At 37.3% G+C, this 128325-nt stretch overlaps 4 protein-coding genes across 4 annotated transcripts; 2 read left to right on the top strand and 2 right to left on the bottom strand.

Moving 5' to 3' along the window:
• Positions 1 to 18445: 18445 nt before the first annotated feature.
• On the bottom strand, positions 18446 to 54655 carry LOC140155531 (DNA damage-regulated autophagy modulator protein 1-like). Its single transcript, XM_072178410.1, has 7 exons — positions 54531 to 54655; positions 51356 to 51495; positions 50459 to 50526; positions 48489 to 48631; positions 33558 to 33738; positions 24973 to 25058; positions 18446 to 20667 (listed from the first exon to the last, which is right to left on the bottom strand). Exons 2-7 carry the CDS (start codon positions 51478 to 51480, stop codon positions 20464 to 20466), a joined length of 807 nt encoding a protein of 268 aa, XP_072034511.1. The 5' UTR covers positions 51481 to 51495; positions 54531 to 54655; the 3' UTR covers positions 18446 to 20463.
• Positions 54656 to 54992: 337 nt separating this feature from the next.
• Positions 54993 to 74508, top strand: LOC140155532 (DNA damage-regulated autophagy modulator protein 2-like). The gene is given in 10 exon segments (XM_072178411.1): positions 54993 to 55097; positions 59722 to 59861; positions 60870 to 60923; positions 63204 to 63271; positions 65578 to 65641; positions 65643 to 65715; positions 66580 to 66757; positions 69033 to 69118; positions 72961 to 73264; positions 73384 to 74508. Coding segments are annotated over 8 exon segments (783 nt in total). The 5' UTR covers positions 54993 to 55097; positions 59722 to 59778; the 3' UTR covers positions 73138 to 73264; positions 73384 to 74508.
• Positions 74509 to 78867: 4359 nt separating this feature from the next.
• On the bottom strand, positions 78868 to 80760 carry LOC140155533 (reticulon-4-interacting protein 1 homolog, mitochondrial-like). Its single transcript, XM_072178412.1, has one exon. It carries the CDS (start codon positions 80684 to 80686, stop codon positions 79541 to 79543), a length of 1146 nt encoding a protein of 381 aa, XP_072034513.1. The 5' UTR covers positions 80687 to 80760; the 3' UTR covers positions 78868 to 79540.
• A 6078-nt stretch (positions 80761 to 86838) lies between these two features.
• Positions 86839 to 112921, top strand: LOC140155535 (protein ILRUN-like). Its single transcript, XM_072178413.1, has 6 exons — positions 86839 to 87172; positions 99725 to 99885; positions 102212 to 102409; positions 104469 to 104642; positions 105319 to 105461; positions 108732 to 112921. Exons 1-6 carry the CDS (start codon positions 87018 to 87020, stop codon positions 108960 to 108962), a joined length of 1062 nt encoding a protein of 353 aa, XP_072034514.1. The 5' UTR covers positions 86839 to 87017; the 3' UTR covers positions 108963 to 112921.
• Positions 112922 to 128325: the final 15404 nt, after the last annotated feature.

Genomic DNA, 128325 nt, shown 5'->3' on the forward strand with positions numbered 1-128325 from the left:
ATGACAGTTTGTACAATGTTTACCAACTTTTCATGAAAAAACAAAACCTCTGATCCAATTACTTCCACATTTTATGACAGTTTGTGGAATGTTTACCAACTTTTCATGAAAAAACAAACTGCTGATCCAATTTTTACAACATTTTTATGACAAAGTTTTTACAATGTTTACCAACTTTTCATGAAAAAACAAACTGCTGATCCAATTTCTTCTACATTTTATGACAAGTTTGTACAATGTTTACCAACTTTTCATAACCGCTGATCCAATTTCTTCCACATGACAGTTTGTACAATGTTTACCAACTTTTCATGAAAAAACAAACCGCTGACCCAATTTCTTCCACATTTTATGACAGTTTTACAATGTTTACCAACTTTCATGAAAAAACAAACCGCTGACCCAATTTCTTCCACATTTTATGACAGTTTTTACAATGTTTACCAACTTTCATGAAAAAACAAACCGCTGATCCAATTTCTTCCACATTTTACGACAGTTTGTATAATGTTTACCAACTTTTCATGAAAAAACAAACCACTGATCCAATTTCTTCCACATTTTATGACAGTTTGTACAATGTTTACCAACTTTCATGAAAAAACAAACCGCTGATCCAATTTCTTCCACATTTTATGAGAGTTTTACAATGTTTACCAACTTTTCATGAAAAACAAACCACTGATCCAATTGCTTCCACATTTTATGACAGTTTGTACAACGTTTACCAACTTTGCATGAAAAAACAAACCGCTGATCCAATTTCTTCCACATTTTATGACCAAGTTTTACTATGTTTACCAACTTTTATGAAAAAACAAACCGCTGATCCAATTTCTCCCACATTTTGTGACAGTTTGTACAATGTTTACCAACTTTTCATGAAAAAACAAACCGCTGATCCATTTTCTTCTACATTTTATGACAGTTTGTACAATGTTTACCAACTTCATGAAAAAACAAACCGCTGATCCAATTTCTTCCACATTTTATGACAAGTTTGTACAATGTTTACCAACTTTTCATAACCGCTGATCCAATTTCTTCCACATGACAGTTTGTACAATGTTTACCAACTTTTCATGAAAAAACAAAACCTCTGATCCAATTTCTTCCACATTTTATGACAGTTTGTGGAATGTTTACCAACTTTTCATGAAAAACAAACTGCTGATCCAATTTTTACAACATTTTTATGACAAAGTTTTTACAATGTTTACCAACTTTTCATGAAAAAACAAACTGCTGATCCAATTTCTTCTACATTTTATGACAAGTTTGTACAATGTTTACCAACTTTTCATAACCGTTGATCCAATTTCTTCCACATGACAGTTTGTACAATGTTTACCAACTTTTCATGAAAAAACAAAACCTCTGATCCAATTTCTTCCACGTTTTATGACAGTTTGTACAATGTTTACCAACTTTACATGAAAAAACAAACCGCTGATCCAATTTCTTCCACGTTTTATGACAGTTTGTACAATGTTTACCAACTTTTCATGAAAAAACAAACCGCTGATCCAATTTCTTCCACATTTTATGACAGTTTGTACAATGTTTACCAACTTTTCATGAAAAACAAACCGCTGATCCAATTTCTTCCACATTTTATGAGTTTGTACAATGTTTACCAACTTTTCATGAAAAAAACAAACCGTTGATCCAATTTCTTCCACATTTTATGACAGTTTGTACAATGTTTACCAACTTTTCATGAAAAAAACAAAACTGTTGATCCAATTTCTTCCACATTTTATGACAGTTTGTACAATGTTTACCAACTTTTCATGAAAAAACAAACCGCTGATCCAATTTCTTGTACAATGTTTACCAACTTTTCATAAAAAAACCTGCTGATCCAATTTCTTCCACATGTTATGACAAAGTTTTTACAATGTTTACCTAACTTTTCATGAAAAACAAACAAACAAACAAACAAATAAAACAATTTGATATATTAGGTACTTCTAGTTTGATTTAAAACAATATGAATCGATCCACTGAGCATGTTGATAAACCCCGGCCGGGACCCCGGCCCCATTTAGAGAATAATTGTCTATTGACTAATATAAGTAATAACTATAGAATCCGGTTTATGAATAATCAAGTATTATTAATAATTTTGATATTATTTTAGTAAGCATCTGCTGTCTCTCATGTTTGTACAAATAATACATGTATAAACAACATTAACACGATTGTGGGTCTGTCGGTTTGTTTACCATCTGTTTTAATGTATAATATGATATCTGTGTTGTTGACATCTATTTCGAGGCATAACTTGAAACGATCATGAATGCATGCAAGATATGTCTCATCGTGAAAGATATTTGTCATATCACTAGGCGTGTTTGCTTTGCCCTATTCGCGCTCGGCAAAATTGCGTAAATTTTTGCAATTCATGTGTTTTACGGGACTGTTTATAGTAGGATGTTATTTGGCATTCTGTAAAAATCGTCATTCGGCATTTTGCAAAAATCGTTATTCGGCATTTTGTAAAAATCGTTCAAAGCATTCGGCATTGAATATTCAATCATTTGCCGTCCCGAATTAAGGACATATCGTTTTCGACTGTAGGGCCTATGTATTCAGTCGTTTGATTTGGATTTTTCTTTTTTTTTTCAACTAAAAGGAATGATTCTCTTTTTAGTGTTTAAGTTAAATATTTTGCAATTGTATTTTCAGTAGAAAGGATTGATTTTCATTGTTTTTCTATCTTCTGAGTTAAACCAAAAAAAAGATTTCAATCTATTTTTCAATCTATTTCCTATCATCAATCGTTAAGATAATATATAATTCCTCGTCTGATCAGAAGAATTAAAAAAATGAATAGTTTGTGCTACCTACGGCCTATGTTATAAGTTATTAAGTTATCCTACAAAAATGTTTTTTGCTGCATTTACTCCGATTTGGTCAAAATAGTGGAAAAGAAAAAGTGCATAATGCTTCGAATTAGCTTTAAATGAAGACCGTAATTTATATAGGCTGCTTCATGCCATGTGAGACTCTCATGCTTCTCACAGAAAGTGTGCAGTGGCTCCCAGTTTGGGAGCTTAGCAGCTGTACAAAGCAATCTTTTTATGTGATCACCTCAGTGACAGATAAGAAACCACAGGGTGTCTCAAGTTGTAATGTGAAAATGAAAACTTTGTTCAAGGCATAACTAACGTAATGATTTTCATAATTAATCTTTATTCTTGTTTTACAGGCTCTCAACAGAAAAGACGTCTATCAGATTTGCTGTATGAGTCAGCATGAGGACAACAACGATGAGTAACAGCAACATGGGAAAATAAGAAAAATGTGTCAAGAAACTAATATTATCAGAGGAATTAAGTCTCGACAATAAGTTGGTCATTATCTAACAATTGTGTGTAGGACATTTGCATTTTGTTTCTACGAATTTAGCTGTGAAAAATTGGATCTTCGATCAATCAGGTTTTGAATACTACCAGACGATAAAAGTATGTGTGTGCGACAAATCATATAGCCCCTTATTTCACACAATTTTGCCGCGAAAGATCCCCTTGTTCAAAGTTGCTGCACGTGCATGTCATTGTACTATCAGTACCTCCCATGGATCCACGGGGGACTTGGGACCCCGCCCCCCTCTCCTCCTCTAAAAGGATTGTCTCTTATGATTCTTACCAAATTTGTGGAAAAAAACCTCCTCATCGGGCTACCACCATAAATATATGGGCCATGGAGTCGAATTCAGCGCCTAATTTTCGTAGCGAACTGGCAAGTTTTTCAAGAATGGGCTCCCTTTCACAAATCTGGATTCCTTTCCCCTTTACCCAGGGGCGTAGCAAGAGCACCAGGGGCCCATGGACAAGGAACAGTACGGGCCCTTTTAACCAGGGCGGGATTTGGCCTACCTTATGGGCCCTGGGCCAGGCCAAAATTTGGAGGCCCCGAACTCACGTGCCGAGGAAGGCATGTGCTTTCAAGTCAGTGGCCAAGTTTTGGTTTAACTAAAGGGGGGATTAGGCATATTTTGTTCAATTCAATTTCAGACTACTTTGGCCCCAGATCAACATAAATTTTGGTATTTGAATGCGCACGAAGCGCGGAAAATTTTACAATTTTGCCCTATTTTGACCAAAAAACATGCTGGGGTTAAAAGAAAGATGCATAGGGTAATTTGGGGCACAGCGTCATCATCCCTATATCTTCGTGTTAAAATGGCCGTGATAGTACGGCGAATCCTCTCGTTTTTCAATAGCTACGCATGGCGATTTTGTTCGAGATAGGCCGAGCGACTCAGGCTAATCATAGTACGACTATCATATGAGACACCACCAAGTTCTATTCTATACATTATTACGATTTGCGCATGCTCTAGTATCCCATATGGTGTTGCTATTACAAGGAAATTCGATTTGTTTTCAGGTAAAACACAGGTTTTGTTTTTGATACACTCACTTGAAATTAAATACACTAATTAGAGGCCATTGCTGTTTGCTCTAGCTGGATACATTTTTACTGTATTTTTAGCGAAATGATTTTTAAATCGTAAGTTAAAATTGTGATATATTTAATTTTGAGAATTACAATTATATAAAAGAACACATTTACCCCATCATGCCCATCCAGCTGCTTGTATAGAATATTCGATCGTGCACGTGTATATCACAATGCATATGTAAACTTTCTTTATCTGTGTCAACAATAGAATATTGATCACCATCGGGGTATGGAGTGGGATATGAAAAAAAATATTTATAATACAGGGCGTTGACACTGTGTGGGGCCCAAAATTGGCCTGGACCCGGGCCCATCTGGCCCAATGGTATAAAAATCCGGCCCTGCTCTCTATTATCAGCCCTTATTTAATTTTCGCTTTTGTGCTCGGGGCCCCTGAATCCCCGGGGCCCATGGACTTCGTCCACCCTGTCCCCCCGCTTGCTACGCGCCTGCCCTTACCCCAGGGTCTGATGTCCGGGTCATCTGATGTACGTTTTTGCAAAACCACACTTTATTCGCCACTTGCACGGTTCCGCCATTATGCACTATATGCGGGGAGAGCCTCGAACTGGCAGCATACATGAAAGGAAGAATTACGTAACCTTACACAGAATGTTATATGACTGGTTCAATTCCCATTCATGTATGCTGCCAGTTCGAGGCTCTCCCGCACATAGTGCATAATGGCGGAACCGTGCAAGTGGCGACATTGAAAATAAATAACCACAAATCCTGGGGATTATTATAAAATGGCAGAATGTCTGACTGGTTCCCACAAAACCAGCATCATGTCGCCATAGCTTTTCGAGATATGGCGGACACAATAGGATGGCGCTGCACGAAGTGGGTAAACATGGTAAAGTTTTTTTGAATTTGCCGGGTTTTACCCAACTTGAAGACTGCCCTCCTTTTGTGTACGCCATACTTCGAAAAGGCTAGTAATAGAGGTTGTTACAAATAAAATTAGAAAATAGTATCAGGTAAACATGTAACTTTTGCTTATTGATTGTATTAAATTTTACTTAGTTGTCAAGGTAATATTCAGTATTACTCTGTTTCAATAAAATCGGTGGTCTACAAGCGAAAATATGGCCAATTATGTAAAGTAAACAGCATGGGCCACTTTCGTGTCTTTGTGTAGAAAAAGTGACCGAAGTAAGTTCAATGAACCATCTGGTCGGTACTCTTAGGATGGGTAATTTTAAACAAATATTTGAAACTTACACTCCCTCTGTGGAAGACTCAAGATAAATATTAGACAATTATAATGGTAACTTCCATATGAAATACTCACTTCAGTTGTGGAAGATATAGGTAAAACCATAATGCAGGGTGAGTACCCGGGGGGGGGGGAACTCCCGAGGGGGTACTCAAGTTTGGTTTGGGTAGGGACGTGCCGCTGAGATTTTGGAAGTGGACCCATAAATATACCAATTTTTCAAGAAATTTGGACCCATTGATATACCAAAAGTCAAAATTTTCGGCCGAATTTAACCAAAATTGTCATAGTTTTTACAAATTTTCCCAAAATTTTGGGAAATTTTGAAAATTTTGGCTAGATTAAGGAAAAATTGGGCTGTTTTCCGAAAAAATTGAGAAAATTTTGAAAAATGGACCCATTCATACACCAAAATAGGCTTTGAAAAAGGGGTCATTGATATACCAGAAGGCCGAAAATGCTACCCGTGTTTGCGGCACGTCCCCGTATGGTCATTTGTACTGAGTACCCCGGGGTGAGTATGAGTTTCAAAATGAATAACCCTGACCAATACATTTGAAAAATGTGGAAGATATTTCCAAAATCTTCCACAGGGGTAGTGTGGATTTTAAATGGAATAGCCCATTTGGCTTATTTTCAGCAGTGTTTGAGTAGGCCTATTGTTAATCTTGACAAACTTTAATCTTTCCCCAGAGTAGCCAGTGCACATAAACGTTGAAAAAAAAACCCGTGTATACGGCCGGATCGAACCGGCGACCTTTGTTATTCTAGAACGATGCTCTAACCAACTAAGCTAAAGAGGCACGTTGGAGAAGAGCATAAGATATTGTTAATCTTATTCTTAATTAGGTATTATTTGTAGTTTTAACCAGTGTATAATAATTTTGTTTTCTCTGTACAAATTTGTGTTTTTAATAATTATTGTAAAGCGCTTTGAGACAACCATTTGTAACTCGCTATATAAGATTTAGATTATTATATTATTATTATTATTATTAAGTTATCATTGTGTTTTATTTTACTTCAGCATGATTTTGTTGTTATTCTAAAGTATTGTACCAATGAGGATCAACAGAGGAATATAAAAGGCAAACATTGAAATAAAGCACTTTCGTGTTTGGTCATTCATTAAAAGTCTTTTTTAGATACAGGGTGAGTCAAAAAAACTGCAATAGAGCAAAGAATCAATATTTATGTAAGAACCAGGTCGAACTTTCCCAATATTGAAAGATTCTATAAATGCTACACTCAATGGCCACTTTCTGTGAAAATATGAAGTGAATCACGACTACCGTTTAATTTTTATGAGTCCTTTTGCTGCGATACCCAATTTCGTTATTTGTCCACGAGGTACCATGTGTTTTGAATGAGAGCACACAGTGCACGGTAAAGACACCATATCTGAAACTGACTTTAACTTAAATGAGGTTGTTTTTGCGTTATATTAATTTCTTTTTTTCTGTTCAAACAAACTTTCTAACATTGCTTTAAGTCCTTCATACCTCACTCGACTCCAACACCAGTTTTTTAATCCCAATATGTCCAACTTTTTGGATATTTTGAAATTCGCCCCACTTCAATTTGCGCGCATTTCATTTTTTACATTTCATTCTCGCCTACAAATTTGTATATTTTTGATAGAGAATAAACATCTTTATAGTAAAGGTAAAATGAAAATAACAACAAATACTGTTTCTTCTCCTCAAACAAGACCAAGGGCAATAACACTTTGAGTGCTCCATTTTATTTTAATGCCAATGAGGTTAAGAAAATAGTAGTTGTTCCAAATCTACCTAACACAGAGTGGACTGACATTCAAATTTTAGATGTCTCTTGGACAAACATTAAAATTGGGTAGCGCTATAAAATGTGTCATAAAAACAAAACGGTAAATGCTAATTCCTTAATTTTTTCACACAAGGTCACTGATGAATATACCATATATAAAATGCTTTAAAACCTAAAAAGTTCAAATCGGTTCTTAAATAAAAATGGATTCTTTTCTCTATTGCACTTTTTTTTGACTCACCCTGTACATCAAAATCACTGAATGTCACGTCACTTAACTCTCATTTTAAGTGTTTGAATGAACAATTTTTGTATTATCTACAACACAAAATGCATGTCTTCCGTTAAGGCAAGCTGAAGGGGAGCATGACCTAGCGGTGCTAGCTTTTAAATATTGAGACAAATAAAGCTGACACACAAAAGTAATGGTATGATTGAGATGCCAAGGCTTGATACAAGGGGTGTCATTTTGGTTACAGGTCGATTAGTCTGAAAACCCAGTACCATGTCATCCTTACCCTGACCAAAACTTTTCCACAGCATCCACAAAATGTGGACAAGATTTTGGAATTCAGAGTAGCCAGTGCACATAAACGTTGAAAAAAAAACCCAGTGTATACGGCCGGATTCGAACCGGCGACCTTTGTTATTCTAGAACGATGCTCTAACCAACTAAGCTAAAGAGGCACGTTGGAGAAGAGCATAAGATTATGTTTATCTTATTCTTAATTAGGTATTATTTGTAGTTTTAACCAGTGTATAATAGGCCTAATTCTGTTTTCTTTGTACAAATTTGTGTTTTTAATTATTGTAAAGCGCTTTGAGACAACCATTTGTAACTCGCTATATAAGATTTAGATTATTATATTATTATTATTATTAAGTTATCATTGTGTTTCATTTTAATTCAGCATGATTTTGTTGTTATTCTAAAGTATTGTATCAATGAGGATCAATAGAGGAATATAAAAGGCAAACATTGAAATAAAGCACTTTCGTGTTTGGTCATTCATTCAAAGTCTCTTTTTAGATATAATAAAATCACTGAAAGTCACGTCACTTTTACATGTACTTTCATTTTAAGCGTTTGAATGGGTGATTTTTTTGATTATCTACAACACAAAGCAATGTATTTCTTAAAACTAAACATCTCAAAAAAAAGTAACTAACCCCCCTTAAATATTGACCATTATTCAAAAAAGGGGTGATTGTATTACAAATCTGTAAAATGCGTTGGAATCAGAATTTATTTCTGCCCATTTTGACACCTCATTTGCAGCAATTGGCTAAATATTGACGTCACCACAGCGTACATTTAAATCAATGTAACGCAAGATTTGAAAGTTGCAGTAAATTGTATTGATTTTGTATTCAGTGTAATGGAAGGAAATCTGTGTAATGATATCCGAGTGTTTTTGTATTGTTAAAATTTGTATGTAAGTGCAACTTTCAAATCTGGACCTCACTACGTTAAATTGACCGGTGTTTTATTGTTTTCTGGGCTATGGTATCAAATGAGGTGTCAAAATGCGCAGAAATAAATTCTGCTTCCAACGCATTTTACAGATTTGTATACAATAGCCCCTTTTGAATAATAGCCATTATTTAAGGGGGGTTAGTTACTTTTTTTGAGATGTTTACATGTCTTCCGTTAACATGGTTAAGGCGAGTTGGAGGAGAACATGACCTAGCAATGTTAACTTTTAAATACTGAGACAAATAAAGCTGACACACAAAAGGCTTGATACAAGGGGTGTCATTTTAAACATTATGGATTTTCATTTGTGGCGTTGCAATTGACCAGTCACATTTTATAATGAGCTGAGAGGCTAACTGAGGTCCAGTTGTGGGATAATAAGCCCCCTATTTGCCCATAAATTTTCAACCCCAGTCATTTTTGTAACACACTTACTACTGTTTGAGGTATATACCGTAAACGTTCGCCTAATGGCGCACCTGGGTCCTTTGCTTTGAGATAAATTTCATGTACAAAACAGAGAGCTCCCTCCTCTAAAATTCCCAACAAAAATTTAGGGTACATACCCTTATTTGCTGGTGGGATTATTTTGGGAGGGCACTTTTAGTTTGTGTCTAAAATTCCAGTTATGTCAAGGGAGCCCATAGCGCCATTAGGCGACGTTTACGGTATATGCCACAGTTTGAGGGGTGCATTTTCAGATATTTTAGTATTATAGCGATGCAGGTTTCTATCTATCAAAACAAACGTTTATTATGCGCACTACTGAGAACACAGCGTTTAATCAGTTAGATATTGCTTTTTGCAACGTTATTGAGTGTTTTCGCATTTTGCGATGGTACAAGAAAACACTGAAATTTTTTCACGTATTATTTATTCGTCCTTCTTGTAATTGTCTGCCAAGTTTCAACTACGTATCTTTAAAGCAACTTAACTTATGAGCGCAAGATGACAGGGGTGTCAAGAGTAACTAATCATCAAAATATTGCACAACGAAAGTTAAACACAAGCACATCTTTGTGCTCTATTTTTCTATATAATTATTTTTATTTCTCTCTTTTTTCATGGTTGAAAACTTTTTGCACTAAAGAACCACACTGACAATTAAATATTGCAAATATCTTATAGAGCTTCTTGACTCTTGTTAGTAAAAATAAAGATGGTCATTTAGAGAGGAACACTTTTTGGTGAAGGCATTTCTGCACGCTGCATCTCCTGCCATCAACATAATAAAATTAATAACAATTTGCATTTAGGCTTTGTTTGGGGTTTGTTTAGTTGAAATCGCTGCTGTGTTATATACTGTAAAAGTATTGTCCATTTTCTGACCGAACTCTCGAAGTAAAACTGAACAAGTTTAATGATCTGTTCAACAAAATAATATACTGCGCCTGCCATGCTATGGCTGGACCTACTCAAATGACCCGCCATATGCACTGTGTGCTGGCAGCGAACCTCGTGTTGCATTATGTCACGTAAACATGATAAACAGCTTGCTCAGGAATGTGTGGAATGCGAGCTAAATACGTACGTTGTGAACTTGACATTCACAGGGGTACTAGTAGAGGGTACATACATTATGTCATGAAAAGGACATTTATATTTGTTAACATTAACTTAGATTGTTTTCAAAAATCTACATGTAACCTTTTTTTGGGACACCCGGTAGATGAGAGACTTAAACTACATAAATTAAACTACATAAATTGGGACAATTTGGCTATTTCACCCTCATAAGAGCCCAATTTGACAAAATTGGGTGCTTTTGTGAAAAATGTGATGCGATCAAGCTAATGAATTTGATATCAATCAAATTTCAGTTTTCAATTCAATACATCAGCCATTCTCTTTGCTGAAAACCTGTATTAGACATAAGGTTCCAGATATATGTATAGCCATATTAGTGTTTATACAAATGAAGTTGGATAATATTATTGGCTATATCTCAAAATCAATATTACCGACATCTGCCTCATTTTGCTTTATCACATCACAAATAAGTATTATTCTTGGGACATAAAATTTACTTTAAAATAGGTATAAAGAAAGTCGAAAGGCATAATCGATAATATCCATTGGATATGCAAAAGATACGCCCCTCACTTTTGTACAACAGATGGTTCTTTGACTGGTCCTAGTTCTAATCTGTACATTACAAGGTGGAACATAATATCCATCTTTCTCTATGTTATCTCCAATTACCTTTACCCAGAGGCAAAATGGGGAGCTGTTATGAATATTGTCAATTGAGCGTCACCCAAAGGTATGAGCATGCCTTGGGCATTGCTTGGCAGCTGACATTATTCTAACAACAGCAGAATAAATGTAAAGCACTTTGATACACAGAAAGGTGCCGTACACATGCCAATATTTAGTTATTTATTTTATGTTCTACCATAAGTTGGCAACATGACCTTTGCCCCACCTGTGTAAGTTCCATGCAATGTGGTCATGTACCACCTTCTACCAAACATACTATAGCTTTCCCTTAGAGTGATAAAGGTTAAGTCAAAACACATTTGATTGTATAAAATACAAAGTATAATTTTATTTGAACAAAATGAGATCACAAGAAGAAATTGCAGTTTTAACCTGGCCGTACAATGGCAAGATTCCCTTAAATATATTGTCATACTTTGGCAAGTTGACCAACTTTCATCATAAACTAGTCAATTTATGGTTTGACCTAGACAAAATTGGAATACCAATGTTTTTGTTTTGTTATATGTGTAAATAAATATCTCTAAAAGACCTCCCCAACAACATATGTGATGCAATCAAGCAAAATCAGTCGGAACTCGGGAAATATTAATTTTTCAGTTTCTTATAGGATAGTAAAAAGAATTTACAAGGCTGGATTTTGCAGAAAACCACATTAAATTTGAACAACCAGTTCCAAAGATATGAGCAATTAAAGAGTTTCCAAAACAAGAGGAAACAAAAGAAAATATTTCCTTTGTTTGGCTATATCTCAAAATCAATATTTCCGAGTTCCGACTGCTTTTGCTTGATCACATATACAAAAGGAAGTTAAAAACAAAATTGGCATAAAACAAAAATGGCTGCTTATGCACAGTTCAAATTTCAAATTTGTCAAATCCCAGTAAAAATACCAATGTAAGCCCACAGCTAGCAGCTGAATGGAGTATTCCATCATGTATTGCAGTCTATCAACTTGCTCCATAGCGAGTACATACAAGAAATAAGTAAGAGCCGCTTAAATATTGAAAGCTACAGAATATGGACAGTTTCACAATACTTTAGAGGTCATGCTTTTTTCAACAAAAGTCTAAGCACCCCTAAATTGAACAAGTAATTCAAAGTGGAAGGGAGGGATTTTGTGAACACCTTCTATGGCATTGGCACATGCATTGAATTGTATGGTACTACGAAGCATGATGAGATGGATAGACCAATCAGCTGCTGTGATGCAAGCCTATTCCCCTCACAGGATTCACAAAATGTATATTCCGACCATAGAGCTGTATATAGACCACTTGACATCACTGTTTATCAACAAAGGCGAGGGACTCGTCTATCGATATGCTCGAACGAGCCACTACACTGATCAATGGCTTTCTTGTACTGTATGAAACGTGGCGGGTGATTTAAAATGCACATGCCCCAGGAGGGTGAAAGTGCATAGGAACAATGCCGGAAACTACGTCACGCTATTGTTCGACTTAAACTACATCATTTTTAACCCCTTCCGTTTCCGTTAATACAGCTTTAGTCTCCTCCACCTTCGCAACACGGCACGCGGAGTGACTGGAATCACAATGACAGCGGAGGAGAATACTAGCTGGTCAGACACTTTAATTCTATCAAGCATATAATACCTGAACAATCACCGCCATTTGATCGATTTACTACAGAATATATTGTATACACAAAATATAATTTTAAAATTGTAAACCTGTTAACTTATATACTTGTGTACTAAAGTATAAGGACACGTGAATAAAATCATGTAGAAGACAAAATGGCCGCTAATCCGCCTATTGTCTAGACTTAAACTACATCTTCCGGTTTGTTACGTAATACTAGGATGCCATGCCCTGACATGCCCTTAGCAGACTATGATGCGTACACACACTGCAGGGCAAAGAACAATGTAAATTGTCATAATGCGCACGCATACTGCTGGGCAATGACGTCACATGCCAAGTGGTCTATATAGTAGCACATCTCTAAGTTAACAATTCCAATTTTGTCCAGGTATACCCATTACAATATTCTACTTGAATTCATACACCCCTATGGAAGACCTCATAATATATCTCCCACACAGGGAGTGTGAATTTCAAATGGGGTTACCTGAGTGAGTAACTCCACTTGTAAACTTAAAACTACACTCCCTGTGTGGGAGATTAATGTTGTATTTTCCACAGTGGGTGTATGGATTTCAACTAGAATAGCCCATTGTTTTCCCTAGATTGGGCTATTCCATTTAAAATCCACCCCACCCATGTGGAAGATATTGGAAATATCTTCAACAGGGGGAGTATGAATTTCAAATGGAATTAGCACATTATACAGCTCCATTTGAAACTCATCCTCCCTTTTTGGCATATTCAGATTGAATATTTCTCAGAGGGAGCATGAAATTCAAATAGAGCTGCCTAATGTGCTCATTCCATTTGAAATTCATGCTCCCCCTGTGGAAGATATTTCCAAAATCTTCCACAGGGGTAGTGTGGATTTTAAATGGAATAGCCATTGACTGAACTATCAGTACTGTAAATACAATAACTGTATCATGTAAACAAGTTAACACAAAACACATTCACCAACAATTCTATTCCTTTTATCAACTACACAAGAATGGCATAATATATATACTGTTTTAATAGCTCTCGGAGTATGCTTCAAAAACTCTTAGTTTCCCCATCATAATTTCAAATGATTCACTGAAAGTACTATTTAAATTAAAACACTTCATATATATGTAAACATGCCACTTACACTTCCGGGCACATATCACACTAGGAGTCAATACGTCACATTAAAAAATCGCTACACTGTAAATCTCTCATTTAGAGATGGAAGAAGAAGAAGAACGGTGCTGGGGGGTACTCAGTACAAATGACCATACGGGGACGGGCCGCAAACATGGGTAGCATTTTCAGCCTTCTGGTATATCAATGACCCCTTTTTCAAAGCCTATTTTGGTATATGAATGGGTCCTTTTTTCAAAATTTTCTCAATTTTTTCGGAAAACAGCCCAATTTTTCCTTAATCTAGCCAAAATTTTTTTCCCAAAATTTTGGGAAAATTTGTAAAAACTAAGACAATTTTAGTTAAATTTGGCCAAAAATTCTGACTTTTGGTATATAAATGGGTCCAAATTTTTTTGAAAAATTGTTATATTTATGGGTCCACTTCCAAAATCTCAGCGGCACGTCCCTACCAAAACCAAACTTGAGTACCCCCCCGGGCCCCCCCTGGCACCCACCTGAGAAAAAAATGGTGCCACCACTGTACTTATACATACTATTTTCTTACTTGCACTCGCTACGTGAGATTAAAAATCACTACACTGTAAATCTCTCATTTAGAGTATTTAGGATGGATATAACTGCTTAAGATGGTTTAGATACAAGTTCAAAGTGCGATAACTTGTAAAAGAACGGGACGGTGTTGGCCCCCACCTGAGACAAATAAATGGTGCCACCACTGTACATATACATACTATTTTCTTAAAACAAAATAAGGCAGAAAATACAATTATTTTCTCAAAGGCAAATTGTTTGCCATCCTCATAATTCTGAAATGTGACACGATCTGGTCCATGGGGGCCAAAGGAGGCAATTTTGAAAATTCAGTAACTGTAATTATTACATTATACATACAATAGGCTATTATTTACTGAAAACACCAATGGTATAACATACTTGGTTCTAAGTTTTTTGATACCTATTTTCTTATGTTTTTTGGTTGTTTTTTTTACTCCATATTTTTACCTTTATCTCATTTTCAAATTTGCCGCCTTTGGCCCCCATGGACCAGACCGTGTCACATATATCAACATTACTTTGTTAAAACAAAGTTAAACAAAGTTTGCGTCTTATCAGATACAATTGGCATTTAAAATATTAACCTTTTTAAGGGCTGTGCAATAATTATGAGCCCTGGGGACTGGGGAGGGTAAAATTAGGTGGAGGCAAGAAATATTTGGCGAGCCGAAGGGGGGGGCAAAGCAATTTTGGCAAGCTGAGAGGGGGGGCAAGCAATTTTTGGCAGGCTGGGGGAAAGTGATATTTGGTGAGCCGTTTGGAAATTTTCCCTCCCGGGCTCATAATCATTGCACCGCCCCTTATTGCTACAATAAAATCTACCTTTTACCATTGCACTGAAATTATAAGAGTTGTTTCAGATGAGTTTGAAAACATATTACATGAATAGGACAATCAAAAGATTCTATGAACTGTGACGAGGGTGCTTTACTTCCGGGGGTACTCAGTACAAATGACCATAAGGGGTCGTGCCGCAAACATGGGTAGCATTTTCAGCCTTCTGGTATATCAATGACCCCTTTTTCAAAGCCTATTTTGGTATATGATGAATGGGTCCTTTTTTCAAAATTTTCTCAATTTTTTCGGAAAAAAGCCCAATTTTTCCTTAATCTAGCCAAAATTTTCCCAAAATTTTGGGAAAATTTGTAAAAACTAAGACAATTTTGGGTAAATTCGGCCGAAAAATTTGACTTTTGGTATATCAATGGGTCCAAATTTCTTGAAAAATTGGTATATTTATGGGTCTACTTCCAAAATCTCAGCGGCACGTCCCTACCAAAACCAAACTTGAGTACCCCCCGGGCTTTACTTGTACTTACATGAACTTGTACTAGTATATGACCCACTACTAAAATCAACATCACTTCCGATAATGAGTACCGTATGTGTCACCAGCACCCAAGTTTCGCAGGGGAAGCAGTGGAGCACATCATCTGTGCTCAAGCCATCAGCCAAGATGACGAAAGCTCAGATTCGTAAGTATCATATTCATTCCAATAAGTACCCAGGATGTTTAACAAAGTCATTTTGGGTGGGCGCTTTTCGTAAGGGGTGTTTATTAGAGACAAATTTATGTATGTTATGGTCCTAGCTGATACAGAAAATGTATTGCAAGTTTACACAGGACTTCTAATCTCCCAGCTATTTCATTGTATCGCCATCTATCCATCATTTCAACATTAATGATACACTTTAGCAAATTGACAATATCCTGGGTGGGTGCTTTGGGGGCATGGGCACTTATTAGAACAAATACGGTGAAAATTTATTGCATTTGTCTAACAAAAAATTAAATTTTGATTAGCTACAACAATCCTACTCAATGAATCTTTTCACTTAAGGGTTAACTAAGTATTTGGTCGAAGTAGCCAAAAAGATCAATTTTCATTGTCTAAATCAATACATTATCGAAAAATAATACCTTGATGTTTTGCAGGTGTTCATTCTACAAATCATATACTTTAAAACTTGCTTGCTTTATTGTTGTTAATGAGTTATGTATGTTTTACGATGGTGATGTGATTTCAGCCCTCTTTACAACATAGCTCAAGAACCACAGGACCTAAGAAAGTATATCTGTGATATTTGAATCCTTCCACACGTTCGCTCGGAAATGATCAATGCAATTTTTACCAAAGCTCACTACCATTCGCAGGATGCTGCCAACGACCAAATCGCAACAGTTGAAAATAGTTACTAACCTTAAGGGAAGGGGTATGAATGTTTGGACAGTATTTATTGTGGGACATTAGAGCACATCAGACATATCGAATTGCATTCTGAATACGAAGAATGTCATTCTGATATAAAATAATTTTGATTTTTGAAATTAGCAATGTAATACACATTTTATGGCAAATCATTAAAATTGATATTTTTGATATTTAACAGTACTGCAAAGTAAACTTTATAAATCTGATGATTTATACTTATGTGTATGTAGGTGGGATGAAAATGACGATCAATTGAAAATTGTGACCTTTCAGATTAAAGATATGGATTTTTTTCCCAAAACACCAAAAAAAAAATGGTCTTTTGGGGGAAAAAATCCATTATCTTCAATATGAAAGGTCAAAATTTTCAATTGATCGTCGGCTTTCCTCCCAGCTACATCCACTTAAAGAATATATCATTAGATTTATAAAATTTACTTCAAGGACTGTTATATATCAACAATTTGAAAAATATCAAATTTTTATAATTTGTCTTAAAATTTGTATTATATTGTGATTTTCAAAAAATGAAAATTATTTGATATCAGAAAAACATGCTTCGTATTCAGAATGCAATTCGATACGTCTGAGGTGCTCTCATGTTCCATAAAAAATACTGTCGAAATGCTCAAAACGCTCATTCCAGATCCCGTAAGTATGTTTTTTTGCTTGCTATTTGCATCAGTGGCTTATTAGCACATTAAATTTGTACCATAAAATACCCAAATCCAACTTTTGATGAGTTTTCCGTTCTGGTTGCGCATAACACCGACTGTCCCTTCTGAAAGATTTTTCATTCATTCATTTCAGGTTTATAAAAGTGATAAATTAAAAATATACTTATAAAACCTGTGGACCTATAGCCCTAATTTACGAGTTGTATTAAAATTATTAAACCTACATGTATGAAGAATGTATTATTATTACAAAATGGAATGCGGTACATAACTGAACTTATTTGATTAACCCCAGATTGCCAAATGCATGAGAGGGACACGACTTGTCACTACGTACACCACTGTATCCTTGAAATTATTTTAACATTTTAAAATACATTTAAAATTGCACTTATGTGTGTACAGTGCCCAAAAGTTATGTTCATCCCCTGTTTATCCTAAACAAAGGCAAGATTTGTCATAATTGGATTTAAGACCTCATTTGTTGAAATCATTCAAGAAATAAAGACATGATGATCCAAAAACCCAAGGAAGATGATAATTGATTAAGATATACAGGGTGAACATAACTGGTACCTAATATTCTTTTGCGCACTGTATATCATGTATGTAATGTATAATGTGTTTGTAAACACCTGCAAAGGAGGACCACAGACCATCTATAGACAAACAAATATACACACTATTCACCAACAGGCGAAGTCCCCATGCTTTGTATGCTGAGAATCCTTGCATATTCATGAGAGCTTTCAAAAAATCAAAATTATTTGATATCAGAAGGACATTCTACGTATTCAGAATGCAATTCGATATGTCTCATGTGCTCTCATGTCCCACAAAAAATACTGTCCAAACTTTCATACCCACCCCTTAAGAACACACACCAAAACAATCATTACTATATCTATAAGTTCCATACATAAATTGAAGGCACATTTTTTACAAACTTTGATCAACCCTATCAAATATACAGTATAGATATGTATAAAAAAGTTTTACATATTATTTACTACAAATATCAAGGTTTTGAGCCAGAGCAAAGTACCATAATTTACCATAATTACCATAATTACAACTCTTACCATAATTCTAGTAGTAGCAATTTTTGGCAATATTAAGTAAGTTTTGCCATCTAGAGCTATATACCTTGATCAGCTGCATATAAGCAGACATCATTATACCGTATTTCCTCCCCTCTCAAATAAACGGCCCACCACTTTTTTCAAAATGCCGATATTTCCATGCTATCTTGTGTAGTAAGCTTACCAAGTTGCTCGCATGGTCGATAATAGCAGCAATAATTGGCGAAAATCTGCATCGGAAACCCGGAAGTGAACCAAAAGTCAGTGTTTCTAGTTCATAGTTCGTCATTTTAGCGTGACTTTTAAGCTTACCTAATGATTTTAATGGGAATTGTAGTGCTAAAAATGACCTCTAATACCCCCCCCCCTGTTTGGAAAATGCAACACCCCGGGCCGTTTATTCGAGGAAATATGGTATTGCTACATCGTACATCCATTGTTCCAAATAAGGTGAGCCCTCAGGCCAAACGTCTCTGAAAATCACTGCAAGTCCGCCAATATGCTGCCCTGTCGCCCATGAGATACATCATGCTTACTTCAACGTCATTCCAGCATGCCAATACATGTTTGTAACTTTTGTTGATTTGCAAATTGTCATAAATGTGGATCATTAAAGCCATAATATACGGTTTCAGAAATATAAGTTTGTTATTTGTTGCCAAAAATTATGAGAAAATAGTAGTATCCAGTGTTCGAAATAAGCACTTATCCTCTTGTCCAAAAATCACTGGGGACAACCATATTGAGATATGTACTTATCCTCTGGACAACCACTATATTTTACCTCTTAAAATATATGACACATTTTGGGGACAACCAAAATGTTTTGAGGACAAGCAGAATTTATGCTTTAGTTGTCCTCGGGACATATTTTCCTTATTTCGGACACTGGTAGTCAGGAGGAAAGAATGAGCTAAATTAAAGAAAACCCAAATAACTATATTGGCTTCTTAAATATGGTGTTCTATGGGGGATGTCTTAACCCCCTGGACACTTACCGGTCATCTAACAGCACTTCTGATTGGTTGATAACTTGAAATGCTCATTTCAATTGCCAATTATGACTAGGCTTAAACTATTTATGGTCAAACTTGCATTTGCAGATGATCTTATTAATACCCTCCTTGATTGGTTCAAAATTGGACACAACGTTCATTTTGGCCAATCGGCAGGTAGTTCTCATAGGGGTAAGATATTATTTCAAAAATTGCTCTGTTGTCCGACTTTAATGAATTTGACTGATTCCAATTATGTGTAAGTTGGGACATGTGTAAACATTCCAAGTACACTCCAACCTCTCTTATCCGGACTTCTTTTTAACAGATCTCTCTGTTAACAGGATGTGTGAATTTCAAAGGAAAACTTGTTTTTAATGTTTTAACGCCCAAATTTTGAGTTCTGAAGAATTCAAAATGACATCTATGCATATGTCACTCAAATGCCATCTTTCAGAGTTATTACCCCATGTTGAGTAATCTTTTGTTTTTCCAATTTTGGCACTTGGTCATTCAATGGAGAATTACACATAATTCACTTATCAGGATTTTTTCACTCATCCGGCAAATGCTTAGGTCCCATCATGTCGGTTAAAAGAGGTTGGACTGTATAACCACAAATTTGGTTTTAAAAAAATTAACCAAATTCATTGTACATTATGGCTTTAACATTTTACAATGGGCCATTCCGTTTAAAAGCCACACTACCCCTGTGGAAGATTTAGCTCAAGTCTTCTACAGAGGGAGTATGAGTTTTGAATAGAATAGACAATTCGGTAACTTCCATTTTGTAATACTCACTCTAGTTGTGGAAGATATAGGTACAGGCATAATACAGGGGGAGTATGGGTTCCAAAATGATTAACCCTGACCAATTACATTCGAAAAACATACTCCCCTTGTGAAAGATATTTCCAAAAACGTCAACAGGGGGGAATGTGAATTTCAATTGGTATAGCCCAATATGAGGGCCAGTAGATTTCAAACTCATATGGCCCTTGGAAGATTTTTGTACTTTCGTCATCAAGCGTAACGAGGCTCCGTGCTCCATGCTGATGATATACTGTGCGTTTCTTCGTTTATCACTGGGAATGGATCTACATGAAGACGCATGTTCATTTTTAAGTCCACCTTGCGGAAATCATGGAAAAATGTCCCATAATAGCAAACGAAACCAAGGCCAAGGATCCACTCACAAAAGGTACTGATTAAGTGTGCTATATAGCCCTGTGGCAAGAATAAAAACAAGATCGATATATTATTGTAGGATAGGCTTTTACGACAGGGAATTCATAACAATTAGTGGGTTTTTAGCGGGTTCGCCGTCGGACAGGTTTAGAACTGTCAAGCTTTCATCAGGAGTAGCTCTGACTTCTTCAGGACAAAGTACCTAAGAATGAGACATGTAGACCGCCCCTTGTCTACTGATGGCTCTGAAAAGAGCCGTTCACTGAAGACTGCCCCTTGTCAACAGAGAACAAGCAGATCTTGCCTATCTGCTAAATTTAAAGGTTTGGTGGCTCTGAAAAGAGCCGTTCACTGAAGACTGCCCCTTGTCAACAGAGAACAGGCAGATCTCGCCTATCTGCTAAATTTAAAGGTTTGGTGGCTCTGAAAAGAGCCGTTCACTGAAGACTGGCCTTGTCAACAGAAAAACAAGCAGACCTGACGAAAGCTTGACAGTTCTAAACTTGTCAGATGGCGAACCCGCTAAAAACCCACTAATCGATATATTAGTTGAGCGATATTAATCGGATAAAAATTGATACAGAATAAATTGGTATGTTATTTATATTATAGAAACATTGAATCTGTAAAACGTTTGTGATTAGTTTGCACAAATCATAGATTAATAAACACACAAATTGGAATTTTCCATGTCTGTGCCCTCTAAGCATTATTTTTATTATTATTATTTCAAAGAACTTATAAAGCGCATTTCCCATGGACCAATGCGCTGTACAAAGAAAATAAAAATATATTCATACTTGAATTAAGCTGGCGACGGTACAGCGTTCAGACCTGGTGACATCGTTTTTGTGTACTCTCTCGCTATTTGCGCTATTTTTTAATTCGCTCACACAAACCTGACTTAGCGTCGACCCCCATAGGCAACATGACTAATTTCCGTGGTATGGCACAAATAGACACTCATCCGTTTATACTAATTAGTTTGGATAATGGTTATCACGGAGGGGGAGGGGGGAATCTTCACATATCTGATCATGACTATTGCTTTTTTTTCTTCCTTCCTAGTTTTTCCCCCATCACATCTATTAATTGAATACCTGAGTGGAAGAAGGGCCCAACTCCAATTTTTTACCAAAATGAGTTAGACCCAGCATTTTATTGCCAGCAGACTGATCTTCCTTGTGTGTGAAAGATGAGCCAAAATCCACTCTCTAAATAGTCTTCCATATACACTTAATCATGGTTTTATGGAAGAAAGGCCCAACTCCATGGAGTTGGGCCCTTCTTCCACAAAATATAGGGTTAAAGAGGAATTTTGTTCATCCATGAAATCTGCTTTTCACTACAATAAATGTTCTTGCTAACATATTACATGAGTTCTACTTGTGCAATTAATGGTGATTACCTAATTTCTGTAGCTATTTATAACACAGAACTGGCACTTGCAGTATATTAGTGGAAGAAGGGCCCAACTCCAGCTCGTATTAAGACCTGTACCATTGCCATAGAAACATCATATATAATTTCGAATGTATGTACTTTTGTATGTTCATGTATTAAAGGTCCCCTGAAGATGAAAACATTCTGTCTATAAAACTTTTCCAAATATTAAGTTTTTTCTTAATATCTCAAAAACAGTTTTGATGGAGTTGGGCCCTTCTTCCACTCAGGTATTCAATTTAATTCCTCAACATCTGATACAACATTATGAGGAGAAAAAACAAAAGATTTGAAAAACCCATGTGCATTTTCACTCTGTTATCTCCACAATGAAGTTATTAAGGCTAATGAAAGTTGATTCCTGTTTCCCGTCGCCCGCCCGCGTCACCGTTTTTATGCGGCGTCAGAATGTAAGTTTGCAAAAATAATTCATTATTTACATTTTTTTTTTACATTTTTTTTTTCCGCTGTCAGTTTCCCATCTATTATTTTTGTTGTTTTTCACCCTATTCTTTTGCAATTTTATGGCAAACTTCACTCTTTTTCGCTACTTTTTTTAGTAAAATAATAAAAACATTCGGCAAAAATTCGTCTGAAATAATGCCTACCACGTTGTACTGTCATTTTCTGTATTTTCTTGTTTCAATGTTTTGTTGGTTTCAATAAAATAGTTGTAGCTTCAGAGAATACACAAAGATGAAAAACTAACCTGGAATTTGGCTGCCGGGCGAACATCATACGGCATGGGTTAATAGCGTGTTAGAAAGCCCGATGTGTGTTAAATAATGAATGTTAAAAAATAATGAATAATGAAATAGTCGCCTCATCCTTTGGGGAAAAAAATGTGATGGGAAACAGGAAATCAACTTTCATTAGCCTAACAATTTGATAGAAATATATAAAAATATCTTATTTAATTTTTTTTTACAACTACAGTACTGCACTACAAATAAACAGTTTCTACTGACAGTATTTATTCATAATCACTTTTTCTTACATTTGTGTAATGCATGCTGATATGATATTCTAATTTGGTTGAAGAACTATATTAAAACACTAAATATTTATTTATTCTTTTACTTAATTCAAGTATCCATTGAGCTGATTGAAATCAGAATAAGTACATATCTAAAAATATGATTTTATATGATATGGTTTATTCTACCACATATCAAACTGTTGACTGGACTTCCTGGAGACAAATAATTGGTATGCAATTTTAAGCTGAGTAAAGTTTTTAATATTTTAATATATGTGCACGTGCTGTAATCAAGGAAATCACTAAGAGCCATTTAGATTTGTTGTTCAAGCCTATGTGACACAATCTGGTTCGCGGAGATCAAAGGAAGCATTTTGAAAATTGCAATTTAAAATATATTTTACTACTTTCTTCCTCCGTACTTCCGTCAGAAAATGTATTTATTTTCTATATCTACCTCTTGGGAGTTAATAACGAACACAAAATAATAAAAGTTTAGGAAACAGAAATGAACATGTCAAGCATGCATACAAACATACCGGGGGTGCTCAGTACAAATGACCAAAACATGGGTAGCATTTTCAGCCTTCTGGTATATCAATGACCCCTTTTTCAAAGCCTATTTTGGTATATGAATGGGTCCTTTTTTCAAATTTTGCTCAATTTTTTCGGAAAACAGCCCAATTTTTCCGTAATCTAGCCAAAATTTTCCCAAAATTTTGAGAAAATTTGTAAAAACTAAGACAATTTGGTTAAATTTGGCCGAAAATTTTGACTTTTGGTATATAAATGGGTCCAAATTTTTAGAAAAATTGGTATATTTATGGGTCCACTTCCAAAATCTCAGCGGCACGTCCCTACCAAAACCAAACTTGAGTACCCCCCCCCCGCAAACATATAAGGCTATCATATACTGAAAACATTAAAGGTCTAACATGATTGGTTCTAAAGTTATGAAGTTTTGTGATGTCAATTTTATTATGTATTTTATTGTTTTTTTTACTCTATATTTTTGCCTTTTTCTCAATGTTACTTCCGCCTTTGGCCTCCATGGACCAGATTGTGAGACACGATCTGGTTTATGGGGGCCAGAGGCGGCAAATTTAAAACTGAGACAAAGGCAAAAATATGGAGTAAAAACAATAAAATACATAAGAAAATACACATCACAAAACTTAATGTATGATATTCTTCAAATTTTAATTTTGTTAGTCTTTACCCAAAATGCTATTAATAATAATTACAGGGAAGGGGCTCTGTCCATTTTAAGAATAAATCAGTGGCCTAAGAGCTGAGGGTTGTGGCACTCGGGACCAAGGATACATATTGGCGCTGCCCTCCAATCTTGTAGCAATTGCGCGTGGAGCGTGTAAAAATTCGCACAAATATGGTATACCACTAATTAATTTTGGTTGTAATGAAGTTGAATTTCGGTCTTATATTGATCTTTCAAATGACTATTTGTGCTGAAAATTTCAGAGTTTCATCGCTTGGAGGGGGGGGGGGGGGCACAGAATCTATGCTGAATTGGTCATTTTGGCACCCCTCAGGTGGCAGCCAGGGCACGTGCCCTGTGTGCCCATCTATATGGGGTGTTTGGATATTAACCAGAATAGCCCATCCAATTGATGACATAAGATATTACACTCAGTTTCAGAGAAGAACAGCAGTCCCTTGCCCAGATTGACATGAGCACACTGCTAATAAGCAACATAAGCGGAGCTTTATGTTCCCTTCAAGAGCGCTGCTCTCCGCCGATCAACGTTTTCACGCATAATCGGCAAATCAGATTATCGGTCTGTTGATATGATTGTCAGACGCTTGAATCAGCCCATCAGAACCCCACTTCCGTGTTTACGCTGTGCACACTCTCAAAATGTAAACAACTGCCGTTCTTCTCTGCCGGTAACTGTAGTACGTACCCCATCTTCTGGCTTCCATTTGAATTTGTCGTCATCACCATCAGGAGGGTCCCACTGATAGCTTGCTAAGATCCCAAGTATAGCAGCTACAATGTATAATATGTCTAATGTCAAGGTCAAACAACAAGATTTGTAAATTAGGTGGTGTGTAAAATATGTCTATAAGTAAACAAATAACAAACAAACATACACACAAAGAAACAAAGAAACAAAATAAATAAATAAATAAATAAATAAATAAATTTTACAATACTTGTGTGTGTTAATTATTTAAGGAATCAGATATTAATGTTTGCACAGTATTTTTTGCTGAGAGTACACCTGAGAGTACATTTTTTCCGAAAAATACCTAATTGTTTTTGGTGTTTTTGGAAAAAATCCATATCTCCAATACAAAAGATCACAATTTTGAATTGATCGTCGGCTTTTCATCCCAGTTATTTGCACTTTAAGTACATATCATTAGATTTATAAAGTTTACTTCGAGGATATCAAAAATATCAATTTTTAATCATTTGCCATAAAATGTGTATTATATCGCGAATTTAGAAAAAATTAAATTATTTGATATCAAAAGGACATTCTTCGTATTCAGAATGCGATTCGATATGTCCGATGTGCTCTCTCATGTCCCAAAAAAAATATTGTCCAAACATTGCTATCCGAGCCCTTAAGCTATGTAGTACTAAATTAATCGTAATAGTGAGCAATCAGTGTATTATGTACTTTTAATATGACTGGTGTACTGGTTTCATCAATTTTATATCTCCTTTTAATTCTAAATTGTTTGTCATATTTGTTCAACTTTATATACAGCTCCAGAGAGGCCTTGTGGAAAGCTCTACCTTCTTCAAATATACCTGAAATAAGTAGAACAAATGAATGCAATATTATGTTTGCAACAAATCCAATTGCCTAAAAAGAAGAAAATGTGAACAACAGCGTAAAAAGGAATGTCATGATTAAAATGCTAGGTCATGGGTCCACTTTTTCAAAATCCGCCCTCAGTCCACTTTTTCAAAATCAGCACCCCCCCCCCCCCAAAAAAAATCCTGGTTACAGGCCTAGGAAAGAGTTACCAGTGTTCTAAATCGGTAAGTTAAATAAACCTCTGGTATTTTACCAGGTAATTTTCTGTAAAAGATATTTTTGAGATTTCTTAATACATGATGCATGGTTAGAAAATCAAAAATTTATCTTTAAATGAGATTGATCACTACTAACACGATGCATGGTTAGAAAATCAAAAGGTTTCCTTTGGACAATGCTTTTTTACTTTGAATACATATTATATCAAATGAGATTAGGTTTTAAAAATACGATGCATGGTTAGAAAATAAAAAGGGTTCCTTCAGACAATGCTGTTTTACTCAGTACATATTATATTAAATGAGATTTTATAATTGCTACTAGTATTCAGAATTTCTTAATATAGTACCTTTTGATTCAATCAAAATTAATAGTTTGCAATGCAATATGGGAGGCCAAATGGTTCAAAAAGGTCTCAAAAAGAGAAAGGTCTCAAAACCAAACAAAGGTCTCAAAAACATGATGCATAGTTAGAAAATCAAACGGTTCAGGAAAAGGTCTTTACATGAAGTACTTTCATTCATCAAGTTAGGGCTCATATTGAAATTCCCTTACACAGGAAGGTGTGCGCCATCCTGCAGCTTTCCTGTGCTAGCCTTCTTTTGTTAAAATCCTGGGCAGGGTGTATCACTGATGCATATAATCCATCCGTTTTATGACCGAGCTTTCCTGAGGCGCACGCTTAGCGAGGGGAATCCTGCCTTCTTTCTGTGTGAAAAAGTGGTAGGGTATTTCAATATGAGCCCTTATTACAACAATGGGGTTTTTATGAGGGCTTAAATTTAAAATGCACTTAAGTGCATATTTACATTTAAGACTAAGGTTACATAAAACACAGGTCACACCAGAAAGTATTATATAAAAAAAAAACCTGAGAGGTTAAAAATGATGTACAAATTATGAAATTTAAGAATTTATGTCTAGAAACACTTATTTTACCTATTTTTCGGTAATTTACCAATTTAGAACACTGGAAAAGACTAACATTAAAACTGAATCATGTTTGTAAGTTTTGAAATTTAAAAAGCACTGGTTTTGATCATGGCATTGCCTACGATGTGAGAACATTAAAAGCAATACAATGATTCACTAATCACTTTTTATATAGATTTTTTTTTACTAAGTTCTCATGACTTTGTGGAGGTTGGTGGCCTGTGACCAGCATCCACTGGTCTTCAATGCTGACTGATGTTGGGTATGGTGGTAGTGGGAAACTGGATCATCTGATTTACTTTTTATTACAAATATCATATTTTATGAATATTTCTCATATAAAAATCACTTTTTTAGTCAAATTTGGACAAAAATCGCCAAAATATTGCCTCTTACCCCAAATATGCCTTCAAAAATATGCTTTCAAAACAGATTTCTCACAATGCCCTCCAAATAACTGACCCAAAGTAATCAACTTATAATGATAGCGATATTGCATAATACAGAAGGACTGATGAAAATTAAACAGAAAACCAATTGACCGCTATAAATTTTTCACAAAGAATTGCTGTTTAAACAAAACCCATAAGAACTGCATTTTGTTTATAAAACCCTCATTTATTAATAATTAATTAGATTGTATTGAATTGCAAGTACTTTGAACTGAATATATCTGATGGGAATAATTTGTTGCTAATAGAGTATTCCAGTTGAAGTCCATACACCGTGAAGAAGACATGACCTTTAAGGAAGTTGACCCGATATATTTGGAAAATCAAATTCTTTAAAACTTACGTACAACATAAAATGTAGTCCCTTTTATGTGACTAATAGAGGCCGTCAGCCTTTTGCCATCTTGTGGGTACAAATGATACGCGTGTTCATGCGTCGGACAATACGCGCAGGGCACAGCTTGTCAAACAGCTGTTATCACGCATTGACACAATGATTTTCATGTTCACACATGGAGATCGAACGACCATCGCAGCGTGTACCCACAAGATGGCAGCATATGACGTCACGCTGACGGCCTCTATTCCTTATGGAATTACTGACATTGTTACAGTATGGTACTGATAGTCTACTTATATTATTTATTAATTATTTATGATCTTCATCTAGTATGGTATTGTCTTTTTAAAGACAGTTCTTGTTATTATTGATAATCATCATGATCAAGTAACAAATTGATATCAAATGAAAGATCCCATTTTTCTCATTAACATATTGAAATTAGAAGTTCCAAATCTGTTGAATTTTAACATACCACAGTCAAGACTAATTCGACAATTATTTGATGATTTCTTCGGAAATATACAGATTTGGTATGCCCAATTTCAATATGTTAATGAGAAAATCTGCATTTTGATGAGGTTAAGTGAGGTGATGTGACTATCAATCGGGTCACCTACCTTTAAACATTGAAGCTTTAAATAAACATGTAAGCAAGCCAGAAGGCAAAAACCAACTTAGGCCACAAAAAAAAATCACCCTGTTCTATGGGCCCAACCAACCATTATTGACTTCGAGATATACAGGGTGTCCCAAAAATAGCAGAACCCTCATTGTGCCCTCTTTTTCTCCTATTTCTGAAAAGTTAATCAAATATATTTTGGTATGTAAAGAAACCTTTATTCGTTAGCTTTAATAAACCAAAAGAAATATTTCAATCGGCTCACAACTTTCTCTCTTTCCTTCTCCCTCTCTCTCCTTTTTCTTTTCCTCTCCCTCCCTCCTTTCTCTTTTTTCCTTGCTCTAGGGGGCGGGCCAAAATAGGCAATTTTTACCAGGGGGCAATTGCCCTCCTTGCCCCCACCAGCAGCTACATTAAGCAACTAATCCAGTATACTGGAATAGAGAGACAAGACATTAGGAACTGCATGCAGAACTGAGTCGTTTGGAGAACCACCAGCTCTAGACAAGTTGACCTAAGTATGTATAAAGAAAGTAAACAAGTAAACAAGCAAGAAAGCAAGCAACCAACCAAGTATCCACCTTGAAATACCACAGGAGGAGGGACCAAGTAAGGAAGGAGGTGAATACATTAAGAAATATTTCAAATAACAAAAAAAAAGATTATTCAGAATAGAACAAATTTTACAATGATTGCCAATATTATGATTGTCCATCTTAATACTAATTACGGCGTGTCAGTCCGTCCTCTGTCCGCGCGCTATCGCGTTCGCGTCCGTGCGTTTCGCGTTCACGCTGTGCACTATCGCGTGCTCGTGGTGCGCTATCGCGGAGTATCAACGGGAGTGTGCGCGGAGTATAGTACGCGCATCGGAAAAGCATTACATTACAGTGTGACTAACAGGTGCATCTCATCGGACCAATAGGCCTATTTTCAAGACAGGATTAACATAAAAATCATCAGTTATGGTATACCCCGTTTGGGTTGTATTTTGGGGTCCTCCAATGTGGTAGCAGGACAGGGTTTGAAAGAGGCGTAACGATGGGTTTTCAGATTATGGGTAGCCTATCAAGTAAGCCACAGCTACAAAACATTAACAGAGTTGATTAATCATTGAGCGACGCATATCGTAGTAGTTTGAAAGGTTAGGACAAGTATTATGGGTAACGGGAACCGCCCAACCCGAGAACCGCGAAATCTAGTATTATATAATATTACAGTTTTTGCAAGTGAAATTTTAATAAAATGGAGTTCTGAAGACATCAAGTATTGTATTGTGGCACCAGTTATGGAATACTAAACAAATTTGACAATCATCAATTGTTTATGGTCAAATCAGCTCATGAATCCTTATTCTAGTTTTTGCAAGTAAAATTTTAATAAAATGGAGTTCTGAAGACATCAAGTATTGCATTGTCATGATTGTGGCACCAGTTATGGAATACTACACAAATATGACAATCATCAATTGTTTATGGTCATATCAGCTTATATATTTGAATCCGTAATCCAGTTTTGGCAAGTGAAATTTAAAAAAAATAATGTTCTGACGGCATCAAGCATTGCGGCACCAGTTATAGAATACTAAACAAATATGACAATCATCGATTGTTTATGGTCAAATCAGCTCATATACAAGGTGTCCCAGAATGATTTATACCGTGTTTGAACAAAATATCAAAGTATATAGTCAACAGTGTATCTAATCTTAATAAGTGCAATACAATGCCACACATGTCTCCTACTTATTCTGTGACTTTCATGGAAATAGCTTGATTCGTTTGCGTGACATTGCTATTACTGAAAATGGACAAAAACGGCATGTGTGTAATTTACAGTGCAAATGCATCATAACACATCCTTTATCACCATCGTCCAGCCGCACTGTGCAATATATTGGAGACATCCTACATTCTTTTATAGGAAATACACCAAATTTGGCACAGATGTAGAGCTTACAATGCAAAATAATTCTTGATATGGGATTAAGTGAAACATTTCAATATGACATCAGATATTTAGGTTGAAAAACATACTTTTTATGTGATTTTTACCTCCAATTTTTACCCAAAAATGTCATTATTACAGAGGATATAACTTCCTCAATCATCCTCCGCAGTAAATTTTAATCTTCTTTGTCAGGTAGCTGTGGGTTTGCCAATATATTGTGGACATAAATGCATGCTGTGACACTAAGGACGAACCTTCTCTATACTTTTATGAAAAATTCATCTCTGCCGGCATTTCCAATGATGAAACTCACACACCGCAATAATTGGCTTCAAAACTGCCGCCAAAGAAAGAATAGTTTAAGGTCACTCAAGCGTAGCAAATCCTTTATTCCATACAAGGATTGCTTTGTAACATCATAAATAAACAATAGATATCGACTATTTAGTAGAAGAACAGGACACAACAATTATACTGCATAACATTTTCCAAATAACTTTGTGCTGAGCGGTTAGTAATTTTACAGATTTTCAAAATAGATTGCTTTGTCAAAACTTGGAATTCACCAATTTTATGCGATCCTCTCTAACTTCTACTAGAAACATCCAATTTTTAAAATCTAAAAAATCTGAGAAAGCTAAATATGTGTAGAACTTAAAATAAAAAACAATATGACCAATAGAAATGCCTTTCATACCTAAAAAATTCCATCTTTCCCGGTATAAATCATTCTGGGACACCCTGTATTTGAATCTGTAATCCAGTTTTGCAAATGAAATTTTAATAAAATTCTGACCCCAGTTATATGAAAACAAATTTGACACTCAACGATTCCATTCTTTGTTTATGGATAAAATCAGCTTAACATAAAATTGTATTCTGCCACCATATGGAATACATTTGACAAATTTGACATCCATCTATCACATTTCTTTGCTTTTACATATGCCAAGCACCGAAATATATAGAACACGCCAACAAATTTGACATTCATTGATTCCATTTCTTTGTTTATATATACATCAACCACCAAAATATAGTACGCAACAACAAATTTGATATTCCATATCTTTGTTTGTGGATAAAATCAGCATAACCATGCATTTCAAAATTTTCATAAACATTTTAATAAACAATGAAACATGGGAAAGAGCTGATGATTCATGCTTAACCCACTGAGCACTACCTGCTGATCTAACATTCTCTCTGATTGGTCAATTACATGATATCTTCATTTTAATCACCAATTTTTTTGTGTGGTGAAATTATTTCAACAATGTTGCGGACTGGTCCAATTGATAATGAAAACTTCTTTTTGACCAATCGGCAGGTAGTTCTCATGGGGTTAATAGTTTGGAGATTCTAATGTTACACTGGTCCACTTTTTGTGACACTTTCTCAGGATTTTGACCCCACCCCCTCTTCGGGTATGTGGGAGGGGGCCCAAAAAGGGAAAAAATGTTTGTGTTTTTAATATGCATAGTGATAATTTGTGTTCATGCCATACTCTATTAATGATTTTAAAATGTATTGAATTTGTATCCATTTTGAAATCATTGGTAGAGTATGACATGAACATAAATTATCACTTTGCATATTAAAAACACAAACAATATGTTTTGTAGGTCAACCATGAATGATCCTAGCATTTAGTTCTTGGTCCAGGGACCAGGCCAGGGACACTCAAAACCAAAAAAAAAATGAATAAAAAAAAACAATTTTTTTTTTTTTTTTTTAATCCGAGCACATAAAAAATCCAGAAACCGGAAGTGTGACATAGGAACTTTTTTGCGAGGGAAGAGAATTTTCACCTAAGGCAAGCCCACGGCTCGAACCCTCGTTGATCGTATCTCCCGGCCCGGCAGCGCAGCGCAACGCTTTAACCACTCGGCCATCTCACCTTTGCACTGAAGGGACTCAGAGTTATAGCCAGCACAATTTTAGTGCCAGGTAATTTTAGTAGCTGAGTGTGTGCAAGGAGGGAGATCAAGAGATGAATTCGCTGTGTAGGGAGATTAAGAGATAAATTCGTCCATGGTGAAGCTGTTCTCCCTTGTTACACACAGCTACACCACAGGCAATTTCATCTTATAATAATAATAATAATAATAATAAACCGGCATTTATCCACGCTTTCTGAATACTCCGATTCCTCAAAGGGCAGCGCAAGTTGACCTCAATGCTGAGTGTGACAGACAACAGGCCCGGGCTGATCCACTGCTCTTTACGAAAAAGGCCTGCAACTTGTACATGTCCAGATATTGCTCTTCTGGTACATGGGACCACCATTTTATGTGACTCTCCGAACCACAGCACGCTATGCACCCATGGTGGTGTCTGCACATTTAGGCCACAATGAGTGGGATAGAGGATAAAAGAGAAAGCTCATGATCTTACAACCTTCCGACCGATAGCCTAGCACACCAAACTATATGACCACCCTCTACCTCTAGGCTAATACTGTAGCCTTCTACTAAGGATGACCACCATTTCCCTTCTCCTCTGTTCATCCAGCAGTTAATCTCCCTACACAGATGAATTCACCTCTTACAGTTCTCTCAGGTAAAAAAAAAACATCTTGGTTGTAACTTGTGCCTTTTCTGTGATTTCAAAGATTTTTTGTGCTTTAGTACCAGACTCTGTGCGGATATCCCCGCCCGGCGTAGCTAGAACACTGATGAAGGGACAATAAAGGCCGCTACAGACTCTAAGTATTCGTCGTACAATATTTGATATAACATGTCTTTGTTATTTAATCTATTCCCATAATCTAGTCCAAGTAAATATTTGAGTTCTAATGAATGTTTGATAACATAAAATCGATAATATGTCAGCTAGAATATCTGATAATTATATTATTGATTTTACGTTATCAAAATTCGTTAGAACTTACACATTACTGGAAATAGAATGGGAATAGATTAAATAACACAGACATGTAACATCAAATATTTGAATATTGTAGGGTCCTTGATGAAAGCTCAATAAATAAAATAAATAGATCAAGCTTGCACTAAAATCTGATAAAAATTTATATACAAACATATCATGTACACAAACTATAAAAGACCGGATAAATCACCTACTCAAAGAGTTGAAGAGTTTCTTTTGTTTTGTTAGGTGAAAAAAACAATAAAAGTAAAACATGACTTCATCAATATATACCATTATGTTTTGTAACAATCAATACAAAGGATACACAAAAATACTGCGATGATGGTTACTATGGTGACCATAAGACGAATAGTACACACTATTTGACTATTGTGCTCGGGGTATAATTTGTATGAAATAATGGTGTGAAGTGCAGCATAGATGACACCAGGCAAAAATATAAGAGAGGCACCGAGGAAATGAAGCGCTTTTATTATGGTAGTATCCTGCAATAAATATAAAGAAAGAAAACACATTAGTCAATTTAAAGCCATATTGGGCCATTCCATTTAAAGCCATATTGGGCCATTCCATTTAAAGCCATATTGGGCCATTCCATTTAAAGCCATATTAATATTCCATTTAAAATCCACACTCCCCCTGTGGAAGATTTAGCTAAAGTCTTCCACAGATGGAGTATGAATTTTGAATAGAATACCGTAAAACCCCGTCTACAAGCATATATGGTGTTTTTTATGAAAGCTAAATTAATTCGAAGCAAGGGTAAATATACCAATCAGTGTTGTAGGTCTCGAGACCAGGTCTCGGTCTCGAGACCATCTCGAGCCCTTTTTTGTAGTGTCTCGGGTCTCGGATGTCAAGGTCTCGGTCTCGGAACTCAAAAGTCTCGGTCTCGGACCTCAAAAGTCTCGGTCTCGAACGATTTTTTTGTTCGAGACCTGTCGAGACCTGAAGAAAAAGATATGATTTTCTGTTTTTGTTCATTATTTATTCCTTACCCTAAATTTCAATGAATGTTGAAGAAATTGTTAAGAATAAAGATACAGAAATCATTTTATAAGGTTATAAAACGTTATAAATGAATCATAAGTGAGCTTGTTCGGATGTGAGCTTCCAATTTCAGTTCATGATTAAACATAGGTGGGCAGGTGGTGGAAGTGAGGATCCCACTTAACTTTTGCAACGGGAACTTTCTCCACAAAAGCAAAATAGATGAACAAATAGTTGCCCTGTGCAGTGTGCATCTTCTTTTCAGCACGAAAAACAAGTGTGTTTTTGGCCCAAATATGGTAAAATTGCTCAATTTTGCGCGCTTCGCGCACTGTTGTTTCCAACCCTTCACACACTAGCCTAATTTTGCCTCCTATCGCCAACATTTTTGAAATTTTCCCAAAATTTGGAGAAAAAATTGCAAAAATTAAGACAAAAGTATTAACTGCAGGCCCAAATTTCTTGAACAGTTGGTACAATGATGGGTTCCCTTTTAAATTCTCAGCGGCACACCCCTACCCAAACCAAACTTGACTATCACAGGGGATTAAACCAAGGTCTCGGGTCTCGGTCTTGGTCTCGGAACTTAGAGGTCTCGGTCTCGGAAGGGGTGGTCTTGGTCTCGGAAGGTTTGGTCTCGGTCTCGGTCTCGATCTCGGACGGGCAGGTCTTGGTCTCGGTCTCGGTCTCGGACATAGAGGTCTTGACTACAACACTGATACCAATACAATAGATTAGTCTTAAAATAATACTTGTTTGTATATGCTTGAATCCGTAATTTATTTGCTCCAACTCCATAATGGCGCCTGGATTAATGTAGCTTTCATCAGAAGCACTCTATATGCTTGTAGACGGGGTTTTACGGTATACGATTGGGTAACTTCCATTTGAAATACTCACTCCAGTTGTGGAAGATATAGGTAAAGCCATAATACAGGGGGAGTACGGGTTTCAAAATGATTAACTCTGACCAATTACATTTAAAAGACATACTCCCCCTGTGGAAGATATGTCCAAAATCTTCCACAGGGGGAGTGTGAATTTCAAGTGGTATTGCCCATTGTAACATTTCCATAAAAAATAGATTAGTACATCTTTTTAATAATATGTTAGCTTTTACTGCCAGATATGTCCCCTTTTAATTTTGAGCCGAACTACTGCGGTAAGGCAAAGAAAATTGGAAATTGCTACCAGCGATATCACCAATGAGTGTCACTCAGTCGGTATGATACGGCACAGTTCTTAGATGTGTGTATGACCATCCTGCACCCTATGTCCTGTTATGAACATCGCTTATGCAACCGACTAATATTTCCATCGTAATAATTAAAAAACATCACCTAAAGTCTTGATTTTTGTAGGGTATGTTAATTAGTTTTAAACAAAGTACTTTCAATAATATAAAAAACAGAATTTTGAAAACAGTTCACAACAGATGATATACATGTAGTAGCACTCGCAGGGGTGTCTATTCTTCCAGAAAATCTAAATTATTCCCTCACTCTACCGCGATGTGCAACATCCTTCCCCAGATTCTTCCCCATGCATCTGGAATCCCACAAAAATGGACCCAAAAGAGAACATTTTATGCTGGCTGCTACCTACACATGCATTTTCTTTTTTCTTGTTCCTCCCTTCCCTGACTGAATTTGTCAGACCCAGGAACTTTTATGGAACTGATAGGCTGTGAGTTCTATTCTGTCTTCCCTACAAACATCAAATTCTTTCCTAGATGGTACATTGTACAGTCTAGATACTGAACCATTGCAAAAGCCTAATGGTGTTTATTTCATCCCAAAAATGGTCATAAAACATAATAAAAAAAAAAAAAAAAAAATTGTTGTGTTGCCCTCAAGTGGGAAAATGGAAAATTTGGAACGGAAGGAAGAATTACATTTTTTTTTTTTTTTAAACCTTCAGTTTTTAAAAAAAACCTCAAATGTGACCCCTCGGCACAACTGAGCCCTGAAGTCGCCAATCATCATTTTTGAGATATTCAACCAAAATATTCTGCTTAAAATTAGCTATAAAATGATGTATATCATGTCTATAGTACTTGACATTTAAGTGGTGAAAAATCAATAAAACAGTCAATAAATCCTTTGTTCCCTATTGTTTATTGTTAAGTTCGATGGAGCATATCTCAATAGTGGCACTGGCGACATCCGGGCTCAGTTGTGCCGAGGGGTCACAAATATTAAATAATTCTTCTTCAATTGGGGGACATTTGTCAATTTTGATTTCTGAGTACCTGTTAGACATCAATTAAAGACTAGTCTTTCAATAAAATATTAATTTTAAGTGAAAAACATTGAGTTTTTGAACAAATCTGTAAAAATCATCATTCAAAAAAAAAAAAAAAAAAAACCCTGATTTTTCAGGATTTAGGGTCGGACGGTTGAGGGCAACACAACAATTTTTTTTTGGCCTAATACATGCTTCAGTTATAGACTTTTCCCCCAAATTAGTTTAATCATCCTTGAATCCTTTTTTTCTTTTTCAAAACACGAATTCTTCCCCAAAGGGGTAAAATTATTCCCTCCCCTTTGGGGGCGAATAATGAAAGAATAGACACTCCTGAGTAGCAGACCAGTATAATACACCCCTCCCCCAATAAATCCTTAAAAAGTCTGCTTTGTCTGTAAAAAAATAGCAAAATGAGGGCCTAAAATGTCTATATTTTAGATAAATATACCCCAAATCATAAACTTTCTGTGAGATATGTCTCAAATACTATATACATTTGTATGCTCAACAACAGATTTTTTGAGCAGACATTTGTAATGTATGCTCAAAAAATCTGTTGTTGAGGGGGTAAAGGTCTGCTTTTGTTGAGGATGAAGATTTCTCTTGAAAAGGTCTGCATTAGGAAATTCTGCACTCCCTGCCCCCCAAAAAAATCTGGCTACAGGCCTACTCGATATAACAGTTCGCAACAGATGGTATATTACAGGCCTTGTCATTTGAGGCAAGCAATTGCTCTCGCTCACTACCGCTTGCCCAAGCTCAATTTCTAGTGAGTGATTTTCCACTCGCCATCTAGACACTAAATAATAAAGCTCGCTGCAAATCTGCCAAAATAGTATCCAATTTACATTAAAGAGGGTGGCAACAGTGCATAAGTGTTTTGGTATGAATTATGTTTCAGACTATTAGCATGTTTCTATTGGGACAGTTTACCGGTATAAGATTAATTCTGCTCATGAATAAAAACTGACCTTCCCCGCTATTTACGGGCAAATAGCGGCGAGAGTGCTTCATTTTTATAGCATGGAGTAATTAAGAAAGATTTTATGATTTTAATATTATATTGCTGGAGTTGTTATTAAAACGAATATTAATCGAAATTAAACTGTGAAAGTTTGGATTGTTATTTTAATAGTTATTATGCACTAGTACATGAAGTATTTTCCAATTGTGACACAATCTGGTCCATGGGGGCCAAAGGAGTCAATGTTCAAAATTGACTTACTGTAATTATTACATTAAACATACAATAGGCTATCATTTACTGAAAACACCAAAGGTCTAGCATACTTGGTTCTAAAGTTATGAAGTTTTTTAATGTCAATTTTCTTATGTATTTATTGGTTTTTTTCTCCATATTTTTACCTTTATCTCAGTTTGAAATTTGCCGCCTTTGGCCCCCATGGACCAGATCGTGTCACAATTTATGATTTGAATGTTTTTTTATCTCACGCTTCGAAAGTCAAAGAGAAATACTCCTACAAAATCAATCGCTGATAGTTTCAAATATTCACAGATTCATCAACTCTTTGAAACCTCCTTGTTTATCCAAGTAATCTAGTATCATGTAACATTATGACGACATGGAAAAATATCCTCTGAAGGCAGGGCGGAGGGGAGTATGACCCAGCAGAGTTTGCAATTTAAGCAAATAAAGCTGACGCACAAGAAGAATCATGTATGGGGTTGGGAATCTATAAAGGAGATCCCAAGACCAAAGTTCAGGCACTTGTTGAAAAAATAGATTTAACGCCATAATAATGTATGATTTCTATCAAATAATAATGTTGTTATTCTTTACTCAAAATAACATTTACTAGCAGTAACTGTTAGGAAATGTTTCTGTGCGAAATAACAAGGTATATGTGAAAGAACATATTTTAACCCAATGGATATTTTGGTAGCTCTAAGGAGGGCTTAATTTTTGAATTATGACATTATGTCAAAATTGCTGTGTTGAATTGGCAAACACAATGAATTTGGGTATTCCATTTTAAGTTGGGACATGTGTTAACATTACAAATATGCCAAAAATCAGGTTTGAAAAAAATTAACCAATTTCGTATTATATGCTCATATATATTATGGCTTTGTTTTAAAAAATTGGAAGAATAGTCAGTGGCGTTCTGGGCCGCTCCTACCGGGGGGGGGGGGGGGGGGCTGGAGAATAGGTGCTATTTTGCCGCCCCCCTTCAACTTCCCGAAAAGGTTAACCCAATTTTTTTCTGGTGGCTTGGCAACATAAATAAAGTTTTTCAAAATTCAAGAATTTTCCGCCCTTATTTCTTTAGTAACTGGTTTTGCCGCCCCTTCTTCTTCTGCCCCTTCCGTTTTGCCGCCCCCTGCTTTTACCTCAGGGGGCTTGCGCCCCAAAGCCACCCCCAAAATATGCGCATGATAGAGATACTTGAGACAGAACATTTTCAAACCATCGGGAACTGGTACTCAATGAAAAATAAAAAACACTTGATATGCTAAAAAATTAATTATTTCCTGAGACTGCCCAAAGCTTTATATAAGGGGTGTCATTTCCACCCACTGTGCATGATTTTCTCGGGAGGGAGAAATGCCCAAAACTTTCGTTTTAATATATTATTGGTCTTAAATCAAGAACCACAAGACCTATGGAAATATTAATGCAGTTATTGGCTTCCTGGAGTGGACTCATTTCCTATAAGATCAATGTATGAAATATTTAAAAGAAGTACACTGAAGTGGTTTAGTTCAATGTGGCCGTATACCACAAATGAGCCGTAAAGTCAGCGAATTGTATTCTGAGTTACAGTGTAAAACGTGCATGAAGGTCGTATTCATAGGTGCCTCAATTTGGTGTGACATGTATCTCATTTTGATAGCACCAGTCAAACACCTTTTAAACCAATCAATAATCCTATTGCTGAAGAGGATGATAACTGATAAGTTTCTACCTATGTAGAGAATTCTTTAAAAATCACTCTAGTCTTTGTTTGCTTTGGCTCAAGTGGTTGGTGGGTTACAAATCATTGCATTTTGTCTAGGTATGTATAACCAACAATTAACAATGAGAGGATATTCCTGAAACTTGGGGATGATTTGAAATGACTGCCAATTATGACTGTTTGATACTTATTAATGGACATAATGGAAAAAGAGACACATGTAGAACCGAAAAAGGTACCATTTTGTTGACGGAGCAGAGTTCAACAAACCATAACCAAATCAGTCAAATGATATAGGCTACCATTTCAAAGCTTATGATACATATTTTCTAAACACAAAATAAAACAAAATAGACCGGGCACTGACTTTACGGCTCATTCGTGGTTTACGGTCACAAATAACTAAAACTGGAAAAAATATGTCTCCTGCCACCTGACTTGCCTTAAGATGCTACAGAATGCTTCTGGAGGTAGGAATACATTATGTATGTTCTCAAGGAGGAAATTACACATCAAAGAAAGCAAAACATTATGGATCTATTAATTTTTGCAAGTAAAAGTGGCACTTATGTGGGAGTGAAATAAAATTTGTGTTTTAACCACACAACTTACAGCATATTTGTTTGCATATAAATTATGTATTATTATACATCCCACATCATAAAGGAATACCATCGTACTTAATTATTATTATTATTATTATTTCAGGTATATTTTATTGAACACTTAAATAGCAGCCAAAATGGCTGAATTGCTTGGTGCATTACAATCAAATTTATAAAGAAAGGCAAATAATGATAAAATACATAAAAAGAAACTTGATTATTGCACGATACATACTCAAAGAAAATTTTTTAAAGTACAATCAAAGAATTAAAGGACAAAAATAAAATAGCTGTAGCTCATACTCAACCGTACTCACCCCAACACCATATCTCAGACACCCCCCTGCACATACCTCCACATACACCCCCCCCCATACTCTTACACACCCACCAACATCCACTGATGCACTCCCACACTTACCATTGCACAAAAACTCACCCTAATAAAATATCAATGTGACGGCATAATAAAAAGATATGATAATATTAGGCATGTCCACTAAAAATTGAAGTACTTTTAAATTGATTCAGACCTAACTTATTGGATGGGAATTGATGAAAGAAACATTTTGGCGTTTAAATAATCTTAATCGGACGTTTCATTCCAGAGATATGGCCTTTCGAAAGTGTCACGGTTTTATATAGGGCTGCTAGAACATGTTAAAAGTTAAAGTCCAAAAGGAATACTAACAGAAAGTGCAACTTTAAGGTACTTTTTCTTAATGTATTTATTAACTATCTGATCTGGAACATTATATTTAATTATAACAACATGAAAATAAGATCATCCTGAAAATTTTATCGATTTTTTTGACATACAACAAAAAATATAAGACCTCAAAACCCATGGTTTGTTTGGTGAAACCTCAAGCATGATCATAGATGGCCACCATGGAAAATATCTCCATAGAGGAGATGAACAATAAGTGCATTATTTCAAATGAAAAGCGGTAGTCTTAAACATTGTTCAATCTTTTAAGGTCAGCACATTTTATCTTCAAAAATTATTATATTTCATCATGGCATAAGTTTGGTAACATTAATCACTACCAATTTTGAGAAATTTGCTCCAACTCAAAGGTTATCTTTACTACATTGAGCAATACTGTGTGTGCATGGAAGACATGATGGTCCCCGGTTTTTATACTCCCTATGAAATGGACATGGTAGTGAGAAGTGCACGGGAAGTGCATGATTTGAGATGGGCATGGTAGGCTTAAACATTCTTAAATTTCTTAACATCCTACACATTTTGTCTTCATAAATGTGACGTGTCATGTCAAAAGGAGACACTTTTGGGCAGGATCGTAAATGGAGAAATAGCCAAAAATCTGCCCAGGGTGATTTTTTCACAATTTGGGTTTGTTGCTTATTTGTGATGTTATTAATGTTTAAAATGTTGTCTGATAGTTTCAGACCGGAATATAACTGGCATCTTGGTTTTTTGAGACATTTTTCAAGGTAATTCCTACTCTCAACATTGTCAATAATATTTTAAAAGGCCGATATCTCAATTTCCAATTTTATAATACCATAACTTACGAACTCAATATCTTCACTTAGGAATGTCCGATTCCATTGGGGAAAACGGCGTTGTGGAGCAAAATATCTCTGTATTTAAGATATGCAAAAACCTCAAAATTGATAACCTGCCCAAAAGTGTCTCCTTTTGACATGACACGTCACAAATAGTTAAATTTTATGAGTATGTAAGTTTGCTTGTCTGATTCACTCCAAATTCGGAGATAATTGCGTTTGAACACCTGATGCACGGAATGGTGTCACTTCAACCTGTTGTAGTTCTCATCTCATTAAATTTTTCATTAAAAAAAGTTGATCTCTTCATGCAGGAAGGTCCTCTCTATTTACTGACCAAACAGGAAAAAGTTTGGTTAATGTTTTCTGGTGGAATCAGGAATTTCTTGAAACACCCTGATATAGGCCTACATTTGGATCAAAACAAGTATGTACGCCATTTAACAGGCCTGGGATTTCTTGTATCGATCAGTTTCTCCATAGACAATACGTGTGTGAGAGCACGCACACAGTAAATGAAAAATCGTTCTAATGGAAACTGTATTGAGAGTGGGCATCAGTGTTTACTCAGAGGCCATATGTCTCAATTTTGGCCCAGTGAAAATTATTTTTGTCTCACAAAAATTTGTAATGCTGTATTACAATTAGTGAATTTGGGGAATTACTGGGCCAAAATTGGGCCAATTTGGGAAGAAAATTTTTCATTTGGCGCACCCAATTTCCAGAGAGAGTAAACACTGGTGGGCATCCCTAATAATATGACAATATGACAGGAGAGGGAATTACACTTAAGGGCTTGGACTACCAAATCACACCAGCCCCCTCCCATCCATCCATTCTCAAAAAAAATTATTCAAACCAAATCACTAGATGGGCAGGAGATCAGCATGATTCAGGAGTTCAGCCATCTATGGAACTGGGCTTTCCTTGAATCTTTTGGTTTTCCACCTGTAACTCTTGACTTTAGGGGGCTTTCTTAGGGTCATTGTAATATTGCTTTGGCTGGATAAAATGTAAATGGGCTATTCCAGTTATTAAGATCCATACACCCCCATGGAAGATGACCTTATTAATCTCCTACAGGGGGTGTAGATTTCAAATGGAGTCACCCATTCAGAAAACCGTATTTGAAATTCATACTCCCTGTGTGGACAATTAAGATTAGGCCTAAAAAAAGTTTGATTGCCCTTTCCCGACCGACCTGAAAAATAACAAAATCAGTTAATATTTTTTCCACATTGGAAATGCAGTTTTTTTAAACATTTTGGTGGAGTTCTCAGCACTAAATATTGGTGAAATGTACTATACAAATACATGTATGTAGATCTTAAAAGTGTAGACCCAATATATTCACCAATAAGTGTCAATGAATGCTGCAGGCTTATTTAAAACAAATGCTATATATTTCTTGAACTGCATGAACTTTTAGTCAATACAATTCATGTACAATAAATACATTCTGTTAAAGTTGCCTTGGTGTTACTGACCAAGACCAAGAACTTTTCGCTGAAAGTTTTACACAACAGCATATGTGATGTGATCAAGCAAAATGAGTCTGATGTCGATCAAAATCAAAATTGAGTTTTCAATCTCATTATATGAGCCATTCTCAGAGCTTTATTTCACTGAAAACCCCATCATAATTAGACTTACGGTTCCGGATATATGGCCATTTTAGTGTTGATCAGAACAAGAAAATACAAAAGAAGTTGAATACTATTATTGATTGTATCTCAAAATCAATATTCTCGACTTCCGACTCATTTTGCTTGATCGCATCACATATGCCTGCAAATAAGCTACAATCTTGTGCGAAAATCGTTGGGACAGATGATGTTTGAAAGATCAAATTCCTGTGAATTGAACATGACGCTGAAAATACATGATAGGTTTCATAGGTCATGTTATGTATTTGTTTACTCCTCTCCCCCTCCCCCCCAAAAAAAACAATGTTGGAGCACAGATTGAGCTCAACCACTTTCCACTATTTTTCACCATTCAACATTGAATAAGGGGGGCGGGGATGCATTGAATAAGGGGAGCGGGGATGCGTGAAATAAACAAACTGTCCTAATATTGATAACGTGTATTTGCATTTATCTTTATATTAAAAACAAAAGGATTGACAAGTTTTTAAAACCGTGTATATAAAAAGATGGCAAATTTATTAATCTATTCATTGCTGAAAGAATGATCAAAATCGAACAATGCGTTTAGGAGATATGGTCATATTTATGATATTAATGTTGTACATGTACTTCAACATTGAATAAGGGGAGTGGGGATGCGTAAAATCAACAAATTGTCCCAAGCTTTTCGCGCGGGATTGTAGAATTAATAACTGTAAGTGTTTCTCATTGACCAAATGGTCCATGGCAAGCTTTAGATACCACAGAATACTTTGGGATCTTAAAAAACTCAAATAAATTTTGAGCTGAAAGGGCAAACAGACCTTAACTTGAAAAACCCAATGAGATGAACATAAATAAGATTGCTAAATACTTGACAACAACATTAACAGCAACAACAAAACTGCAAATATTAAATTCACACCTGAAACTGACCTGTAATGAAATAAACTGAAAATGCTCAAAAAATCTGAACGACATTGTGAAATAGCTCAAATTGGGCTTTTGAGCAACAAAAAAGCAGTTATGCCCTTAACTCAAGAATTCTAGCTTCAAATTTGAACACAATAGTTACGCATTCGATGCTAGAGTACATTGCCTATCGTTTTTCGGTCGGATGGTGTTGACATTTTTTGCAACAGATGTTATTTATTCTGTTAATGTTGTTGAAATTTGGAAGAAAGTTATTTCGATGAGTCAACTGTACCTTTTGAGTAAAATTTGCTTATTTTGAAAAGTCTTAAAATTTTGTTGAAGTGCAATTTTAGCAACATTTTGGATGTGATCGCCGACTTCCATAGCTTTACACGGTGTCATGCTTCAGCGAATCCGACTACATTTTGAATGCAAAGGTCTCTAGCCTCGAATGTGAAGCTATCGGTGAGCAAATTCGTGGCTAGACTTCTTGAGCAATTATGCCCCCGGTGGGGTCACTCCCTGGCAGGGGGGACACAAAGGACCGTTACCACAAGTACAAACATCTTGGTTGAAAAAAGTGGTGGGGGCGTTTATTTGAGGGGGGGGGGGGCGACTATTTGACGAAATATGGTATACAAGGTTTATGTTATTGTGCCCACTTGAAATTTCTTGTGGTTTTTCCCACCCAGTAACGTCATGCCCTATATGTGTAACCAAATATCTATATGCATTCAGAATTATTTGTCTTTGTAAGCGTCCAAATAAAATAAATAAGCAAGTACTTTATTACCCAAAAACAAAACTTCCATATTGTTAAAATATTTATGACAAGAATAAATCTAAAAGCTATTATACCTACACATAATTACCCCCTATTCCAGAAAAATACAGCATTAATTTTTTGGAATTAAAAAAATATTATCCTGTTTTGCCAAATGAGGCATAGCTAAATTCTAAACCCTTAGTTCATTCTGACTGGCAATAAAAGTCAAATTTTAATATTTGGCCAATCTTTGAATATAGGGCCCAAAACATGCGTTTTTCTGATGTTTTTCGTATGCCATGTCTTATTTCAGCTTTTCATTTATTCCGCTGCTGTTAGAATATGTCAGCTGCCATATAATGCCCAAGGCATACTCATACCTTTGGACGCCGCTCAATGGACAATATTCATAACAGCTCCCCATTTCACCCCTGGGTAGAGAGAGAGGCAAGTAAGGTAAGTAAGGTAAAGCACCATGCCCAAGAACACAACACGATGACACTGCCGGGGCTCGAACTCGCAATGCACCGATTACAAGCCATAGCCTGTACCGCTACGCCAACGAGTCCTATAAAAGTATTAACAGTTTACTTTCATTGCCAGTTAGAGCTAACCAAAGAATTCAGATTTAGCTATGTTTCACAGGGTCAGAATTTCGGCGTGAATCAGAGAATCGATTCTCGCAAAGATTCTCGTAAACAGATTTGCATGAATCAAAGTTGATTCCCTTGCAAACGTTTGTAGTTTACACAGACGTTTTCAAATGATTCCCGCAAATTTATTATGCAAGAATCAAGATTGATTCTCGCACTGTGAAACAAAATTCTGACCCTGTTTCATTTGGTGAAACAGGAGAATATTTTTTTATCCAAAAAAATTAGTTCTGTATTTTTCTGGAATAGGGAATAGAGTCACGCAGTAGCTGTGACCAGCAAGTTTGAAAACAAACTGAAAACTAAGAACAGATCTGTGGGAGTATATTTACAATTCAACACTTGAACTATATATTTAGGTCCATTCCAAGATATTTTTCCCACATACAAAATACATCTGAATAACTATGCTTCATTAATAACTGTGCCACATTTTGAGGGAAAATTGTGAAAAATCTGAACAAGGGATATTCTGATGCCCAAAGCAAAAATGTTTAGCTTTTTCACAATGCCGACACATGACGGATGCAAAGTTATTATCCAAATTCATAAAGGTCACTTTTAACTTCACAAAATAACAAGATTTTATTACTTAAATTTGTAAAAATAAACATTTTAAATCCCAAATTACATTTTACCCTCCATAAAATTGAACTGGCTAAAACAGTGACCACCTTTTGAGGAGAGCGAGAGCAATAATAATATTGCTATCCACTGCTCTCCTTAAATTTGATACAGGAGAGTGATATTTAGCTCTCCTTAGTTGACCATTCACTCCTTACATTCTGTTGTAAATGCTCTAAAACAGCTCTCCTTGGAGGCTCCAGAAGAGCTATTTAATGCTCTACTGAAAATTCCAAATGACCGTCCCTGCTAAAAGGGACTTCCTGCTAACGTCCAATTACAGCAGAGCAAAATCACGCTATGTGCAAATGAGGTAGTTGCACACACATGTAATGTTACAGTGCAAAGGATGTAAGCACGCAGAAGTCATTATACTGCGTAATTCCATGCTACGGAAGTCCTTGATGGATATCAATAAGTCTGCCCGTGTGTGCGTATATCATCTAACAAGCAATTCGATTTCGACACACATATGGTGTGGAGGTAATGAATAATATATTTAATGTCCCAAATTTAATATTTTAAAGACTCATTTATCGATAAAGTTACATCAATGCTACATGACCAAGTAAAACCAACATGTAGGGGTGAGGGTGTGGGGTGTGTGTTTGGGTGTGGGTGGGTGGGTGGGTGAAATCAAAAAAGATGCCGCTTCAATAAAGGATGCACATAATATGGATGATCAACTGGTATACCGTATTTCCTCGAATAGATGCCCCGGGGTGTTGGATTTTCCAAACGGGGAGCGTTCAAATGGTAATTTTTAGAACAGTAATTCCCATTAAATTAATTAGGTAAGCTTAAAACTCACGCTGAAATGACGAACTATGAACTTAGGAACACCGACTTCTGGTTCACTTCTGGGTTTCCGGCCAGATTTTCGCCGATTATCGACCATGCGTGCACCGACTTCTGGTTCACTTCTGGGTTTTCGGCCAGATTTGTGCTGATTATCGACCATGCGTGCACCTTGGTAAGCTTACAACACAAGTGGTGTACGGGTGGTCATGTGACCGGAGGATTGTAAACACTACCCCTGAATGAAGACGCTATGATGGTGTCGCAAGCTACGTCGCTGCTAACCAAGATTCTGAAAAAGGTAACTTTTTGAGCGAATGTCAAGAATGACAGAGTCCAATATCAGTTTCCATGCTGCTACACAAGATAGCATAGAAATATCAGCATTTTTGAAACATCTTGGTTGAAAAAAGTGGTGGGAGTGTTTATTTGAAGGGGTGACTATTCGAGGAAATATGGTTTATATTTTTTGATACTTTGCCTTATTTAGTTCAAGTTGCCCAATCAATTTTTAGAACCATGAGTATTAACAGTACACATCAGTGCACAACACACCAACTTCACTGTTGTGGAATAGAGACTCTCCAAAGCCCTGAATGAGCTCACGCCATACTATGAGGAAAACTACCTCTGTGCCAACTCATCCAAGACACAGTCCCAGGTGTGTGCTTTCCACCTCCGCAACCGTGAAGCCACACATCAACTGAATGTGACCTGGTCTGGAACCACACTAGAGCACTGTGAAACACCAGTAGATCTGGGAGTCAGTCAAAGTTTGTTCACGAAACAACATTTTGAACAAGCTTACTGTATCCAGATGGGGAGCTCGACCAGACACTCTCAGATCAATAGCCTTGGCCTTATATGTTACTCGGTATGCTACTCTAGTGCTGAATATGCCTGCGCGGGGAAGATCAACTCTTGCCAAGAAGGTGGACCCAGCATTTAACTCATGCTGTCGACTTATCAATGGATGCCTCCTATCAACACCAACGGAGAGTCTCTACACCTTAGCTGCTATAGCCCCTCCAGATGTATGTTGACAAGTGACCAGCATGCAAGAGCGTGAGTGTCAGACCACTGATATGAAGCACCCAAACGCCTTAGATCCAGAGGAAGCTTCCTAAGCAAAGTTCATTCTCTTGGGACAGTCTCCAAGGAAGCAGAAAGACTCACCCTGTGGAAAGAGAGATCTCCCTATTCACCAGTTATGGGACTGCAACCCGGTGAGCAGCTACCACCTGGAGCTAATTCTATGTGGCCTAAGTGGCTGTGTCGCAACAGACTAAGATCAGGGGTCGGAAGGTGCAAGGTCGCTTTGCAGAAATGGGGCTACCTACCAGAAGGACAAAACACTACCTGTGAGTGTGGAATTGTTCCACAGACTATGGAACACCTGCTGGTCTGTCCACAGTTGGGGCAACACTGCACACATGAGGACCTAGCTGAATTCAACGATTCTGCTCGTCACTGCGTCAGCTATTGGCTCGGGCGCATTTGACCCTGCGCATGGACACGCTAAGAAGAAAAAGAAGAGTACACAAAAATGTCTCACCTGAAAATTTGCAACTAAGCTCATTCCTGCTGCTACCACTGCACCTAGGAACAAGCCAACTTTGTTTAGTTTGTAGACAACTTCTGGTATAGCACCATCCAAACACTGCAACTGCTTGTAGCGTACATAACTACCACATAGAACTGAATTAAAAAATAAGGTGCAGATAATACAGGTAACATGAAAATAGGTGGTATTTGAGGCATTTTGGAAGTACTCTAAACAGATTAGTTGAGTAGAGTAAAGCCAGGGCCGTCGCTAGAGGGGGGTATGGGAGTGTGACCCCCCCCCCATACACAATATCGGCAAAAAATGACTGTTGTCGTCAAAACCATGAGACTGTCGGCAAATGAAGGCAAAGGTATGTTTGATTGTCGGCAAATTGAAAGAGTCAAAAGGTTAATGTGCTATGAAATTGTTCTGTTGTTACGGAATAAACCTATAGTTAATGTTGTAGTAGTTACAATACTTTTTGACTCCTACCCCCACCCACTTTTTAGATAATCCTGGCTAAAATTTTTTTGGGTCAACAAATTACAAAAAAATTTGCATCTGCAAAACATGCTGTACACCCCCTCCCCAAATCATATTGGTCTAGCGACACCCCTAAGTAAAGCACACTTATCAATATGCCTTTTGTTTGAAGCAAATCTGACATACAGTTTTCAAACTACAATAATTTATATTTTATTTGTATATTATTGTTTTTATCAATAAGCAATAAAGTTAATGAGCTAAAAGGACTGGAAAAGTTCAAATATCTAATTATTGCCAATATTTTGTTAAAACTCCATGCATAAAACTTAGTCAAAGTGTTTCTAATATGTGACATAATCAAGGGGAATGAGTCACTTGTTAGCAATTTTCAATTAGATGTTTTTTCATCATTTAATAGCAGTTTACAAATGCTACATTTTGATCCAAACCCCATCAAAATCGGACATCTAGTTACCAAGTTATGAGCAATTTATCAATGGCTGAAAGCAATAGAGGCCGTCAGCCTTTTCCGCAGGATCCGCCATCTTGTGGGTACTGCCGTTCTGCATGTCATGCGTTAGACATTACGCCCACGATTACGCGGAAGTCGCAGCGCGTGACGCACCTCTTCAGTCTAGCGTCAACGTGGTGATCTTAGCAACAAGGCACTCCGTACCCACAAGATGGCGGCGTTGACGTCACAATGACTACCTCTATATAAAACAAAATTTGAACACTGTTTTTGCCAATATCTCAAAAACAATATTAGCGACATCCGACTCATTCCCCTTGATCATGTCACATATGTTCTAATGTATTATATAGTCTATCCGCCTGCAATTCATTAGCATTTATACAAATTAGAGGGTGGCTAGACTATAATTACAATACATTAGAACATATTAGAAACACTTTGACCAAGCCCTAAGTAGACAAAGTTAGGCTGACAAAGCAATATTTTTTCTTGGCCTATTGCATCCCAACCTACATGTTATCAAGAAATTTCAAATGTGACCTGATTTAGTCCACTCAGGCTAATGTAGGCAAATACAAAACTGAGATATCCAGAAATAAGGTCAGGGTTATTGTATAGTTAGACTATGAACATATAAAAATTGTGTAACTTCACAACCAAATCAGTTATAAACATGGGGTTTTTACTGATAGAAATGGGTATTTTTTACTTCATATGACTCAATTTTGAAAAAATATGACTTTAGCCTGCATAGGCATAGATTCCAGGCAGGATGGGGGGGGGGGATATATTTCACTTTATTTATTCCACTTTTGAACAATATTTCACCAGTTTTGCTTCAATATGGCATTTTTCACATGCATTTGTACCATACATTTATTTTGTCTCCAAAAGGTGCTGGATTCACATTACTTTAAGAAAAAAATTTCCAACCCCACCCCCTCTCCAATGTCAACAAGAAATCTATGCCACTGTTAGTCTGAGTAGACTGGATCAGGTAAACAAATAAAATAATTACCTAAAATTGCCACCATGTTGAATAACTGTGAAAAGAAACAGCTTTCCGGTGGATGTCCACCTGTGTCACTGAAAAATAACAAAACAAAACATGTGTTTTAAATGGCATTTGTAACTAATAATCATAAAAAAATACTATCGTTAATTTTACGCAAGAAGTAAAATGGCAAGTAATATAACCAGAAACAGCCTTTTGTTTGTATTCACTCGGTCGGACATCCGGGAACATTGTCCCCTTCGTCCCCTTTGCACAAGCGCACGCATAGCAACCAGCTCGAGAAAGGGGAACTGCACATGCTATTTCACCATTTAAAAACAACATGAACAAACACATAGTTTTACCAACATTGAAAACAAATTATATGGTATTGAAAGTTCTAGACTTTTATAGGGCCTGGTATTCAGAATGCAATTTGATGTGTCTGATGTGCTCTCAGGTCTCACAAAAAGTACTACACAAAAGTTGCGAATTCACAGCTCCCTGCAAGTTCTTCTCTATAGCTAGCTCCAGCTCCCCCCCCCCCCATTTCCTGAAACAATTGCACATGGATATAAATTTGCACAAATACCAACTAAGTTAGTGATAATTAAGTTGAATTTTGGTCTTAAAATGGTCTTTCAAATGACTATTCATGCATGCAAATGTATGACAAAAATCTGTGCTTACTGCTTGGTTAATAACCCGTGAAAAATTTGTCATCCAACACTGATTTTTCTTGGATTTGTCAAACTTACATTGCTTGGAGGGGGGGTCAGAATTCATCTAGGAGGTGCTGAATTTGTCGATTCAATGCCTCTTAAGACAGCGCCCTCCCTTTCCCCCTAAGACAGCGCCCTCCCTTGCACCTTGGCTATGCCACCAGACATGCATAGTCGTATAACTCCTAAATTTGATTACCTGATATATGGAAACAGTGTGGCCACATGCCCATCTAAGACTGCTATTGTATATGACATCGTCATCATGATTGCAGTCAAGGCGACGATCACAACAGGCAACCATGCTAAACCTAGGTGCCACATGATGCTGGACAACACCTGAAATTACAAGCAAAATATTACAATTAGAATTACACGCCCAACAAATAACTGAATAGGGTCCAACAATGTGGACTACAGTACAAAATAATTATGCATAACGTTCACTCCCTGTATACATATCCTAAACAAAGACAGATATGTCATAATTGGAACCAGCAGCCAATAGCTGCATCTTTTAGCTAGAATTTAAGACCTCAATCGCTGCAATCAGTCAAGAAATAAAGACATAGGCCTACTGTAACAATCCAAAAACATAAGGATCATGCAAATTCAAAAGTTGCAGTTTGCTCCATTACATGCACTATTGATTTGTATAGGCCTACTGCATTCTCGAACAAGAGAACTTGCGCCATGCTTCTTTAAATAATTGATTAGCATCGTGTTTTCATTGTTTAGCACACAAAAGTGCAACTTTTAATTTTGTTTCTTTCTTACATGTAGGTTTTAGATCATCACCGTTTCTCAAATTCTCAACCAATTTCAACAAATGAGGTCTTAAATCAGAGCTACATTTTGTAAAGCTACCCATTGCAGCTCCCCTACGGCTACGCATCTCTACTTCTACTTCTTCTACTTCTACGAAAATACTCGTTGACGCCTGTTCAGCAACTAATTTATGATTTGTGGCATCTTATTTTCAGGCTCCGTAGCATGCAAATTTGGCTGGTCCAAGTTTTACAGTGGGGGGCCCTGGTGCAAGTCCATGTATACTAGAAATTTCAATTGAATAAACACAGCTTCCAACAGCTGTACGCGATCCAACCACAATCGTATATTTAGGGATTCAATCATGTTTCCCCGTTGCATTGTTCATCAACTACTTTCGTTTTCGGCCATCATCTCCCTCCCTGCCAGAAACGTAAATCCACAAATGTTGAAAATTATCTTCTTAAAAGAAATATTTTTACAAACGTCATTGAGATTTGAAACCCACTCCCAAAAACCTCGATCTTTTTTGGTTGTTCCCCCTGGGTTGTTCCTTTAGGGATGGGGTACGATGCGTCTGCATGGTACGCGAGCTGTTAAATGAACGGTGAAACTGTCATGATTGAATCCCTTTCAACAACAAAAACAAGCTAAAGTCGAAAGATCATCTAATTCACAGAATGTCCATTGATTGCCACTCAACCTGAACCTTTCATGAAGAATAAAACTAAAGAATAACACAGTAAGCTGCTACCTCCAACTCTGGGCCTCCAACAAAAGTCGACCAGGCATGACATATTTTATGCGCTCATCACACGTATAAAACGTAAACATAACCTTGCCTTGTCCTTGCCCCCGGGGGGCCACTCAAATATGACAGTGTACGCATGCGTGACCAATTTTTTTGAACACCCCCTAAACAAGTTTTGCTCTGTGAGCAAAATTACCCCCTAAGCAAGTTTTTAGCACGCTTTCCCCAAAAATTTACGAACGGGGAATTCCGGCGAGTGAATAAACTTTCCGGGATCGAAGTGTCAGCAGATTTGAAAAGTGGATTAAAATGGTACCCTAAATGCGTTACAAACAATTTTAAAACTACCCCTTTTCATGAAAATCAGCGTTTTTTACCCCCTTAAAGGCCCTTTCAGTGATTTAACAGGAACATTAAAAAAATGGAAATTTGTCAGAGTTGCTTAGAAATAAAGAATAAGTCTACAGAATTTCATTAAACCACTTTTCCCTGAATACATCGACAAATTAGTCAAAAACTGAAGTTTTAGAAAAGTTTTCTACTTCAACTCAGATCGTCTCGAGAAAATCGAGATTTTCGTACAGTCGCCACCAATCGACTGGAAAAACTTCCTAGTCCAGTGTTTCTAACACGGGGAAGTAGAGTCTAAATTGATTTAAAACAGACGCTTAATTTTTGTAGTAGAAAACAAAATAAGCAATTAAACGTCACCGAGGCAAACTAACGGTCAATTCAAATATGAAAAACAGTTAAAATTACGTATTTTGTTTAAAATAGTAGCTACAGATGTAATAAGTAGTAGAAACAATACGCAACGCGTGTTGGTATGGCGGAGAGTGAGCTTCTTTCGATCTCGAGTCGGACTTTTTGTACTGTCAGTATCAAAAGTCCAGATTCATGTAAATGCTTTATTTTGTTTAAAATACACGGCTTTCGACCGAACCACTAGCAGGCTATGTTAGCACATCTATGCCAAATACAAAGATACCAAAATCTGAATTTTGATGATTTTTACGATCGTCCGGATGAGCAAATCACTGAATGGGCCTTTAACGCGTCACGCGCGTAACATGCTCAACCAAGAAAAACACCCCCTTTCACACGTTTTTTTGGTCACGCACGCTTACATCATTATATGTGACGTGTCATGTCAAAAGGAGACACTTTTGGGCATGTTATCAATTTTGAGGTTTTTACATATTAGATATAGAGATATTTTGCTCCATAATGCCGTTTTCCCCAATGAAATCAGACATTCCTAAGCGAAGATATTGAGTTTGTAAGTTATGGTATTATAAAATGGGAAATTGAGATATCGGCCTTTAAAAATATTATTGACAGTGTTGAGAGTAGGAATTACCTTGAAAATGTCTCAAAAATAGAAGATATGCCAGTTATATTCCGGTCTGAAACTATCAGACAATAATTTAAACATTATTAACATCACAAATTCGCAACAACCCCAAATTGTGGAAAAAATCACCCCAGGCAGATTTTTGGCTATTTCTCCATTTACGATCCTGCCCAAAAGTGTCTCCTTTTGACATGACACGTCACATATTTGAGTGCCCCCCCGGGTCCTTGCCTAGCTTGGACCTTGGCTTGGCATTCGCGTATAAAAGCTACCCCGGTACAGGACATCACACAGTGTAATTACTGTATGCGAAAAATCATCATGCTCTGTAAGGCTGTATATACTATAATTCATTCAATTGAAATTTCTAGTATAATTTAAAAACTAAAAAAGTAAATAAATAATCATCACAGGCATTGGTCATACGGGCTGTATTTATCCTTGGTGGATTCTATTTTTGGTAAGCTTAAAAATTTCCGAGAATTTATACCGTTATTTTACCTTGAAAAATATTCACTACCACTGAGAATTATAAACGTAATTGGTCCCAATCATCTGTGTCATTCTTCCAGTCACATTTTTGTGCAGATATTGCACATTTTGGCACTTTTTCAACGTTTGTCTTGTCAGCGTTTGTTTCCTGTTGATTCCATTCATTGGGCATTTCCATTACAAATTAGGGGGGATATAGTTTTATTTACTATTTTAACGTGGTTTAAATTGAATCATTTGCATTTTAAAAAAAAAAATTTATTTAATGGTTCGATGAAAACACCACAAATAATATAATATACAAATTAGCATGTATTCAATTAATTTCTTATTCTATCTTAAAATCGTGGCCCCCATAAATGAAATGAAACATCCCATCTTGTGACAATTGCTCATCGATTCCCTGATCGATCCGGGGATTTCCTGGCATCAACATCAACATTGAACATACAGCCTGAAAAAAAATAGCCATACATGAAACATGTTAGTTTTTAATAGCCAATAGGCCATGCACATGCACGACACCAGTAAGTTGAAGTTGAACAAAAACTAGGCCTATATGCTGATTCTGTGGAGGTAAGCTTATACATGTAAATTAATATTAATTTTTGATTTATGAAAATTGAATGAAAAAGGCTCCGCTCACGTACAAATGACAACAATGTCAAATGCCAGCACCATTCATTGTCCATGCATGCACAAAACATGCATGATGCAGAATGATTGAAACCACAATCATGACTATGCATACCAGGGCAGGCATTGTCTTTTAGAATATCCAGGGGTACCCTGTGTAAAGATAGTCACTTGTCACTTGTGCTGAGCATGAAATTGGTCACTTATCGCTCACTGTTCAAAATGTGACATCTACACCAATTACAGTCCCCGAAACTGTCTACTTTTTAGCCGACCTCAATTCCGAAACATTTAGTGATAGTTAAAAATGCGATCCCCAACCCTTTGGTTACCTTTGGACGAATTTTTTGAAATCTCCGCTGAGTCTCCGTGTCTGAAATTCCCCGGTACAAACATCGAAAATGTCGCAATTCTCAGTTCTCGGTGATGATACTATATCCGCATTAGGGTGCATCAGATGCCCCTCATGTCAATGGATTCATCTGTCCCTAGTCTTAAAATGTTCCTATTGTCACAAAACTAACATGTGCCAAGTTTGAATTAATTCGGAGGTCGTCCTGGGGGGCCACCGAGAGCCTAAAGTTACAATGTGTGTTCCTATGTAGTAAAGTTCGTTGACCCCTGTACAATTCCAATTAGAAGCCGATCGAACAATTTAAAGTAGCTGCTATATCAAAACCGTTAGGACTTACAGGCTCAAATCTTTTGCGCTTATAGTACTGATAATCATCTTGAATCGGTGATAAAATTAATCACCAACAAAATGAGCATGTGTGGAATTGGCACAAGCGCCCTCGATACAAATTTCAGTGAAATAGGCATTTTGTGGTAATTTTTACTTCAAATTTTACAAATGTTGATGTCCTGGTTGTCATTACACTTTTACAAAGCAGATTTTCTGAACTTTAGATCAATATATAATACATATTAACAACTTTCAGTGTGAAATAAAGTATTATAGCACTTGGTTAAGACAGAAATGATAGATTTCCCCAAGAATATGGACTGTGGGGGCGCTTTTGACAATAAAACACACACAGTCATTTCTTTGGAGATGGATTTTCATCACAGATTCAAAGATGATTATCAATACGCTTAGCTCCCAAGATTTGAGCTTCTAAATCCAAACGGTTTTGATATGGCAGCTACTTTAAATTGTTCGATCGGCTTCTAATTGGAATTGTACAGGGGTCAACGAACTTTACTACATAGGAACACACATTGTAACTTTAGGCTCTCGGTGGCCCATCAGGACGACCTCTGAATTAATTCAAACTTGGCACATGTTAGTTTTGTGACAATAGGAACATTTTAAGACTAGGGACAGATGAATCCATTGACATGAGGGGCATCTGATGCACCCTAATCCGCATCGCTGTTTTCATACATGAATATGCATATCTCTGACCCCTGTAAGGTCAAAAACGTGGCGTTGATTTCAACCAATCCGATCCACCGTTTAATAAGCAGCTTGATACTGACGTCATATCTGAGGTGACCAGGAGGCAGGAGCTACCATTTCGGTAAACTGAACTCGAATCGCATGCGTTCTTTTGGTTCACATAAATCGAACAAAATTTTCAATAACGGGTAATAGTATGATTTCAATTTTTTATTAATGAAGTTACTTGTAGTTTTGAGGAATGACAAAGTTGTTTTTGGAAACTTAGATGTTTGTTTCAACTGATGATGTAGGATCGCAAGGTGAGTGAATTCGTGAAGAGATTTGCTTGTTTGAGTGATAGTAGGATACGGGATGTAGGCTAGTCCTCTGTGTTTGACCGGCTCCGACGCCTCAATTCACAACGTCTCAATTGCATACCTGCTTACCAGACAGCAATACTGCGTATTGCTGTATGGAACCAGATATAATCCAGGGGTGCTACAAATCACACTCCAAGACATTTTAATTATACCGGTAATTTCAATTGAATGAACACAGCTGCGCAACAGCGTGACGATCGTCCACGTACACTGAGTCTGTGTAATGAACGCACACGTGTGCGTGATGTGGAAGTAAATCCGACCATGGTGTCCATGCCAACTCACTTGTGATTGGTTAGTATTTTCCAAGGCCGTGCGTTTGTGTTGTATTTTGAAATACGCACATAGGACCGCGGCTGTGTTCATTCAAATGAAATTCCCAGTATAGTGAGAAACATCCCACCATCGCATTCTTTAAGCCATGCCATGGGAATGAAAGTTTCAGATTTGCGTCCAGCCGTTTTTCAAATCTCATGCGGCTGTTTTTCATTATTATTATTTTATTATTTGGTCTGCACTCAACCAACTGCACGCGGTTTCATGATCATGCATTATTTAGAGGTTAAACTGCGCATCGGTTATTTGGAGGGCATTGTGAAAAATCTAAACATTTATTTGCCTTATTGGAACCGAGGAATATATCCTGAGGGGTGCGCCCCAAGGGATATTCCGAGGTCCAAAGCAAAATATACGGCGGCCAGCGCTCTCACAATTTGTTTGACACACAACACAGCGCGCGCGGAGGTTACTAATATTTACGCTGACGGCGCGGAGGTCCACTGTTGTTTATTAGTGCACCCTTACCAAAGGTCGAGGCCTTATCTAAGCCTCGACTTAGCCTCAGAAAATAAGCCTCATGAATAGCCTCATATCCTTAGCCTCGTCTTAAAAGTAGCCTTACCTTAGCCTCACCTTAGCCTGAAAATTAGCCTAATTATGCAAATTAGATAAGCCTCAAATAATTAGCCTCAAATAATTAGCCTCAAATCATTAGCCTCAAATCATTAGCCTCGCATTATTAGCCTCGTACTATTAGCCCCTTAAATAACTAGCCTCGTCTTAGCCTTACCTTAGCCTCACCTTAGCCTGAAAATTAGCCTAATTATGCAAATTAGATAAGCCTCAAATAATTAGCCTCAAATAATTAGCCTCGTAATATTAGCCTTGTAAATATCTAGCCTCGTCTTAGCCTTATCTTAGCCTCGTCTTAGCCTGAAAATTAGCCTAATTATTTAAATTAGTCTCGCAATATTTAGAGGCTAAGCTAAGACAAGGCTCAATAATTTGAGGCTATTTTACGAGGCTAAACATTACATGCATGCAGGGACGGTTGGGCTATTTATTGATCCAGCTAGGTGATAACCTCGTTCAGTGTTTGCATTTTGGCAAATAAATAAAAATGATTGGATTGCATGTATCGCGTATATTTATGAGGTTATGAATGATTGATACATGTCCCCTTCATATGCATGTCATAACAGCACATCGCGGGAGAGAGCACGCCTTAATTGACATTAAAATGACAAGCGCAATATCGCTGGCAGAGGGATACGTTTTACATGTTTTAAAACACATTATTCAAAGTGGATATCGCAGCCGGCATGTAAACATGTTGCACATGGAGCAGATCTTGTATGTACTGGTGTCGTCCAAAGTGCGTCAGAGGGGTGCTACTGCTGATCGAGGCATTGGCGCGTTACTGGAGGATTCAGTGTTTGATGACTGGGGTGGGGAGTGCCCTGTGCCGGTGGCGCCAAATTATGACAAATTCAGTATCGATTCTATATATAGCTGCGCCCCCTCCTAGCAATGAAAGCAAGGTATTAGCCGCAGGGGTCGCTTTAGGGTGACCAAAATGGTCAAAAATACCTTATTCTATAAAATCAGGGTGTCCACTTCCTATTCACTCCATTATAAAAATCAGAATTTTAGGGTGTCCAAATTGAAAACAGGGTGTCCAAATGACACCTGGACACCCTTCTGGCTAATGCCTTGGATGAAAGAGAAAACGTCTCAGCCAGGGTCTTAGGCAGGATTTGAAGGTTTGGGTGTATAAATTAAAAAAACTGGGTGTGTAAATTTAATTTGTGTACAAAGTATTTATAAGCCATGTGGGCAAAAACATGAATAGGGATTAAAAAGCTGTCAAGTAGAACCATGTGCTTCTTTTGTCCAATTTGCCATCAAGATTTCATATGGAAACAGTTCAGACCCAGAACACGATCATGTCAGAAATTAATATTTTGTTCTGGGACTGATTATTCGGACTAGTATAGCTAGTACCAGGAAAATGTGTGAATTTTTAGAGCAAATTTCGCACAGCAGTTTTGGAAAATTCACGATTTCTGATTTGTCCATAATATTCCCAAAATGCCCGCATTACCACCCAATTCAAAATTGCAGTTTTTAAATTTTTAAAATGTTTTTTCTCCTTTTTTTTTGGATTTATTTTCCCCAGTCGTGTTGTACATGTATGGTTAATTTTCTGCATGGATTGTATTGCAGATCGCCATGATTTTAGTGAAAACTTAAGTTTTTTGGAAAATGAATACGGTACTTTAAAAATGGATATTTTGAAAAATCTTAAAATTTGCGGCCGAACTTAAAATTTGTGATTATACACAAAATTTGCGAATTTTGCTGTGTTTTGAGCATCGCGAATTCTCCCGGTGCTTTTAGCAAGGAGTCGAGGACTCAAGGTTATTCAAACAAGACATGCTATGAAATTGGATTATAACCATATAACCGCGGATTTATGGTAATTAGTTGTTTTTCTCCTTCTTTGTTCATTTGTATTCAGAATCTGATGAATGCCTGCACCTCTACGACCTATTTCTAGTAGGAGAGTGTTTACAATATGTGTGAACCATGGTTCTGTGTTGGGTTGGGCTGGCTACCCATATCAGTGGGTCTGATGTTGGCAAGCACCATGATCATACCGTAAGTGATGAAATACAGCACACACTGCACCAAAAAGTATCTGAATAATTTCAAGGAGTTTTTAAAAAATAAAGAGGCCATTTCTTAAAGACACTAAAACTAAATTTACAAAATAAAGTAGTAGATAGATAGCGATTTTGTTCTGCATATTTTATATGCAATTGGAATATAAAAAAAAGAGAGCTTTTCAAAGGTGAAAAGCACACAGATGTTGATCACAAGTGAGCGTTGAAAGGATTAAATCATTTTGCAATTTAGATTTGGTGTCTTTAAGATATGGCTTTTGTTTTAAGTACTGATATTCAGATACTTTTTTTGGTGCAGTATACATACAGGGTGTTCCAGAATGATTTATACCGTGTTTGAACTCACATCCTTTTCGACAAGTTACTTCTTCTTCCTTATCTTTTTCTTTATCCCTCATATGTATGAGTATTATCGCACTGCGTACAGACAAGCTGTACTTATTTTTTACTCTGGAACCTAGAGTAGATGAGTGTAATTTTGAAGTACACTGTACAGTCAACAGTACCGGGATGATCCCCTGCTCTTTTCGAATAGCCTGTGACGTTCTTTAACATGCACACTGCATTAATGTCAGAAATACATGTACACGGGACCGACGGCTTAAAGTGCCCTCCGAAGCACTAAGCAAGTAGAGTGAAGTGCCTTGCTCAAGGACACAAAAGGAGCCAGCCGAGCTCAGGCGGACCTGGGATTCGAACCCTTGACCCTTAGATTCACAGTCCAACACCTTAACCGCTAGGCCACGCTCCCCACTTTTGCTAGGATAAGTTTTAACTTAAAAGTCTTCATAAATGCGGCTTATTTTTATTATTGAAAGTGTAGTGAAACCACTCCAGGTTTGTACAAAGTGATGATCTCTATGATGTTTAATTTAAGCAATGTGCTATGATGTTTAAAAGCACTAGATACTTTGAGACCAAATATCATCATTATTTTGAATGCTCAATTATTATTACTGATATTTTTTCTCTTTTATTTCAGATATTGCATAGCAGTCTCATTAGGACATGTACCTGCTGGTTTTCCATACATCAGGTAAGGCTTGAAAAAATTAATGACTTTTGGCCATTAAGGGGGTACTACACCCCCCGATAAATTTGTGTCTATTTTTGCATTTTTCTCAAAACTATTAACACAGTGGTAACAAAAGTTATGTATATTATAGCAAGGAATCAATTACTACACTGGAATTTCAGTGACCCAAGACGAGTGGTTCGTTATTTATGATAAGAAATAAGGTACCGCTAGGATGTACCTCATTTCCTACCATATATACTGAACTGCTTGTCTTGAGTCACTGAAATTTCAGTGCAGTAATTGGATTCCTTGCCCCAATAATATACATAACTTTTGTTACCAGTGTGTTATTATTTTTTGAGAAAAATGCAAAACTAGTCACAAATTTACCACAGGGGTGTAGTACCCCCTTAAAGCCATATTGTAACATTTCAATGAAAAATAGATTAGTAAATTTCTTTTCCATTAATAAATAAAATGTTAGCTTTTACTGACAGATATGTGATGCGATCAAGCAAAATCAGTCGGAACTCGGAAATATTGATTTTGAGATATAGCCAAACAAAGGCAATATTTCCTTTTGTTTCCTATTGTTTTGGAAGCGCTTTAATTGCTCATATCTTTGGAACTGGATGTTCAATTTCAATGGGGGTTTCTGCAAAATCCAGCTTTGTAAATCCTTTTTACTATCCTATAAGAAACTGAAAATTTATTATTGCCGAGTTCCGACTGATTTTGCTTGATCGCATCACATATGTCCCCTATTAATTTTGAGCTGAAAACCAAGATAAAGCAAAGAAAGTATGAATTTACTATCAGCGCTGATGACGCCAATGCATGTCACTCCGTCTGTTGTGCTATGGTACAGACTACGGTATGACTGTCACGTCTATACTCGCCCACTTAATTGAGAAAGAACTAAAAGATATTCAAGCAGATCTAACTATCCATAGGGTGCTTGAACTTTTAAATTAAGACATGCATGGAAAAATAATTTTGATAGCGCTGTTTTAAACAACAAAAAGAGTTTAGGATGATGTACCAGGGGAAAAAATAATTACGCATCGCACACAGGCACATTTAAACATTTGGAAACATAACATGCATATGCAGATATACCAGAGTAAAAACTTCAGACATACCTGCTTGTGCGGGGACTTGAGCCCCAGACCTCTCGCTTGTCGGGCATGCGCTCTACCACTGAGCTACACAGACTGTCCCTGATAAACAGGACTCAAGTCTGGGTAATATTCCTTCATGTAATTTTACACAAAATTAGGGTTAGGGTTAAGGTTAGGGTTAGTTTAGGGTTAGGATTAGGGTTAGGATTAGGGTTATGATTAGGGTTATGCTTAGGATTAGCTTACACAAAATAATTACATCAAGGATCGACCCAAGTCTGGTACATGTACTTATGGATATGAGCAGTCGTCAAGGGTAAACAGTACAACCAACACATTACATACCAGTGTACGAGATCAATCAATTTAGGATGATGGTTAAGGCAAAAAAAAATTAGGGTCGCAATTGTTTTTTGTTTTTTTGATTTTTTGATGATTTTTCACAGATATGATGTTCAAAAACATCAAATGTTTTTCACTTAAAATTCATATTTTATTCGTCTCAGATTGAAAGGCTATAGGGCCTACTAGTCTTAAATTGATTTTCTAACAAGTATCCAGAAGTCAAAATTGACAAATGCTCCTAATGGAAGAAGCATTATTTAATATTTGTGGGGATTAAAAAAAACTGAAGGGCTAAAAAAATTAAGAAAAAGAAAATCGTCCCATGTGACTGAACCATCTTTCCCACTAGTCTCCTACATAGCCAGTTTGTGTCGGTCTGACACTCCTAATGTTCTGGCCCAAGACTATACTTTCTCACTTGAGGGTCCTGGTTGAGGGCAACACAATTTGTTTTAGGGGGGGGGGGGCTTACAGAACATGTGAAGTGTTGTTACCAGTACATCGAATTGGTCTATTCCATTTACAATCCACACTACCCCAGTGGAAGATTTTGAAAATATCTGCCACAGGGGGAGTATGAATTTCAAACGGAATGAGTACATTAAACAGCTCCATTTGAAATTTATACACCCTCTGAGAAAGATTCAACCTGAATTTTCCCCTGAGGGAGAGTGAGTTTCAAATGGACTTGCTAATGTGTTAATTCCTTTTGAAATTCATACTCCCCCATGGTAGATATTTCCAAAATCTTCCACAGGGGTAGTGTGGATTTTAAGTGAAATAGCCCATTATTATTAATATGTTTCTTATGTTTATTTTAAATTATTTACAGTGACACAGGTGCAGAACCTCCAGAGAGTTGTGTTTTTGGGCAACTTCTTAATATCACTGCTGCACTAGGTATGTACTTTAATATGTTATAATCGATAAGAGTGAAAAGGAAGTGAAGTTTGACTGCTCAGTGCCAGAAGTGGGTAAGTGCAATAGCTGCCCTGTGAACATTTGGCAATTCACACACAGTATATTGTACTCATCAACAAATGGCAGCTACACATGACACCTAAAAAAAAATTGCATGAAGTTTTGTGTTTTTTAAATATGAAAATTGATATTTTGTCTTCATGTCAAAATTGTTTTTAATTTCGGGTACCCGGGCAGGAAATTCTAATAATAGGATTCTCGGGCTGGACTCGAATCCCCGGGACTCACTCACACCCCTAACAGAAAATATGTGAAAACGTCGCTACCCGCACCCTTACAAATGTACATGTTATATTTATTTAGGGGGTACTACACCCCTGGCCAATTTTGTGCCTACATTTGCATTTTTCTCAAAAATTATAGCACATTGGTGACAGGTAAGATATGTATATTATAGGGGCAAGGACTACAGCTACTGTACTGAAATTCAGCAACTCAAGGCAAGTAGTTATTGATTTATTGATCAAATATTGGTTTTCCTCATTTTTGACTGTAACTCCACAACTGTTGTCTGTGCTGAAATAAAATTTCCAGTGAAGTAGTTGTAGTCCTTGCCCCCTATAATATACATATCTTACTTGTCACCAATGCGCTATAATTTTTAAGAAAAATGCAAAAATAGGCACAAAATTGGGCAGGGGTGTTAGTACCCCCTTAAACCCTTGAGGAATCTTTTTTAATTTGAGTGACATAATAATGTACAAATGTGACCAGCTACCATGAAATGAGCGTAAAGTCGCAAGTTGGTAGTTTCGACTACCTGACTTGAGTTGATGCTTTTAGTTCGCCACGCACCTGTACAACAGGGACAGATTTAAGCAGTGGCCCGGGGCCAGTTGATTTTGCCTCGGGCCAGTAAACTTCCAACAATGCTGGCCCGGCGGGCCACTAGATTTTTGATCCTGATATGACTGAGGCAAGATAGTGATGGACACAATTGGACACAGTTTCTGCTCTACTTGTCACCTGTACCTGTGTGTAATTTATATTTTTATTTAATGATTTTTTTGTCTATTTATTCTTATCCTTGCGTTGCAAGCAAGTTGGAAATACACAGCCGCTTTTTACGGCAATGTAGGCCTACATACTATTTCCAAACTCTTTCATGCTCTATCTGATGATGATAGCGATATCGCAAATACCGCAAACTTGAACCTTTTCTTTTGAGAACTTTTGGAACTATAGATTTTAGGAAGGACTACTGACTGAAATTGTGTTAGTGACTAGTCTCTCTATATGCTCAGTACAAAACAATTAAAAATGTTCAGGTTTGCTTGAATTAAAGTGGCACCATAGATCCTGGAAAAAGATTTTTAGGGTCCATGGTGGCACAGAATAAAATAATGTTAACACACAGGTAACATGTGTCAAGTTTGGTAGGCCTAATTGGTAATCTCTAACTTTAAAAGTCGCACTGATTGGAACGTCCAGATTTGGACCTTTTATGACCGACAAGGACTGAAAACCTCGATTTTTTCGCTCGCTTCGCTCGTGAATGGGTCATTTCTTCACCACCTGCCCCCTGGTTACGGGCATAGGAACATGCTTCTTTATTTGCACTTTTTGCAGTAGAACATATTGAAAAAGTTGGGCCAGTAAATTTATTGCAGGGCCAGTAGATTTGCCATTTCACTGGCCCGGAAGGCCAGTAGAAAACTGAAACCTAAGTCTGTCCCTGCTGTACAACAAGCCAGTAGTATGTCTTTCGTGAATGGCCCATTATGCCCATGATATATACTGGCTTGAGTATGTGCGTGTGAACCAAAGAACACCAACACAGAAGGAAGAGCGTCTCGAAACTACCAACTTGCGACTTTACGCTCATTTTGTGGTAGCAGCTAGGTTACAGATACCAAAAACAGAATTGTATTACATGTTTTAACAGGGGTGAAATTAAGTGGGAGATGGGAGCCATTTGGCCCCCAGAAACTTACTCTGAAATGGCCCCTGGTTCCATCTCAATTTTAGTTGACCAGGGGACACTTTTCTCACAAAACTGGCCCCATGGATAGTGAACCAAAAATATCAAATTACAAGCAAATAGTGCTTATTTAACTCATCCATGCAGCACATCTTTATTTTTATTGGCCCCTTGGTAATTGGAAATGGCCCCTTGTTCTTCCAAATCTTGGTGAACCAGGGGCCACTTGTTTGATCAAAGTGGCCCCTGGTTCAAGCTCTCTTATTTTCACCCTTGTGTTTTAACATTTTGATCTTTACCACAGCTTTTGCAACCATATATGTAAGATATAAGCAGGTACAGGAGTATAATGACAACACACCAAAATCGCAGACTTAACAGTACATCACTTGTAATGGGGTCGCTTGCTGCTCTTGGGATGAGTCTGGTAGCAAATTTTCAGGTATGCATTTTGTAGTTATATATAGTTACTATATACCTCATAAATATTTATTAGGTAATCCATACATCTTATTGGTTAATAACGCCAGCGTCCGAGTATGGTATTTTGACTATTTCCCAGCGCCTGTGCAATTATGCGCACGCTGGGAAGTAGTAAAAACTTCCGCAGCCTACTACCACACGGTATATCGACCCACACATCACCTTTCCTTTTGACGTAGCATTATGCTACACAACGGTGATTTGCAGACACGTTTATCGTGAAAATGCTGCAGTTATTTTGCCGAGATTACTGATGGATAATAACACACAAATTTGACGTTTTTATGAAACAAAATGTTATAAATATAGAGTGCTAAAAATTAAATTGGAATAATATAGGCCTAAATGTAAATTAGTTGATCAGAAATCCTCCAATAAAATCAGGTAAGCAAAATATTAAGCTTAATTTTACCATGCTGGCCGCCACACTGACTGGTAGGCCTACCGGTGTGTTTTGACTTTTGTTTACGATTTTACCGTGATAGTGAAAATATTTATGAGATATAGTAAAACAAATACAACATGTTCCATTTCAGGGAAGTATTCAAAAACTACTGGTCCCTCGGTGTTTGGTTTATGTTTTCATGATCAAATTTCAGGCTTATTTAGTGACAATGATTGACACTTTTCAAATCCTAGCTAAGACCCTGGTTGTTGAGCTGTGTCAGTTTTACGATGAAAATCGTAAAACATTAACAGAAACAGGTTTGGGGTACCATTTTGTGTATCCTTCCCCTCATGCCACAACCCCTAGCTACGCCACTGCTTGCACTGGAGACCAATATTTCATTTACATGTATCATGTTTTTTTATATTTTCGCAGGAAACCAATGTAATCATTGTTCATATTATTGGTGCAGCAATGTGCTTTGGTCTAGGACTTGTATACGGCTTTGTGCAGACTGCTATATCATATAAGATGCAACCCCATCACAGTTCTCTTCTAATATGCCGGATTAGAGCAATTGCTGCATCGTTAGGGATGCTATTTTTAATATCAAGTATCCTTTTGTTTCAAAACAAGGAATGTAAAATTTGGTATCATGAGGTTGTATATAAAACAATGTGTGTATGTGTGGTTATGAAACTTGTGAATATAAGTTGTGAAATTGTTGAATATACTGTAAAAGGCAATATTTTTGCGAGAAGATATTTTTGCGATTTTGAAGATTTTGTCAATTGCGCAAGAATTAAATTTCACGGTTTTGATATTGATACAATAGAAACCTAATGCAAACGGTTATTTTTGCGAGTTTTTATTTTCGCGATTTTATGTCCACTCACGAAATTCGCGAAAATAAAAACCTCGCGAAAATTTCTACTTTTACAGTAGTGGAAAAGTCTCAATGTCAAACTTGGGTCGATCCTTCATGTAATTATTTCGTGATCCTAACTCTAACCCTAATCCTAATCATAACACTAATCCTAACCCTAAACTAACCCTAACCCTAATTTCGTGTATTAAAATTACATGAAGGAATAACCCAAACTTGCATGTGACTATAATTTGGTTCATCTCAAGTTTGGTAGTGACGTATGTGCATATTTCACTCACCTGAGTATCAAATCACGCGCGCAAAGTTAAACGCCCTGAGTGTACACGCACGACACACTTGCGGCGCAATCGCGAAGTAGCATTGACGTCATTTCCAAACTTGAGATGAACCAAATTATAGCATGAGGTGCATGTGAGTAATATGAGGAGCACATGTATGTGGTGGCCTGTAATTGGTGGGAAGTGAGCTTTGGCCATGAGTGAAGGATTAAGGGGAGTAAGAGGTGTGGGAGTAGAGTGATCTTGGGTATTGCTGGGAGGAGATCTGAGAGTAATTGGAGAACATGGAACCTTTATATTGCTTTATGATAGTAGATTCCTGGGGGCCACAAAGAATAACTTGTGTTGTCATCCTCGAGCAGAAATCCGCGGGAAAGGGTACCTTTTCACGAATCGTCGCAGTCCATGCACACTGTGTTTAGGGTAGCAATTTCATGCTTTTTTTGAAAAAAGGGTCTAGTCTTAGCAGCACAGGTCAGCATTTAGAGTATTACTGTGAAAAAGAAGAACACAGAGTCAGCGTTTAGGGTCAGATTTTAACCTATAGACCATTTGACATCACTGTTATGATCAACAAAGGCGAGGGACTCGTCTATCGATATGCTCGAACGAGCCGCTTCACTGTTCAATGGCTTTCCTGTACTATATGAAATGTGGCGGGCGATTTAAAATGCATGTGCCCTTAGCAGACTACGATCGCGTGACGCACACTGCAGGGCAAAGAACAATTGAAATTGCCATAATCTGTGGCAAGATACTGCCGGGCGATGACGCCAGATGCCAAGTGGTCTATATGAAGGCCCTGTTACTGTTACTGTTACTGTTAGTACTGAATATACTTGCAGATTATTTTAAGCATTTCTTAGCAAAAGATGATATATTCGTGAAAGGGGTTCCTTTTTATGTTAGGTCAGTGAAAAGGGTCCCTATTTTACAAGGTCAGTGATTAGGGTTGGTATTTTCACATGCTCCAATCAGTGTTTAGGGTGTGAAATTTGAGGGCTTGCTTGAGGATGACAACGCATGAAAGTATATGAGCATACCCCTCCAATTGGTATACCATCAGTATCAGGGGCGGATTTAGGGGGCGAGCCGGCGTGCGCGCCTCTATATTTTGACTAGCAAAGGGCGCCGGTAACTTACAAATACAAAAATTGTACGAAATTTAAAAAAAAGGAACATATTCGGCCATGAACAGCAAACAATGGGTCAAAACCGTTGAGTTTTCGAGGGGGTAACCCCCTTTAACACATTTTTTTCGTCGTCGACCAAAAGGCACCCCCTTTATCAAAAATTCCTGGATCCGACCCTGAGTACTGTACGCCACTGGCCTTTTGTCCCAGCTTCTCTCTGAGCTTGTGGTAATGTGCGATTAATTATTTTTCCAATAATTTAATAATTTGAACATTTACCTTCAGAAACTCTGAATATCCCTTGTTTGTGCTCCTCACAAAGTGTCTTTCCTAAACAAAACGTTCAGAATATCCAAAAAATAGTTGTACGTATGTATTAAGGATTTGGTGGTTCCTGAAATTTATAACAGCGGTGTGATTCTTCAGAATTTTTCCTGAATTTCATGAATTTTTGTGGCCAAAATTCATGATTTTCTACTACTTTCAGAGTATTTCACAAAGCTTTGAATCACACCCCTGTTACAGTGAGCTTCTAATGTCAAGGGGGAACACAAGAAGTTATTATTTCTTAACTGTTAATTGTCTCAGCCTTCCTGTTTACGGGTATTGCAGGTAATATTCATCAAAAGGAAAACCCGGAAAAGTCAATGTTTGATTGGTCACCTGAAGATGAGGTAAGCATTTGTAAGTATTTGCTGTAGGAGTGATGTAAAAGCAATAGATTTTTTTTTAATAGATCACCCTGCACTACAACGTTCACGCGGCACCTATGCATTGAACCATAGACGTCAAAGAAATGCTAATCACTCGCACCTGTAAGATTAGTATCTTTGAAAAGAGCGGTATATCTGTTTGCTGACATACACAGGTGATGATTGCAACCTGCTTGTAGTGTAGGGTGGTCTATTCAAAAATTGTATTCATCTATTGCTATGGTAGTTAATCCAATTATTACATCATTTCTACAGCGAATAAAGCAGTCAAGTTGGCTCAATCGATAAGGCGTTTGACTATATGGTGTGATGTGGTGGGTTTGAACCCTGGCAGTGGTTTAAGGGTATACGAGGTATTGTTGGTGAAGCAGCCAAAAAAATTGATTCTCATTAGGCAAAAAAAAAAAAAAAAAGAAAAGGTTTGTCTCAAAGCTCACAAGTGGTTTGAAAACAAATGCGAAATGCATTTTTTTTTTTTTTTTTTTTTTTTTTTATTCCCAACTTTTTTCTGGTATTTTGAGGAAAAAAGTCTGATTTGCGCCAAATTTTTCTGGAAAAACTATTTCTTTTTTGTCAAATTGCGCGATTTTTTTTGGCCTTATCTGAATCAATATATTATTGAAAAATAACACTTTGGTGTTTTGCAACAGTTCATTCTTCAAATCATATACTTTGAAAACTTGCTTAATTTATTGTTGTTAATGAGTTATGTACGTTTAAGCCCTCTTTACAACATAACTCAAGAACCACAGGACCTACAAAAGTATATATCTGTGATATTTGAATTCTTCTACACGCTCGCTATGAATTGATCAATGCAATTTTTGCTAAATCTCGCTACCATTCGCAAGATGCTGTGAACTACTTTTTTTTTTTTTTCTGCTGCTTTCACCAACAATACATCATATGTGACACGATCTGGTCCATGGGGGCCAAAGGAGGCATTTTTGAAAATTGAGTTACTGTAATTATTACATTATACATACAATAGTCTATCATTTACTGAAAACACCAAAGGTCTAGCATACTTGGTTCTAAAGTTACGAAGTTTTTTGATGTCCATTTTCTTATGTATTTCATTGTTTTTTACTCCATATTTTTACCTTTATCTCAGTTTCAAATTTGCCGCCTTTGGCCCCCATGGACCAGATCGTGTCACATATACCCTTAATTGGAAAATTGAGTTAGCTTGAAATTACCATGCACAAGGAATTTAACCTACTGTTAATTGTCTTGTTGTAACCCGAATGATGAAACTCGAAGAGCTAATCCTGGTTGTGAAGGTCAATTGTGGAATGTCTTGGGTGTGTGCTCTTGAAGCTGCAAATTAGTCCCTGTCTTGTTGTCAAATGGTTTATGGAATAATATGGGGTTGAAGTGGTCGGCGACAACCTGCAAAGTGTGCCGAGGCTTGTGGATCAGCATCTAGGTGTTGTTCCTGTGCATATAGCGCGCTATCAGAAGGAAAGCAGCCTCCGTAGCTATAGCACTCCGGTCTGAAGAACCAGGACACCTCCTTCATGACACCCTGTCAAGAGCTAGGAACAGTGAGGGGGAAAGCAGGAGATTGGTATCCAGGAAGCCGTTTGCTCAGCAAGCAATAGTCTTGATGAAGACGACACAGCCTAACCAGACAGCCAAGGACTGGACAGCTAAGGCATGGAAAGACCAATGGCTTCAGTCTTCCTCACCACTCCAGCGCTTTGTCACAGACCCAACAGACACCATCCCAGGCTTCAATCTACCCAGGTCTGCTTGGACAAAATTAAACCGCCTGAGAAGTGGAGTTGGACGCTTCAATGCCAACCTGTTCCAATGGGGCTTAAAGGAAAGCCCAGCTATGAAAAGCGGTAGTGAGGAACAAACAGCCGACCACATCATCTCATCCTGTCACCTCCATAGACCACCGAATGGTATCTCCGGCCTGATTGAAGTCGATGAAGCCACCAGGGACTGGTTGATGCGTACTGGGCTTGAAATTTAATGAAATTTATGTTTTGGCTTTTATATCTTGTTTCTTCCTGACATACGCAAAATAAAGAAGCAGCGCGCTATAATTTGCTGCTAGAAAAAATAATGTTACTTGGAGACTAGGTTTCCATAGACAGTGTTGCTTCTTTCAACAAAGATTGTATACATTTGCTTGTCCTCTCCCCGCCTCCCCCTCCCTCCATTTTATCCTTTAGAAGGGCTCATGACGATCATAGCACAACCTCTTAATGTAGGATTATACAGCTAGTCTGTAAGCTGCTTAATTCCTCAATGGAGTCTTTACACTAGTCTAACTCATGAATATCTTACACCAGGGGTCCGCAAATAGCGGCGCGCGTGCCACTTGTGGCGCGCCGTGGCTTTCCGAGTGGCGCGCGGCGCCGTTTAGATTTAAAATTAATTTAATTAATAATTAACTTTAAAAAATCAAATCAAATCAAACCCTTTGATCAAACTTCATCCATCAGGAATATCTCCAATATTATACATTTCAACATGCGATTCCCATGTTATCCCTGTAAAGACAGGCTAAAATAGTACAAAATGTTGCACCAAATGGCGTCATTTGCACCTCAAGTTTAAAAAATCGATAGCTTCAGAGGGGGGATACCACCCTCTGAACCCCCCCCCCCCTTCGCAGCCATTGAGTGGCGCTTTGCAGATTTCTTTTATTTCATGTGGCGCTTAAACAAATCTATTTGAGGAAGCCTGTCTTACACCAATGATACACCCAAAAATGCTTGTAAATTGTGTAAAGACATTTTAATATCAGTATTAGTGTTTTTAACAATTTTGCAATCATACAATCAATTTGTACCTGCAACCATATAAAATTGCTGCCAACCCTTACTAAGACTAAGATACAGCAATGCAATGTCTTACATGTAAACATGATGGGTGAAAGAATTCACTTGATGGCAGCTATATGGACCCAAAACACGATTGTAATCATGATCATACATTTTTGGCCGGTGTGCATGAGGTGGTGGATCTTTGGGAGCTTACGGCGGACTTGGATCTTGTGGAGCTGCAAAGTAAAAGGGAGGTCTTTTGGAGCTGTGAACAGTAAAAATGAAGGGTCTTTCATGGCTTTCCGGTTAAAATGGCCTGAAAACCCCAGAAATGTGAGGAATAAGCAATTTATGGGTCTTAATTATCAAAATCATGGATCTTTCGGAGCTCTATTGTTGTCAGGGGGGGGTGTCTTCCTGGAGGAATATACCTGTATGGTCATTTGTGTTTAAAAGTATCCATGGTCATTTGTGTTAAGTACCCTCCTCCCCCTACTGGGTATAGCTTTCCTGTTGATGCAAACCTTTGTGACATTAGGGACAATTCACAAACACTTGTTAGAGGGGCCTGATGCCAAAAAAAATCATTGCAAAAATTTTATGGGCCCCCCCCTTTTCAGATCTCAACAATTTCAGACCCCCTTTTTTTGACATGAAATTATGGGTCAACCCCATAGAAAGGCATATATATAAACTCAATTTTCCCAAGAAAATGTGTGGACAATTTTTTCAAGCCTCCCTCCCCCTTAGGAGGGTCAAAACTGTTAAGGCCCCCCCCCCATTTTGCATCAGGCCCCCAACAAGAGTTTGTGAACGGTCCCTTATTTTGTTTGCTTTGATTTTGTTACAGGGCTTTGGATTCCACATAGCCGCTACAAGCTCAGAATGGTGCCTTGCCCTTGCATTTCTAGGCTTTTTCTTTACCTTCATCAGAAGTCAAAAGATTACACCACTATACGCCAATAACCAGGAGACAATGTTTCTAGTTTATTGATATTGTTTGCTTTGATTTTGTTACAGGGCTTTGGATTCCACATAGCCGCTACAAGCTCAGAATGGTGCCTGGCCCTTGCATTTCTAGCATTTTTCTTCACTTTCATCAGAGAATTTCAAAAACTTGCCATTGTAGCAGAAGTCAAAAGATTACACCACTATACGCCGATACCAGGAGACAATGTTTCTAGTTTATTGACATAAAAAACAAAGTAATAGGTATTATTTTTAGAAACATTTGTGACAAGCTTCTTTTAAGTAGATGACACCATCTAATGCAGCCGGGGATCAGCAACTCAAAGAGTGGAAGTAATTATGGTGAAAAAACAAGGTAATAGGTCGTATTTTTAGAAGCATTTGTGACAAACTTCATTTAGTGTTTGACACCATCTAATGCAGCCGAGGATTAGCAATACATAAAGTGGAATTAATCATGGTGAAAAAACCAAGGTAATAGGTCGTATTTTTAAAAGCATTATTTTGTGACAAGCTTCTTTTAGTGTTTGACACCATCTAATGCAGCCAGGGAGGAGCAACTCAAAAAGTGGAATTAATTATGGTGAAAAAACAAGGTAATAGGTTTCATTTTTAGAAGCATTTGTGACAAGCTTCTTTTAGTGTTTGACACCATCTACTCAGATATTCAAGCCTGGTAATAAGCGGGCGCGGGAAGCAAATTTGCCCTCGTAAAGCCACCAATTGCTCCTGGTTCTTGTAAAATTCACATGAACCAGGAGCAATTTATTTTAGAAAATTGCTCCTGGTTCCAGTTTTTGCACTTGCTGCAGTAGTGCTGGAATACTATATTGTGTGCAAAAAAAGATTTACTATTTAAATATTGCTCCTGGTGCTTGTAAAATCCCAGTGAACCAGGAGCAATGTTCAAAAACATATGGCTCCTGGTTCCAGTCTGCTTATTTTCAAGCTTGCAGATATTGCAGCCGAATATCAGCAACTTGAAAAAGAAAGTAATTGTGGCGAATCATGTGGGAGAATTCATCAAAATGCGACCTTGTGTGTGTGGCTGAAAATCATCCAGACATCTGACAATGGGCGGTCTGCTAATGGCTGCCCCCATGAGCTGTACTCTATCTAGTCAATATTATATTATTGACTTTATATTATCTATGTTCAGGACTGTTGAGTGGAATAATTTCTTCAAGAAATTGGCCCCTTTTATGTGTAGAAAACATTTGCCCATTAATATTTGTACATCAAGGGTCGTATATAAATGGTTTTTTAACCAAACATTGTTTTGGTTCATAAAGATATAATCCTGTATTGCTTCTCAGGGACTATGCACTAATTATCTGCCCCCCCCCCCTCCCTCTGCAAAAATCCTTGCCCCCCCCCCCCCTTTGCATATAAAATGCCAAATTTAAATAATGCGAGCAAAGTGAGTTGGATATTTTGCATACTAGAATGTTTCATACTGTTTTCCTAAGCCTTTTTAGAGCATTTTATTTCAAAGGTGGCCATGAATGTATGGTGTCAAAAATCTCTTGGCCCCTTTTGACTTGCCAAAATTTCTTCCCACTCTCTTTCGACCTGCCAAATAATTCCTTGACCCCCCCCCCCCAAAAAAAAATGCTTGCTCCCTCTTTTTACACTGAAAGATAATTATTGCACAGTCCCTTACAAAGCTCCAATCCACATATAGTTTGATGGGTAAAAAATGATATTATAGTAATTATTTGTGACATCGTTTTTTAAGCTGTGGAAAAATATGGTTAGTATCAATGATTACTGAAATAATTGTTTTAAATTGGATGTAATATTTATTGTCAAATTTGATTTTTATGACATTCTATTTCAAACAGTAACTCATATTTGAAACAACTTCACATTTCCCAGCAGCATAATTAAAAAATTGCAGGCTTTGAAACATTATGGAACAACCCAAAAGGTTGATGCAGGCCTTGTCTTTTGAGGCGAGTGAGAGTGATCAATCGCCATCACTCGCCTAAAATGAAGCTGAGGAGAGCTTTTTATCATGTTTATCACTCGCCTATATTTGGTGTAATAATAATACAAGTGATTAAAATCACTAGCCTATAGCTACAGCTCACCTGGCAAGTTTTGAGGAGAGTGATATGTCACTCGCCAGCAATTTTCAAAAGACAAGGCCTGTTGATGACATCCTAAAAACAAAATTTTCTACTAATTCCTTTAAAAATTGCCATTAATTGACATTTTTTGTTGATAAGGAAAGGGAAGCTATCAATCAAAATTAATAGTTTATATACCGGTATATGAAGTCATCATCAATCTTTTGGGTTGGTCCCTTAATAGCAAAATGGGCTATTCTAGTTGAAATTCATACACCCCCTGTAAAAACATGACTTTAATCTCCTACACAGGGAGTGTGAATTTCAAATGGAGCCATCTATTCAGTGTCGGCTGCACAAAATGGGCTATTCCAGTTGAAATCCATACACCCCTATGGAAGACATTACCTCAATCTTCTACACAGGGGTGTAGATTTCCAAATGGAGTCACTCATTTAGGTTATACCATTTTAAATTCACACTCCCTGTGTAGAAGTTTGTATCTTCCAGTTTCAACTGGAATTTGCTGGCGTAGTGCATGTTAGAATATATGACCGTTGCTAGATCAACTGGCTCACCATGGAGGTACCTCCATGCTCACACTTTCATGTTCTTTTTACGAACCACTGATTGAAATGATCACAACACAACCCTATGGCATATCATGATTCGGAACAGGTGTATGAGACCAGGCTTGAACCAGTAACCAATATTTACTAAGGCCACAAAAAAAAAGGTTTGTCTCAAAGCTCACGAGAAATTTAAAAAGGAATGCGAAATGCGATTTTTTTTTTTTTTTTTTTTTTAAATTTTATTCCGACTTTTTTTTTCATGGTATTTTGAGAAAAAAGTCTGATTTTCGCCGATTTTTTTCTGGAAAAAACTATAAAAATTTTTTTTTTTTGAAATAAAAAAAAATTCGCATTTGTTTTTTGTCAAATTGTGGGATTTTACAAGCGCAAGCTTTGAGACGAACCTTTTTTTTTTGCCTAATGTGCACTACAGCAGTGAATAGCCCAATATGACTTATTGACACATGCATATTTCATTGTTCAAACAAAAGAATTATATTTAGAGAATTCGGACTTTGCTATGTTTGCCTATTACTCATAAAGCATGATTATGGGTTGTAATTAATTACAATGATGGAGAATAAAATGACTTTGTTTTTGCTTTACATTGACTAATGTACCAAAGAATGCTAATAATTATGTTATAAGATTCATCACTGCAAATTGTCTTGAATTGGAAAAATCATCCTTCATTTAATCTTCCAATATGAATGGAGAATTTGCATTGGCTGACAATCACGCACGAGGCCAAAACACTTGAAAGCTGAGACCACCTAAAGGGATTGGAAGCTTTGCTCTAGCCTTTTGTTCCAAAATATCGATCGCAAACCAGGTCTATTACGGATGAAACTCCATCCATTCACCGGCAGTGGCACTGTCCGCGTCGGAGCATCGCCATTTTCAGTACTGCTACTCTTTAGGTATTATGGTCTCAGCTTGTAAGTAAGATTAAAACAAGCTGAACCACCCCAAAACCAGCTAAAAGTATGCTCAAAGTAAGACCAAGCAAGCCAAATTGACTCAGCCCACTTCACTTGAGTACCCTCTTAAGTAAAGTACTTCTTCCTGTTGTAACTGTACCATCTGATCCAACATTCAAGTGCATTCATCCAATTCTCACCTATATTGGTCTACTTTGAGCTTGTTTTGGTTCTTTTTTTAGTGTTTTCTATTTTCAGCCACACCTAATTCCCCATTCAACCATGTTATTAAAAGGACGATTTTACCAAATCAGGACGTTCAGACCAGTGATTATGGCAGCGGTTCCCAAACTGTGTGCGCGACTGTTGTGTGTGTGGGGGGGTCACAGCCTCTTCCAAAAAGGGTTGCGGGACTTGCCAGAATTTTGTTTAAAATCCCTGTGCATGCAAGTGCAGGGTACCATTACTGGGATTGTAACCCTATTTTCACCCATTTTATAGCATTAAAATTGCACATTTGCACGCATTTGTCCCGGTAAAGTCATTTTTGGAGCCAGTTGATCAGCAGCACAACTTGAAAAATGTGCCACCTTTGGAAATTTTGCCCAGTTCGCCACTGATAGGTTTTATTAAGGGGGTACTACACCCCTGCCCAATTTTGTGCCTATTTTTGCATTTTTCTCAAAAATTATAGAGCATTGGTGACAAGTAAGATATGTATATTATAGGGGCAAGGACTACAACTTCTACACTGGAAATTTTATTTCAGCACAGACAACAGTTGTGGAGTTACAGTCAAAAATGAGGGAAACCCAATATTTGATCAATAAATCAATAACTACTTGCCTTGAGTTGCCAAATTTTCAGTGCAGTAGTTGTAGTCCTTGCCCCTATAATATACATATCTTACTTGTCACCAATGCGCTATAATTTTTGAGAAAAATGCAAAAATAGGCACAAATTGGCCAGGGGTGTAATACCCTTAAGTAACAGCCTTTGTATTATAATGTGGGTTGCGCCATAATTTTCTTGTGAAATTTGGGTCATGGTGAAAAGTTTAAGAAGCCCTGATTACGGAAGTATAATTTAGAATTGTAATTATTTTTACAACATACATTTTACAATGTTATGTCATATTATTAATAATCACAATGGTTTGAAGGTTAAATTAATACCAAAAATAAATATTAAACTTTAATAATGTATTATAACATACTGGTAATATAATCATATTGTATAAATATATGAATATAATGTTTTTAATATAAAATTAGCAACTCTATATAAGAATATTGTGTTAAATTTGTGATTTTCTTTAGCCAAATTTAGTGAAAATTCCATGTTTCTATGATTTCTTCACTGAAAATCGATTTTGGACTGTATTTTGTGTACGAAGGAGATTTTTGACATTTCTTGAGAGTGTATGATAATGGCATCATAATGACATAATATATGGAGAATTCTTTTGGTATCAATAGATAGAGGAGACCCAAAGCTATACATTGATATAAAAAAAAAAACAAGATACAGGGCCTAGATTTCGTCTTGGTTTGCGAGAATCAAAATCCATCATAGTCACTGCACTTACTGTATGATGCAATGAGAGAAGTTGATTCTCGCAACTGAATCTTACGAGAATCATTACGAAAAATCGATTCTGTGATTCTCGTCGAAATCTAGGCCCTGAGATAATTAAGTTTAGTACAGAAAATTCAGGGAAGGGTTGCAAAAAAGTGCCTCCAATACGCTGGCGAAGTGACGTAATAAATCGGATTAACTACCATAGCAATAGGTGAAAATAATTTTGAATATATCGTGCTGCACTACAAGCAGGTTGAACTCATCACCTGTGTATGTCTGCAATCAGAATGAATACAATAACGGTCTTTTCAAAGATACTAATCTTACAGGTGCAAGTGATCAACATGATATGGTTCAATGTAGAGGTACCGTGTGAACGTACCAGTGCAGTGCGGTATATTCAAGAATTGTTTTCACCTATTGCTATGGTAGTTAATCCAATTATTACATAACTTCGCCAGCGTATAGACAAGGGCAGAGGCTGATTTTGAAAAAGTGGACCTTTTTTGGGCCTTTCCAAAAAAAATTTTTGATCAAGAAAGCATAAAGAACATAATTTTTTTCAATGTTCAGTGTCTCAATGTCTCTATTAGTTCTTATTATTTTTTCACTCTCTCAATTTCTGAGCTACTCGAAGCAAAAGAGGTGAACTATTCCAGTTGAAATACATACCCCCCTGAAAGACATTTAATCTCCCACAATGGTTGGTACCCACAAATAATTTTGATGCTTACTGAAAAGCCGGCCTTTTCTAAATACAACAATGGATACTCTTAAACAGGGTCCGCATTAAAAAAAAAAATTATTTTAAGTAATTTTATTTGTGTAGCAAAAATGCTCACCAAATTTGGGAGCGGATGCTTATGAATGGTACAAAATTGCTACACATTCCAAATTTGTGTAGCAAATGATGAAAATTGTATAGCATTTTGCTACTGCTACGCACTTATTGCAGACACTGCTCTTAAAATGTCCACTGAATGTATAGTTTATGACTTGTTTTACAAATTATCTACAAATTATTTAGATCTTATGTTGAATTTTGATGTATCAGGCTTATCTATTATCAATGAAAACTGATTGGGTACCAAACATTTTGGATACAACTTGTAGATTTCAATTGGAGCTACCAATTAAAGTATTAACCCCATTTGAAATTCACACTCCCTATGTTGGAGATGAAGGTCATGTCTTCCATATGAGGTGTATGGATTTCAACTGGAATAGCATATAGCACAACATGGAGCGTACAAAACTGCACAATCAGTTGAGATCCATTACACCCCCTATGGAAGACATGATCACAATCTCCCCCACAGGGGATGTAGATTTCAATTGGAGTTAATACCAATTCAGGTATTAACCCTATTTGAAATTCACACTCCCTCTGTGGGAGATGAAGGTCATGTCTTCCATAGGGGTGTATGTATCAACTGGAACATCAATTTCATATAGCACAACATGGAGCATACACAACTGCACAATCTTAACAAAACTTATCGACAACTGTTTTGCCTCTTGCCCGCCCCATTTCAACATGTGCCATTGCTTCTGGTAGCTCACTAAATGCAAATATCTTGTCAATTACAGGTTTAATCTGTTCTTTTTCTACCAACATTTGAACATGTTGTAACGCTTCCTTGTGTGGTGAAGCAAAAACCCAATGAAATCTATTCTTAAGTTTCACAGATTTCTGAATCATTTGCAAACCAGCCGAGACTCCGCCACGAACCAATCCTAATGAGTCTGTTTCTAACATAATGGGCGAGCGTAGCGATAGATACTTGGCATCGCTACTATGTTTCAACAGACCAAGCGAATACTCTTCAGTTTGTCCCCCGACACCGTCAACGATAACATCAAATTTACCAATCTGCCGAAGTTCACGTTTCACATTTTTCGTTTTATAGTCCACAGCATGATTTGCCCCAAGATCCATCACAAGTTGTTTGGCATCTGAGCTACACGTAGTCGTCACCTCCGCTCCCCAAGCTTTCAACAGCTGAATTGCAAAACTTCCAATCCCACCAGCACCAGCGTGAACAAGCACATGTTTACCGTGGTAGTTTTCTGGTCTTAATCCTGCGGTAGTGCACAAAGCAGTCCATACGGTCATCGCCACATACGGGATCGATGCCGCTTCGACGTGTGATAGATTACGCGGCTTTGCACCAATTTCATCGTTTTCTACCAAAACATATTGCGCGTGAGTTCCTTGCTTCATATAACTCATACCCCACACATCATCACCTTCTTTTACATGAGTGACCTGTTTCCCAGCTTCAGCAACTACTCCCGAAAAATCTCTCCCCAGTGTCAATGGGAATTCGGGTACATTGTCTTTAAATTTCCTCGTCTGACGGAAAATAGTTGCACCATAGCCATCCCTCATTCGGAAATCAATAGGATTGATGCTCGCTGCTTCAACTTTTACAAGAATTTGATTTTTCTTGGTAATGACAGGAATCTGTGTCTTTGCTAGTTTGAGATTACTGTTGTCTCCATAAGCGTTGATCTGCCAAGCAAGCATAGTGCGTTTGTGGCTTCCATTTCCTCCAGAAACTCTTCTAGAAATGTTCCGGAATATTGTTGATGGGACGTTGCAAGGAATTCTGTGTCGAAAATGATTCATTGTGGTAGTAGGGTATGGTACATAATACTGACAGAACTAGATGATGCAGTCACAGAATGTTGTCCTCGACCTCTGGAGCTGAAAACAAAAACAAAAGAGATGACAATTAAACATATTGTGGCTATTGGAGTATTTTTTGTGAATCTATATATAGCATCTTCTCTTTATGGTAAGTTTCAGTAGATATCCACAAAAAAAAGCTTATACCCAAAATAGTTGTTAATTCTGATTTTGCATATTTTTGCGAGTTACGCATGATTATTATATACATGTAAGCTCCATACTTCACAAGACACAATTTCCCTCCAAATACCAGAATTTCCTCCAAACACCAACAATTCCTGGGAAGGAGCTTCCCGAATTCCCCACTTTTTCGAACCATGCAGTGTTTCTTTTTTTTTCTTCATTGAAATATGAACCCCTAAATAGCGACATAGCATCAACACTATGCTCAAAATTCGACCCTTTTTCAATGTTTTTATTTAACAAGGATGCTGATGCATAGCACTTTTACATTCAAGTGACCCCCGAGCCCAATCTAACCGAAAAAGGGGGAGAGGGGGCAAAGCGAACCCTGTGAAAAAAGTCTAACTCTACATTGTAAGTTTAGCAATGTAACCTCGATCTACATTGAAGGTGTGCCATCTAAGGTATGTCTAGCTACATACATGACATACAAAAAATTCATATTTTTATCACTGATATAAATAGTGATACCATTTTTGTGATGTGAGAATCTTCTTCTTCCTTAGTAGTACCAACTTCAGAATCCTGAATATTATCGTAGTGCAGATGGGTGCACGCGCTAGCCTAGTAGCTCAATCAAAGAGTAGTCAGCAAAATCAGGTGCAATTCAATATGTACAGTGATGTGCGATAAAAATAATTGAATGCTGGCTACTTGGTGGAGTCCCTTAATGCCAACTTGAAGGCATCAATAGATCTGAAGTCTGCTGGATCATTTGCTATTCGCCACTTGCACGGTTCCGCCATTATGCACTATATGCGGGGAGAGCCTCGAACTGGCAGCATACATGAAAGGAAGAATTACGTAACCTTAAGGTTACGTAATTCAATTCCCATTCATGTATGCTGCCAGTTCGAGGCTCTCCCCGCATATAGTGCATAATGGCGGAACCGTGCAAGTGGCGAATATTCCAGTCTCGGCTTGAGCGTTGGAAGAAGGATGAGGCAAACTGTTGTGTGCTGTAGTAAGGCAAACAGAACCTGGAGTTGTGACCTCTGGTGCAAGATTTCGCTTCTTGGAGGTAGTCTTAAGCTTTCCAGTCGATGTCTACCAAGTTGAACCTGATGCGGTACGTATAACATGGTTAATCTGTACTGAAGTCGCCCGATGGCCACTGAAGGTCCTTGAGCAGGGATGTTACACTTGCGTGCCGATCGTAGCTGCCAGTGACATAGCGGGCGCTGCTGCGCTGGACCTGCTCTATCTTTTTGATGTTACGCTGGGTGTGGGGATCCCAGGCTGCAGCAGCGTACTCCGCACTCGGTCGCACGTATGGCATATCGGTGGCTTCTTTAATCCGCCGGCTGCAATGGTGAAAATTGCGGCTCAAGAAGGCCCTGGTTGAGTTGGCCTTCTTGCAGGTAACATCAACGTGTTCATTGAAGGAGAGCTTGGAGTCAATGATCAAAGCCAGGTACTTTGAAGATGGCAGGACCTCCAAGCTCTCACCACGGATGGAGTATGTGGCACAGGTGGTTTGCGCTTGTTGGTGACCCTAACAACCTTGCACTTAGAAGGGTGGAATTCCATAAGCCAGGTTGTTTCCCACCTCTGCAGGGCATCAAGGTCTTCTTGGAGGAGAGTGGCATCTCTGACAGACTTTACTTGTTTGTAGAGAGCACAGTCATCTGCGAAGAGGCGGGTTGTTGAGTTCTTGACGCAGGCTGGCCCTAGTACACTGCCTTGGGGCACGCCTGAGGTGACTTTGGTAGGACTGCTAGTTTTGACGTTGACTACTACTTGTTGGGTGCATCCTCTGAGGAAATCCTGGATCCAGAGTAATCAGAGATGCCAATCTTCCGATTTAAATCGGAATTCCGATTTTTTGTATTTTTCCAAAAAAATCAGATTTTCTTAAAAAAAAAAAAAAAAAAAAATCTTTTTTTTTTTTTTTTTTAAAAAAAATATTTTGGCCACAAAAGAAAGATAGACCTAAATTACTTGTTATTCAATGTTGAAACCATAGAAATACTGCTATTAAAAAAAAAAATGCCAATTTTATTTTACAAAGTTGGATAAAGTTGTACATTTTGATTACTTTTGCTTCTATTGAACAGTCAGGAACACATTGAATTAATATACATTGCTAGCTGTTCAGTAGCAGTAAAAGTAATTAAAATGTACAACTTTATCCAACTTTGTAAAATAAAATTGGCAATTTTTTTTTTTTTGAAGTAGCAGTATTTCTATGGTTTCCAACATTAAATAACAAGTAATTTAGGGCTTTTTTGGCCAAAAATATTTTTTGAAAATTTAACAAAAAAATAGGGGGGGTAAAAAATTTGATGAATCATCGTTTTTATATTATGCATTATATATATCCATTTCAGCCATGTAGGCCATGTTATTAGGCCAAAAAATACTTTGGAAAATGGTCTCTCATGTACAAAAGTATAGGAAACTGAACATTTAAAACCACTTTTTTGGGATGAAGGAAGCATTTTTTTAAAAAAAGTCTAAAACTGGTTTTTATGTTAAAATGGCCTTTTGGGGTGCTAATTCTGCTAAAATTGCCTGGGCTTAGGTACCTAATTTGCATATTTTATGAGTATAATTTTGAGAAAACAAGCCTTGAAGAATATTACATGTATAATAGATAGTCTTCAATACTGCTATCTAGGCTTGTTTTCTCAAAATAACCATATTTTTTAATCCATTTGAATGTAATTTTACCCTCAGAAACGGTGTCTCCTGCAGTGTAAAATGTGTAGAAACCCTCTGGCTTTGGGGGCTTCGCCCCCTCAACCCCCACCGGGGCTTCGCCCCTGGACCCCACCGGCCGTGGGGGTGAGACTTCGGTCGCTTCGCTCCCTACGTTCGCAAATTTCAGATTTTTTTTTCATAACCCATTGGCATCTCTGAGTAATGTGCTGCCATGAATCCCATAGTGGTTGGCCTTATGGACAAGTAGGCGGTTAGCACTACTTTCGGGCTCTGTTGCTATTTAGTATACTATCCAGAGAGGTTGTCGCTCGATTGAACGCCTCGCGCTATGCGCTCGCTAATTCCGTGAGGGCCACATACTGCGGCTAGTAGGCGGTGTGATACCTTGTCAAAGGCCTTCGCAAAGTCCAGCAGGATGATGTCAGTTGAGCCAATCCACGTCAACTCCAGGGATGTCCTGATGTGCACCGCAGTACCTTCATTTTTTTTTCTGTGTGGTGCTAGATATTGGTGAGAAAGTAAAATCCTGAAAATTTGAGCTTCATACTCCATTTCGTTTTCCCGTGGCAGCAAGTTGAAATTTAGGGGGATCCGCGTAAAAAATGTGTCGCTATGCGAAAGACGATGTTTGGAAGGCAATAAATGTATATAAAGGGAACCCATACAACTTTGAAAAATATGTATCCTGAGGTACTTCTTTGTGTAGAATTCAAATCTGCCATCAGCAAACTTGTAAGTCCTTTACTTTTAGATATACATATAGGGCCCTCAAAATGCAACTTCATCCATCCAGGACCAACTTCGGGGGATCAGAACTCCATAAGCGAAAATAATTTGATGGTCCATTTTTTGGTCAGTCAGAGCCCTTTGTTGGGACATTACTCTTATCCCATATTGAATACTATTAGCACATTGTACATTTTTTGTACCATTTGACCCCCCTGAAAACCAATGTCAGACATTATGCCCCACCATCAACTTCAGGTATGTTGAAAATATGTCCTTAAACATTGGCTTGTATGTCTGGTTCCATACAGCAATACGCAGTATTGCTGTCTGGTTAGCAGGTACGAATAATTCCGCGTGAATTGAGACGTCGGAGCCGGTCAAACACAGAGGACTAGCCTACATCCCGTATCCTACTATCACTCAAACAAGCAAATCTCTTCACGAATTCACTCACCTTGCGATCCTATATCATCAGTTGAAAGTGAAACAAACATCTAAGTTTCCAAAAACAACTTTGTCATTCCTCAAAACTACAAGTAACTTCATTAATAAAAAATTGAAATCCTACTATTACCCGTTATTGAAAATTTTGTTCGATTTATGTCAACCAAAAGAACGCACGAGTCGAGTTCAGTTGACCAAAATGGTATCTGCTGCCTCCTGTCACCTCAGATATGACGTCAGTATCAAGCTGCTTATTAAATATTCATGAAAAGGTCACAATCGGTGGATCGGATTGGTTGAAATCAATGCCACGTTTTTTACCTTAAGAGATGTGCATATTCATGTATGAAAACAGCGATGCGGATATAGTATCATCACCGAGACTGAGAAATGCGACATTTTCGATGTTTGTACCGGGGAATTTCAGACACGGAGACTCCGCGGAGATTTCTGCAAATTTGTCCAAAGGTAACCAAAGGGTTTGGGGATCGCATTTTTAACTATCACTAAATGTTTCGGAATTGCGGTCGGCTAAAAAGTAGACAGTTTCGGGGACTGTAATTGGTGCAGATGTCACATTTTGAACAGTGAGCGATAAGTGACCAATTTGATGCTCAGCACAAGTGTTTATCTTTACTCAGGGTAATTGGCTTGGGTCTTGATGGCTTTAACACATCAGTTAGGTTTGCCTTCTCTATAGACATGATAGAGTTGTACATTTTGGTACCTCAGGATTGGTAACTCAGGACACATCTCACATAACATAGATAATCGCACAGGAACTTCAAGGGATTTAACCCGGGGGATTTAAATACTGTAGCAGTTCCATATTGAAAAGCGTAAGAGACTATGCTGTTTTGCGTGGAACAAGCGTGGAACCAGTGTTACTAATCTCCTCCGTGAACTAGAATGGGAAAACCTGGCCACAAGACGCCAAAAAGCTCGTCTCACCATCATCTTCAAAGAATTCAACTCATTGGCACCATCAAATATTACCAACTGCAAGTTCACACTTCAAGACCAAATTGGCAGATCAACCAGAAACAATCACCCAAATAAGCTCAGGAGAATCAATGTCAACAAAGAAAGACTGTTATAAACATGCACTCTACCCATACACCATTCCGGAATGGAACCTCCCCGGGGGAACCTCTTACCCGTTGACGTGAAGACAACAGAAAATCTCAGTGAAGTATTTCAGATCCCAACTTGACAATATTGACCTCGAAGAACTCTAGGAAGGCTCACTTTAATCAGGGCTGTCAACTTTTTGGAATTGCTTGGCGTGAGACAGAGGCGTATATACCGGGATTTGCCGACTCCAATGTTCATTTTGTACCATGATTATTTGAGCCACGGAGCTCGAGAATGTGAAAAGGGGGGGGGTAGGAGCAACAAATTATTCATAACGATGCGTGAGATTTTACTCATTTTCCAGCTTTTTGCGTGAGATTTACTACCTAGGCGTGAGATTATACTACCTTGGCGTGAGACCGTGAGAAAGTGACCCAATGCGTGAGACTCACGGTCAATGCGTGAGAGTTGACAGCCCTGCTAAAATTAGTCAGCTGCATGCATGACAACGCTGCATGTTTAGATAGCCACACTCAGCGAAACTTAAGCGCTATGGCAAAACGGTTTTCAGTTTTGGCTTTCTTCAGACAATGCGGTTTGAACTTTGATGACAAATTGAATTTGCCTTTAAATATTTATACCTATTTGTTTTATTTACTTTTTATTTTTTATCACCTTCTTCAATTCAATTGAATCATTGTCATGAATGCGTATTAGTCATGTCCAGCACCCTTTCTTTCTTGTGCAAATTCGAAACTGGACTTCTCCAGTAAACCATTGAATACAATTTTATATTTTACATCCTGCAACGCTGACCAATCGCCCCGGGAAATCACAATACAGAGCACAAATTTCTCAACAAAATCGGGAATTTCGCGGAAAAAAATTGTTGTACAGACAGCCCGTCTCATGAACTCGTGACCTTTTTCTTTTGACCTTTAACCTTTGAACTCAAAATTGTATGATGGGAAGGATACGCATGCGCAAAGTGAGTCAATGACGTCATATTGACAACTTGCTGATCATTTTTGGTGTTGTGCAGTGGAAATGGGAGGGACACGGGTTATGTTTTTGTTTTGAAACTGGAGTTTGTGACGATTTTACGTTCATTCGAGACAGTGATTTGTATTTAGAACATTCTTGGCAACTTAAGAATTCCACTGAAACATACAGAATGGATGTGGACATGGAGTTAGATCAAGATTTAATGCAACGATTTAGTAGCATGGGGACAACGGATAAAGATGTTTTGATTCGGGAGTTTCAGAAATTAGCTGGGAACAATCTAAATCCTAGTGCTTGTGCTTTCTTCTTGGATATGAATAATTGGTAAGACATCCACATGAATGATGAAAGCATGATTTCATTGATGTGGTTTTTTTTAATTGAGTAAAGAGGGTGATGGGTTGAGTTTTTCATTCATGCAATGCCAGGGTCAGAATTTCGTTTCACAGTCATGACCGTGCGAGAATCAATCTCTATTCTCGCAAATCAACTTCTGTGACTGTGTAAACTACAAACGTTTGCGGGAATCAACTTTGATTCACGCAAATCTGTTTGAAACAAGAATCTTTGCGAGAATCGATTCTTTGATTCACGCCGAAATTCTGACCCTGAATGCCCGGATTGAATGACAGATCCTCAAGTTGGCGAATTTAGACCACCCCAGCTAAGCTAAGGTTAAAATTGCATGTATGTATTATACTATACCATTCAGCAAATTACTTCAGCAGTGTTCGTCTGCTCTGTCTGATTATCGCGTAAAAAGAACTAGGTCACGCGTTGCTACACAGCTTGAACAGTATGACCAACGAATGAGGTGCCGATGTTATGCATGATGTATGACTTACTCGAGAACTCTAGCTTCGAATTTGCACACGATAGTTACGCATTCGATGCTAGAGTGCTTTGCTATCATGGATTTTCGGTCGGACAACGGTGCAATTTTTTGCACCGGTGGTTATTTATTCTGTTTATAATGTTGAAATTTGGATGAAAATTATTTCAATGCATCAACTGTATCTTTTGAGCAAGATTTGCCTATTTTGGACAGTCTAAAATTTTGCTAAAGTGTAATTTTACCCACATTTTTGATGCAGTCACCTGTCGTGATCGGCTGTGTTTACTTCTGAACCATCCATTGCTTTACACGGTGTCATGCTTCAGCGAATCCGTCTCTAGATCCGTCTCTTACATGTACGTCTATCCTTGTCGGTAGGAATCTCTTCATCAGAAGCAACATCGCCAACTTTGATAAGCGTGTTTGGGTGGACGCGCTGCATTACTATTTCATTTCTTTAATTTTGTCCCTCGCTGCCTTGAAGCCTACGGTGGTGGCCTCAACAGCTGATCGTGGAAGATTGTTCCACAACGGAATGGTGGAAGGAAAAAATGTGTCCCCCATATCTATCTTTGTCATAGCTGATCTGAATGAACTTCTGTTTGTGGCCTCTGGTTCCTTTATCAGTCTGGTGCACCAGGTGATTCTCCGATGATATTTCCACCAACCCATTTTTAATCTTGTACATCATGATGACTTTCTTTGTTTTTCTCCTGGCTTCTAGTGTCTCCCATTCCAATTCTTTCAGTATCCTGGTGACGGTGCCTTTTTCTCTGCTGTACTTAAATTACAAAATCTTGCAGCTTGCCTCTGGACTCTCTCTAGCCTGCTGTTGTTTGTCTGGTGTGACAAATTAAATCCCATGCTGTGGCGGCATACAAAGGTCTAACGAGGGTTGTACATACCACATGTATATAATGCAGCTGATTTAATCTTCTCCTCACAGCCCCATAGGTTTCGACGCAATAAACCAAGAACTCGCTGAGCCTTTTTGCAAATTGAAATATGGTCACTCCATGTCAATATGTTGAAGCACACTCCCAGGTACGGATATCCTGGATTGCTGTTGTGTACACAAGACAGTCATCTGCAAAAAGTCTTACACTCGACTTAATATTTCTGCCAAGTCGTTGATGTAGAAAAGGAAGCCAATAGGTCCGAACACTGTAGGCCTACCTTGTGGAACACCAGGGCCTTTTTGGAGAATTTTCCATCAACCATCACCCTCTGGGATCTGCCGGTAATGTGAAGCCTAGAATGTGAAGCTATCGGTGAGCAAATTCTTGGCTAGACTTCTCGAGCAAATGATGATGTGATTCAATTAGCATAACATTCTCTGATATCTATTTTGAGTACAATGTACGAGTGGGGTCTGGAAACTGAACACGGTGAAATATGACAAAACGACAAGGGGTTTTGGGAGACTTTTAACTTTTTTAACTTTTAAAGTGGAAGCACTACACTGTTTTAAAGGCAAGATTCTGCTTATTTAGGTGAAAGTCACTCTTGGTAAGTTGGTAGTAATTTTCAGCTTCATATCTTTTTCCTAAAGTCAAAATATGAGTGTTCCAAAACGCGACAAATTCAACGACGCGACTCGCGAGAGCAAAAAGGGGGGGTCTGGGTGAAATTTTGACAAGCCGTATCTCCGAAACCGCTTGATGTGTTCATTATTGCCATAGAGGTATGCTGGAAATGATTTTCAGCAAAATCTGAGGGGGTGGCCTCCCAAGATTTTCAGCAAATTGGTTGATTTGACATGGGAAGTCAATGTTTGCTAATCGAGAGATCAATTGATTTGCCCAGCACTCGGATTTTGTTCACGACACGAGGAAACTTAGTTACTATTAAACAGCGTTTCTGATTGGTCGATAGTAAGTTGAAAGTATTTCTCCGACCAATCAAGAAAATGAAGTCAGATTTCTAGCAACCAGATAATGTATAAAAGCCGATGTGATTGGCTGAATATGTAAGCTTACATGTACGTAGGGGTACAACATGTAATGAATATTAATTCACAACAAACTATTGATTGATAGCTGGGTTACGATGCTCAAAATAGCGACCGTGTTCAAGATTTTCGATTTTACTTTTCCACAATTTTTCGGGGTTTTAACCAGTACTTGTTAATGATTTTATAATGAAGGGGCAGGGCTGGCTGGCTAGGGCACCCACGGCAACTTCATTAAAGGGCACGGCAAGTGACTGCCGTCGGTAAAGGACATATTTTAAGGGCATTACGGCAATGGGGGTGGGCACCCACAGCAATATGCCGTCGGTGCCGTGGGTTAATTCGAGGGCTGATTCACAGCGTTGCCCGACTGTTAACAAGTATTGCCCATTGACCTAGGTAAGCAAAATTTAGAGAATTTCTTTAACGAAGTCAATACAATAATAGGTAAACTCAATATTGAACTACTGTCATGATTTTTAAAAATGTCTGTAAAATAAAAATGAATAAATAAATAAATAAGTTAATAAAGAAATAAATAAGTCAATAACTGGCCATGCGTTTTAAGTTGGGCGAGTAGGTGGAGATGTAACATGCGCGCGACATTTTGGGGTTCATAATATAGGCCTACAGCCTATGTAGTTAAATTTGGTGTCAAATTAAAGCTTGTGATGAGACCAATGTAGAAAGCATAATAAATGTTGTAAAAAATTATTAGCATCTAATTAGCATTAAATGTGCGGGGTGGAGGAAGATCAGGAGGAGGATGATCAGGAGGAGCAAATTTAATAAAAGTGACCCCAGGGGTCATATGATGCAAGAGCTCCATTTCTTTTTTCACATTTTTACAATTGACTTTAAACTGCATACTAGAACACCATACAATCATATTCCAGGTAATTTAATTTGCTTTGAGAAGCAATTTTGCATATTTTATTTTCCGTTTGGGTTACACATTGAAGTCAATGTGAAAATATGCCTTGAAAGAAGCTAGCGCAAAACTATTTTCATTTGATTGAACCCTATGATGTTATATACATACAAAGCTCTGACTGAGAGAAATTAGAATGGAACTTTAAAATATGTGGGGTACACCTAACTTAAAAAAAACAAATTTCAAATTTTCCATTTTCTTCATAAATATTTGGTATTTTCAGTTTTATAACTCCTCAGTGTTACACCCTGTGTCATTTTAAACTGCATTTTTGGATTCCTTGGTTTATTTGCTGCTAGAAAATGTATACTTTTCTATATGTTGGGTATTAATATGGCCGTGTGTCTTGAAGTGGTGTTCCTTTGCGTTTCGTTAGTAAATTTCTAGGATCGCGCATCATTTTGCATTGAAACATTCATAACTTCCAAATTATAGATCCTATCATAGCAAAAGTAAACATTTTCTGAATGGGAGAAGTCCAATCTTTCCAAAAATGGCATCTAATTTTCAGTAGGGGTAAGTCTAAATCAGGTAAAAATCCAAATATGCATGAAAAAGTTGTCAAAAAGTAGCACCTTCTCAAAAACATGTAACATCCCAACCATAGCACCTATCTAAAAAACAACCTTATTGGTGCAAAGTAGAGGCAATAGCCCACCCAAAAATGTATACTTTGATAGGGTTACCCCTACTTGATGTACTTTTTTGATACACGGAATGACACGTTACAAAATTTTCCATCAAAATTTGAGGAAAATACAAAAATAATACTTGAATTGCTAAAAGGGCCTCTTTATACTAAAATCTTAGTGTATTCTTAAAAACATTAATACATTTGTAAAGTGCAAGCAACAACCACCCTAAAAATGTTTACTTTGATAAGGGTAGGCCTACACCTAAATAGGGTACTTTCTGTGGTGTGATGTCACGGTACACCGAAACATGCCGACATAAAAGACGTAAATTTTGTTCAGTTTAAAAAAATTAAAAATCTTTTGTGTTGACTTCAAACATGTAAAAACTGCAGGTATTAACTACAAGTTTAACTCACTTCAGATTCTTCCCAGCAATACTTTTGGGCACTGTTGCTTTTATATACTATCCAGAGAGGTTGTGTCAGCAACCGAGCCCTACCAAATTTACCTGAATTTTTATTACTTTTTTGACACTCTCTTTAATAGCTCACATGCAGTGAGCAATTATAATATAATCATTATATAATTAATATAAATGTGTGCGTATTATTTTAAATGTCCAATTTTAAAATTCCAATATTATGAATGAAGCTGAGCAAATATTAAGATTGGTCTGTAGCTACCACGTTTTCACACAGAAAGAAGGCAGGATTCCCCTCGCTAAGCGCGGGCCTTAGGATAGCTCGGTCAGGAAAGCGCGCTCCTAATTTAAGTCAGTGGAGTGGCTAATTGCAGTGTTATAATCACACAGGATTTTAACAAAAGGCTAGCACAGGAAAGCTGCAGGATGGAGCACACCTTCCTGTGTAAGGGAATTTCAAAAAGAGCCCTTAATTAGTTAAAATCAATTACAATTGATTTATGGCAGTTAAAAAAAACCCAGAGATGGTTGTCTTAAGATTTCGGTGTCCCAAGATTGATTGATTAATTAATTAATTAATTAATTATTAATAAAATAATTAATAAATAATTAATTAAATTATCACAAAACAAATAGATCTTAAGTATAAAAGTAGAGATTTAAAGACTTCATTCACTGTTGTAATGTAGAAAACCATGATAAACTGATGAGTGCTTGTTTCTCCCATAGACTTTACATGGTGCCGTATCCCAATTTTGCACCACCCGGCGTCTTTGTTTACTTTTAATTAATTAAATCTTTTTTATTTCAAATCTCAGAACATCAAATTTGGTACCAAATTAAAGAGTACATTCTAGGCCTTTAGGCAGTATCTTATTTAAAGACTTTATTCATTGTTGTAATACAGAAAAACCTTGATGAGCAGAGTGCTCATTTCTCCCATAGACTTTACATGGTGCCGTATCCCAATTTTGCACCACCCGGCGTCTTCGTTTACTTAATTAAATATTTTTTATTTCAAATCTCAGAACATAAAATTTGGTACCAAATTAAAGAGTACAATGTACATTCTAGGCCTTTAGGCAGTATCTTATTTAAAGACTTTATTCATTATTGTAATATAGAAAAACCTTGATGAGCAGAGTGCTCATTTCTCCCATAGATTTTACATGGTGCCGTATCCCAATTCTGTATCCCAATTGCACCACCCTGCGTCTTCGTTTACTTAATTACTTACAACTTTTTAATTAAAAACTACAGAATATTAAGTTTGGTATCAAATTAAGGAGTACACTATAGGCTTTAAAATGAATGCAAATTTGATGGCATTGGAAATGATTTAAGGTGCTTACTTATCACAAATAAGTAATTTTTTACTAAAATATGAAACAACACCACCCTATTGAGTACACCAGTTCACGACACACGGCCATATGTGAAAGATATGGACATTTTAAAAATGAAAAAACATGCAATTTTCATCTCGCGAAAACATGTAACACATTACCGGCCCAACTCAAAAGCGAATGGCCACTTGTTTTTTTTTTTCAATATTTCAAAAACAAGGCAAATTTTTAAAAATGAACAAAAAAAACCTTCCCTAATTTCATGTCTCTTCTTTCTGAAAAGCTAACGGAAAGTTTTTTAATTTGGGGCAAAAATGAGTATTTTTGTGATTTAAAAAAAAAAAAAAAATTGTTTCTAAACTGACATAGGACTCCTCGACTTATTTCCATTCCAAAATGTATAGTTTTATATACTTTGAAGTTTGGACTTTAACTTCAGAAGTTGGAAAAGATCCATGTTCAGGGTTTTCTTAAAAGCATTTTGCTGAAGAGGTGCACCGTAAACCTCGTCTACAAGCATAGAGTGCTTTTGATGAAAGATAAATGAATCCAGACGCCATCCATCCATCCAGGGGTAGCGTTAACCCCCGATTGGGGGTGAATGACCCCCTAAATTTAAAAAATATTAATTTTTCACCCTCCATATATTGGGAATGTGCAAGCTCGGGGGTGAACTCTGACCCTCTACTTTTGGACCTTACTCCTACCCCTGACTACACTGCAAAATATTTTTCACCCCCGAGATTAAATTTTCACCCCATGTATTTGGATTTTCTGCAAGCTCGGGAGTGAAAAACACGGGAAAACAACCCCCGACTTTCGGGCCTTAATGCTACCCCTGCATCCATCAACAAATTACAAAATTATAATATTATGTATGGAGTTTGAGAAAATTAATTACCCATATGCATACATACATGGCATACTGCAAATGTTCGCCTAATGGTGCTATGGACTCCCTTGACATAACTGGCATTTTAGACACAAACTAAAAGTGCCCTCCCATAAAAATCCCACCAGTAAATAAGAGCACATACCCTTAATTCTTGTTAGGATTTTTAGTGGAAGGAGTTCTCTATTTGTACATGAAATTTACCCCAGGTGCGCCATTAGGCGAGCGTTTAAATACAATACATATAACAGCTTTAATTTAGCTTTCGTCAAAAACACTCTATATGCTTTTATATACCTCATATAGAGATTCCTGTCATCTGATTGGTTGAAAGTGCAGTCATTGAATTAACTATGCCCGCAAAATGAACTATGGACCGGTCCATGGAAATGAACTATGGACCGGTCACGTGCGTCCACGATCAAACTGCGCGCTTTTTCCCAGCGTAAAATGATATTACGCACGTGTTAATGTTTTCACGCACTATAATTACGCAGAAATCGCAGATTGTAATCTGTGTGCCGTTCGCATTGAAACTATACATTTCTCTTCCCAAAATCGATGCTTTTAACCAAACAGATGACAAGAATCTTAAGATTTGGTATATAAAACAAATATTGACTGCTTTTTATTCGGAGCATGGTTAAAATTATAGGCCCGCGGTGATCTCAAAACCATGACTATTTGTATAGTAGACAAGGTTTTATGGTATTCCACCCCATAAATTTTTACCAAAAATTGCTTGCCTCCCCCCTCTTTTACTGCCAAAAATTGTCCCCCCCCCCTCCCTCTTTGGCTGGCCCCAGAATTCTTGCCCTCCCCATTTTATCCTCCCCCGGGGATCATAATTTTTGCACAGCCTCTTTATTGTGCATTATCAACAACTTGGCAGGTACACTACTATTGTATTCACCATGGACCATGATGGCCTCATCCCAATGGCATAGTTCAATAACCTCAATTAAACACTCATAGTGCAAAATTTGACTTCAAGTTTCCAAGTATGAGTTTTTGACTTTTTGTACCCAAATTTTCAAAGGTCATTCAGTGAATGTGCAAATGTATTGGGGTTAAAGAACTGTGCCTTGAATTGATAGATGAGCATGTTGTGGATCCTAGTGGATTGAGCACAGAATTGCAAGGTCATACATGTATCATTGAACTTCAAGTACATAGGAAATACATGAGTCATCATTTTCTGAAACTTTTGGCATTTACTAGTATATTAAAACTGCTTTGATATGGATATTACCCCTTTAAATGAAAAAGGATTTGAACTCAAGGAGTTATTTTAAGATCATGGAAGTACGAGTAGAGCGCGAAGTACAGTGTAGGGTTAGAGGAATCAAGTTAGAAATTTCTGTTATTATGTTTAGGGATAGTTCATTTCTATCTTTTAATATTCTGGTAGGCTCTTTCAATTGCTGATCTCAGAAGAGGTCCAGATCAGGGGCCCATTTCAATATACTTTACGGGGCTTCGTAAGTCTCGAAATCCTTCGTAACTTCCTACAAGTCGCAAGTTCCATTTCACTAAACTTACTTACCAAATGTACCCTTCATAAGTGATAGGGATTAACTACAGGGACCCTTCGTAAAGTTACGCCTAGTTTTGGGCATTCGTAACTTTACGAACAGGTACATGTACTTGAGTTACGAAGGGTTAAAAGTTTAGGGAAATGGATCCCAGATAATATAAATTGATAATCCGGCAATAATTACAAAATCATAATGCAGAGAATACTATAATACAAATATGAGGATACATGTATGAAAATAATACAGCAATTGAAATAGCCAATAATTCAATTTGCCTATCTGTAGCAAAGAATGAGAGTACATGTAACATTTGCCCAATTTAAGGTGGTACTACACCCTGCCCAATTTTGTGCCTATTTTTGCATTTTGCTCAAAAATTATAGCACATTGGTGACAAGTAAGATATTTATATCCGCAAATAGATTCATCAGGATTGTCCATTGAAATTTATTTGAATTGTTCTAAAACAAATCCAGTATTGAGAGTGTTAACCAACAGAAAAAGAAGGTATATAAAGGAATCAATTTGGATACGAAAGAGGGGGCAGGCTAACACTCTCAACAGGGATTGTGGAAACTACTTCCTTCCGCACATCTATGATCAGCTACTAACAGCGCCACCCACGCCAGCTACCAACAGGAAGCAACAGACGCCTAAGGTCAAAGCTGGTCATTCAATTTGAGAAAGTGCTGTGACACAGCACGAAACGTCATTGAGAGGTATGTCAACATCACCTATTTTACTGGATTTGTTTTAGAACAATTCAAATAAATAAGATATTTATATTATAGGGGCAAGGAGTAACTACTGCACTGGAAATTTTATTTCAATGTACATACAACACTTGTGGAGTTACAGTAAAAGATGAGGGAAAACCAATATTTGATCAATAACTACTAACCTTGAGTTGCTGAATTTTCAGTGCAGTAGTTGTAGTCCTTGCCCCTATAATATACATATCTTACTTGTCACCAATGGGCTATGAGTTTTGAGAAAAATGCAAAAATAGGAACAAAATTGGCCAGGGGTGTAGTACCCCCTTAACACAACAGGCATAAAAACAAGAGGACAACGCAAGGTTATTGATGCTCTATGGCTATCACAGATGCCAATTCAAGAATATACAGTTTTGGTCCATGGGGGTAAAGATGTCAGTTTGGGGTACCTTTTCAGTGATTTTGGTATAGCGATAGGTGGGTTTTCAGTGAAGACCAATTGGGTGCATTTGGGCAAATTTGGTTGCTATTTGTATAATGGGCAATTCCACGTTACTCGCGTTACATTTTTGATAAAATCAGCACATTCAATGTCATATAAATACAATTGAACAAGGAGTTGGTTTATTCATCTTCTCTCCACATGTACTTACTGACCCAATGTATCAAATCACATAAACTTTAATTTTGTAAATAACTAGATGAAACATTTATTAGCAAAAATGTGATTGTGACTCAGCTATTCTAAAAAATTACACCTTCAAAATTAGGCTTTTACTTGTTCAATATTTCTCCTCAAACAAAAAGCTGCAGACAAAAGTTTATACCACTAAGTAATTACCTTATATCTCAGCTGTATTACTGAACCAAACACCAAGTATATTTGAGATTGGTATTTTTAAAATGGCCAACTTGAGCTAAATTGGTGCGTGACTACATGGTCCCACTTTGAAAGCTTTAAACATGCTCAATTTCATTTCCATTGTGGTCAGTTTTACTTCAGCACTATAAAAATACTGTAATTCAGCATTAAAAATGACCCTCTCCTCTGAGGTGGGGTGGTGGTAATGGGGCTAATGATGGAAATATAAAAAAACTGGCAATTTGAATAAGAATACAATTTTCATATACATTTATTACATAAAATGCATTGAAAAACTGTATGGAAACATTCATATACACCAGGCACAAAAAGAAACTTGTCAGTTATAGTCATCCTTGCTGTTCAACAACCTGATCATTTTGGATTATTCTGAAATATACATTTTGCTAATTGGACTTAGCTTTCTCACTTGACACCCTGTTCGTAAAAATTGAAAAAGAATTGACCACAACATGCGCCTCCAAACTCTCAAACCCCAAAATTAAAAGTTGCAATTTCAACGATTTTCAATAGAATGCATCGTTGTGTTGTACACAAGCACCACGGGCCGGTCAATAAAGCACACAGTGTAACAGGCACAATTGAATCGTTAAAACGGCAACTTTCGATTTGGGGGTTTGGAGGTACATATCTTGGTCAATTCTTGCTCGATTTTCATGAACAGGATGTCAAACAAGAAAGCAAAATCCAACTAACAAAATGTAGGCTATATTTCAGAATAATGCAAAATTATCAAGTTGTTGAACAGCAAGGGTGACTATAACTGACGAGTTTCTTTTTGTGCCTGGTGTATATGCAAAACTGATATATAGACCATTTAAGGTTTGCAAAATGAGTTCCTAAAAATTTTCCATATGTGCAAAGAGGGGTAAGGATTTTTTGGCAGGCCGAGAAGAGGATCAAGCAATTTATGGCAGGCTGAGAGGGAGGTCTGCTTATTGCAGAGCCCCTACATGTAGCAAAATATAAAAGGCTGCTGCTGATCAATGTGGAACACATTCCTCAGACTTGATTTATTCACCTTCTCTTTACATGTATCAAATCACGTAAACTTGTAATTTGTGAATAACTCTATGTAACGATGTAACATTTATTGGCAAAAATGTGGTTGTGAGTTTTGTTACTAAAATACCCCTTCCAAATTGAGCTTTTACTTGTTCAATATTTCTCCTCAAACAAGAAGCTGCACACAAAAGTTGATACCACTAGGTAATTACCTTTTACTGCAGCTATACTACAGAAGCAAACATTAAGTACATTTGAGTTTGGTATTTTTAAAATGGCCAACTTAGTGCGTGACTCGCGTTACGTTACGTGACTGTTACACTCACTATTTGATAACACACTGAGCCCAGGCCCAATTTGAAAGCTCTAAACATGCTCTATTTGATTTATATTGTGGAATTCAACTTTAAACATGACCTTCTGTTCTGGGGTTAGGTGGAGAAACTGGGGTGGAATGGTGGTAGTGGATCTTTATAATGGGTGTTTATAATGGAAAGTCAAATTGTGAATTTGAATTCACATGGGGACAAAAACGGTTTCCAGTCCTGCAATTTGTGAAGTGATGTACAATAATTATGAGTCCTGGGGAGGGTAAAATTGGGAGGGAGAAGTTTTAGTGATTATTTATGGATTATTTTCTAGCTCTACTGTATAGAGAGCTGTATAATATGTGTGACTCGCGTTACAATATCGTGACTCGCGTTACATTGTGACTCGTGTTACCATTTTGAATAGTCTGTCTCTGGTGGTACAATTGTAGCAAACCAAAAACCTTATGAAATAATTATGAGTTATGACCCAAACCAGGAGGAAAATGAAAGGGAACATTTATAACCCTTTAGATTTTTTACTGCATTAAAAAGTTGTTCTTTTTGTGACTCGCGTTACATGCTTAATATTATACAACTTGCCGTGCCATCCTGACCATTACCAACACAGCTTCCTAATTTTTTTATTTTTTATTTTGACAAATTATGTATCAAACAACACTATCACAAAAAAGAATTGTTTTTGTTCCATATATTAATGAGAAAAAAAATTAATTACTTTTGACTATCTGCTATTAACAAAATGTAGGAAAATACATTAAATCCTTCAAATCAATGAAAAAAAAATACTGCAGCTGATATTCATTTGAAAATTTCTTTTTTGTTAACTTTAAAGGGTGTATAATCAAAATATAGCATCAATCATTGCCAATTGCAAAGTTCATATTTTTGAAAAAATGTCATTTTAACATGTTGCAAAAACAGCCAAAAGTAGGTAAAAATAGGTAGTAAATGCCTATTATGTTATGTTATAGAGAAAGTCAGCATTGGAATTTTGGAAAGTCTGTGGCACATTCCAAAACACTTAAAAAAAATAAATGTTGGTTGTTTTAATGTGCGCTTCGCCTAAGCATCAGCACACTTCAACAATTATTCCGCTGCCATTAGGATACATCAAAATCATTTCTGCTTCACCAAGTCCGCAACCGATGCGCAGGTACTCTCAGCGACTTAGATTGTAATTACCCCAGCAGCTCCCCATTTTACAACTGGGTGGAGTGAAGCAATTGGGAATTAAGCTATCTTGCTCAAGGACACAACACACTGGCCGTGGTGGGGCTCGAACCCGTAACCTTTCGATTATGAAGCTTGCGCCCTAACCACTAGTCCACCATGCTTCCCATAAAAGCATAATAAATTACTGTGTTTTTGTTTTTGTTTGATTTTTGAAGGAACTTGCAAGCAGCTATAGGATCATATTATGATATAGAAACACCTATACCAAACTGTAAGCCGCCGGCAATGACATTTATTCAAGATATTACAATTGGAGAAGGAGAATCCGTACCACCAGACACAGACTTTGTCAAGACGTGGAGGGTACAAAACACAGGTATGAAATCCAACACACCTGGAAATGTAACATATTTATGTAGTAGACGAACAAAATTAAAGACTCGTAACATCATGTATAGAATAGCATGCACGCTGTTGGGTGCAGCACTTACGCTAGTTGCACGTTTCATAATGCGTGATTGGCGCACGTTTATGTGAATTTACGAGAGCGTAAGTTTGGACTTAATTGACGCGCGCAGTTACAAAAACCAAATCATTTTTGCCTTTTATAAGCTGAACAAACTTGAGACAGCGATTTGATTGCATCATTTTTTTTGTTGAAATTTGACCAACTTTGAGAAATTTTCACCAAAAATGGTTGAAAATTGTTAAATTTTGCTAAAAATCATTAAAAAACCTGATTTTCAAAATTTGAAAAAACAGGTGCTGGAAATTAGCTCTTCTGTAAAAAGCTGTAAGGTTTGGGTATCATTTTGAAAGGATTATCAAAATTTAGATCTATTTTGATGACATGATGACTGTACAAGTTTATATCCCTAAAAATAGGTCTACATGCACTATGAACAACAATGGCCTCGTCCCAATGGCATAGTCCAATTACCTGAATTAAACAATCATAGTGAAAAATTTGACCTCAAGTTACAGAGTATGAGTTTTTGTACCCAAATTGTCAAAGGTCATTCAATGAATGTACAAATGAATTGGGGTTAAAGAACTGTGCCCTAATAGATGGGAATGTTTTGGATGCTATAGTGATGTAAGTCTAGACATGTATGACTAATCAAGATGAACCTGTTACAATGAGCTCTGTGTACTTGTCAATCAGATGAAGCAGTTTCTTATGTCTTGTCAGATCACCATCCCGATTACCATCAGGGTTCGATTTAACTTTGTGTCGTGGAGCAAAATGCTCCCCATTTTGGACAACCTTCTACACAAATATCAGCTTGTATAGCAATATTTTACAATGTAAACATATGCTAATATTATAAGAACATCACCTAAATAATATTTTTTCGCTAAGTTTTTCAAAGTAAATCGAACCCTGATTACCATATTCCACCTGATTAGTTCCCTCCTTAATTGTTCACCCCCTGTGTAGAGTGGCTGAGTGGACGAGTTAGCACAGCGGTAATTCCCTCGCTTTGCACCACTGAGGTCCCGGGTTCAAGCCCCGGCGCGGCCCAAGGATTCATGTGCACTTGGTTTATCCCGATTCCATGCTCTCTCTCGCAGGTTTTCTCCGGGATCTCCGGTTTCCTCCTGTATCGTAAAAATCGGTGATTAGTTGTTTGGTTATCAAAAACTTCCTTCACCCAATGGAATTTGGGGAGCTGCACAGATAATTGGTGGGTGTTACAATCTAAATGCGGATAGGTGTGCGCCGTTCGGCACTCGGCAGCAGCCTAGTTGATGCGATCTGATGGTGACGTTTCACCATTGCAGCGAAATTACAGCGCTTTGAGTCCTCTAAGATCTGGAGAAAGGCGCTTTATAAATCCAAAATTTTTTTTTTTTTTTTTTTTTACTATCTGATCCCCCTATTGTCATGTTGGATTTTTTATTCAACTAATAAATTTACAGACTTGTATAAAAATAGGTGCTATTTTAAAAAAGGCTGCAAATTGTAACCCTGGGGCTGCTACAATAATTGCCTAAATCATTTTTTGTAATTTTGGTTCAAACATGCATTATTTACATATTAAATCATCCTATTTGTTTCTGATAAGTTTGTTCTTGTGCAAAGATTGGTGAATTATATGTTTTAAATGCATGCTTGAACCATATTTTGTACTTTGTTTTCAAAATTACAAAAATGACTTAGGCAATTATGATATGATTGTGGCCTGTTTAAACAAAATAAAAGTTAATTTATACACCTCGCTTTAATGCAGCAACAGCACTTTATTTTCAGTGAAAGGAAATAGACCTTTTCAATGGCTTAGGCACACCTTTGGCCAAGATTGTACAAAACATGTGAACTGCTCCTATGGCTTGATCATTAAGTTGATAGTTTTGAGATCTTCTGGCTGCTGAGTTGATGTTCTTTGTTTGACACACACCTGTACAAGTATGTATCGTTGAGTGGGACATTCTGCAAACCAGTATTATGTCCTTTGTGTATGGGGCACAATTAATGGACATTCACAAAGGACATTCTACTGGTGCGGGACAAACAAAGAATATCAACTCCAACTACGAACTTACGACTTGACACAGTCTTCGACAACTCGGTGACCTGACCAGAAGGTCTCAAAACTACCAACTTGCAACTTAACGCTCATTTCTTGGGAAGGTCACATATGTATTTTATAATATGACAACCTTTATATTTGAATTATTTGTTGTTTTGATCATTGCAGGAGAGGAGTCATGGCCAAATGGTGTGTATCTTAGATTTATACAAGGCCATCAATTAGGTAGTCAAGATAGAGTGCAGGTAGAAGCATTATCCCCACAGTGTGTGACTGATATCAGTATACAAATGCACAGTCCACCACAGTGTGGGTTATACCAGGGACAATGGAGAATGTGTACAGAAAGCGGACTCTTCTTTGGAGGTAAGTGTTTATTTTATGTCCGGGCTAATCAATTGCCACCAAGCTAATCAAGGCATTACCACTAGGCTGATCAAGGGTTCATACCACTAAATCCGCATGTGAAGTGGTTTCCGGTAAAAGTTTATCACGACTATAGTCCCAACTTTGCATAAAAATTGTGCAAAATCGGTACAATATTAACAATTTTAGTGTTGCAAATCGTGTTTTGTTAGAACTTGTGAATGTGATCTCTACTAATTTGAACAGAAAACTCAAAAATTTGAGTGATGTTTACGATGATGAGCGCATGAACACACGAGGTCAAAACGCGGTTAGCAGTCGGACGTAAACACAGGAAAATCGGGCCTTTTTATATAGCGCTATTTTTCTCAAAAAGTAGACCTAAAATATGGTGTCATTTTCAGATATGTTATGCAGAATTTTGTTCTGATTAAGGTGATATCAAATATATTTTCAAAGTAAGACGTAACTCGACTTATAGCCTAAAACGTGACCCCTATTTTGCATGTAAAGTCTATGGAAAGCTATTTTGTGGCATGTACCCTCAAGGCATTACCACCAGGCTAATCAAGGCATTTAATAGCACCAGGCTAATCAAGGCATTACCCCCAGGCTAATCAAGGCATTACCACTAGGCTAATCAAGGCATTACCACCTTAAAAGAACAAAATATGGGCCAATTTGACTAAAAGATGGGGGGGGCACATCCTCTCTGTCCTCCTGGAATTGATGCCCATGCATAGTATGGCATAGTTAGAGGTAGCGCTAGGTTTTCAAACAAGGGGTCAAAATTGCACATTTTTAAAAACAATAGAAATAAGGGGTTAAAGTGACCCTTTAGCAACCTCTAAATGGTAATTCTGTGCGCTAAAAGAATGCGCCTATGACCCCATGGCGCAAGTTTATAGCGCTAACCCTCGGACTTTATACACTCGATTTGGTTTATGAGAGAAGCTCTCAAATAGGGGATTATGATTTTCCCCACTTGCATACATGTATATATACAGGGATTGAGTTTTAAGGCATGCGAAAGTGCGATTCATGAAAGTGCGATTTTTTTTTTTTTTAAGTTTTTTTTTTTTTGGATTTAGAATGTCCCTGGAACTTAAGAATGTCCCTGGAAATATTTTAAATTAAAAAAAAAATTACAAAAGATTTAAAAAATTATAAATTCATGTTCAAAATAGGCAAATTTATAATTGATGTTCACATTACAACCTATTTGTGAAGTAAAGAAGCATACAAAACAAATGCATTTTAAAATCATTCATAGATTATTATGTGAACATAAGTTACAAATTTGCCCATTTTAAACAAGAATTTATAATTTTTTTAATCTTTTTGTAATTTTTTTTAAAACAATTTATAAAAAAAAATCCAGGGACATTCTAAAGTTCCAGGGACATTCTAGGGACATTCTAAATCCAAAACAAAAAAAAAACCTTAAAAAAAAAATAATTAATTACAAATGACACTAGCAATAAGTCCAAAGTCCAGGGACATATATGCAGTATACACCATTCATTACCCCAGAGCTTAACCATGGCCAGTTAAAAAAAGGACATGTATGTTGTCACAAAATTTTGCTAAGTTTTAGCTGAAAATGAAATCATAGTCATACACCAGTTTTGAAAAAAGCACACCTTGGTTTATTTAGGTGTGCGATTTGCACCACACCTAAAAGCACACCTCGGGTTATCCAGGCGTGCGATTTACAGCACACCTGTCACATTGCAAAACTCAATGCCTGTATATAACATGTGTGTGTTATTTGCAATATATAGCAGAATTACCATCAGGCTACAATGTATGCAAGGGCTATAGGGAGACTCTAGTATATAACTTTATCCATGTATTTCGTTGTCTGCATCACATACTGTCATATCTCAAAAGGCTGCCTTGTGTGATTGATATGTAAAGTTAATTTACATATCAAGCACAATTAGATGACAATAACTAAAATCACGCAAGGCAGCCTTTTGAGATATAACCGTATGTGATGCAGACGATGATTTGTTTCATAATCTTCATCATGTCACTATTGTTTTGTCTTCTACAGAGACTATATGGGTGATTCTTGAGGTCAAGGAAGGTGGTATGTTAGGCTTAACACAGCAACTATCTATGTCTTCCATTGGTCTCGGCTCACCACCTCCACAGCACACAGCGGCAGCAACTTCACCAAACCCATTTGGGTCACCTACAAAACATAGTACGCAATCTGCAAATTTAGGTAAGTAAGACAGCAGAAAAAAACCAGCCCTGTTCTACCGGAGAACTGACCTTTCAAATAGGGTCGGTTGGTTTGGCAGTTTTTTGTTGTTGTTTTTTCTGAAGGCTAAAATTACCCTAAAATTTCACCAAAATCGGACAAATCTGAAAAAAAAATCTGAAGGTTTTTTGCAAACATATTTTTTATATAAATTCAGCCAAAGTTGATCAATTTTGGCCCCAAACCGCTGATCTTATATGATTTTAGCAAAATTTAAAAAAAATTCTCCAAAACACAAATTCAGGGTCGGTTGAGCTTGTAGAACAGTAGCAGATCTTTAGTCTACAATTGATTTTTGGAGCCTGTATTTGATACAAATTTCACAGAATGTTCATGATTTGGTGTATATTTATTTAAAATTTCAACATTTTTGGCCCCAATTGTGCTAATTTTATGGACAACACTGACCTTATTTGGGTGCATCCACCTCCGTGGCTACAGGCAGTGGCGACGCCAGGAATTTTTTCAGGGGGCCATCAGGGAGCAAAGTGAATTTCAGAGGGGGCAAAATCAAAAACATTTTAGCAAAATTGCTGCAAAAAGTGAAAATTATGTAATGTTGGGGTATTTCCACCCATGCGCCCCACCCCCAGCCTGTTGACAATATTCAGGGGTTTTTTTTGTCTTTCCTCAACAGGTAGTCCATTTAATTCATCTCCAAACAACTCGCCTGGTTTAGGCCAGTTTAGTTGTCAAGCACCTTCACCTAACCAACACGATACACAGAGGCATGAACTTGAAAATGGCATCTCATCGCACATAAGAAGACCATTATTTCAGGTATGTCGGATTGGAAACATTCATGTGTGTTTTTCCGTTTGTGTGTATGTAAATACATGTTTTGTCATGTTTAATTTTGCTTTCTCTGTTTTGTCATATATGTTCAGCATTTTTGGCAATCATGAATTTCAGTTTTTAAAAGCAGATTTACTTGAGGACAGCAAAGTGTTTGGAGTGCCATTAAGGCCGCTATAGTCTGTATATCTACCTCGAGTCACTGGCACTAGCTTTGAAGTTCAGCGTGTGCTGCGATAGCTTAGCGTAGTTTCTTGCGTGTACATATGCGGCATGTTGATCGTGCGCGTAAAAGTATGTACACGCACCAAGCAAGGCTAAGCTAATACAGAACACGGTGAATTTCAAAGCTAGTGTCGGTGACATGAGGTAGATATATAGACTATACAGATGCCAATTATTTGACGTAGAATATTTGATGTAACATGTCTTTGTTATTTAATCTATTCCCATTCTGTTCCCAGTAATGTTAAAGTTCTAACGGATGTTTAATGACGTAAAATCAATAATATGTTATGTAGAAAATCTGGTAGAAATATATTATCAATTTTGCGTCATGTGAGAATAGATTCAATAACAACGATATGTTACGGTACATCAAATATTTTACATCCACCAAAAAGTCTGTAGGGTCCTTTAGCTTCCATTGGGGGGTTGAAATCATGCTTCATGGATAAAGCCATACAATGATCCTGTCCATCCTAAAGCTATCAAACTAATGCTTCTGTAGTATTAGTTCTCTCGGCAAGTACACACGTAATCTGCAGTGCCAAGCATGATGGGATACAAAAGGGAGCAAGCATTGTTTTGTGATTCAATCATGTTTCACCGTTGTTCATCACCGATTAACAACGATGCGTCACCGTCGTCTGAGTGGTTTAATCACAAGCGAAGTAAACCACACAGACGCTCCAGACGCAAGTTGTTAATCGGTGATGAACAACAGTGAAACATGGTTAAATCCCTTTCAACATGAAAACAAGCTAAAGATGTCTAAGACTGTGTTTAGACTAGAGAAAAGTTGAATTCAAACTCAACATCGAATTCGATTAATACAGAGGATTAGCATAAATTAATTCGTAATTGTTTTTACTGGGTGTTTACACTATGCGCCCGAACGAATTAGACTGTTGAATTCAATTACGACTATTTACGCCCTCTGTTTATCAACGCAATTTCCTTGTTTTCAGTCTGCATTTTACCACAAGTTTCTGTGGTTTCATCTTGTTGAAGTTGTTGGGATCCTTGCGAAGCCATTCAATTTCAGGTTGATCGATTTAAAGCAAAATTAACAAAATTTATTCCCGAGACACTTTGTGCATGGATGTGGGCCTACACTCTCTGCAGTATGCTGCGCATGTACGAAAAAACACAAGAACAGCTGTTGTTTATCAATATCACAGTGCTGCTGCTTATTGAGAGGTGAACAGATGTTCAAAATTGGATGACGTGAAACAAATTGAAATTAAACATGGAGAAACCTGAGTTTCTGATTATTGGATCACCTCACAATTTTAAATTTTAACTTAAAGCCTTAATGTACGATCTTTTTAAATTTTTAGATTTTTCTTTTTTTCTTCTAAAATGATAATATGCAATCATTATGAAAGTTCCCAATACATTTGGACGCGAAAAACATTGGGAATTTGCAAAGAAACAACATCATAAACTTCACCTCTATCACTTGAAACATCTCGCATTATTTGGATTAGGACAGCGAGTGCGGCCTCAGAGTTAGTCTCCCACGCGGCCAGTTTAGTTACGCTCCCTCCCACATGTGGAGGGAGCGTAACTAAGCTAGTTTTGTACTGAGACTACGGTTTTGCGATCGTGGCCGACATAAAGTCATAATCATAAAAAATTATGACTTTATGTCTGACCAACAGAAAATCGTCCCGTTTTACTACAAATAGGACGAATTTGACAGTTTGCTCATAGATTTAAGTTAGAACATGTGTAAGTATTACAAATATGCCAAAAAATAGGTTTTGAAAAAAATTAAGGTAAATTCTGAAAAAAGATCGTACATTATGACTTTAAAAGTTCTCATCCTGATCTCACCCTTAATGTTGGTTCTACTGAGATTAAACCTACACATTTTGTCCGCAATCTGGGTGTTATCATGGATTCGGACGGGTCAATGACCAGCCAGGTGGGGAGATTGTGCCGCACTCTTAAAGGAGTATTTCGTGATCCTAGCATCCTCTTTTTATAACATTTTTCAGTAGATATCCACGAAAAAAGCTTATTTCCAAAATTTCAGTTGATTCCGATTTTTGCGCTTTGCGAGTTATGCATGATTATGTGTATTACACTGCTCCACAGACAATGTGTTGTAATTTCGTTCTGGTGCACCAGAACGAAATTCAAATTTGGCGATATTTTTGCTAAGCGAATTAATCTGCAAGAAATATTTGGTACATAAACATTATGTAGCCAGAGGTATCCAGTGGTGTAAAAATCTCAACTTTGTTTTTGGAAAAGTGGGGGATGAGGCTGTGGATCACGAAATGCCCCTTTAACTACCAGCTAAGAAACATTGGCCGAATCAGAAAATATTTAGATGAGGACACTTGCCATCATATTATCAGGGCTCTTGTTCTATCTCGCCTTGATTACAGAAATTCATTGCTTGCAGGCATCACCAAAGCGCAATTTGACAAACTTCAGCGTTTTCGAAATAAAGCTGTGCGCCTGATTTGTGGAGTTAAGAGACGGGAGCACATATCTCCTTACCTGGCGAGGCTTCATTGGCTACCTGTCTGCCAACGTGTTAATTTTAAGTTGCTTGTTTATATGTACCAATATTTGAATGGCTCTCTACCAACATACCTCTCCTCTGATATTGCTTTAAACAACACTCAAAGCATTTCTCATCATTACCTTCGTTCATCGGTTGATCAAACTAGGCTCCATTATTCCCAAAACTCATCGTTCAACAGGTGACAGAGCCTTTTTTGTTATTGGACCTCGGCTGTGGAACATGCTCCCTCTCTCCATCAGAGAATCTGTTTCTCTTACTGATTTCAAAAAACTGTTAAAAACACATCTTTTTATGTAAATGTAATTTGTAATTATTCGTTATGTATTTTTGTTTGTTTCTATTCCAGCCTTGGCTGTAGTTTGTAAAGGTGCTTAGACCTTTCATTAAATTATGTATCATATCTTTGAAATATAAGATACGTTTGTGAATCTGTTTGATCCATTGCTCGCATTTTTTTTTTTTTCACTTTTTTTTTTTCATTTCTACTTCAGCTCTCAGAAAACACACCGTCTGAAGCCAATCCACATCCAGGGCATAGTCCAGCAAGTTTATCATCAAACACATCAACTCTCGCTCCCATGCAACAGCATAGCCAACTACAACATCATCATCAACCCACCTCTTTAAGTGTGCAAAGTATGGAACAGTTACAACTCTCATCATCAAGTTGTATGAGTAATGGGCAATTATCATTACAGAACCAAGATTTCCCGAGTACATAGCACACGCATATTATACAGTTGTACATTTGAGATAATTTAGAATAAAATGATGATTATATATCATGACTTGCAATGTATTATATAATATGAAAATAACTCTTGAGTGTCTGATTTGCATAATTAATAATATGTGTACATCCATATCAAAACGATGCACTTGTCGGCTGCTACATGTCTCATTTCATATAATAGCTAGGAATAAATACCAGACTCATCTCAAGCGGATATAACTTCAAATCATCCTGAAGTCACATGGTTAAGGAACGTTCTGATGTATTTTCAAACCATGTGACTTTGGGATGATTTGAAGTGACCTCTACTTGAGATGAGTCTGGTATTTGTTCTTAGCTATTATGTAAAAAGAGACACATGTAGCAGTCGACAAGTACATCGTTTTGATATGGATGTCCCCACACTGTCTACAGTCAGTCTACTCTGAAGTACTACAAAGTACCGACGCGGACGCACACTTGTGCCGACTTTGAAGGCACGCATACCTGTAGCAGAGACGCAGCACTGCGCACTGTTTACGCGCTGTATACGCGCGCGTTGTCACTTTGTACTTCAGAGTGGACAAACTGTATGTAGCTTTCTCTATTACATACATGTAATCATGAGGGCTGATAATTTACAGGCTGAATACATAGCTGCCCTATAGAAATTTGTACAATTTCTGCATTATATTTTGTACACACCTAAAAGTATGACACCAGGCAGCTATTCACTTGGTCGGACATCCGGGAACATTGTCCCCTTCGTCCCCTTTGCACAAGCGCGCGCATAGCAACCAGCTCGAGAAAGGGGAACTGCACATGCGCGCACTGGTTTTACAAGGCTATTTCCCCTTTGTGACGTCAGCCCGACCAAGAGAATGCAGGTGGGGCTTTCTTTCTTGCACCAAGCCAATAAAATATGGTTAAATATGGAAGAAAAGTTTCACAATTTAAAAAATAATTATACAAAATATTGTGTAACTTCATATGCCATCTTATCAGACATTCAGAAGTTATTTATTTGAGTCGGTCAGACCAAGCATGTCACTAAATATATTCACTGTAGAATGCAGTATGTATCATTTAAGTTTTATCAAAATGCTTTTGTGAGGTCAAAATGGGCTATTCCATTCCATTCAAAATCCACACTCCCCCTGTGGAAGATTTTGGAAATATCTTCCACAGGGGGAGTATGAATTTCAAATGGTTGAACACATTAGGCAGCTCCATTTGAATTTCATACACCCGCTCTGTGAATATTCAACCTGAGGGAGGGTGAGTTTCAAATAGATCTGCTAATGTGTTCATTCCATTTGAAATTCATACTCCCCCTGTGGGAAAAAAATCTTCCACAGGGGTAGTGTAGATTTAAATGGAATAGCCCAATGCTACTCTGTAAATTACCCAAAGAGATTTGAACCAAGGAGTCCTGACTCGGCCATATTTGTGTGTCACTCATGGAGGGAGGGCAAAATAGTGTTAACTCGGGATTATTTTACTGCGTGTCCGGCACACTTTGGTTGAAAGTGTGTGCTTTTTGCATGTAATGCGTTGTGCCGATAGCATGTGTAAAGCGCTATATATGCAAATTTTTGTGACGCTCAGGCATTTCATGCTTCAGTAGATAAATGCTAAGTAGAGGTACACTATTTGCCTTTGAGTAATGTGGATTTACAATAGCATTTTGCACTTGGCAATTCTGAGTTGGGACTCCTTGGGTTTGATCTCTTTGAACTAAAGGTCTGTTCATATGCTGCACTTGCAGTGCGTTGCATTCCCGATATATTGATTACTTTTTGCCGCAACTCAATGCAACTTGTCGCATTTTTATTGCGCTATACCGCACAACAAAACAAGCAATTGCGGCGTAGTATGAATGGACTTTAACTCTGAGTATTGGCAATGCTAAGAATAAGATACTGATGTGTGTTTTCCAAAGAATAATGAAATATTCTTCGGTTCACCTCAAATTCAGAAGTGACGTCAATGCTTTTTCGCAGTTGCGTTGCAAAGTATCCTGACAAAACGCCCTTGTACGCGTGTGTGTATTCTCTGCGCGATTATGCGTGCGATTTGATACTGCTACCAGCGAAAGATGCACCAATGTCACTACCAAACGTGAGGCGAACCAATTTATAGGAGATGATGGGCTTCATGTAGCCTCATGTATTGTCTGAAATTAGCATTGTCATCAACCAAAATCAAAAGTATACCAAAATACAAAAATTATTGTAAGATTTCTGATAAAACCTTGATGATATACATTGTGTATGTCATATTAACCCCATGAGAACTACCTGCCTATTGGTCAAAAAGAAGTTTTCTTTATCAATTGGACCAATCAGCAACATTGTTAGAAAAATTTCACCACACAAAAAATTTGGGGTGAATTATTTGCAAAGCTCCATTCTGATTGGTGATTAAAGTGAAGATATCACGTAAATTAACCAATCAGAGGCAATGTTAGATTGGCAGGTAGTGCTCAGGGAGTTAAAGCAATGTGTATGCAGGGGGAGAATAGTGATGGATCATTTCGGAAATTCCCAAACGCCTTTGCAAAAGATTATGTCATCGATGATGTGCACATCATTATTGTGCAGTTCAACTTGCGCTGTGACTATGTGCGCAACGACGTAGGCATGCTTTACAAGGGATTCTGGGAATCAACGAAAAGGCGAATTGTCTTTCTCCGATTGGTGCTCAGTGTGTAGGGGAAGTGTGAAGTGTCTAAACATTAAATTCTTATAACAAGCGCTGCTTTATTTACCTGCAAAATAGCTACTCCCTATTCCAGAAAAATATAGCGCTAATTTTTTTGGATTGAAAAAAATGTTATCTGGCTTTGCCAAATGAAACACAGCTCAATCCTAATTATTCATTTAGTACTAACTGGCAATTAGGGTTTATTATTACTGTTTATCATTAGCTACTGGTAATTTTTTTATTTTTCATGTGCGCTCTGAATCTCAAGGGTTCGAGTCTCACCTGCACTCTGAATCTCAAGGGTTTAAGTCCCGGCCGGTCGTTTCCAGACAACCATACATGCATTATGGTTTCCAGTGCATACTGGCTGTCGCAGCTTTTCTCTGCTTTTCTCCTGCATCTAAAACTTGGCTTTCTTCCTTCAGTATATTTAATCTGCCTTGTTTCCCATATTGACTATGATAAATAGACATTAGGTTTCACTCCCTGAAGAGAATTGATCAAAAATTGAATTCCCTTCTGAGGTTGGTATCTGTCAAGAGTTGACCAGATCACTAGGCTGTCATTATAGCTAGAGGCAGTATAACACAAATGGGTCAATGAGTTACATAAAAATGGCCTTGAAGTTAAATGTTGATCCCTCACTCTAAATTACCGTCGATTTGGTTGAAAAAGGAGGTGAGACATGATCAATTCTGTTCAGGCAGTGATACCTAATGAGATATTGGAAAAGGTGCAAAAGGGCTGAGTAAGAAATAAGCGTCAATAAATTCAACCAACCCCGATTCCAAGGTGAGATGCTATAGACCCACAGTGCTATAGACCATTTCAAATCAAGATCAATAAAATTCAGGAAAAACCAGGTGCAGTGAGCGGTATTCATTCAGTAAGCTAAGGGTCAAATTCCCGGGGTCAAATTGGTAGACAGGAAATGTCATGATGAATCACAGTACCCTTTTCAGCGAAAATGCATTATTTAGCCAATGTCAACATGGGGTCATCAGGTAAAATATTTTCTTAACATTTTGAGCTAACATCTCCTCTATGACAGTAATGGAAAGAAAAGTCCAAATGTTCATTATTTTTCTGCACTTTTGATCTGGACAAATTGATGTAAACATCAATCTCTTATACGAGACATAATACCCAACCTTGATCGTGTCTCTCATGCAGATTTTGTGTTCAGGCTAAATAGCTGCATTTGTGATAGTTTTGATGACCTAGAATTATAAACTGGGTTATCCAAAACAAATGGCAGCTACAGTGGCGCCAGGCAATTTTTTTTCGGCAAGGGGGGTTAAGGGGGCAAAGTGAATTTCAGGGGGGCAAAATCAACCAATTTTGAGCAAAATTACCTCAAAAAGTTGAAATTTAAGTAAATTTGTTTTTTTTTCGGGGGCAATAGTTCTGACTAGGGGGCTTATAGGGGCATGCCCCCAGTGGCGCCACCACTGGGCAGCTGTCATCGGAAAACATTGATTTGAAAAGGTCTATAATGAAGATTTCTTATGCAGGGAGGCAATGTTTTGACACTGTATCTTGCTGATGGATTGTTTTTATTATGCTATTTATAGAAATGCATTTGAATGCTTTCTGTGCTGTCTTCCTAACCTGTGTAACACTCATCTGCATTCATCATAATGTTGTTGGGCAGGAAAAACATTCTATGTGTCATTGGCCCCTGTTGTTGGCAGTGTTGTTTTAAACATGTTCAAGGGCCAAAGACACATACGAGGTTTTTCCTGCCCATGGTCGAAAGATTATTTCAAGGGATTAGTCCAAGGAGGGCCTATCTGCAATAGCTACCCTGTAGACATTTGACAATTTCTTGTATTCTATATATTGTACACATGTCACTTGGCAGCTTTAGTAGATTGGGCTTTCTTGCACCCTTAATTTGATGAAATCTTTATATATATAGTCTATTTCTTGCTTGTTTAGAATTTATGTTTTGAAACATTTCATATGAGTTTCCTTTGTGCAGTGGGAATAAGTAAGCTTAGTCTGATGGGACACCGTCCTTACGGGGGCGGATTTAGAGGGGGGCGCGCCCCCTCTATTTTTTGCAGATCGGCGCCCGACTCTGTGTATTTTTGCAGAGGGACGCCTAACTTCGTGTGGGCGCCGAGCTGCGGCAGTGGTGGCTCGGCGCCCCCTCTATTGAAAATTCCTGGATCCGCCCCTGGGACATGTACAATTTCAGTGACCTCTGAACTAAAGAGATATGGGATAGCATATTGACATTTAGTCTGTGGACTAGCAGCTAACTGATGAAAATCTGGAAAGGAAAAGAGATGAAAACTTGGCAACGGTATAACAGTTGAAATGGACGCCATGTTGGAGGACAGTTCTAAGATAGCTTAAGATGACAGGTCTCTAGATCGATTCCACAACCATGCATACCTATATGTGATGCGATCAAGCAAAATCAGTCGGAACTCGGGAAATACTAAATTTCCAGTTTTTAAAGGATAGTGAAAAGGCAGTTTCAAAGCTGCATTTTGCAGAAAACCCCATTGAAATTGAACAACCAGTTCCAAAGATATGAGCAATTAAAGAGTTTCCAAAACAACAGGGAACAAAGGCAATATCTCAAAATCATTATTTCTGAGTTCCGACTGATTTTGCTTGATCGCATCACTTATGTTTTTTTTTTTTTTAATGACTGCCACGATTGTGAATGGACTCTCCATCTTTTTAACTTGGTGGGTACAGACAACATTTAGAGCCAAAATTTTGGAAGGTCATTTCAGGGTCACCCGAGGTCACCAAGGGGTCATCTGAGGTCAAATTAATAAAATTGGTCGTATGGGCATGAAACTTGGTGGGTACAGTCAACATTTAGAGCCACATTTTTGGAAGGTCATTTCAGGGTCATCCGGGGTCACCAAGGGGTCATTGCAAGGTCATTTTGGGGTTATCCGGGTGGAGGCATCCCATTCAACGCCTTGCGTCGAAAACCGCGACATTTCTAGTTTCAAATGACTTGATCTCATCAGACTTAGCTGTAGTTTTTTTTAAGTGTATAATCCATGGTGGAATTTTGTGTGAATCTTTTGTGATAGTCAGTGTATAAATGTGTATGAAACTTATAATAATCGGATGGATATGTAAGGCTAGAGTGGGTGGGTGGGTGTAAGCTTAGGCGATAAAAAAAACCACCCTGTTCTACAGGAATTTGGAGGAATTTTTTTTTAATGTATGTAATTAAAACGGCTGTTTTTTGGCCAAAGTGGATTAATTTTGACTGAAATTTTCCACAAATTTTTCAAAGCTTTCAGTGATTTTTAGGGCCATTGGGCTATTCCATTTAAAATCCACACTACCCCTGCAGAAGATTTTGGAAATATCTTTCGCAGGGGAGTATGAATTTCCAATGGAATGAACAAATTAGCTGCTCCATTTAAAACTCACCCTCCCTCAGTGGAAGATTCAAGTTGAATTTTTCTCAGAGGGTGTATGATATTCAAATGGAGCTGCTTAATGTGCTCATTCCATTTAAAATTTATACTCCCACTGTGGAAGATATTTCCAAAATCTTCCACAGTGGGAGTGTGAATTTTAAATGGAATGACACATTACAAGTAGCCTCTTCCAGAAAAAAAAAATTTGGAAAAAAAAAATCCCGACCTGGACTAGTCCGTCCGTCCGTAGAACAGAGTGGTTTTTTTTTTTTTTCTTTGTGTAAGATTGCATGTATATGTGTATGTTTAATATAACTACAGGAAAACAACAAAAATATTAAATATGTATTTTCTTAATCATGTAGATAGGTATCATTATGCTCTTTAGCCTAATTTTTTCCACTTCAAATATTTAAATCTCCGATTAAAAATAGAGAAAGTGAATATTTCAAATAACAGAAAATAGCATTTTGTAAATGTGTCAGTTTCCTCTTATTTTGACCCTAATTTATGGAAGTAAATTTCAGAAAGCGAGGTTGTCTTTTCAGTACCGTATTTGACCAGGCACAGGCACTTCAAGTCGGTCATTTTCAGGGGGCGCTTATTGAGTTTATATTCAAAATATTTTGTCAACAAACAATGGGCTGTTCCGGTTAAAATCCATACACTCTATGGTAGATATGATGTTTGTCTCCCACACAGGAGGTGTAGATTTCAAATGGAGCCACCCATTTAGGTAACCCCATTTGATTTTCACACTCCCTGTGTAGAAGATTAAGGTCATGTTTTCCATAAGGAGTGTGGATTTCAAGTGGAATAGCCCAGTTGTAATGCTATCAATCATAATCATGTTTTTATGAAAAATATGTTTTCATTCTCGAATTTTATAGGCTACATTAGGCTGACAATCCCATTAAAAAATTTACTTAAATCGACTGCTCAGTGCCAGAAGTGGGTAAATGCAATAGCTGCCATGTAAACATTTGGTAATTAGTATTCATCTACACATAGCAGGTACATGTGGCAGCTATTGCACTTACCCACTTCTGGCACTTGGCAGTTGAAATGTGGGTTACCACATTAAGGTGTTTGCGCTTGCAAACAGTGGCTTTTTGCAAATTTGATTGAAATATATAAGATACTAAAAAGTATGCATAAATTATGTAATCCATTGTTGATGATTAGGCAAAAAAATTGTTTGCTTGCCTTCCAGTGAGATTTTTTTTGGGTGGGTCGGTAGGTCAGAATTTGTTTTTTTAATGACACACTACTAAAATAGGCCTAGGCAATGGGCATTGGTCATGTGGAAAGATAAATCAATACCTCAGACCATCGATACGCATGACACATTTCATGTACATATCCTTAAAACTTCTGAATCCATGCTTTCTTCAAATGTTTTCAGCTTTGACAGCCAGTTGCCATGGCAATTGCCATGAGCATGAAAGTTAGTCTTAAAAACACAGTGGTCAATCTGTCATCCGAACCAGCTGGACTTCACTTGGGTCACCATATTATATGCCCTCTGGCAATTCCAGCCCTGAAACTCACTCCCCTGCCCAGCTGACCTCCAGAGCACCAGGAATGTGTTGACATGCAAAAGGTCAAACATCAGCAGGTGTCGAGGTATATGAGATCAAATTATGAAATCCAATATCAGAAAATGAAACAAGTGAAACAAAATTTATTACCCTCGCTTTTCTCTAATCGAGGGTAATTTTGCTAAAGTTCTTTAAGGACCCGTCGACGAAATGACTAGAAATAGATTCATTTATACTTACAGGCATAAGATGCAAAGTTTAATAGAGGTTATCCATGTTCTATAAGCTGCATGTCCTATCAACGACTGCTATACCTTGTTTAGGACATTCTAAAGAAGTACCTGCATGTGCAACCATGACTGTTTCAAAATAGCCCGCCAAAGTCATGCAGGTAACTCCGAGGTCGTGCATTGAATTAGTTTGAATGAGGAATACTACGGGAACCAGTGCCTTTTGTTAGAAGTCACACATGAGTAAAGTGGATAACCTCTATTGGCAACATGGATTCAGGAATGGACAGTTATAATAAATTATGAAATGTTATATGAGTTTACGTAATGATTTTCTTAAAATGTTGTTGGCCAAATTTAGCTTTGAAATGAAATTTACACACAGAAAAAGAAATAAAAAAACCATCAAAGTTATGAACTAAAATCTAAAAAAAAAAAAAATTTGAAAAGGGCCTACCCTTATTTTGGGTCGGTCGGTGGAGGGCAAGCAAACAATTTTTTTTGGCCTTATTGCATTGATTTAATTCACTTTTGCAAGGTGAGAATTGCAAATAGTAAATTGCAAAATAATAGATCTAGCTGGTAGACGGTAATTAGATCAATGCAGTGCATAGGTTCAGCAACATTGCTCAAGAGTTAAAATATTTCAACCGGGAAAAAGCGACGTCACTTTGGGCTCGACAAATGTGTATAAATTCAGCTTCAGATACAAACAATTTGATGCTTAAAGGTAACTACATTATTATTACTATAAATATGACCTTATGACCTTTTTTAATTCTATGGATGGATTGGGTTATTCTATTTAATATCCACACTACCCATGTGGAAGATTTAGCTCAAGTCTTGCACAGAGGGAGTATAAATTTTGAATAGAATACACAATAGGATAACTTCAATTTGAAATACTCACTCCATTTGTGGAAGATATTTGTAAAGCCATATACAGGGGGAGTATGGGTTTCAAAATGAATAAACCTGACCAATTACATTTGAAAAACATACTCCCCATGTGGAAGATATTTCTGAAATCTTCCACAGGGGTAGTGTGGATTTCAACTGGAATAGCCCATTTGAACACTTTATTTTAAAGACAAACTGGCTTATTAATTATTTATTTGATGGTGTCGCATTAAAATGTTGATGATGGAATACTATAAAAAGTGTGTAGTTTTTTTCTCTGATATTTGTGTGGTTAATCCAGGGGGTAAAAAATAGTCGATATGAGTTGACTTACCCCCTCTGCAACCCAATATTGAAATTATTATATTTTAATAATATTGATTGGTTCTGATCAGGGTAATGAGCCTGACTATTGGTTTCACTTGCCTGTCCTGTAAAAATACCCAGACCAGCTATCTCAGACCTGCCAACTGTCCCTCATTTTGAGGGACTGTCCCTCATTCCAAAGTGAAAAAGAGGGACAGTCCTGCTTTCTGAAAATTTCAGTGATGGCAAATTTAAATGTAAGAACAGCAGAAAATGATACAAATTTCACTTTAAATTTTTGATATAGTATTCTCTTTAGTCTCTTGGGATAAATTTAGACCTGCAAAACCTTCCCTAAATTCTGAAAGTATTGCACACCTCAAGTCTTTGAATTTGTAGGTACCTGTTTTGTGTAAATGTACAAGGTTTTGGTCTCAATGTCCCTCTTTCTGACTTCGGTTGGTTGGCAGGTCTGCTATCTATGGCAGCTCCCTTCACCAGGTGCCTGTCCGAAATTTCATCAGCGTTATTTTCTAGATTTTAGCTGTTAATGCCTAGATGCTTGACGTAAAAAAAAATGAAGGTAGACTACCACCATTGCAATTCTGGTTGGCCACTACATGTATGTATCAGTGGCATAGCATGGGTCTGATTGGGGTGCACAAGCTGTTTTTCAGCAATTTTCCTATGAGATTTCCTAAAATTTCAGACCGATTGGGGGCCACATGCCCCTGTGCCCCTATGACCCTACGCCACTGGTACCTATACCCAAAACACCACAGTTACACCCGATACATCATAAACTGGGCTTGAAATAGTATTGTACTTAAAAAAGAGACAATTTCTTTAAAGAAACATGTACAGGCCCGTACGCAGGATTTCATTTGGGGGTGCTGATTTTAAAAAGTGGACTTTTTCCAAGGGGGACAGGCGATTTTGTGAAAAGTGGACAAAATTTTGACCTTTTTTGTCCAAAAAAGCGTAAAAAACTGATTTTTTTTGCTCGCTACGCTCACAATTCTTGAAATTTTGGGACTTTTTGTATACTTTTCCGCACTCCCCCTGCGTTTTCCGCACTCCCCCCACCCCTGCGTACGGGCCTGAACATGTATTAGAATGAGATATTCCTATGGATAGATAGATTTATTGTTCTCATTTTGATACTTTGCATGTCCTCATACAACTAAATGTCCTCTATTTGTATCCAAAGTTGTTGACAAAAGGTAACTTTCTAAAAATGACAATATTTGCGTTGAATTTTTCGTTACAATACGCCAATAGAAGTTATCCATGTTCTATATTAAAGTTGCATATCCTATCAGCGACTGCTATACCTTTTTTAGGACTTTCAAAAGAAGAACCTGCATGTGCAACCATGACTGCTTCAAAATAGCCCGCCAAAGTCATGCAGGTAACTCCAGGTCGTGCATTGAATTGGTTTGAATGAGGAATACTACGGGAATCAGCGCCTTTTGTTAGAGGTCACGCATGAGTAAAGTGGATAAACTCCATAATGAAGACAGTGAAATGTCTCTTAAATTGTTGCACCACTTATCATTTTCAAATGGACTGGGAATGCACTTTGGAGAAGCCAATAGCTTGAAATTTTGTCATTTTTTAAATCTTAAGTATTACTGTAAATTGCCACATCTTGCTTGCTGAAATTTCTTTCAAGAAATTGCCACTTTATTTATGTCAACATGGTCAAAACAGGTGGTATGCGACATGAATTTACTAAATTTAAATATGTACCATACGAGTGAGCGTTTGTACTGTCTCTGTTTATCATACCGGCTGCCTGTGTCATGATGCTTTTTGTGCAGTTTATTGTACATGGTTTAACCGACTGGTGTTGGGTATTCACAGTCGGGTTGGGGTACTTTTTCTTTGCAATCCCCCCCCCCCCCATTTGCCGCCAAGTCAGGACTGAAACTCCACTATTTTTGGTTATAATCACCCAATTTTAGGAAACTTTTACTTTGCCCACCCCCAATAAAATTGTGGTGCAACACCACTGGGTTTTCACTTCAATAATAAGTAAACCCAAGGTATACGAGTACAAACAGGTATTTGCTTATAGACGAATCCAAATTCACGCATTCCTGCACCATTAGCTGGGTCCCCGTCGGCTCCATCTCACCTAAAATGTGAAATGATGCGGTCTTGGAGGGTATTTTAAACTGCATTCTGTCACCTGTGCTACACATAGACAAAAGAATGATAACAGTTTACAACACAAAAAAATACAACATCGAATTTTAAGCGGCTTTAATCCACCCAATTGGGCACTCACAACGCCAGTTAGGTGCTGCGGGGACCCAATAATGGCCGACCAAATCCTGACCATGACTTGGCTCATTGGATTCGTCTATATCAATCATGTAAGATATTAAAATAATGTACTGTATAATGAAAATAAAAAGATTCTTTTGCAATTAAAACTTATATGAATATCATACATATTGTGTGTCACCATTCTTTATGTTTGACCCGCTCGGACAAAACCAGGAACAAGTCACATTTTTGACATTTCATGATTTGAATTGAAATGTAAGCACTGGACAATAAATGATACCAAAATTATATAAATAGCATCAATACTTTTCAAGTTATGGATAATTTTGTAAATGATACCTTGATATTTTTTGCCAAATTGCTATTCTGAGTAATGGGCCAATTAGTTTCCTGCCTTACACAGGATTGAATAGGGATCATCATAGTTCAAATGTTATTTATTGATTAAATAAACCTCTTTTTAATATAAAGTACTTCCAAGGATTTGAAAGTCCACTTGATCCCACAGTCAAATACCATGATTTTTTTTTTTTTTTGATGTTAATGTCATACTCAAAAACATGTCTGGCGACTGTGAATTTTGTTCATTTTGAACAATTCCAAGTAAAACGAAGGTGGTTTACTCACGTTTTAGTGACGTTTCATCACTACACTAATGGCTTCTTCAGACTGGCAACTCATCACATCTGACTGCTTGCTTTTTGTAAACCAATTTCGTTTTACTTGGAATTGTTCAAAATGAACAAAATTCACAGTTGATATCAACATTCCTAATGAACTTGTTCAAAGATGTCTGGCGACTTGTTCCAGGTTTTGTTGGAGCTGGTCACATATCTGGCCAGATATATCTGGAGGGCACCTTGTGTGTTGTCTCATTGTTAATTAAGTCGAGTGAACGTGTCCCATGTTGAGACAAGTAAAGGTGACGCTCAAGAGGAGATCCTGCTTGATATAAAGGGGTCATTTCTGCCGCATGTCCATGATTGTTCTCGGTAGGGACACCCAAAACATTGTGTTATATTTTCGGCCTTAAGGGATCTGGAATGAGCGTTTTGAGCGTTTCGACAGTATTTTTTGTGGGACATGAGAGCACATAAGACATATCGAATTACATTCTGAATACGAAGAATGTCTTTCTGATATCAAATAATTTTCATTTTTGAAATTCACGATATAATACAAATTTTATGACAAATTATAAAATTTGATATTTTCACATTTTTTATATATAACAGTCCTCAAGTAAATTTTATAAATCTAATGACATATTCTTAAAGCGTATGTAGCTGGAAGGAAAAGCCGACGATCAATTGAAAATTTTGACCTTTCATATTGAAGATATGGATTTTGTTCCCAAAAAGACCTAATTTTTTTTGGTGTTTTGGGGGGAAAATCCATATCTTAATTTTCAATTGATCGTCGGCTTTTCATCCCACCTACAGACACTTCGAGTACTGTTAAATATCAAAAATATCAATTTTTAATCATTTGCCATAAAATGTGCATTACATTGCGAATTTCAAAAAAATCAAAATTATTTGATATCAGAAGGACATTCTTCGTATTCAGAATGCAATTCGATGTCTGATGTGCTCTAATGTCCCACAATAAATACTGTCCAAACGTTCATACCCTACCCCTTAATTCAAGACCTATGGAAATATACGATAAATTGGCTTCCTTGAGTATTTTCCCATGAGATCAGAAGTACACTGCAATTTTTTAGTTAATTGCTAAAACTAATACTGTCATCAGACCCACCTTAAGATATTGAGATACTTTGGTAATCATTTGAGGGAGAGGTGAAGTAGTGTGACCTTTGACCTTTTTGGTAATAACTCAAGAACGGTACGTCCTAGATCGGTCAAACTATAGGCCTACATTTTCTGAATACGACTAGAGGAATACATTGGAATTCTTTTAAATAGCTGAAGAGTTGTGTGGTCAGATGAAGTAGTATAGTATGCATGCTGTTAGCAGTAGACAGCAGATGGAGTAGTTTGCTATCAGCAGTAGATAGCAGATGAAGTAGTGTGCTGTCAGCAGTAGATGAAGTAGTGTGCTATCAGCAGTAGATAGCAGATGAAGTAGTGTGCTATCAGCAGTAGATAGCAGATGAAGTAGTGTGCTATCAGCAGTAGATAGCAGATGAAGTAGTGTGCTATCAGCAGTAGATGAAGTAGTGAGCTATCAGCAGTAGATAGCAGATGAAGTAGTTTGCTATCAGCAGTAGATAGCAGATGAAGTAGTGAGCTATCAGCAGTAGATGAAGTAGTGAGCTATCAGCAGTAGATGAAGTAGTGAGCTATCAGCAGTAGATGAAGTAGTGAGCTATCAGCAGTAGATGAAGTAGTGTGCTACCAGAAGTAGTGAGCTATCAGCAGTAGATGAAGTAGTGTGCTATCAGCAGTAGATGAAGTAGTGAGCTATCAGCAGTAGATGAAGTAGTGAGCTATCAGCAGTAGATGAAGTAGTGTGCTACCAGAAGTAATGAGCTATCAGCAGTAGATGAAGTAGTGTGCTATCAGCAGTAGATGAAGTAGTGTGCTATCAGCAGTAGATAGCAGATGAAGAAGTGTGCTATCAGCAGTAGATAGCAGATGAAGTAGTGAGCTATCAGCAGTAGATAGCAGATGAAGTAGTGTGCTATCAGCAGTAGATGAAATAGTTTGCTATCAGCAGTAGATAGCAGATGAAGAAGTGAGCTATCAGCAGTAGATGAAGTAGTGTGCTATCAGCAGTAGATACCAGATGAAGTAGTGTGCTATCAGCAGTAGATAGCAGATGAAGTAGTGAGCTATCAGCAGTAGATAGCAGATGAAGTAGTGTGCTATCAGCAGTAGTTGAAGTAGTGTGCTATCAGCAGCAGATGAAGTAGTGTGCTATCAGCAGCAGATGAAGTAGTGTGCTATCAGCAGTAGATGAAATAGTGTGCTATCAGCAGTAGATAGCAGATGAAGTAGTGAGCTATCAGCAGTAGATGAAGTAGTGTGCTATCAGCAGTAGATAGCAGATGAAGTAGTGTGATATCAGCAGTAGATACCAGATGAAGTAGTGTGCTATCAGCAGTAGATAGCAGATGAAGTAGTGTGCTATCAGCAGTAGATACCAGATGAAGTAGTGAGCTATCAGCAGTAGATAGCAGATGAAGTAGTTTGCTAGATACCAGATGAAGTAGTGTGCTATCAGCAGTAGATAGGCCTACCAGATGAAATAGTGAGCTATCAGCAGTAGATGAAGTAGTGTGCTATCAGCAGTAGATATAGCAGATGAAGTAGTAAGCTATCAGCAGTAGATAACAGATGAAGTAGTGAGCTATCAGCAGTAGATAGCAGATGAAGAAGTGAGCTATCAGCAGTAGATAGCAGATGAAGTAGTGAGCTATCAGCAGTAGATAACAGATGAAGTAGTGAGCTATCAGCAGTAGATAACAGATGAAGTAGTGTGCTATCAGCAGTAGATAGCAGATGAAGTAGTGCGCTATCAGCAGTAGATAACAGATGAAGTATTGTGTTAAGCATTAGATAGCAGATGAAGTAATGTGGTATCAGCAGTAGATAGCAGATAAAGTATTTTATCATTCAGTAGACATGAATAACAACATTTCATTGGTTAATAGCCAAATAATATAATTTCGTATTGTTCAGCGTTCATAAATTACCGTACAATATATAGCCGTATTATTCAGCTCTTAATCAGTACCAGCAATTAACGGGCCTGCATACTCGCGTTGTATTGTACACTGTGCTGATCGCGTATGCGGTAGAGACGGCAATTACGTGATACCTCGCGTTGCGTGCTAAATGTGCGTCACGCGTTGGCAATGGCGCGCTGTATTACATGGCCTGGCGCATAGACATACTAGTACTTGTTTGTCTGGGTCCTGGCGGTAGTTGCATGTCAGAAAACCGTAAGCATGCATGGAAGAGTTTGGAGTAGGCCTATAACTTGATCATTTTATGATTGTAGTATTTATTTATTTATTTATTTATTTATTTATTTATTTATTTATTTATTTATTTATTTATTTATTTATTTATTTATTTATTTATTTATTTATTTATTTATTTAATTAATTAATTAATTAATTGTTTGTTTGTTTGTTTGTTTGTTTGTTTGTTTGTTTGTTTGTTTGTTTGTTTGTTTGTTTGTTTGTTTGTTTGTTTGTTTGTTTGTTTATTTATTTATTTATGTTAAATTAATGTCTACTGAATGATAAATTCGTTACCCCCTGTCTGTTCACATGCAATACGAAAAATATCACTGGTTTTGAGGTAGTATCACACTCGGCCTGCGGCCTCGTGTGATACGACCTCAAAACCAGTGATATTTTTCGTATTGCATGAACAAACAGGGGATAACTAATAGTATCTTACGGTGCTGTCAGCACTCGGCAGTAGTTATATAGAACTTTGCAGTCGCAGATAAAGTAATGTGCTGTCAACATATTAACAGTAGATAGCAGATAAAGCAGTAGATAGCATGGCAGAGAAAGTAATGTGCTGGCAGCAGTAGATAGCAGATGAAGTATTGTTTTCTTGGGGCTAACATTTTCTTCGAAAGGGGGTCCGAGATAAATTTTAGAAAGTAAAATGAAGTTGATGACCAAAATGTAGGGAGTCAATATGACCACAACAGATAGTGTGTTTATTTATTTTAAAAAGACTGATTTCAATACAATTTTAGCCTGTTTAGGGTTTAAGGGACCGTTCACTAACACCATAAAGGGGGGCTGATACAAAAAGAGGGGCTGATTTTTTTTCTCTTTGAGTGGGGCCTTTAAAAATAACACCTTAATTTTTGACATGAGTTTACACTATTTTCTATTGGTTTGACGTTAAATTTCCATGGCCAAAATGCAATAAGGAGGCCATGAAAAAAATAATTGAGTTTTTCTTTTTGCATCAGCCCCCCTGTTACAAGTGTTTGTGAACGGGTAAGGTGTGGTGCTGGTGGTCATACATTTGTTGTGCCGAAATAGAGTTTCAATTCAGTCATATTGCCGTGTCCCGACTTAAATTTGGGACCCACCCCCCCCCTCTGAAGAAAATGATAGCCCCTAATGCCTGCCAGAATTGTTCGAAAATACTCCCGGAAAATACCCCCCCCCCCTAGCCACACACAGCAGGGAGGTAAATAACATGTTAGCTGGGTGGGTAAATTATTTTGCCCACCCAGTAAATTCACCTTGCCCATTGCCCAAAAGTGCCCACCCAGTAAATTATCTTGCCCACAAAATTGGGCACTATATAATAATTATCATAAAACTGAGTACTAATGTGCATCTCTTGAAATCAACTTGCATTTTGAAAGAGATGTTGAATAATGAAAGTGATGTATATTTTCTTAACATCTGCCAATTCATTTACCATGTTTACACCTTAAGACTAAGAATAATTATCACACATATTATTTTGAGCAATTTTAACACAAAACCTGACAGAATTCTACGAGCCCATAAATTTGGATATTCTTGAATAAGGCGTGCTTTTATTAAATAGACTTGAAACATTATTTTGAAACTCAATCCATCCAGATATACATTGCTTATTTCAAGTCTTTGAGCATGCACAAATAGGTAATATATAGTATTATGAAAATGATTTCCTGCAATCAATCTAAACTTTAATTTTTTCCACGCTAAACTTTTATTTTACATTTTATAACTTTTTACACCTTTCGACTGTGATTTTACATCGGTCCTTATTATTTTGTGCAACATTTTTGGAGCCTATATGTTATAAGAATGATAAGAATTGGCAAAATAAATAAAGTTGGGAAATAGGTCAATATATAATTCAGGGTTGTCCATGCAAATTGCCAAATTCTAGTAAATTCATTTTACCGGTTTTTGGGTGTGTAAAAGAATGGGGATCCGAGCGGTCAGCACGTGGGCTGGTTATTTAAAACCATATTTAGGGCAAAATAATACACAAGTGTGAGTCCCAATGCTGGAAGAATGAGTTTATGATTTTGTTCAATCTCTGCTGTAATTCAGAACGAATGAGTCCAAATATTTGACGAATGTATGAGTTCATACCTGAGGTCATTGTGATTTTAAGTATGAGTCTTTTCATTGCGAAACACATCAACAGGCGCCGCCAATCTCCGCAGAAATGAAATCGCTGAGTAAATTACCAACACAACAGCATCCGCCACAAACGATATGGGTCAGTCTCATGATTTGTCAAGATCCACCAGGTATCAAGACGTGTACATGTCTTTAGGCCGACTCCCAATGCAGAGCGCCACTGAGTGCTGACAAAACGGGGACTGCTCTATAACCCGACGCTTTATAGAGCTTCCACCGACCAAACTGCCACAATCTACATTTCAGCTCCATACATTGTATACACAGCGCAATATTAATGATACACTTCACCATCCATTCACATGCATGTCTCATACGATGACCGAAAGTCGTCATTTTAATCGGTTTCATCTGGCCAGATCCACAGCTCACTAATCACAAATTCAGCCTCGGAAGAATCTTGATCGTCTTCCAAGCTGATTTATTAAGTTTAATTATCCATAATCATGTCCAATCAGTGCAATTTCACGGCAAATCACGGCCGGTTCCATCACATTAAATCAACATCACTCGCCATTGTTTTGATCACATCATCATCTGACCTCAAAATATTTGACCCCAGGCTTTTTGACCTCTAGGCTTCCACTTTTATCTGTGTGTTGTGTTACCCGGGGTAAGTGGACCGGGCATTGATGTAAACATAATTTTAATACACAATCACAAATATTTTAAGTCATATTATGAAGCATGCACATTTTTATAGGGTCTTACACTACAACAACAAAATAATATTAGTGACCAAAGTTCATGACCTTGCTGAACTTGCATAACTGATAAACAATAAGGGCGCACACCACTATAAGAAAACATAAAATACACTTGAAACAACTGATCGATAACAATGCCAGGATTTTATAATATGATTGCAGAAATGATGGATTTGACACCATACGAAAAGATAAATAAACAAGAAAATTTGGAAAGTTCAAAACATGTCCTTTAGCAGCCATATTAATTTTGCGGGAAGAGATAAGGTTTTTCAGGCAGACCACACAGAAAATGACCAAGTTTAATGATTGGCGGAGCATACTTCTCCCTAAACACAGGCTAGTCCTCTTTAAAAATCATACTGCAGTCACACTCATACAGTTCCTTTAATTCGTTATCTAAATTAACCGTCAAAATTCTGTGCGAAAAATACCCTATTTTGTCTTAATTACTCGGCCCAAATTTTGTTACAGGTGGAAAATGCCTGGGAATACCAACATATACCGCTGAAATGCCACTTTGAGCCACTCAAAAACCCTGAAACTTTGTGAAAAACACCCGATGTGTGAATTTGGATAAAAAGTCCAAAAAAATGGGCTGAAATTAATTAAAAGTGCAAACATTTACACTTAATAAAGAAGGAATTCAGGCATGAATAGGAAAAGTCGCATCTCTGATACGGGAAATTACTGGGAAATACTTGTAACCATTAAAATTACTAGTAAATACCTGGTCAAATACTGGTTTGGCAATAATCTTTTTTATCAATTTTAGAAATACATGTATAGTTTTGTTCATGTTTGAAACACATTTTCATAATTTCTTATCAAATAATTTCAATTAGGCCTACATTTTAGAAAATGCCACTCGTCCAAAACAGGTATAATTAAATTTATATTTCTTTAATTCTGTGAGTGATGTGTGTCTGTGACAAGAAGTTACAGAATAAAAGTCAAAACATTATTTCACTGTAATACCAAATAAATTAAAGCATTACACTTCCCACCTAACTTTACTGCTCTTTCCCTAACCAGGAGTAATGGTGAGTGATAATTAGTGTAGATATCCAGTTGCAACATGAATATGCTAAGGCCAATGGAACTCGATTATTAGTTTCCGATTGGATGTTTGAAAAAAAGGACGAGGTCGCTATTTCATTATTCATTATTTGGTCTCTTTTCATTATCCA

Source organism: Amphiura filiformis, chromosome 6 (genome assembly GCF_039555335.1).
Source record: "Amphiura filiformis chromosome 6, Afil_fr2py, whole genome shotgun sequence".
NCBI classification, from domain to species: domain Eukaryota; kingdom Metazoa; phylum Echinodermata; class Ophiuroidea; order Amphilepidida; family Amphiuridae; genus Amphiura; species Amphiura filiformis.

Excerpts from the sequence above, each read along its gene's own strand:
- LOC140155533 (XM_072178412.1), bottom strand. The coding sequence starts at position 80,686 with ATGAATCATTTTCGACACAGAATTCCTTGCAACGTCCCATCAACAATA.
- LOC140155531 (XM_072178410.1), bottom strand. The coding sequence starts at position 51,480 with ATGTGGCACCTAGGTTTAGCATGGTTGCCTGTTGTGATCGTCGCCTTG. Across the intron at positions 48,632-50,458 it reads CAACATGGTGGCAATTTTAG|TTCTATGTGGTAGTTATGTA; the intron begins GTAATTATTTTA and ends TTTTTAATTCAG. Across the intron at positions 25,059-33,557 it reads CATCATCGCAGTATTTTTGT|CTGCTATACTTGGGATCTTA; the intron begins GTATCCTTTGTA and ends TATACATTGTAG.
- LOC140155535 (XM_072178413.1), top strand. The coding sequence starts at position 87,018 with ATGGATGTGGACATGGAGTTAGATCAAGATTTAATGCAACGATTTAGT. Across the intron at positions 99,886-102,211 it reads GTGGAGGGTACAAAACACAG|GAGAGGAGTCATGGCCAAAT; the intron begins GTATGAAATCCA and ends TGATCATTGCAG. Across the intron at positions 105,462-108,731 it reads TAAGAAGACCATTATTTCAG|CTCTCAGAAAACACACCGTC; the intron begins GTATGTCGGATT and ends TTTCTACTTCAG.